A 143,521-nucleotide genomic window follows, 5' to 3' on the forward strand; every position below is an offset into this window, starting at 1 on the left:
AAAAGAAAGAAATAAAAAAGACTCTTCACCAACAGGTTGGGAGTTAAAGGTCAAAGGTCAAATTATCATCAGGATGCCACCCCCATTCCAAGTCCAGTGACTCAGGTCAGGGGATGACAGATCCACACTGTAGACAGCCATGGAACATGCCTTCTGCTGGCTTCAACTGCTTGTTGTGAAACACTTTCACAAGGGCATGTTTCCCTCGGCATGGGACTGCTTTCCAGAACTTCATAGACACTTACATCTTCTGGACAAGTGCGTTTCACAGTGAGAGAATTCTGGGAGTTTGCCTACTCTCCCAGGCAACAGGATCGTGGTCACTGTTGGGCCTCCGTGTGGGTCAGTGTTGAAGAGAGATGCTAGACAAAGCATGCAGGCCTAAAGGCAAGGATTTCTAGAATTTCAAGAGCAGAGGGCAGGTAGGAGCCTGGGTTCCACGGAGGGAGGGAGAGTAGGTAGGCAGTGGTGGCTAGGGAGCAGAGACCAGCCCAAACAGGATTGAAGTGGGGTTAGAAGATTCCATGTGCTGGAGATGGGGACACACATTCCCCATCACATACATTCCGGATGAGAGGGGCCGCTGGCAGAACGTCTTAGGAGGGCACTGTGGCACTATCTAACAGAAGCTAAAGGGTACATAGCTGTTGACCTAACAACTCCACTTATGGGTGTTCATCTGACACACTCCCACATGTGTGCAAAGAGGTATTCACAAGGCATTCTTTATTTAGGTGAGAAATGAGATATCTCATTAGCCCATCTCACTGGGGGGCTGAGGCATCAGTCATACAATAAAATGCCAACATGTGATCCGGTCGAAGGAATGAGGCAGCCTCATGTAGGTGGATCTCTAACCTATATTAGGTTGAAAAGCAGAGCAAGTGAATGACAAGGTGCAGGATAATGTGCATAACATGCTCATATTTTAATAAGAAAATCCTATTGATGTGTGGGCTCGTGTATACATGGAAACACCTCTGGAAGGACAGCGAAGACGCTGGGGACAGTGATTGCCTCTGAGAAGGTAACTGGGAGGCTGGGGTGCCAGGAGGGAGGAAGATGGGCTTCTCACAGTATGTCCTTGGATTGCTTACGTTACTTTTACCATGTTCAGTGCACAACATATCAGATCCTTCTTTCATGCCCCCTCCCCTGTTCCCCCACAGCTGCAAGACAGGGAGGGAGTGATGGCCTGAGCTAGTGAGACATGGTACACGGGGCCTGACTGATGGCCCCTAGGTGAGGGTGTGGGTGAGGACACACCCATCGCGCCAGTGTCTGTTTTGTGCTGATGAACAGATTTGTCACTGGCACTTTTGCAAGACTGCAATGAAATTCTGGCTCAGGACACAGTCACCCAGCTGGGACCCCGAGGCTTTTGGAATTCACCCATGGACAGCTTGTCAGCAAATCTTTATGGAGCAACAACTCTGTGCTAGGTGCTGAGGACACAGTGATGAGCAAAACATGCGAAGACTGTGCCCTCTTCAACTTGGATGGCCGGGGGGGATTAGGAAAACAGATCGGTCAACAGACCCACAATACAGTCAGTGTTGTGTTCAAGTAGGCTATGCAGAGGGACAGGAGGGCCGGAGGGCTGCTTCATACAGGGTGAGGATGGAGGGGTTCTGAGGAAGGACGTCGAGGCTGAGACCCAAAAGGTGAAAAGGAGCTGATAGGGAGAGATGGGTGGCAGCCAGGAGTGAGCAGAATTCCAGGTGGAGGGACCGTGTTGGGAGGCCCCACGGAGGACAGTCTGGAAGGACTGAAGGGCAGCCAATGTGGCCAAAGAATAGTGAGTGTGAGAGAGGAAGAGCCAGGTGAGGTTGGTGGGGAGGCCATAGGAACGCCATGCTCCTGCTGCCCTGACTGTGGGGTACGGGGTGGCAGTCAGGCCCGTGGGTCACCCACCTTCTCAGGGCCTGACATTTGCCTTTTCTTGCCCTGCCCTTCCAGCTGGATGCAACCACTCCATGACTGCAGTGGAGGATGAGACCCCGGGATCAGTTCCTGCCCTGGCCACAGGCTTTGCTCACCATATGTTCTAGATGATCAGTATTTCTGCAACAACATCTTGCAGAAACAGTTTTAGTTCACCCATGCTGAGGTGGAGGCAGGGAAAACCAGGACTGAGTTGAAAATGTTCCAGGTTTCGTGTGCCTTTTCCATGTTCTAAATGATCAAGATTTCTGCAATAATATCCTGCAGAATTAGGTGATGTGGACAAGAGGGCTTCAGGGTGCATCAGGCAACATTATGTTTGGCCGTATGGGACAGAAAATGCCCGATCACGTAGCTTAAAGAAGATAGAGTTTTATTTTTGTAGATAAACAAAGTTTGGAGGTAAATCTAGACCCCTGAATTAGTCCTATATCATCCATAAGAAGCTACCGCATGGCCCAAGATGGCTGCTCAAATGCCAGCAATTGCATCTGCATTTCAGACAGGAGGAGGAATGTGTGGGGGAAAAGAAGGGTACACTTCTCTTTAAGATTTCTTCATGGAAATCATATATGATTTACTTTTGCCTGTATTTCATTGTCCAGAATTTATCCCAGGGCTGCCCCTAGCTGCAGGAAATCTGGGAAAGGTAGTTTTTATTTTGGGTGGCGATGTGCCAAGCTAAAAACATCAGGGGTTCCACGTTAAAGGAAGAAGAGGGAAATGAAGAATGCTAGACACTTAGCATTTTCTGCCACATCTGATCAAACAAATTTGAGAAATATTTGGTTAAACAAAGTGAAGTAGGCTTCTTTACTGCAGAATCTCTCAGGCTTTAGTGCGCTCACGGGCATTGCTAATCTGTAAAAGGGGCTGTAGTAGTATGTAGCCTTTCCAAAACATACTACGTTATAGAATTGGTGTGTGTGTGAAGCACTTTATGGAACTGGTGTTCTGCAGAGGATATTCGGGTAACGCAGTCCTTGATGAACTACAGAGTTCAAAACTAACCAAGCCAGGCAACACGCTTTCATTTTAAAGATTAATGCCATTCCTTCCATCAACCTAGACCACCTACCCTTGATCTGCCAGGCCCTGGCTAAGTGCTGAGAGAAGTTCCTCTGAGGTGGGTCTGAGCTCCATGTGGGGCCTCTTCCTGCTGGCAAAGGCTCCCCATGGAGGCTGCTCCACCAGACAGGCAGGGAAGGGCCTGTATCCATTCCTGAGGGCTGCCATGATGAAGGACCATGAACTGGGTGCCTTCAAACAAGGGAAATCTGTTCTCCCATGCTTCCGGAGGTCAGAAGTCTGGAATCAAGGCGTCAGCAGTGCATGTCCCCTCCGAAGGCTCTAGGGGAGGCTCCTTCTTGCCTCTTCCAGCCCTGGGGGGTTGCTGGCAATCTTGGCGCTCCTTGGTTTGCAGCTGTGTCACTCCGATCTGTGTGTGCGTTGTCCCATGGCGTTCTCCCTGTGTACGTGTGTCTCTGTGTCTTTGAATGGCTTTCTCCTCTTTGTGTGTCTGTGTCCAGATTTCTCTTGTCTTATGAGGACACCAGTCACTGGATTAGGGCCTGACTAAGTCCAGTGTTGCCTCATCTTTCCTTGATTACATCTGCAAAGAGCCTGTTTCCAAATAGCACAGAGGTACCCGAGGTTAGGACTTCAACAGATCTTTTAGGGGAACCCAATGCAACCTAAACAGACAGTTTTCCCTTTCAGCTCACACCTGAGCCAGCCTGGGGCCATGGAAAAGACCCAGCACTGACGCTGATCCTGCAGCTCTAACCTCCAGCAAATCGACAAATCCCGCTTATCTCTAATTTATTAGCCTTTGCATGAATCTAATGCCCTTCAGTGCAGAGCCCTACAAACACACACTGTTTTCCTACTGACTCCCAGCCAGGTATGTGGTGGGGGAGCTGGGCCAGCTGGCAGAGAGCATCACCCACAGCCAGGGAGGCAGGCAGAGATGTGGCCAAATTTTCTTCCTGGGTGCCTCCTCCTAGCCACAGGTGCTCCTTGGCAACTAGGCAGCGGGGCAAGCTGACTCTGCAGGCAGCCCAGGCCCACCTGGAGCCCATCTCCTGCCCTGGCCCTCCGACCTCATGCGGCTGCATCACGTTGAACAGCTTTGTAAGTGATGACCTGGGTTGGTAGTGATAGGGGCACTTCGATTCTATTAATTTCAACAACCATGGCCAGTTTGCTTTATCTGTGCATCACAAATTCCTACCTGTTCTTCAAGGCTGTATTAGCTCACTAGGGCTATTGTAACAAAGTACTACAAACTGGGTGTTTAAATGACAGAAATGTAATATCTCACAGTTCTGGGGGCTGGAAGTCTGAAATCCAGGTGTCAGCAGGGTTCTTTTTTGTTTTGTGGGATGAAGTCTCGCTCTGTCGCCCAGGCTGTCGTGCAACGGCACAATCTTAGCTCACTGCAACCTCCGCCTCCTGGATTCAAGCGATTCTCTTGCCTCAGCCTCCTGAGTAGCTGGGACTACAGGTGCACGCCACTACACCTGGCTACTTTTTGTATTTTTCTGTAGAGATGAGGTTTCACCATGTTGGTCAGGCTGGTCTCGAACTCCGGACCTCAGGTGATTCGCCTGTATTAACCTCCCAAAGTGCTGGGATTACAGGTGTGAGTCACCGTGCCTGGCCTGCTTCTTTTGGAGTTTCCTTCTTTCCTCCTTTTTGCTGGGAGGGAGAATTTGTTTGAGGTCTCTCCCTGGCTCTGGTGCTTTGCTGGCAATCTTTGGCGTCCCTTGGCTTGTAGCTGCATCAGCCCGGTCTCTGTCTTCATCTTCTTGTGTGTCTGTCTTCAAATTTCTGCTTTTTATAAGGACACAAGTTATATCGGATTGGGGTCCACCCTCTTCCACTATGACCTAATCTGAACGAATTACCTCTGCTATGCTTCTACTTCCAAATAAGATCACATTCTTAGGTACTACAGGTTAGGATTTGAACATCTGAATTTTGGGATGAACTCAATTTAGCTCATAACAGAGGCCCATCAGAAATCTCGCCTCCTCCAGGAAGCCTTCTGCACTCAAAATCATGCAATCTCCCTTTCTGGAACTCCCATAGCACATAATGGCTGAGGAACTCAGTGGCCCAGGGCCACTTGGGTATTTATATTGTGTCTCTCTGAGGCTGGACTCAACTCTGGGTTGATGACATTTATAGTTTTTGAACACAAGTGCAGCACAGCAGAAGCCATTTTATCTGATGTTATTAGGACTGGTAGTTGGGTAGTAAATTGAAAATCCAAAAGGAATGCCAGCAAGCAGCGTGGCTCAGCATGAGGTAGGCGGCAGATTGATGCAAGAGTAGACAGCAAAGGTTAACCACTGTGTTAGTGAAATCGACGTTGGCTAGGAGAGATTCTCCTGCACAAAAAAACAAACAGCAGCCACCAAAGCCCAAGAAGGATGAAATCCAGATGCGAAGTTATCCAACTTCCCATTGAGGGTGGATTTCTTTTTAAAGGAGCCATCAATACTCTGTGCCATTTAAGACTCCTATCTGGTTTGGGTGTCAAGGGAAGTGGCCATACAAGCTGTTTGGGACTCTAAAAGTGGAATGGAGTCCAGGACACAGTGAGGGGCCCCTAGGGAACCTGAATAATTTTGTTTTTGTTTTTTGAGATGGAGTCTTCCTCTGTTGCCCAGGCTGGAGTGCAGTGGCATGATCTTGGCTCACTGCAAACTCCACCTCCCGGGTTCAAGCGGTTCTCCTGCCTCAGCCTCCTGAGTAGCTGGGATTACATGTGTGTGCCACCACACCTGGCTAATTTTTGTATTTTTAGTAGAGACTGGGTTTTGCCATGTTAGCCAGGCTGGTCTCAAACTTCTGACCTCAGGTGATCTGCCCACCTTGGCCTCCCAAAGTACTGGGATTACAGGTGTAAGCCACTGCACCCTGCTGGGAACCTGAAAGATTCTGGAAAATAAAGTTGTCTTTTGAGAGTTAAACTATAAAACAAGCATAATAGGCCCAAAGCAGGGATTGGCAAAGACTTTGTTTCACCTGTTTCGCAGTGTCAACATACCCCCAAAAGACTGGCCATCAGAAGAGTGTGTGTGTGTGTGCGCGTGGGCGAGTGTGTGTGAATGTATGTATGTGTGTTGTGCATGGCAGTGTATGCATGTGAGTGTGAGCATGTCTGTCGGCATGTGGGCTTGGGTAATGTGTATGATCACGTGCATATGTGTGTGAATGGGTGTGGATGTGTGGACAGCCAGGGAGGCCAAGGAGAGGAAGAACATACTGCCTTTGCCTAGCAAGGTGTAGCAAAGCCAAGCAGTGTGTCCCTGGCTTTCTGCAGGGGAAAGAGGGGGACACTGGGCCAGAAACTCATGCTCCTGGCCTCTGCTGAATCTCTGTCCATTCAGGGGAGATATATGCATGAAGTCATTGCAATGTGACACCTCTGTACTCATCAGATCACCCACGTCATCTAATGCAGTCCCATCACATTCCAGACTCGCTCAGTGCTGCCATCAGCTCCCAGGAGCTCTCCCTCCAGGGAGGGAATGTGCCCACCAGCAGACACTCAGACAGAGCACGTGGGGACAGAGGCTGACAGCCTGCCTGGCCATTCCTCCTAGTTCCTCTCCTCGGACTAGCTGGTGTCCTTGTGCAAGTGACTTACCCTCTCTGAGGTTCAGTTCCCTCCTCTTTGAAGTGGGTTTAATAATAGTAGCTGCCACATAGGTTGTTGTGAGGATTGATGAGATTACCCATATCATGTGCTTAGCACAATGGCTAATGGACGGCAGGCCTTCCGAAAGTATAAGCTACCATCATAATGATCAATATGATAATAAATCAAAACATCCATATTGTTTTTCATATGTGCTCCAGCGGGCTGACTGGGAGCACAATCTGCCGTCCATCCTGTATCCTCAGAGCTGAGCTCAGGGCCTGGTGGACAGCATATGCTCAGGAAGTGTTTGTTGCAGAAATGAATGAATGAGTGAGTGAGTGAGTGGCAAGTCATGTTTCTAGGCCCATAGGTCCAGGGCTGATAGCTTTGCACAGGTGAGCCATTCTATACACTTGCACTTGGTGACTGGGCCACCTTTCCCTGGGGACAGCAGACCCCAATGAACTCTGGCACATTACTCATTCTTGGAGGGAGGCAGGAAGGGAAGGAATTTGGAGATGGAGCTCCCTGAGCAGCCACCTGGTCACCAGGTCAGGGCTTGGGCCATTATCACCAAACTTCTCAGGCTGTTGAAATGGGCCATTGATGTCTGCTTTTGTTTTATTTTAGTTTGGAGGGAAGCACAAGCATCACTGAGCAAAGTCAGTATCCTCCTATGCCTTGCTACTTATTGTAAGTGTGATTCATGGACCAGCAAAATGGACCTCATCTAGGAGCTTGTTGGAAATGCAGAATCTCAGCCCGACCTACGGAAGCAGAATCTACATGTTAACGAGATCCCCAGGGGCTGTGTGTGCATGTCAAAGTGTGAGAGTTTTCTGTCCTAGTGCCACTGCTTTGAGAACTACAGCTTGGTCATCTCTAGAAGAAAATCTAGCATTTGTGAGTTGCCACTTCTCCTGCACTCCAAAATGCACGTCCCAGTTCCTGACCCATTAGAATGAGGTTGTCCAGGGATGTATGGTGCTCTTGCTCCTTCTGGCCATCTCATCTCCCCTCTCCTCTTCTGAAGCTCTTACACTGGTCAGCAACTGGGCCCTTCTTTGCCTTTATGATGAGAAACTTCTCTGCTATTTGCTGATTGAACTGATATTTGTTTTCTTGAAAAGTGTGTTTTAATTCAAGACAGTTGTTGTTAAGGCAAATCTGTCTGCTGTGAGTTTTATCTCCTCTCTGTTGCTTCCTTGTGGTGCCACCCCAGGTCCTGGCATGCATCTTCTGGAGCCCAAGGGGCAAACAACACCCTTAGACTTCCAGACAATCCCCGGCTTCTCCTCCACGTCTTGCCTCATCTCTCCAGCTGTGCAGAGCTGGCACACGGGCATGCCCTGCCTGCATTCTTCCCAGCTCATACCTGCTCTGGAGAGAAGACAAACGTATGTCAATGACAACACATAAAACCCGATGACAGCCCAAGAACTCCTAAATCTTCCAAATTGCCGTCTGCACTTCCTCTCTCTTTATATCCTGGCATGCCTGAGCTGACCCGCCCCCCGGATCCAGTCCCAGCAGCTGTAATCATGTGTTCGCGTCTCCCAGCTGCTTTGGTAAACGCTGGGGTTCCAGGTACCAGCCTCTTCCCGGCTGCACCTCTCCAGAGTTGGAGACAGCTAAGGCGTGAGGGTCCCTGGGAATTGGGAACAGAGGACAGGGCCCAGAGCACCTCCAGACCCAAGTGTCCTTTGACTTTCCACGTGGAAAACCAAGAAATGACTAAATCCAGTGAATTAGCCACAGGAATCCCACTGCAGGAAAAAAGAGAATCCCTGGTTGGAAGAGTTATGGCAAAGAGACAGCGCCTCCTTCTCCAGCAGCTCTATGCTAAATACGGAAACTCCAAAGAAGGGTTACAATTTTCCTTGAGCATCTGGAAATTAGGTTCTGCTCTCAGGCTCAAGTTAAAAACAGTGGTTGGAATTCTAGTGTCAACTTTGCCAGATAAGGGGGGATTGGGGGAGCTCCTTGGTGGTGAAGTGACATCCTGGCTGGCCTCTGTGCCTCAGTATTGGTGAAGGACTTTGGGAAACAAAGGCTCCAGGACAGCCCATTTGCTCATCACAGGTGCAAAGAGGCCAATACTTGGCCTCCAACCTTTTTTAAAACTCTAGAGAAGAATCTTTCACTTTGGCTGGGGAGAAGCAAAGGCATTTAATAACTCATTTCTTAATGAAGAATGAATCATTTTTAAAAGCTTTCCGCCTCTTTTACCCACTGACCCCATAATTAGAAAAAGCATTCATTTCCTTTTTACTGCTGGCTCCCTAAAGCGAGATCTAGTGGTCAGGGACTATCAGGAAACAGAAGCACACTCAAATTAGGATGCTTTAAGGAGTCCCTTAAAAAAAAAATGTGTATCCTGCCCACACCTGCCTTGACTAAGGTGTGGGCAGGGTATAGGGAAACTGAAAGGGCTGGTGCAATATCCTGGAGCTGGGATCTCAGTGCAGGGCTCTTACCACCCCTGAGCGTAAAGTGCTGACAGGAGAGAGTTACCAAGTCTGGAAGGAGACAGTCAAGTGGAGAGGTGGCATTGACAGGAGCTGGGATCATCAGCTGAGGCATGCGGCCAACCTGAGATGACCCTGTGAGAACAGAGACAGAGGAATAAATATGCCAACTTCACTGACCGACTTCCTTCTAGTCTATCAGAGACCCCATTGACCAGACCCAGCCCAGAGCCAGAGGGGGAGCAGTCTATTACTATAGGACAGACAGGTCAGTCTCGTGGGGTAGAGAGCAGCGTGGAGAGGGGCAAAGGGTGGATCTGGAGAGGCTGAGAGGAGCCACCTGGGACCAGAGCTGCTCTTACATTCCCTCTGCACGCCGCCTGATGCATTCCTTCTTAAAACTGCTGCCATGCAAGCATCTTGTCATTTTGCTCTGGAGCACCCGTTTGTGGTTGTCATTATTATATATTGCCTGGATCTGTCTTCTGCCAAGCCGGCTTGTAAGCCCTTAGAGACAGAGATTGTGTCTCTCTTGGATTTACCCACCGCCCTGGGGTACATATGTTCCAAGTCTCCTTTGGCTTTTTACGTGGAAAACCAACCAAGAAATGAATAAATCCAGTGAATTAACCACAGGAATCCCATGGCAGGACAAAAGAGAATTCTCAGTTGGGAGAGTTGTGGCAAAGAGAGAGTACCTCCTTCCCAAGCAGCACAACATATATACAAAACATATGGACAAGTGCGTGTGTGTGTGCTTGCGTATCAGTGAGGAGAGGTCAGGTGACGCTGCAGGTAACCACCACCTTATCTCAGCAGCGTTATACAATAAATACTCTCTTTTATTCACATTACCTGTCCATTGCAGGTCAACACGGAGTGGTGTGCGTGTCATAGTTAGTTTGGGACCCCCGATGGTGTCTTCTCAACACACACATCCCCAATTACAACAGAAGAGAGAGTATGGAGTGAATTACTCACTGGCCCAATGTGTCCCTTCTGTACACATTTCATGGGCCAAAGTGGGCTTGTGGCCATGCCTAACTGTCACAGCCAGGGAAGGAGGAGCCTCACCCGCTCAGAAAGCAGGGAACTAGAGACATTTGGTGAGCAGTCTCCCAAAGTGGCTGAGGTTGGTCTCTACCAGGGATCCATGGAGGAATGAATAATTTTGAATTAAATGGAACAGTGGGTGTCAATACAAATTAAATGAATAAAAAAATCTATGCCTTTTGACATAGGAATTCAAATCAGTCAACTCAGCAACAGAAAAAAATTAGTCAATCAAGTGTCCAGGAATTATAGAAACCAAATGATTTGTAAGATACAGACTAGTTTATATTACAAGACCCCATTTCTGACTGGTTTCAGCATAGCCTATGTTGTTTGACATGAATTGTGCCTGGGATGTGGATTCTTCATTGGGGGAGAATCAAATTCTCCCCCAATTCAATTATGTTATTGTTTTCCAGATTCTCATGTCCTTGGCTATTCTTTAAGACTCGGACAGACAGATAAAGATCCGCTCATTGATCCTGATGCCCTCTGTGGCTCAGCTCCAAAGAGGACATAGCGGCTGCCACATCCGCTTCCCTGCCTTTTGTGGGACATCCCCATGCATGGCATTCTGCACTACCCCCAGGTATTGGTTCATAAAATTGCCTTATCCTGAGCCCTCCAAAATCCCTGGACCTTACAGGAAATCATCTCACCTCAAAAGCAGAAAAGGGTGAAAAAACATTTTCAGAGCTGGGCAATCACTTTGTTGAAAAAATTGAAACCAAGTTTTCAGGAGTATTTTCAAAAGCAGAAGAGCATGTTCACTCGTCTTTAGAAACTGTCTATACCTAAAAACTGTTTAGGTAGTGATGCAGGTTGGCTGAGTTATCATCAAATTGTCTCAGCCACTTGGCTTCCCAAAGAAATTGCCTTGAAAAATCATGAAGAGACTGAGACTAAAGATGTAAGAGATGGCAATATTTTTTTTTAAAAACAAACAAGACCAAAAAACTACGATCTCTCTTCTCTGTTCCCTCCTATTTTTAAGTAATCTTTTGCACATCATGAACCCTGAAAACAAATGCTAATACTGCTTCCTCAGAGTAAATTGTCAAAGTAATTTTGATGGCTGGACTTAGGCAGATGGACATTTTATTTACAATGCCAAGCCAGATATCCTGGGATAAACACTAATTCATGAGATCTCTAAGGACTTCTGTGTGCCTAGAAGAGAAACATGAAAATGATCCTGTGACTGAAAAGGTGCATGATCTCATTGAGAAAGTTATTGTCGCAGTAATCTTACAAGCCTACAAAAGTTGGGTGACTAGCAAGGTCCTTCCCTGTCTTCTGAGGGGTCTGGGTCAATTCAGCTCTGGGACCTTCTTAAGGGCCCTTTGAGGTCCTGTCATCTTCAGTATTTTTTAGCAACTCACATTCTGATATGACCTGCCAGGGAGAGGGTGAAAATGATCAGCAATGCCAACTTCCATTGTTATAATTCCTTTTCCTGATGGTAAAAGTAGGACACGCTCATTGCAGAGAATTTGGAAAATATGAAATAAAAAGAAAATAAAAGGTAACCATATTTTCCCACCCACTGATAATCACCATCAACTTTCTGATGACTTCCTCTTCCTTTTTAAGCTTCAGTTTTCCGTGTTTTGATTTTTAAATTATTTCAATCATGCTTTCATCCTTATTTATTGAGAGCATACTATTGTTCTGTTCCCATCATCAGTGATGTAGGGGTAGAATAAATAATGTCCTGTTCTCATGGAGATGAAATAATATCAGAGACAGTTACTAAAATTCAGAGGGCAGAAAGACCATGGGAAAATCTTCAAACACTTGGAAGTTAAATGGCATACTTCTAAATAATTCATGGGTCAAAGAAGGAGTCTCAAAGGGAATTAAAAACACATAGAACTCTGAGATGCAGCTAAAGCAGTGCTGAGAGGAAAATTTATAACACTAAATGCTAACATTAGAAGAGGAAACATCTGAAATCAATAATTGAAGTTCTCACTTCATAAAACTAGAAAAATAAGAAGAAAATTACACCCAAAGCAAGCAGAAGAAAGGAAATAAAAATAGGAGCAGAAATAAATTGAAACTAGGAAAATAATAGAGAAAAATCAATAAAACAAAAAGATTGTTCTTCAAAAAAACCAATAAAATGGATACATCTCTAGCAAGACTGACAAAAATAAAAAGAGAGAAGACATATTACCACAATCTCAGAGCTGAGACAGAGGATATCACTACAAATCCTGTAGTTGCTAAAAATATGATGAGCAGATGCTTTGAACAACTTTATGCTCATAAATTCAACAACTTAAAAGGAATGAACCAATTCTGTAAATACTGCAACCTATCAAAACCCAACCCAGATGAAACAGACAATCTGAATAGCTCAAAAACTAGGAAAGAAATGGACTTTGTAATTTAAAAAGCTTCAGAGATGGTTTTTCTGGAGAATTCTTAAAAAAAAAAAAAAAACATGGAATTTTACACCATGTTATTCAGAAACTAGAAGAGAAGGGAATACTTCCCAATTTATTTTATGAAGCTGGTTTAACCTTGATTCCAAAGCCAGATAAAGATTGTACAAGAAAAGAAAATCACAGACCAGCATCTCTCATGAACTTAGATGCAAAAATCCTCAACAAAATATTAGCAAATCAAATCCAGAGGAATGCACATACCTTAGGGAGGCAGGGGTGACTTAACAAAATGAGCTAAGACTTGCACATTTAGACAGACTTAGTTTCAATTACCAGCTTCCCATGTGATACAATAACTCAACCTCAGTTTACCTATCTGTAATACAGGGGCAACACACATATTTTAGGATTGGTTCGTGTATCTAGTAAATGAAATTATTATTATATGAATGAAATTATTATTATGTCAAAAAAAGTCAATGGAAGTTATATTATTTTGTCATATTTCTTTTTTTTTTTTTCTTTTTTTGATAGAGATAGGGTTTTGCCATGTTGGCCAGGCTGGTATCGAACTCCTGAGCTCAAGTGATCCACCTGCCTTGGCCTTCCAAAGGGGATTACAGGTGTGAGCCAACACGCCCACCAGGTTTTCTCTTATGGAGGAACTAAATGTTACAGCAATAGCTGGTATTTTGTTATGGCAGACCGAGCTGACTAATACAGTCATGGCCCTTAAACGTGGCCCACGAGACCCTGCACCTTCTGGCCTCCCCTCTTTCTGATCGCTACCGTGACCTTTCCTCTGTGGCCCACTCTCTCCAGCACCACAGGCTTCCTTGGTATTCTCTGAATGACACGAGCACATTCCTACCCCAGAGCCTTTGCACTCTCATCTCCCCAGACAGCCTCACTCTTCCTCCACGGAAATTTCCCTCATTTCCTTCAAGCTTTTGTTCAAAAAGCTTCAGCCTTCTCAATGAGGCTGACCCTGAAAACTCTTTACAACTCACCTTCCCCCATTGAGCACTTCAACCCCCCTTACACGTTCTACTTAAAAAACAAAAATCTTCCCACATATTGATCACTTCCTAACATATGGTATCATGTATTTGTGATATTGTCTATTGCCTGTCACCATCTGAAAAATGATAAGCTCCAGAAAATCAGGTATACGGGTCTCTGTTTTGTTCACTGAATCATTCCAAGTGCCTAGGACTCTGGCTGACACATATTTCCTGCTCCAGAAAACCTGTTGGCTGAGTGAATGAACCTCTTCCCCCAGCGAGCGAGCCTGTCGGCCGAGGAGACCGCACCATACCAGGATTTCCCAGCAGGTGGCAGCCGACGCACGCCAGAGACGGCTGGGCGCCCACACTTTGAACTCAAGGTTCTTCCAATTAAGTGCAAAATAAGGAGCCAGGAGAGTCATCACGTTTGGCTTACTCCCGACGCAGACTTGCACTGGAGGTTGTGTGGAGGCGATGAGCCAGTGAGCTGATAAAGCCTTTATCTAATACAGGAGGCTGTTTACCCACAATTCAGGGGTAAAAAAATGTAAACAGCTGTTGAGATGAAAGAAGGTCAGAGTCCTCCCACGGTGGGGAAAAGGGGCAGAAGAAAGCCTGTGGCCACGGATTGGCATTACTCCTGCAGATGGAAAAGTGACATTGGACAACTACTCAGGGAAAAAGGTGAGCCCCTAACACACCGCCGGTGCCGTGGACATTTCTAGTCTTATTATTATTATTATTTTTTGAGACGGAGTTTTGCTCCTGTTGCCCAGGCTGGAGTGCAGTGGTGTGATCTCAGCTCAGGCAACCTCCGCCTCCCGGGTTCAAGGGATTCTCCTGACTTTGCCTCCTGAGTAGCTGGAATTATAGGCACCCGCCACCACGCCCAGCTACTTTTTTTGTATTTTTAGTAGAGAGGGGGTTTCACCAGGTTGGCCAGGCTGGTCTCAAACTCCTGACCTCAGGTGATCCACCCGCCTTGGCTTCCCAAAGTGCTGGGATTACAGGCATGAGCCACCACACCTGGCCTAATCTTACTGTTAACACACCAGAAGATACTTTGTTATGAAACCTTGAATCTCCCTGTGGGCCTCTGCCAAGCTGCTCTCCTCCCAGGTGCTTCTGTTATCCATCCAGTCATGGAATTGAGTTGCAGTGGTAAGGAACCCTTTGAAAGCCAAGTGCAAGGTGAACCTGCCTTCCAGCAAATTCAGCATTTGAGTGTATCCATTTAGTGGGAGGCTGCCAGGCAGAAATTGCATGATAATCTGAGTCTACAAGCCCAGAAAAAATCCATGTCAGCTGATCAACCTAGTAACTATCACAGTGACTACAAGAGCTAGCATCCATTGAGCACTGCCTGTGTACCAGGCATGTGCTGGAGATGTTTACCTGCACTATCTTATTCATTGTCAGTGCCAGTCTCTGAAGTTCACCCTCTTCTCATCCCCAACTCACAGATGACACGAGAGAGGTTGTCACTAGCCCACGGACCCAGTTCGGTGCTTCGGAGTTCACCCTCACCCCTGCAGGGGAGGCCGCTGAGATGTACCAAGGTGTCCTGATAGACCTCAGAGAACATCTAGTCCACCACTCAGTGTTGACAGATGGGTAAGCTGAGGCCCAGAGAGGGGAAGGGACTGGCTAAGTTTACACAGAAGCCTGCCCAGTCCCTGTGCAGGAAGAGCAACCCAGTGCCTTTAACATTCCCAACCAATGTCAGGAGGTCAAGCACAGGCCTTTATTATTTATTTGTTTGCTTGTTTATTTAGAGACAGGGTCTCGCTCTGTTGCCCAGGCTGGAGTGCAGTGATGCGACCATAGTTCACTGCAGCCTCGAACTCTTGGACTCAAGCAATCCTCCCTCCTCAGCACTCCCCATCCCCAGTAGCTGGAACTACAGGCACCTGCGTCATCATGTTGTATTGCTATGTTGCCCAGGCTGATCTCGAACTCCTGAGCTCAAGTGATCTTCTCACCTCGACCTCCCAAAGTGCTGGGATTACAGGTGTGAGTCACCATGCCCGGCCAATCGCAAGCTTTTAGTTTGCTTTCCTCAGATTCCACATTTGCTTCAGTCCTTGCTGGCACTGAACACTTTTGCATAAGAGCTTGTGAAAATAACACCACCTCTCATTTTAGGAGTTTTATCAACTAGTAGACTGTCCAGCTGGAATCACTGGCCTCTCATAATGTGAATTCTGGCTTCTGTGGCTATTAGCTGGTGACTTTGGTCAAGCCACTCAACTCTGAGCTGGTTTGTTCATTGGTAAAATGGGGGTAGCAATATATATTCATGAAAGGCTAGATTCTAAGCTAGTGCTGTCCCATACAAATGTAATGGTAGCCACATATGTAATTTTAAATTTTCTAATAGCCACATCAAAAAAAAAAAAAAAAAAAAAGGAAAGGGTGAACCAAAGCACACACCGTGATTAATTGTCATAAATTGTTTCATTGAATGCAGTAGCTTCCAAATACCATCATTTCAACGTCTAGTCAATATCCAATTGTTAATGCGATACTTCGTTTCATTTTCACATGAAGTCTTCAAGATGGGGTGTGTGTTTTGCACTTACAGCACATCTCAATTTGGACTGGTCACGTGGCAAGGGGCTGCTGTGTGGGACAGGACTGTTTTCCGCCTCCATAGCATTTTGAGCACGTGGCTCTGTGCTTTAGGAGGATCTTTGTATCTACACCTTGTCTGTAGATGGTCATCATTTGCGACCCTAACAGAACAGAGATGGCCTTCTTCCTGGCCTAACAAGTCCCCAGTACTCCCCTGTCATCAGTAGGCCTCTGGGCTGTCTTTGAAAACCTTCCCTTCCGAGATAGGTTTCCTCCAACACCACAAACAGGTCTTTCCCATTCTCTGCAAATGTTCATGTCCATTTTGTCCTTGATGTGGTGGAAGTGTTCTTAATAACTGCACAGCAGACTAAGATACAGTAAGAGAGAGGAATGCAGAGGATGGTGGGGTGATGCGGGAGGTGGAGAGATCACATCCTCCCTCGGGATGGGCTTGGTATTGTGGCACCCTGGGGCTCAGGGATCTGGTCTGTGGAATGTTGTCTTTGCTTGCCAGCTTAGAGCCCCACCTCGCCGCGCCCAGCTCGACTCTGTGGCCTCAACGGAAACACCCTCATTACAGGAGTGCCCCACCTCCGTGACCGCGACTTATATTTGATAATAAGCAGGTATAAGGGGTGCAATTGTGCATGGGCCGTGCTCAGAGAAACATGAAAAGGCTCAAGCCATGCTTCACCCTCAGGGGCCTGAGCTGGGAGATGGGAGCCAGCGTCTGGTTGGGTTCTCCTGACAGCAATGGTCACTGTGGCTCGTGGAGAGTGACAAATGCAGGTGGGGTAGCTCAGACACAGGGCTCTAGGCTCTCCAGCAGGTCTAGGGGTGGTAGAGACCCCTCTAACTCTCCCCTCACTCCAGCTCCCAGACAGTTCCTTCCTTTGTATTTTTTCTGGAAGGTAGAGGTTGAGGGCCAGAGCTCTGCATTCAGCCTACCTGGGTTCACATTCCAGCTCTGCCACGTCCTGTGTGGCTTTGGTGAGTGATCCAACCTCTCTCTGCATTGGTGTCTTCCTCTATGAGTGGGGTGGTAACTCCTTCTTGGGGTTTTCTGAGTAATAAATGAGGTAATAAACAGGAGACTCAGCATCAGACCAGTGTACCATGATTATATTTTACAGGGAGAGACCTGGTTCCTAGTACTTTGGCTTGTCCAGAATAGAGGCATCTTATTTTCCCCAATCAATTAATTTTATAGTTAAAAAATACAATATTAATAAAATCTATGCTGACAGGGAACAATCTCTGAGATGTACTCTGAAGTGAAAAAAGCAAAGTGTATAATATAGGCCAACATGGGACATAGACACGTGGCCTGTGTTTGGGATGGCACAAAAGTTACTGGTAATGGGTGACTGGGGAGGGGAGCTGGAGACAGCAGTGCGAGAGAGCTTGACTTTTCATTCTCTAGCCCCTTGTAATATTCCCATTTTACCAGGAGTATGTATTCCTGCTTTTTTTTTGTTGTTGTGAACATGAATTAATTTTTTCAATTAAAAAAAAAAAAACTAATTCAAATATCCCCCCCACCCCCACCAATGATAAATGGTCATTGTAAAAAATTTCCCAGTTCTGAAGAGAGAGCCTGAAAATGCTGTACCATTTCATTGCTGGGTGTTAGAAGATCCAGGGTCCCTGCCTGGGAAGATGGTTTGCTCCGAAATTCATTTTCCATGTATCACCATTTAAGCATCTGTCGGGGTTTAACTGGGGTGAGAGGAAAGCAGCTACTCACGCATGTAACACGTATGCACCCAGCAAACATAGCGCTTCCCTCTCACACACGCACGCACGCATGCACACACACACTTACACAACCTAAGGACTACACATGCACCCCTCACCAACCAAACCACTTCATACCCACATACTAACAAATGAGCCACTTCACCTATCCGCATCCAACCCCAAAAGCCCTTTACACCCACAAACACACAACGCCCACCCCGACAACCAAGCACTCCACACACAACAGTCTTTACACACATGCACCCAACGACCAAAGTACTTCACACATGCAACCCAGAGATCAGAAGCGCTTCACGCATCTGCCCAATAAGCAAAGCACTTAATATACACACGCACAGAGCTTTACACACATACGCACCCCAACCAAAGGGTCCACACACACACTCACATGCCCCAACGCCCAAAGCACTTCACACACACACCCACATGCACACCCAAACAGCTTTACTCCTTCAACCAACGTGCATCATACACAGTCCCCAACAACCAAAATATTTTACCCCCATGCACCCCAACAGCCAATGCTCTCCATACAGACCCCCCTTCAAAAGCCCAAAGCGCTTCAATTGGTTTGATGCAGAGGTAGATACTTGAACACCAAGACATTAGACTGCGACTTTCTTTTCAGATTAATGAGCAGAAAAAGATTGGAGGAGGGAGGGGGCGAGAATGGCGGGAGAGAGCAATTACACCCAAATCTTTTCTCTGTTGATTAGGGATTCCTTCTCTAGCCTGCTTTGGCTCCAGCTAAATCTTTTTCTAATGAGATGTGGCTTATCCAGATCAAGGCCCTGAGAAAAAAGTTGCAATTAACTTTAAGAAGAAAAAGAGTGAGTGAGAAAAGGAAGGAAGAGTGGAGGGGGCGGCCAGGGGTAGGGGGTGGGGGCAGGGCCAGGGGCCTGGATGATCAGGCTGGGAGGAGCCCAGGGGCTGGAGCAGGCTCCCAGCAGGTGGAGGGGCGCAGGCCCCGGCTGTGCTTCCGGAGTTTAGGGAACGGCCCTGTGATGCCTCTGCCAGCCTGGGTCAGGCCTCGTGGCCACTTCAGGCTCAAATCAAGGTGCAGGAATGGTGAGTGCCCTCGGGTTTTGGCTTTCCCGGCTCTGCACCCCAATCCCTGGCAGCGGCCTCTCTCCTTTCTGTCTGCCTACCCTCTGGAGGACATGGGCCCTCCTCTGTCCACCCAGAACCTCGGGTGGTGTCTGGTCAGCACTGACTCTGCTCTTGGGAGCTGGTGGGTTCAGCAGTCCTCCGGCGGCCGGGAGCCATGGGTTTGGCCTGGGCCTCAGCACTGATGGCTGCCGCCGAGGTCCCCCCGACTTGCCTCACTCTTTCCATCTGGGAGTGAGGTCTTGAGTTATTTTAATGTGAGTCACTTAGAAGGGTGGACAGGGCCTAGGACTGAAGGAGACACTTCATATTGAGATGCTAAAAACACCTCATGATCCTAGAACTGACATAGATTGACCTTTCTGTGTTTCTCTCTGGATAAAATCAAGCTAGACCCAGTCACAGCTGACGAATAGTCACTTCCTCTCTCTGATGCTCAGTTTCTTCACCTGTTAAGAAAACGAAAGAAGTGGGGCAGTGGATCTCCAGAGCCTCTGCCAATCCTGACACCCCCAGATCCAACAGAAGGCACAGATGCAGACTCCACGTGTCATGATTTGAGTACCCACGGCTCCCTCCCTGATTCCCAAGCTCTGCTCGGCACATTCGAGGGACGCTTACACCTTCCTGAAAGTTGTTTTCCGTGCAGAGATTGGTTTTTGCCCTATTTGGCAAGAAATATCCAGCAATGCCTGAAGGCAGCTTTCACAAATCTTGAGGTCTCTAACCTGGCACTTGTGGTGGGGTCTCGGCTAATAACTGGACATCTGTATGCCAGCCGAGCTGGGGAGCCCGAGCCTGGATCGGATGGAGTTAGGATGGGTGGGGTGGATGGGGGGCAGGAGTGGGCTGCAGTCTCCTTTCTCTTTGGTCACACACAGCCAGGTATGCGGAAGGGGTCTGGGCAGATTATTTAAAGCTGAAGTCCTTTATTTTCCTACCCACAGCATTTCCTTTTCCCGTTCTGTGCATCTCCCTGTGCAAATTAAAAGGGATTTTGATGGCACGCTGGTGACTCCATGGGATAAAGTGAATCTGGGTCTCTGCAACTTGCTTGACTTCCAAAGAAGCAGGGCCCTTGCATGTTGGTGGCCACCCACACACACGGGCTTCCTCCGTGGGATGTCTGGGTGACCCCTTGCCAAATAAGCCCCGCGGGCCTGGGCACAGATGAGTTGGGCCCGTCTTTCCTGTGTCTAAGTTCTAGAGAGGTCACACAAGTCCCCACCTCCAAGCCCCAAGAATTTCCTTCAAGCCTGGTTCCCGGGTCCCCAGCCAGCCCTCCCTTCTGTCCCTGCCCTCCACAGTATTGGTTGCTGGAGACAATCTGGGCTTTCTCCTGTGTCTCTCTGGCTGTCGCCAATGTAATAAGCATATGTGCTAGAAATCCTAGCTGCAGTGCTAAGTTAGAAATTCTTCTTAAACATATAGCAAGGTCAGATGAAGGGGGAAAAAATAGAAAACAAAACACAAAACCCTGAAACAGAAATTGGACACAGGAGGGCAGATGTAGACTGAACAGGAAGTGCTGGCCCGAGGCTAAATGAAACAGCTGTCACCATTGTTCTGGACTGAAAACTGCCTTTGCAAACTCCATGCGGTCCAGGCTCAGAAAGCAGATGTTAATAATTACAGCACATGAAACGAAGGGCACAGGATTAGGCAAGTGACGAAAAAGAAATGGTACCAGTAGATTTATAACTCGCCTAGGCAAATCTGCTTGCTGGTGTGGGGGGTGGGCTGGGCGGCTTCCCTGCAGAGGCCCCTCCTCAACCCCCTTCCTAGTTTGGCATTTTGGCTTCCGGGATGATCTCAGAATTTGGGGATTGTTTTATGGTGGGGGGCCATGGAGACCCATTCAAGCTGCCTTTCCAGGGACCCCATGACTCCAGGGCCATAGACGGTTGCCTCTGACCTACAGGAAAAAGGATAAAATCTCTAATGCTCAGCCCAGGTACAAAAAGGGGATCTGTGGGCAGAAAATCACTGGATGGGTTGCTGCAAGCCGGGACTCATGCGGACACAAAGCTGGGCAGCCATTCTTGGAGCTCTTGTTTTTACCAAAGGGTTCACGTCTAAAATCCAGGAGCTCAAGTTCTTTGCAGCTGAAATTGATTCACACTTTAAAATCAGCCAGACCCTAGCGCCTTGGCAAGGGAGCTCAAGGAGGATGTTGGGACACTTAAAGAAAGTCAGCAAGGCGAGTTTCTTGGGCTAATTACATAAGTAGAAAAGGCAGAGTCTTCATGTGTTTTCTGAACATTCCTCAGTGCTTTTCCATGTGAGCCAGAATTGTAAAAAACAAAACAAAACAACACACTCGCATCCACAAAAATTCCTCCCATCCCACCACCCCCTGGAAAGGACGTCTCTAGGAAAGGTTAGGAAGAAGGTAAAGCATGTGTTTGGCATCTTTATGCCTGATATGGAAACCATATGCTTAAATACACTAGCAAACATACTTAATATAACACTCTCTTTTATTAAATGTGGTTTTATAAACGCTCTCCCCAGCCAGGGCACCTTCCCCATGCTGGAGGCTGGAACTTGGCAAAATAATCTTCCCACTGTTACATCTATTGATACACATTTTTTGAAAATGAGTCTCGGACCCTTGGAAAATAGACTGGTTCTGATTATTATTGCAAGAGGGAAGGGGCACACGAGGGCATCTTTTTTCCTCTGATAAATTAAAAGAACTGTAACGGGTGCTTTCTGCAACCTGTAAAAGGGCAGAGCCATCTGTGATTCATTTAGCAGCTCCTTATAGAAGATTTATTTGATTAATTCGGTCAGAAGAGAGAGAATATGGATTTTCCCCTTCTCTGAAAGGCACATATACACTCACACATGCACACATGCACCCACCCATGGGTAGACATCTCAGGAATGAAAAATGACTAATCGTGTTATTGGAACTGGCGAACACGGGGCCTCAGTGGTGAGATAGCAAGCTCCTGCCCTGCCAATGGGAGGGCCAGTTACAGAAGAGATTTAATATCCTCAGGCCCAATGCCATCAAAGAGTGAGCCCAGAGGATAATACCATGAACTACTGGATCACTTTGCTTAGGCATTGATTACTGGGTGCCAGGCACTGTGTTGAGCATTTTGAATGCATTATCTCATTACATCATCACAATGACCCTTGCGGGAGGTACTGTCGCCATCACCACTTTATAGACTGGGAGATGGCCCCATTCCCGGCAGGCCTCAGCTCAAAATTCTTTTCACTTTTTCCAGTGAAATTTTGCTTTCTCAGTCCTCCGTGCCTACAGCAGACAGATGGAGGCCACGCCTTACATTTATCTAGTGGTGGGTAATCTTGGAAGGGGTTATCCGCATTGGCTGTGCTTTATCCCTATAGGTTTCAGTTCAGTGTTGATTAGAGAAACACTTTCCTTTAGGCTTATCTCTAGTCTCAAGGAGAGCTCTGGCCTCCTCTGGCCTTTGTTGCCTCTAACTTACGTGACCCAACCCTATAAGCAATCATCTCTAGACCACTGTCAATTCCTGGTTGGGGGAGGTAGTAACTGCCCCTTAGAGAGGTCCTTGCAAAGGGCAAAGAAAACAGTACAGGTGAAAGGAATCATAAAAGCACACAAGATCTGACCCAAAGAAGACTTTGGATGTCAATGTCAGGAGTGGCAAATATATGGTAAGTAAATGTGTCACTGCTCTCTTTCCCTTGCTCACAGCAGACATTGCTAATTGATCCCAGCTCTGTCTTCTACTAAGCCTCAAAATCCTCAATACAGAACTCCAGTCAGCCTCTACCAATAGATCAGAATTAGCAAAAATAGTTGAAAGCTGTTTGCAGTCCCTTTCAGTTGAATGTTTCATTTTGTGGAGGGAGAAACAGGGACCCAGAAAGAAGTCAGCTACAAAAGCAGTCAGAGGTGGTCAGTTCTCAGCCTCAGATCTCTGACTTTCTCTGCCTGGTATTTTCAGCACCCACACCAGTGGGGCCAGTCCAAGCCAGGGTGCAGTGGGTCAGAAGCCTCTGTATTTTGCTGGGTCTCTGCTGTCACCCCCTCCCTGCAATAGAACGTCACTGAAGCTGCTCTGCAGACAGGATAAAAGGCATCCTTTTGAAGGCTGCAGAAGATTGAAATCTTTGTGACTTTAAAATAATTAACCCCAAACCAGGATGGAGTGGGGCAGCCTGAGCCCATGATCTGTTACAATCCAGGGTCTAAGATTCTAGAAAGAGGTAGAAGTTTTCATTTTGGAAATACTGGCATCAGTAGACGCTCCTCATTCTCTCACTGGCTGGACCACAGGAAATGCCTAGATCAAAGACAACCAGGACTCAATAGGCTTAAGGTATTGAGGGCTTGTCTCGGCTGCGAGGCTGTCACCCCGGCCCTCAGACTTTTCAGCTGGGCGGAATTTTTCTGTGGAAAGAATAACAGGATTTTGTGAAAGGAAGAAGGAGGCTTCAAGTTCAGAAGTTCCCTCCAGAGCTCTTTCCTGCTGCTCCCTTGCTAGGACCTAATCTTCAATGTTTCTCAGCCCGACATAGCTCAAGGGGGATTTTGTGGCTCACTACTTAGTTCTGTTGAATATCTGATTGGTGGAGACAAGCTTTTCCATAGAAGAATAAGACTGAGTACCAGGACTTAGGTTCAGAGAATCAGAGGGTGAGTCTGAAATCCAACATATTTGGAAGGGAGGCAGTCATGGCACATTCAGTATGAAGAGCGTTTTCACTATCCCATTGGCAGGGTTACCTGTGGGGTCTTTAGGGGACCTGCTTAAAGAATAGACAAGAATTGTGTGCAACTTGCCTCTCAGCTCTTGGGTTGATCCTGGTACTTCTGCTATTTTTGAGGAGGCTTGAAAACACTTTGTTTAAACCTGCCTTCTACAATCCTGTGTATACTATGAATTTCCATTATCTAAGAAGAAAATTTTGCTAACTGAATCAAACTCTAGCCCAGCCTAACTTCTTGAAAAGATCACAAATATTGAACTAGTGAGGTCCCAAATACTGAGGATTTTACAGGGCCCAAATGCCGCCCCTTGAGGGGGTTTGTTGACCAACATCATTTGTTGAAAGAATATGCTTGTATCACAGAAGTGATTTTCCAGAATGTTCCTGACTGGGTGACAGTTCAGAGAAGGAGCGAAGTTGGGGGGCAGGTAATGAACAGAGAAGGTCCTCTGTGTACCTTTTTCTTTTTTTTTCTTTTTCTTGAGACGTAGTCTCACTCTGTCGCCCAGGCTGGAGTTCAGTGGCGCGATCTCAGCTCACTGCAAGCTCCGCCTCCCGGGTTCAAGTGATCCTCCTGCCTCAGCCTCCTGAGTAGCTGGGGATTACAGGCACCCATCACCACAACTGGCTTTTTTCTTTTTTTGTATTTTTAGCAGAGACATGTTTTTGCCATGTTGGCCAGGCTGGTCTCGAACTCCTGACCTCGGATCATCCACCTGCCTCAACCTCCCAAAGTGCTGGGATTATAGGTGGGAGCCACCATGCCTCGTCCCTCCCTGTGCCATTTCTGATTCCACTTATGGATAAACAAGCAGGCTGAGGTGGGTATGCATTACCCTGAAGACACAACTCAAAAGAGGACTGTGTGCCTCTGGGAATTTCACTTAGTGGCCAACCAGATCTTCACTAGATGTGTGACTTTGGACAAGTTAGATAACATCTCCTATTTCCTTCTCTGTAAAACAGGAGTAACAATAGCACCTACCTCACAAGGTTGTTGTGAGGATTAAATGAGATAAAGCACTTAGAATAGGGACTGGCACAAAGTACCAAGAAAATATTATCTCCCCAATGTCCATTGGCTGATGAATGGATAAAGAAAATGTGGTCTATCGATGCAATGGAATATTATTCACCCATAAAAATAAATGAAGTGCTGATACACAGTACCATGTAGACGAACGTGGAAGACATTATGTTGAATGAAAGAAGTCAGACACAAAAGGCCATCTATTGTATGGTTTCATTTATATGAAATATCTAGAATAGGCAAATCTACAGAGACAAAAAGCAGAATCACGATTTCTTAGGGCTGGTAGGGGATGGGAGGACGGGGAAGTAACAGCTAAAGGGTATGGGATTTCTTTTTGAGATAATGGAAATGTTTGAAAATGGACTGTGGTGATGGTGGCACATATCTGTGAATATACTCAAAACCATTCCATTATATACACTTTGAATGACTTGTATGGGATGTGAATTATATCTTAATAAAGCTGTTTAAAAGAAAACTTTTCTTTTAGGTGAGTGTGGTTACAAAAACGGGATGATGGAGCCTTTGACAACTAGAGAGCGGTTGCTCTACCTACAGACATTCAGATAGAAAAGAAAAACATGCCTGTGGGCCAAACTCCGCCTCAGTTTCCCCATCTGCTAGACAGATAGTTCCTCCCTCAAAGGGCTGTTGGAAGGAAAAATGAGATAATTCATCTACAGCACTTAGCATGGAGCCTGGCATATTCCAGGCACTCAGGAGGTAGCAGTGGCATTGCCATTATTCTTTTAGACTCTAGAATTCCATGCTGGAGGAGTTTGGGGGGCAGACTGGCTGGAAAGGAAGTGGGTAACTAGGGGTCATGTCCTGAAGCTACATTTGCAAATGAAGCCTACTGCATTAGCTTAGGTCATATGTTACAATGAAAAAGACATTTGCAAAGTGTTCTACACATGCCTTTATTCACACTTTCATAGGGTTGAAAACACACCTGTAATCAAATAATAACATTATGATTAAAGTTGAAGTGTCTTTGATGAGAGGCCCATGAGGATTTTGGAAGAATTTAAGTCCCTCTGATCCCTGAAAACTGATCCCATAGGTGCCTGATCCCATAGGTGCCTGATTCCACAGGTGCCTGATCCCATAGGTGCCTGATCCCATAGGTGCCTGATTCCACAGGTGCCTGATCCCACAGGTGCCTGATCCCATAGGTGCCTGATCCCACAGGTGCCTGATTCCACAGGTGCCTGATCCCATAGGTGCCTGATCCCATAGGTGCCTGATTCCATAGGTGCCTGATTCCATAAGTGCCACTACTATTGTTAGAATTAATATTTAAGTGACCACATGTGAAGGGCACTGGACAGAGTGAAGAGGCTGGGCTCTTGACTTGACTCAGCCACTCACCAAATGTGCAACTTAAGGAAAATACTGTTATTTCCCTGGACTTCAGTGTTTTCAACTATAGGATGAGAAGATGGTGGGTGCAACCTCTGAATATCCTTCAAGCAAAAAACTTCAGGATCCATGATAATGGCCCAAATCTTATCACTGCCTAGGTAAGCCAGATTGGACTGCCTGAAGGATGTCTCCCATAGACTGGAACTTGTCCTTTCTATTCCAAGGGTCTTGAGTTCTAGAATTCCAGGCCAAAGCTCACAGCACGCTTGCTAGAGAAGAGCCTCACCACTACCTCCATTCTGATTCCCCCTTAGGCTGAAGTGCCAACATGGTTAATCCTCTCTCTGGGGCTGGAGACACTGAATTGAAAAGTATCACCCCTAAATTCATGTCTACTGGATCCTGTGAGAGTGACCTTATTTGGAAATAGGGTCTTTGGAGATGTAATCAAGTTAAGATGAAGTCATACTGGATTAGGGTAGCTCTTAATCTAATGATTGGAGTCCTGCTAAGAAGAGGGAAATGTGGAAGATGTGACACAGAGGGGAGAATGCCATGTGTAAGTGGAAGCAGAGACTGAAGTGAAGCTGCCGCAAGCCAAGGAAGTCAGAGTGCTAGCACCAATGACTAGAAGAGAGACATGGAACAGCAATGTGATCATCCCAAGGGCACGGCCAGAATTTCGTGGCATCAGTGATGCTGTAGCTCACGCATCTGAACTTGCTTCACACAGTCCCGGAGCAGCTTCTACACCCCACCAGCTTTCTGGTACTCCATGTTTTAGGGGCCAGACACCAACTGGACAGTACCCAAAAGCTGTCCTATTCTCCTTCCCTAATTTGACTTGGTGCTGAGCCTCGCCTGTGGGTTCTGCAGCAGTGAGAAAGGATGGGGCTGAAGGCTTGGCAGTTCCTCAGGCATGAGGGATAACCATGGTTATTGAAGAAGAATGTCTAATGACACAGAAAAGTGCTCATGGTTCATTTGTTCATTCATTCAACAAATATTAGTATTACTTGAGCACCCGCTCTGTCACAGGCACTGTCTCGGGCTCTGGAGGTGGAGCACTGCTGGTGGGAATGGGGATGAGCCAGTCCAGGGATCCTGGGGCTCCAGGGTTGGCTGAGATTGTTCTGTGGATCCCTGAGCATTTTTGCAATCTCTTAATATCTAATGGAGATTGTATAGTTACTCCCAGCAAGATCACTTGGGCTGACATGTCACCTTCCTTTGCAGGAATCTGGAATGACATCAGCTGGAAACGGTGATGCTAAATATCTTGTGGTGGTCAGAAGCTGCCTGAAAGATAGGACTGCAGTTAGAAATAAGTTTCTTTTCTTTTCTTTTTTTTTTTTTTTAAGATGGAGTTTCATTCTTGTTGTCCAGGCTGGAGTGCAATGGCACGATCTTGGCTCACTGCAAACTCCACCTCCTGGATTCAAGTGATTCTTCTGCCTCAGCCACCCGAGTAGCTGGGATTACAGGCAACCGTCACCATGCCTGGCTAATGTTTGTATTTTTAGTAGAGACAGTGTTTTGCCATGTTGGCCAGGCTGGTTTCGAACTCCTGACCTCAGGTGATCTGCTTGCCTTGGACTCCCAAAGTGCTGGGATTACAGGCATGAGCCACCATGCCCGGCCAAGTTAGAATTAAGTTTTTAAAATAGGAAAGCAATTAATACATTATAAGTGCCTTGGCTTGGTAGATGAACAACTTTCAAAATGTAGAACTAGAGGGAAGGGCCAAATAATTGAAAGTGTTCTTGAGGAGAGGAAAGCCCTTTATTCAACTTAATATATTGACTAAGTTTATTTAATATATACCTTTGAATAGAACCTATGTGCCAGACCCTATGGTTGGCAGTGGGTACAGCGACACAACACAGAGAAGGTCCCTGCTCCCACGGAGCTGAGGCACTTACCACAGGAGACAGTCAATAGGCAAACAAAAGCCACTTTCTTAGGCACTCAATACATGACAGTTATTCATTGGAAACAGTGAATAACTAGAATAACTATCATGTACTGAGTGCTTAAGAAGGTGGCTTTTGTCCCACGCAGGCACTACCCTGGGCTCTGGAGACTGAGCAAGGAGCGGCAGAGGCCAGTTCAGGCTGACTCCTTGCTATCCTGAAACTTACATCCTATCAGGGCTGGCAGCTAAGAAGCAAATGGGGAAAAAAAAAATCCAAACAGGAAAAGGTCAGATGGAAACATCAGAGTGACATGGTTGAGACTTTCAGGGAGATGGGAGGGGGCTACTTTAGCAGGTAGTCAGGGAAGACTTCTTAGAGGAGGTGGTGAGAGAATCCCAACACTCAGTTCTTTCAAGACGCAAGGTGAAGGAAGGAGAAGCACAATTTGTGCCTAGACTTGGCAGGTCCGAGTTTTGTAGGAACGAGCTAGCTTTGCTTTAGGGCCACAGGCAGGTAAACTGAGGTGATGTGATCTGTCTAGGGTTGCTCAAGAAGTCAGTGGCAAAGCCAGGCTAGAACTCTGGGTTTGGGCTCCCTGGGCAGTGCTCTTCCCATGCTGTGTACCATCCTGCCTCTTAGGAAATGACTTCCTGAATGCTTTCATGGACCTCTGGCCACACAAAGGATGTGTCTGTGTGTCAGGTGGGTCTCAAGGATTTCTGGAAGTCCTACAATGTGCATGGTGCTATGCCAGGAGCCACGAGGAGTGTGACAGACCAAGCTATGAGGGATCTACACTGGCATAGGAAGATGATAGCAGCAATACCAGAGGGTGTGGGTATGACAGTGTCCCAACGTGCTGCTGAAAGAAGCGGTGGGTTGAAGGGGTTCCCGGGAGGAGAGGCCACGGCAGCTGGGCTGGGAGCTTAACCTCTCATTTACTCACAGACAACTTCTCAGCCTGCATTTCACTGTCCCCCCAGCCCCTAGCATGGGGGCCCAGGGATAGAAGGAGGTCTTGGCACAGCTGCGGCTGGAGGTCTCTGCCTTGAGCCCCGGGTTGAGGTGTCTTAGACCTGCAGAGAGGCCCCTGCCCAGGGTTCCTATGGGACTAGCCCTGCCCCTGCTCACTTCTGTTCCTTGTTGCTGTGCCACCCCCCGCTAGCTTTGATGTTGATCCCACTCAGCTTGGCCCAGCTTTGAGGTCTCCTGCTATGACACCCCAGGATGGCTCTCCAGTTCGCAGGGACTCTCCCTCTTTGTATCGCAGCCCAGATCTGGCCTCCTCCTTGCTGGGTTGTGGCAGCGGGATCACTCTGGGGCCCAGGGAGAAGTAACGAAAGAAAAAGATAACTTTGGGCTAGATTGGGGAGGGTTTTATAGGCCTGGGGTCGCTAGGCAGATGTGCTCTGATGGATGATGGGGAGCCCCCCATCCTTGGCCATCTGAGTGGCATGTGAGGCCTAATGGGGGCAGTTGGAAATAATGATCACGAGTTTCCATTTCCTCCCTGAGTAGCCACGGTCAAGTTCCTTAGCAATATCTGCCTTGTTGACTTTACTCTGTGCCTCAGTTTGCCCATCTGTAAAATGGCGATAATAAGAATGGGTAATTCACAAGGTTGTTATGAGGACTAAATAAGGATGTGCCTGAGTCACTGTACTCTCTCTAAACTGGAGCTGTCATTGAGGCTGAAGTCTCTGATGGATTTGGGAGGAATTAGCCCTGTGGAAGCACAGGTGCAATGGTGCTTGGAGCCTCTTGGCTGCCTTCTGCGTGACAGGAGCCTTCCTCCCCTGTCTTGCGTTTGTGTTTTCCTCCTTCTCTGGCACCTGGCCCAGTTTGGCCCTAATAACCTTTGAGGGACCCTCATAGCTGACCCCCAGCCTCTTTCTGCTCACAGCTGCCTGATGGATCTTCCAGCCCTGCTCAAAGTCCTCTATGGCTCCCAGGGGCTACACAGCAAATATAGCCACCTCCTTAGTCTTTATTTAAGATCTTCTGCAATCTGACTTTTGTCTTAACCTTTCAGCCCCATGTGGATCTGGGGAGTCCAAGCCTGAATTTGAGTCTGGGTTCCATTGCATCTGAGCTGTGAAACCTCGGGAAATGCATGTAACCTCTGTGCACCCTGGTTTTCTTATTTGTGAAATGAAAATCATTACTCCTTCCTTGTGGACTTCACAAGGATGTTTGAAGATCAGATGAACGGGGATGTGTCTGGTGTTCGTAACCCAGAAAGCAACTTGCTGTTTGGGGGCCATACAGTGGTTTCCTTTCTCTAGACCTTTGTCCACACTATTCCTCCACCTGGAGTTCCTTGTCATCTTCAGTTACCATTGTCCAAATGGGTATAGTGTTCAGAGCCCAGGGCAGACGCCATGTCTTGTCTGTAAAGACGCCCTGACTATTCTGCCTGAAGTGTATGTTTCCTATATCTGATCCTCACACCTCTCACAGACACGTCTTCCTGTATCTGCTGTCTCCTTCCTTTGACTGGGAGCTTCTAAAGGGCAGGGCAATATCGAAATCAGCTCTGCTTTTTCCATTGCACCTTGTACTCCACACACAACAGATGCTTCATGAGTACTTGGTAAAAGGATGGGAGTGTGTGTGGATGAGTGAGCGAATTTGGGGAGAGTGATGGTGCACTGAAGCCAAAGGGATGGCCCCATCCCCCTGGGACCTATTTCATGGCCCTTGGTGACTGTGCCTAGTGGACAGCCATTTCCCACACGTGGCTCAAATTTTCACAAATGGGATAGATCCATTCACCTCTATAAGGAGGGTTTAGGGGCAGAAATCTGATTGGAAGTTGGTGAATGGGCTTGTCTGGACATTGTATTATGCAGACCAAGCATATGTTTTAAAAAATTATATATACAGCTGGGTGCAGTGACTCACACCTGTAATCCCAGGACTCTGGGGAGCCAAAGTGGGAGGATTGCTTGAACCCAGGAGTTTGAGACCAGCCTGGCCAACGTGGAGAAAACTTGTCAATACAAAAGAAAAAAATTAGCCTAATGTGGTGGCACATGCCTGTGGTCCCAGCTCCTTGGGAGGCTTAGGTGGGAGGATCACTTTACCCCTGGAGGTTGAGGCTGCCATGAGTGGTGATTGTGCCATTGCACTTCAGCCTGGGCAACAGAGCAAGACCCTGTCTCAAAACAAACAAACAACAACAAAAGAGAACCTAAAAAAAAACCCCAAATCAAACCACACACACACGCACACATGCAACACCCCTTCAATGTGGATGTGGCGGGGGTCAGAGGCACATCACACAACTTAGATCAGAGAGTTGGGGTGAGTCAGGGCAATACCCCCCTTCTCCCAGGTTGGGGTAGGGGAAGACAGGCTACGTGGGAACTGAGGAAGTGACTCTTGGTGACCTGAATTATGTTCCACACTCAGGAGCACCTGATTTATTATCAGGGACTGAAACACACAAAAGAACAAAGGGTCCTGGGGACATTTGTGACCCATCTGCTCCTTCTCCACATTGCACCAAGGCACTGAACTCTCAGCAGTTCTCAGTGTCTTTGCATCTTTGCAGGAGCCCCTCCTCAACCTCCCCCTCCCCCTCCCCACCCACCCCACTTACATTCTAGGGCCACACATTCCTCAGGCTGTGCTGAATCCTAAGTATTTTAATGCCTGATACCTATCTCCGTATGGATTTTTGTTTTATCATGAGGCCACTGGAAAGTTTTTTGATATCTCTTTGAAACAGATGTCAGCAAAAGCTTCCAGCACAGATCAAGGGCAGGTTAAGGCCTTTGAGATGGGTCTGAATGTCCCTTTAACATCGTTCAATCTAATACCCAAATATACCTCGAGTCATTACCCTGTTTTTATAAGAAGCTCTGAACCATATGTTCGGGAACTAATTAAGCATACAAATCAAGCCCTGGGATCAGGTGGCGCTCTGTTTAAATATCTTAACCTTTTATGATTATCTTAATTTAGAGAAAATTCAAAACACATTCAGAAGTCTTAGAAAATGAGTCACTAGGAATTTACTGGCCGGCTTTTTTTCTTGATGTTGGGATCCTTTCTTTACAAGTCCAGCCGAGATTCCTGGGGAAGTCCTCCAAGCTCACACCTCTCAGGAAATGTAGACATTTGCCGGCCTGGGGGGCTCAAAAGGCCACACCTGTCTTTACCATCCCCTAGCAGCATCTCCCAGCCAGAAACTCCACCTGTCCCCACCTCCCAGCCCACATGGCCCCCATTTGCCAGAAGGAAGGGGAGAAAAAGGGTCGACTCTGCACTTGGAAGTTTTACCTTCTTTTTAGATAAAATAAGGTATGAAATGAGTTGGGGGGAAACATTCCTGTAGCCCATGTTATTTTGGGAGAAGCCATGGGAGGAGCTAAGGCAGAGACTGAGATGTGAATTACACAAACCTGGCTCCAGAATGGCTACAGGTGGCTGAGAGGGAAGACAAAAGCTGGAAACCATCCTTGTTTTGGATTCTGGGTGATTCTGGCAGTGGGAAGTGGGGGCTGGGGTAGCAGGTGGGGATCTGTCTTCTTACCTACCTCAGGTAAAGGAGATACTTGATCTGGAAGGCATGTCTAAAATGTGTACACATACCAAATTGAATTGACTTGTGACAAGGTCTTCTAATCTTTTACCTGCTCAGCCAATATACCTTTATTGAGCACCTACTATATGCCTGGTCTGTTCTAGGCATAGTCTTTACAAGGACATTAAACTGCCTCTGACACAAATGCCCAGTTTACTTACAAAGACTGGACTGGATCTCAAAAACACTCTTTCTTAATGTTCTTAGGACCAGTAAACCTTTATAACAGGGTTTCCAGATAAACTGTAGGATGTTCAAGTTTAAATTTCAGATGAACAACAAATACTTGTTTATGCTAAATATGTCCTGAATTTTGCATGGCACACACTTATACTAAATCATTATTCGTTATTTATCTGAAATGCAAATTTAGCTGGGTGTTCTGTGTGTTTATTTGTTACATCTTGCAACCTGACTTTAGAAAAAGATATAAATAGATATAGGTGCTGTCTCACAATTGGATGTTAAATACTAATTTTGGAGGAAGGCAACAGAAAGCAGTTTTGTACCAGGCCCCCTTACGTATGTGACTTCACTTAGACCTGTATTAGTCTGTTCTCATATTGCTAATAAAGACATACCTGAGACTGGGTGATTTATAAAGAAAAAGAGATTTAACGGACTCACAGTTTCATATGGCTGGGGAGGCCTCACAATCATGGTGGAAGGCAAAGGAGGAGCAAAGTCACGTCTCACATGGTGGCAGGCAAGAGAGAGCATGTGTGGGGGCAACTCCTACTTTATAAGACCATCAGATCTCATGAGACTTATGCACTGTCATGAGAACAGCACAGGAAAGGCCCGCCCTCATCATTCAAGTATCTCCCACCTGGTCCCTCCCACAACACGTGGGAATTATGGAAACTATGATTCAAGATGAGGTTTGGGTGGGGACACAGTCAAACCATATCAGACCTCATCACAACTCTAGGAAGGGGGTTCTGGGATCATCCCCATTTTGCCTGTGAGTGAGCTGAAGCTCACAGAGTTTGAGGGACTTACCCAAGGTCATCCAACTTTTTCTCTAGCCCAGCTCTGCTGGACTTTGAAGCCTGGGTTCTTTCCAGTGACAAGTTGATGGTTATCTTTCCAGAGTTCTTATTTTCCTATAGCTTTCCCTGGCTTCTCTCAACTTCTTCCCCTCCTTCCCACAAATATTCAAGGAGAGATTCACTCCCGTCAGATCAATGTCACTGCCATAATGAAAACCACCACCAGAGTTCATGAAGGATGAGATCTGTCGAACCCTAATGAGAATGGTTCCGATTATGCAAAAAGCAACCTCATGGTTATTCTAATGTTACAAGTAAATATAAAACATTTAGAAATACTTGGCTTGGATAGTTTTTTCAAGTACAGATGTCTGACTCTGTGCCAGTTTGTTATTAAAAATGCTACGGTGGTTTGGGTACAAAGATTGTTATAAAAATAAAAGCTAATGCACTCTGAGCACTCGTTTTGTCTTTGTGGGGACATCAGCCATGGTAAGGCCAGAGCAGATGGTGGCTAGTGGTGGCTCTTAAGCGGGCACCCCAACATTCATAGCTCTGTTACTGCTCTGCTTAAAACGCTGCAGGAGCTTCCTGGTGTCCCTCAAATCCCAAATCTGTTCCTGCTGGGTTCCAGCCCTATCTGTTCCTGCTCCCTCTTGCTTACTGGCTTTTTCTAGCTCACCTCATTTGCACTTGCTGTGTCCTCCACCTGGTATGTTTCTCCCAGCTCTTCACCTCTCTGGCTCCTTCTCTTCCTTGGCCTTCAGGTCTTCTCTGACCAGCTTCTCTGTATGGCTGTCCTCTTGCCTCCAGTTACTTTCTGTTGCAACTCTCTGCTTATTTCCTTTATTTCTCTTATAACTCTCTGAAGTTATCTTGTTCACCTTTTGTCTTTCCCACCAGTAAGTCAACCCCGTGAAGGAAGGCACCCTGTTTGTTTCATTAACACATGTCATCTTCAACACCTAGAGCAATGTTAGGTACATAGTAGTTGCTCAATAAATATTTGTTGAACAAGTGAATGCATCTACCAAAGCACCTGAAGTCTTGCATTGCTTAATCCCATCTGGGGCCATAGGCCAGAAGAAAAGTAGCAGCGTCTACAATTTTTTTTTTCTTTTGAGACAGAGTCTCACTCTGTCGCCCAGACTGGAGTGCAGTGGCATAATCTGGGCTTACTGCAATCTCTGCCTCCTGAGTTTGAGTGATTCTCCTGCCTCAGCTTCCTGCATAGCTGGGATTACAGTTGTGTGCCACCACGCCTGGCTAATTTTTTTGCATTTTTAGTAGAGATGGGGTTTCACCGTGTTAGCCAGGATGGTCTCGATCTCCTGACCTTGAGATCCGCCCACCTCAGCCTCCCAAAGTGCTGGGATTACAGGTGTGAGCCACCAAACCCGGCCGCGTCTACAAATTTTAATCAACTCACGGAAAACAATATAACTTGAGAGAATCCTAAACCCCTGTGAGTGATGGTTTTGAGTCTAGCAGGAGTTTCCAAGACTGCTTCAAACCATGGCAATAAAAAACTTATTTGCTATAGCATTTGCCTATGTGTAGAAGGAGAAATGTAAACAACAAACTGGGGGTGTTCAAATGCAGCAAGGAAAACATCGTGACCCTAATAATCTTCCAGACAAATGTGTTGATGTGAACAGAATCATTCTGGGCTCATGGGACGGGGAGCACTCCTTAGAGGCTATTCTCCTTAGCTTGGCATTTGAGACTTTGCACACACTTGCTGAGACCTGCCTCTCCTGATTTCTTCTGCCTCTCTCCCTGCAGCCTGCCTTCCATTGGTCCTGGGTTGTCTGTCACGCCCCCACTCCTTGCATGCTTTCCCAGGCTTGCTCCTTTATCTTGCTCTGAAGAATGCTCTTCCCTATCTGTGCATATTCAAAGCCTAATCACATGGGCCTGGTTCAAAGGTCGTCTCTGCCCCCATCTTCTGTCTCATCTACCTCTACCTGGTGGCAGCCTTTCCCTCCTTTGAAGTCTCTGGGCATTTTTTTTCTTTTCTTTTCTTTTTTGAGACAGGATCTTGCTCTGTCACCCAGGGTGGAGTGCAGTGGTGCAATCATGGCTCACTACAGCCTTCACCTCCCAGGCTCAAGCGATCCTCCCACCTTAGCCTCCCAAGTAACTGTGACCATGATGCTGTGCACCATCATACCCAGCTAATATTTTATTTTCTGTAGAGATAGGGCTCGCTAAGTTGCCCAGGCTGGTCTTGAACTTCTGGGCTCAAGCAATCCTCCCACCTTGGCCTCCTAAATTGCTGGGGTTATAGGCATGAGCCTGAGCCACAGTGCCTGACCTCTGGGCAATTTTTTCCTTTTTCTCATCATCTTCTACTTGACATCAAGCCTGACTTCAAGCTGCTAAAGGACAGGAACTGTGTCTCATTTTTGTGTCCTCCACTGCCCCAGCACAGTCATTTTTGTTAATAATGAGTTAATGATGCTTTTTAGGACACACAGCCCCAAGTCTTTAGCTCCGGACAATAGTGGTGCAGTGTCAGGAAGCTATAGCCAATCAGAGTCCATAACATTACCTGCCCCCACCCCAAGGCATGAAGGAGAAGTGATGCGGTTTATGGTGTGGGCAATGTAAACCAGTGTCTGCATGACCCCACATGTCCAGATGAAAGGCCCAGGGGGCCAGAGATCCAGAAAACAGACTGAACTTCCCTTTTCCATTCAGATGTTTTCCTGTTGGGTGGCCCAAAGCCTGAAACAGCTGAATTCCTGGGCGCTCTATAAACCTCTCCCATTCCAACCTTCCCAAATGTTTTCTTCCAAAACTCTGTCCAAACAAAGAAACAAAAAAAATCCCTCAAGAAACTCAAGTGCTAACACTGAACACATGAGCCCAAGAACCAGAGGTCCAAGGGGAAACAAATGCCCTGTTTCTGCCAGACAAACGTTGTCAAATCTATGAACATGCAAATATATTTATCTCAAATGAGTTATAAGGAGAGTCACACAGGGTCCAAAGCCACTTGCAAAAGATGGCAATCGGTTTTGAAGAATCTCACACATATTAACCCAAGGATCCTCCCTTTCTGCACAATCTAGGAGATTTGGAAGTGTTCTGTGAGCAATGTGCTTTTCAAATGAAGCCCAGTACAAGCTTTTGATCTATATAGGATAGTATGAAGCCCAGTACAAGCTTTTGATCTATATAGGATAGTATGAAGCCCAGTACAAGCTTTTGATCTATATAGGATAGTATGAATTCATACGCAGTACTGATGAATTGACAGTCCACATTTAAACATTCCCCTCACGTACACAATCTGGATTTATGATTTTGTTTTGGTGCACATATATCCTTTGAGTTTCTACGTATATGACACATGGAGAGGCAAGGAAGGAACTCCTGGTAATTTTTCTAAGGCTGACACCCAAGTGTGATCTTGACAGCTTTGGGGCCATTGTCATATTTTTGACAAGCAATCGCTGTTACAGAGGGAGCTAGTAAAAATGTTTCCCTGAACTCATCGTGGATTGCAACAGGAGGAAGCACTCCATCACTGGAAAGTGACACTAATGCATTCTATTAGATTTGCTTATCATGTTAAAGAGCATATTAAAAGGAAATGTTTGGAAAAGAGATGCCATAAGTTGGTATGATGGGTTGAAAATTCCTAATTTGGAAAAAATGTGCTAAGACAACATGATTGATGTGAGTGACCTACTTTATTTCATAAGAAAATATGAGTTGCCTCGGGCCCATTGGTACACATATTTGGAAAAAGTTGGGTTTTTTCCACATTAAGTTTTTATTAACATTTTCAAAAGAGCAAAAACACCATAGAAGGATATAAGTTGTAACTTGTCAATGCAGATGTGTTTGTAGTCATTTGCTGCTGAGAAAAACATATCCCCCTTGCTGGAAGGGTTTCTGAATTAGGTGAGTTTCTTGCCAAGCGAACACTTGATGGGAGAAATATGAGTCTTTTCCCTGATAAAAAATGACAGGGAAGAGGCGTTTTTATTTAAAGCACAAATGACTCTTCTGCTACTTGTAGGTAGTGATCTCTTAGAATGATTAACATTTCATGGAGTCTCCCGGCCACCTTTCTGTGCAGGCAGCAAAGGATTGGGGCTGAGTTAACCATTTTAGTTCTGCTTGAGAAGATAGAGTTCAATGCCCTGATCCTGTTCCTCAAATGAAGCCTCTTGGTTTGGAAGTCAGGAGCTCTTAGGTTTATCTCAGGCAATGGAAGGGACAGCTGAGGGTCCAACAGAGGGTTGGTCCTGTCAAAACACTCTGTTACCATTCAATCAGTATTGCCACTGAATTTAAGACCTCAGGAAATGCCTACGGTACAATGTTTACTGAAGACAGTAGGATTAAAAAAATATATAGGCCTGGCACAGTGGCTCACGCCTGTAATTTTCTACATTAAAAAAATAATAAGAAGAAATTAGCCAGGTATGATGGCACATGCCTGTAGTGCCAACTACTTGAGAGGCTGAGGGAGGAAGATGGTTTGAGCCCAGGAGTGAGTTCAAGGCTTCTGTGAGCTATGATCATGCCATTGTACTCCAGGCTGAGTGATAAAGCCATACCTTGTCTTAAACAAAACAAATATCTTAATAAGTGGAAGTGGGAGAATAAAGTGAAACAAGTTTTCTGAAATGCAATTTGTGAATTTGTCACCAAAGCTTTAGATTGTTGCATACCTTTGGACCTAAAAGTTCCACTTCTAGAAATTTCTTCTAAAAAACAACTATGAATATTTACAAAGATATAGCTAATAAGATGTTTACTATAGAATTATTTATAATATTAAGAGATAGACTCAACCTAAATGTCTGAAGTTAGAGGATTGCTTAAATAAAGTCATGCAATTAAAACAGTCATTAAAATGATAATGTATAATGTGTAAGAATTATGTGGAAGAAGGTTTGTAATATTTTATAGGAAAAGTTTTATATACAAAACATGCATATTACGATGCTATTTGAAAACTATACATATGTCTACTTAATTTTTAGATATCTACATATGTCTACTGAAGTATATTCAGTATATATTCTTATGTATATGCTGTATATATACATATACACGTGTATATGTATATATACAGTTATGTATATATTCTTATACTGTCTTTAACTATATGCATATATATGTGAAGGACATTTATCGAAATGTTAAGAGTAACTGTTTCTGAAGTAAGTCTTCCAAGGTAGTTTTTGTTTCTTTCCTTTTATATGTTTTCATTTTCTATGCTAACCATGGTTTACTCTGATAATAAGTAAAGCAGTTATTAAATGGAAAAATCCAAGAGATTTAACTGGTTACTTAACAGAAATAAGAGAATTCACAAGGATTACCAGGCATGAACTAGTTTTCTCATGTAATAGTAAACAGGTTAAAATATAGAATGAGAAATTATTCCATTCACTATAGCAAAACAAAACAAAACAAAGCATAAATCATCCACAAAACTGAAAATGCAATGACTAATTCATGCAAGAAACATCCAAGACCTATTTAGAAGAAAATAATGAAGTACATCAAAGAAAATCTAAATAAATTATTGTGTGTCTGGTTGGAATGACTAAATATTTTAAAGATTTCAACTCTTTCCCAAATTAATTCATACATTTGATACAATTCCAATAATAGTTCTGATTAAAATAACTGGGAAGTTGATTCTAAATAGTATCTAGGAAAACAGATACAGGAGAACAGTTTTCCTAGATGAAGAAAGATGAGAGCAGCCTGGCCCTATTGGATTTTAAAAGATATTACAAAGTCAGGGTCATTAAGCAGTATGCTAATTTTTTAAGGAATATCAAATATATTAATGAACAAAATAGAATGCAGAATAGAATAAACAGAAGAAAATATAAGAGTCTAGTATGTGATAAAGGTTGTATTTCCTGTCAATGGAGAAGGGTTATATTGTTCTGCAAATGATGTTGGAATAATTGGTTATCCATTAAGAGAAAAAAAAGTGGGTCTTCATGTTACATTCACAGGAAAAAAATCCAGATGTATTAAAGATGTACACATTTTAAAAAATTATAAAAGTTATTTAAAAGACTAAAACCAATAATTCCATAATCTTGAGAATGAGAAAGACTTTCTTGAAGAGAGATAAGCCTCAGACTCCATAAAGGATAAGACCAACAATTTTGCCTGCATAAATATTTAAATCTTTGGTATGAGAAACATACTATGAGCAAAGGACAAACTAGGAAAAAAATGCAACTTGTATGACAAACAATAGATTAAGAGCTTTACTATACAAAGTGCCGTTTTCAGATAAGAGAAAGATTATCATTCCAATAGAAAAATTGGGAAAATAGAAGGAAAGCTTTTTATAGAAAAAGAAATATGAACATACAAAAAATGCTCAACCTCGCTAATAATCAAACAATTTAAAATTAGAGCAATAAAATATGATTTTCACTCACCACTGTCAAAAGTTTTAAAAAGTGAATGATCATATTTAACGTATTAAGGGTGTAGAGAAATACTTTGATGCAGTAATTTCATCTCAGGGAATTTACTCTGTGTAAAGATTCAGAAAAGGGTTCCAAAAGTCTGGAATCCTATGCAGTTGGTTGAACAAATGAGGCCGACCCGTGCACTGATGGAGGAAAGTCTGAGGTGTATGAACACATGAAGAGAGCTGGTAGGAAAACAATATAGTCTTGTGATCCCAACTTCTGCTTAAGAAGCATACATAGCTATTTGTACATTTAAAAGAATTTTTATAGCAGATGTTCAATGGCAGTAGGATTAGGGGGTGATATGGTTTGCATGTGTCCCCACCCAAATCTCATCTTGAATTGTAGTTCCCATAATCCCCACATGTAGAAGGGACCTGATGGGAGGTACCCAGTGGGAGGTAATTGAATCATGGGGATGGTTACCTCCATGCTGCTGTTCTTGTGATAGTGAGTGAGTTTTCATAAGATCTGATGGTTTTATAAAGGGCTTTTCCCCCTTTGCTCGGCACTTCTCTCTCCTGCTTCCATGTGAAGAAAGACGTGTTTGCTTCTCCTTCCGTCATGATTGTAAGTTTCCTGAGGCCTCCCCAACCATGTGGAACTGTGAGTCAATTAAACCTCTTTCCTTTATAAATTATGCAGTCTTGGGCAGCTCTTTATAGCAGCATGAGAATGGACTAGTGGCGGGGGCGGGGTGGGAAGGGAGCCTCTTCATTTGGACTTTCTCCTCTTCTGTCATATTTAAGATTTTTATGATCATATATCACTTTTGTAATAAAAAGCAACACACATCTGGCAAATCTGCCTAGAGAGGTGAGGTGACTTGCCTAAGGTTAATAGCACATGAGGCCCAGAAGCCGCTGGGTCTCCTGATACCCAGGCTCTTAGTGCCCCCAAAGAGTCCCTTCTTCTTATTGAGGAACCCGTGGGACCATGGCATAGCCTCTCTCTCAAAGGAGCCCACAAATGCCCTAAAAATGCTATTTGCAGCCTCCTGTCAGGCTGCAGATCACCCCATCCCCTGGGCGTCTTGGATGGGAGGAGTTCACATATGCAGAATTGGGTTGATGAGTTTCAGGGTGGGACCAGTGCCCTCAGTAGTGGTGAGGCTGCGCCACCCATGCCAATGCCAGGTTGCCCACTTGCCTTGTAAGGGGTCCTTGGATGGACCCCTCTAGCCCACAAGTGGTGAGCTGGCCAGGGATTCCTTCCCCAACCCCCATGATTGCTTTTGCACCCACCATACTGGAAACCTCACACAACAGACCTGGCAAAGCAGGATGGGTCAGTTAGGAAGAAGGAAGATGCATCATTTCAAAGTACAACAACATTAGCTTATATCTTAAAGTGCTTTATAATTTACCTTTCTACCCATCACCTTGTTTGATCTTCAGAATCATCATCTGAGAGAAGAACAAGTGTAACTGTTATCATTCCCATTTCATGGAAGAAGAAACTGAGGCTCAAGAGGCTGAGTCATTGACCTGGTCCACACAGCAAGGAAGTGTGGAGAGAGAAGAAGAGGTTGGGTCAGCTTGGCACGAATTCTCCACTTTTGCCACACTCCCTCTTTTCCTCTCTCCTGGGGAAACCCCTACCCACCCTCAGCCCATGCAAGCATGTTCCCCTTAATCCAGCTTGGCCTTGACCAAGGGCACTATGGCGCTTCCTGCCATAGTACAGTTTGACTTCTGACCCCAGCCTATGACTCAGTGTCTACTGCACCTGGGCCTCCCCAGCAGCCTTCTGCTCCTTGGGGGATAAGACTGGTTGGGGAAATTCTCTGGAGTCCCCAGAGAAGGGCACAGATCTGAGGGTTCTCTAACTGAGGACACTGTCCTCTCCAGGAGAGCTTCTAACCACTCACACCCTGGTCTGTAAGGATGTGAGTGGTTAGAATTATATATCACTTTTGTAATAAAAAGCAACACACATCTGACAAATCATTCCATTGATTCACACTTGTGCTCCCACAATCTAGCAAAGCACCTGGCATACAGCAGGTGATCAATAAAAGTTTGCTGAATGAGTGAAGTGGCCAGAGGACCCCGAGTCCCATCACCAGTCCGCCTAGAACTCCTGTGACTTCAGGCCATCTCTGTCCCCAAGCTGAGACTCTTTATTCCCTCCTGTATATGGGTGTGAGTTAGTCTCTAAGGACCAGAAGTCACCCAGCAGAGGTAGAGGCTCTACTAGTATTACGTTTAGAATAAAGGGACTGGAGGAACAGAGTCCAGTTTTACCCAAGAGATCCAGAGGCAAAGAGTGGAGAGGGATCCCCACACATCTATTCTGAGTCCAGTTCTGAGAAACTATCTGAGTTTCTAGCAGACCCACCAGCTTCAATATCTTCAAGAATTTGATGCCACCACAAGCAGCTCCTTAAGGCCAGAGGCTGTGCCACCTTGCTTCTCTGTCCCCAGCACATAAGCAGGTGCATGTAAATGAATGCATGGATGGAGGGCTCCTGTAACAACTTGTCATAATAGTAATAAAAAGTTTAGGACAGAAAATGACATTATAGGCCATGTGGTTCAATTCCTTCCACTGGAGACCAAGAAACAGCAAAGACTTGTCCAAGGTCACAGAGACAGCCAATGGAAGAGATTTGGGTGGGATACATTAGCTGGTTTTCAGGGATCAGCCAAAGCTAAGGCCAGCTTGCTTGACTTGGTTCAGAAACCAGGGGAATCCTGTTGGGAGCCACTCCTCACACACTAGAACCCCCACATTGGCTCCACCCAAAGCTCAATTACTGCTGGGACAGGCCTGATGCTCTCATAATGAAGTCATATCTATCACAAAGATCCTTGAGGCTACTTAACTGTGAAATAATTACATGTGCCTCAGAACTGGGAGATCAAGGATTTCCATCCAAAATCCCATGATGCTCTTAAAAAAGGTTTCACTATAAACTGCAGGAGGGGTGGGGAAAGGCGAGATTTTCAAGCCATGTTGCCATGTTTTAATTCCACCTTTTATGTGTTGGCATCATCCCATCTATGTATATATCTCACTCCATAGACATATTAAAACAACATCAAAGGAGATTAAAAGAGTAACAATTGTCATCCATAATCATATTACTATAACTAAATTATACCCACATGCATGTATCTGTCTCCCTGTTCAATTATGAAAGCAATATGTGAATGTATTCTCATCATCAGAAATCAAGAAGTATACATTGTAGTCAGAATAAGTACCAGGACCACACCAGTTCCTGCAAGTTCCACTCTCTTCTCCTGAAGCAATGCAGTTGTCAGATTGGTGTGTATTTTTCCAGAACTTTCCTCTGAATTTATATCTACATATACACATGTAACTATATATTAGTATGTGAATACACACACACACACACACACAAGCACGAACAAGTAGTATTTATTTTAAGCATTAATGGGATCATATCATGTATTGTCCCGGAGTTCGCTTTTTCTCTCCTTAATAGGTCTTGGAGGTCTTTCCATGACGCTATAGTAAAAGAGCCACTTCCATCTTTGCAATAGCTATATTACACAGTTTTCCATAGTATGGAAACATGCTTTTAAAAAAGTCCCCATTAAAAAACATTTAGTCCCCCGGGTTTTCCAATATTTCAAACAGTGAATATGTATGTATAGAGTATATATATACACTCTCTCTATATATATACACTATATATATACTATATGTAACTGTATCTATATAACTATATATATAACTACATCTATATAACCGTGTGTGTGTGTGTGTGTATGTGTGTGTGTGTGTATATATATATATATATATATAGAGAGAGAGAGAGTTCAGCCTTAAGCACTGTTTCTCACATGGCTGATCAATCTTTTTATTCATGTCTGCACACCGTCCTGCTGGGGAAATGTCAGCTCCACCAGGGTAAAGATTTTGTCTGCTTTTCTTCGTGCTATAATCCCGAGTGCCTGGAACAGTGCCTGGCTTAGAACACAAGAAATATTTGTTGAATGAAGACCAGCAAGGGGAGAACATAGCTGCAAACTATTTTAACAAATAATGCTCGTCTAATGCCTGCATTTTCCAAAGGCACTTTGACTCCCGAATCACATGCTACCTGCAGAACGACTGTGGGGGCTCAGTAGATCCTGCATTGTTAATACCCCGTGCTGAATTGTGGACTGAAGTCAGGGCTTAGGAATCAGACAGAGAAAGGTTCAAATCCTAGCTCTGTCACTTTCTCTGTGTGTCTCTGGAGAATTTACTTAACCTCTGTGAGCCCCAATTTTTTAATCTGTAAAAAAATGGATATACATACCTTCCCTTGAAGAGTTTTATGACGATTAAATGTGATATTTTATGTGAAGTACCTGAAATACAGTAAGCACTTAATAAATGCTTGTTCTCTTTTGTCCCTTGCTCAGTATATTCTTTCTACCTGCTCAGGTCAATCACCCATGGCCCTCCTTGTAATGTCTTACTGTCTACCAATTACTGAAATACTTTACAGTTTTTCCTAAAAAATATCCTGGTATATCAGTTTTCCTCCACCCACAGGAGTTTCTTGGGAAAGAAACAAAAGAATTACTTTCTTGTCTGTGTTACTTAAATGTAACATCAGTAGCTTTTTCCTGAGCATTTTATGTTTATGGACTTAATCATGTTCAATAATATTTAGCTGTCTAGTTCCCCAACTGGTTCTCAAGGGCAAGGACCATGACTGACTCAATTTTTTAACCCTGTTAATTACAGGTCAATTGCAAATTTCCTTATAAATGGTAAATGCTCAATACTGGTGGAACTAATAAATGATCTGAAAATACTACAAATATCTGATTTTAAGTGATCCCATACGTTCATACTTCTGGGAGCACAGGGACTCCTAAACCACTCTGCTCTCATGATAGCACCCAAGCTGTCCTGAGTCAGCTTCATCATCCAGTGACTCATGTGGGGAACTGAACTTTTGTTTCTTTTCCAGTGTTGGGGTTTATGCTTTTTTCTTCCTCCATACTCAGTCAAATCCCCCTCTGGCAGTCCTTCTCCTGGGTTTACATACCTTTCAAACTTTTCTTTTCTTCTTTTCTTTTCCCTTTGAAATTGCAAGTTTTGCTCACCTCTACTCCCTTCAGATAATTTGAAAGTCAAAAAACAATCAACCCACCCCAACAGTGCTTGAGAAGTTAAACTGTATTGGTCTTATTGTAAAAGAAACAGACATTTGGAAACAGCATCAGATCCAGGGTCATTGTGCCCATGAACCCTGAAAGTCTCCCTAAAGGTCTTCATCTAATTCCTTACCCCATCAGCCCTCTCTGCTTTAAAATTCCTTTCCCCTTGCCAACCAACATTCACTTATATTTTTCTGTTTTGTTTAACTCTAACGACCTCTATCACAAAGCCTGTGAAGATTTTATTGTACTTACATATTTACAAGGTTAGCCTTCCTCGGCCAGCTTCTTGAGGGAGGATATCATAGGATTTTTCATTTTTGAATTTCAAATGCCAACACAGTGTCTGGCAGATAGGTATATTTTCGGGAAAAAAAGAATATTGTTTTCCTCTAATTTTATTTATTTTTATTTTATTTTATATTTATTTATTTATTTTTTTGAGACGGAGCCTTGCTCTGTTGCCCAGGTTGGAGTGCAGTGGTGCGATCTTGGCTCACTGCAAGCTCCACCTCCCGGGTTCATGCCATTCTCCTGCCTCAGCCTCCCAAGTAGCTGGGACTACAGGCGCCGGCCACCATGTCCGGCTAATTTTTTTTGTATTTTTAGTAGAAATGGGGTTTCACCGTGTAAGGCAGGATGGTCGCTATCTCCTGACCTCGTGATCTGCCCGCCTCGGCCTGCCAAAGTGCTGGGATTACAGGCGTGAGCCACTGTGTCCGGCCTCCTCTCTTTTTTTTTTTTTTTTTTTATGACACACAACCACCATCACTCAATACACTTAGGAAACACAGTTTTTCCTAAAGAATCTCCTAGTATATCAGTTTTCCTCCACCCACCAAGCTTAAAATTCTATACTTTTATGAGTAGACATTGAACAGATTTTTCAGGGTGGCATCTTGACCACCCTTTATAACATTGCTTCTGAGAGACCACATTCTGAGTTCCAAAGAGTGGCTAAGAAAGAAACTTTTGGAATCCTTTTTGAAAGCTAAGGCCTTTTACCTTCCTTCCTGACTCAAGCATGGATTCTTGTTACATTCCAAGGGACCCTCACCCCTATCAGGAAATGCAGTGCCTCACTGTGAACATGGCAGAGTGTCAGCATTAAAGAAGAGGGAGGCTGGCAAGCGGTGAGGCCCAGCAGGGCCTTAAGATTGTATTACCCCTTAAGGATCCAGCCCTCTTGGATGTACCTGCAACCTACCTGGGAGGACCTCTGAGAGGCTGGAATGGAGGGGAGCCAAGCTTGGCCTTCCTCTTTGTAGAGCTCCAGGTGTTGTGTGGCTAGTGTTAGCTCAGCATCTCCTGCTTTTTTGGTCAGTCTTTTGCTACTTCATCTCTCTTGTTTGTTTTTTTTGATATAATATATTTGTCCAAGATTTTTTCTTTTTCTTTATTAAGTATAAACACTTACAATAAAATACTTTAAAATCTTAGGTTTGATGACTTTTTGTAATTGTATACATCCGTGTTATCATCACCCAAATCAAGACATAGAACATTCCTAGCAGCCCAAAAAGTTTCCTGGGCCTTTCCCAGTCAACCCACTCCAGAGGCAAACACCATTCTGAGTTCCATATCCATAGCTTCGTTTTGCCTGTTACTTCACATAAACAGACTCACATAGCCTGTTTCTTCCCTTCCTTTTAGTCACTAAAACAACAACAATGTTGTTAGACATACCTAACAATATTAGATGTTAGACAAATGTAATAATATATAGGCATAACCTAATTCCTTTTTTCTCTCTCTTTCTTTCTCTCTCTCTCTTTCTCTCTCTCTCTCTCTCTCTCTTTCATTTTTTTTTGAGATGGAGTCTCACTCTGTCACCCAGGCTGGAGTGCAGTGTGGTGTGATCTGGGCTCACAGCAACCTCCACCTCTTAGGTTCAAGCTATTCTCCCGCCTCAGCCTCCTGAGTAACGGATTACAGGTGTGCGCCACCATGCCAGGCTAATTTTTTGTATTTTCAGTGGAGCTGGGGTTCACCATGTCGCCCTCCTAAAGTGCTGGGATTACAGGCATGAGCCACCACACCCAGCCCTAATTCCTTCTTTTTTTTCAGTTAACATCTCAAAATGTTTGGCAGTGGTGACCCCCAGGTAGGGGTAATTTGCATGTTTGTTATTAGTTTCTTTACACATTCTGGTATAATGTAAAAAAATTATATATATATAATTTCATAATAGTAAAAAAGCTTCTTCATGGGGTAGGAGAGCATGGCTTTTGTGAAGAAGTAAATAAGGGGTAGTTTGCATGATTGTTATTGACTTCTTTACACATTCTGGCATAATGTTAAAATATATATATATATATATAACATTTTATGATAATGAGGATAAAAAGCTTCCTGGGGTAGGAGAGCATGGCTTTTGTGCAGAAGTAAACAAGTGAGATTCAGAATGAGCCTGATGAGGGAGCTTTGGTTGTTCGAGGGCTGAGAACATCCTTCCCTGGCAGGCTTTTTCTGGTGGCAGGAGACTTCTTACAGTATCTCAGGATCAGAGACCCCTTGAGCCACTTCCTGTCTGCATTCTTGTTTATCTCTTTGAACATGGAACTATTTGACCAAAGAATTCCTTCTGCCTCAAGTTCTTCCTCTTGGATCTTAGCAAAGAGAAAACATTGTCTAAAGCGAGAGTTAACTGTACTTTGAAAGTCATGAAACACACACACACACAGACATATGATTGAAAACCCTTGATCACACATTTGAGTTTGAGTGATACAAGTAAGGCAAATGGTAATAGAGCAAAATATACCGTTATTGATAAAACCTACACACCATGAGTATAGGTCTCTGAGTATCATCTGACCACAGATAAGGGGCAACTCCTTGTTCTGTTTCCTTGATGGCTTCACAATACAGATGGATACATACATGGAAAAGGTATGAGTCTCAGAGAGGCATAAATGCAGAGAAAGTTGGATCCTGAAATAATATTTGCAGAAATACTTAAAACATGAAAAAGAGAAAACTTAGCAATTTCACAGCACAATGCAAGGTCTAACTTCATTGGTTAAATAGTCCCATATGTGGTAATCTACAAAGCTGGGAGACTTGGACTGGGACAGCCAGGGCTCTGTGCAGAATGGATGGGGAGTGAGCAACTTGTGCAACCTCGTTGAGTTCATTCCTGCCTCTCTAAGTGGGGTAATAATGACAGTGTCTGTCTCATTCAGAGTTGGAATAAATGCTCTGGAGGGGATGTGGGATCCAGACTCTTTATCCTATGGTCATTGACTTTTTGGAGGACTAAAGAGCAAAGTGTTGTCTTTTTCCTCACCCTGTGACTTCCTCTTTGGGGAAAAGTGGGTATTTTGATAGGAAATCAGATGTAGGGAAGCAGAAAACCTGTTAGAGTCAAAAAGACCTGGGTTGGAATCCAGACTTCCTCATTTACTACCTGCGTGTGTGACCTTGGATGAATGTCTTAACATCTTAGCGCCTCCATTTCCTCATATGGAAAATGGGAATAGACTTCAATGGATTCAATGGATTTCTGGGAGGACTGGATGAAATAAATCCTTGTAATAGGAGCTCAGCACCGTAGATGGGACTGGTACTATCACTGATAGAAATGAATTATCTCTCATGTGAGATACCCTGGCAGCAGATGAGAAATGAAACATAGTCTATCTTGCTTTCGGCACACCCGGGCAGCTGCCCTTTAAACCAGGATCATGGGGGCTCAGAGAACAGGGCAGAAATAAGAAATGCTGGTGCTAACACAGAATAAAGTTCTCCACTACACCAGGCAGGGAAGAGATGGATCACCTGGATGCAGAAAATGCTGCAGACGGGCCAGATGTGCCCAAGCCCATCTGGGGAAGACCCACATCCACATGGTTGGCACTGCAATCCACTCCTCATCTGGAAGGCCTGCTATTCTGTACGTGTTCAGACGCCTCCCAGTGCTGCCAGGGCCAGAGACTGCAGCCATTGGGGTGAGGAGAGTGGGTTGTTTTATTTTTAGCAACAAGAAGACATTCTCCTCCCTCTTCTGATCTCAGCCCCTCTACCCACTTCCCAGCTCATCCCAGCAGATGCCTGGGAGCCCCTTCAGGGACAGAGCAGGGAGGTACAGTCTCTACTTCTCCACACCCACAACAACCTTTCCCAAGGCTGGGAACTGGACCAGATCCCAAGTGGGCTCTGGGCCTCACTGAACCTCAAGTTTTGCCAGAAGTGGGGAGCCTAAACTGCCTGTTCCAGGTTTTAGCCAAGTTTCTTTGTTTTGTTCTACAAGATGTTCACCAGGTAACCGTTGGGGGGGGGTTGCTTTTGAGAAATAAACAGCCCATGGCATCCTGACAGTCTCCTCTCCCTCTTGCCCCTTCGCTGCGCCTACCCTCCCCACCTCCCCACCTCCCCACCTCCCCACCTCCCCTCCTCCCCACCTCCCCTCCTCCCCACCTCCCCTCCTCCCCACCACCCCACCTCCCCACCACCCCACCTCCCCACCCCCCTACCTCCCCACCTCCCCTCCTCCCCACCTCCCCTCCTCCCCACCTCCCCTCCTCCCCACCTCCCCACCTCCCCTCCTCCCCACCACCCCACCTCCCCACCTCCCCTCCTCCCCTCCTCCCCACCTCCCCTCCTCCCCACCACCCCACCTCCCCACCTCCCCTCCTCCCCAACTCCCCACCTCCCCACCTCCCCTCCTCCCCACCTCCACTCCTCCCCACCTCCCCTCCTCCCCACCTCCCCTCCTCCCCACCTCCCCACCACCCCACCTCCCCTCCTCCCCACCTCCCCTCCTCCCCACCTCCCCACCTTCCCACCTCCCCACCTCCCCTTCTCCCCACCTCCCCTCCTCCCCACCACCCCACCTCCCCACCTCCCCTCCTCCCCACCTCCCCACCTCCCCTCCTCCCCAGCCCAATTTCCTTCCCCAGCTCCCAAGTCTCTGAGTTAGCAGCCTCCTGTTTATTAAGCTGTAAAGTTAGGACGGTTCTCATTTCTGATCTTTTCGTTGGCTACACCTGACTTCGTCTCTTTTTTGCTTTTTCCCCCCACCTCCCTAAACTAAATCACTTGCGCGGTTCTTGCCTTTTAACGGAGCGATAGCGTCAGGACATCTGAAATTCCGACTTTATTTTCCTCCAGCACACCTGGCCCCTGCCCTCCAACGGGAACTCCCGTCTGCTTGCTTATTTTAGCTCTCAATTGGTATTAAAAGCAGACTGTAGTTGGGACCATCTGATCTGTAAACGATGCAAGCCCCGACAGCTTTTCCTAGTCCGAGGTCGGGGCGGGCGGCCGCGAGCTGGAGCAGAGGACCTGCGGGAGCCCACGCAGCGCCTCCGCTCTGCCAGGCCCGCCCGCATCGGGCACCTAGGCTGGAGCCCCGAAGTTTGTTGTCTGCAGCCCAGAACCCGAGGTGAAAGGCTTCCGCTGAGCTCCCTGACACCTCGGCGGAGCATATGCTGCACTCCTCACATTCATTTTTAATTTATGACATCAGTTTAGGGATCACTGGAGCCTCCAAACGGCTTCTCTCAAAACCAAAACAACCACCATAACACAAGCGAGGACAGGAGACGGCCACGGAGTCCAGAACATCAGCTCCTCTGTCCCCCGGGAATAAACATTTGGAAAATCACTTTCCAATGGGGACCTGCTGTCCCTCACGGCAGCTACCTTCCCCCCAGCCTTGTCCTGGAGCCGACAGTGGATCCCAGGGTATTTTGCTATAAAGACATAGCTGGTCTCAAAGTGGCTTCGATTAGGACTTTATAAAGTTACATTAAAATGATCAAATGCGTACTTGCAGGAAGATTAAAGGCTCTCCCAAATACATTTACACACACACACACATTAGAATTGTATACAACATATATTGTATAATATTTGATAAAACATTATGTTAGATAAGTAGTATAACAATATTATATAGGAACTGGATGTTAAATATTAATTTATGATATGAAACCACATCATACATATTATATGTTGAACAGTATATAATACAAACGGACCATCTATGTTATAGATGGTACATACGAGACAGCATGTCCTCTGAAATAGCCCAGGTGCTGATCTCCTTGTCGCCAAGCACCAACTCAGTACAAGGCGCTGGAAGGGAAGGAGCGAAGTGCATCAGGGTCTCCCCATAGTGATGCAGTCACCCCAGCCCTCACCCTATCCCAGTTCCCCACACGCCCACGTGTCTTTGGGGTGGATGAAAAGATCTCAAACGACCAGCTCCTCATTGGGGTAAAGTAGTGAAAAGATTATCTCTGATAGAGGTCAAACTCCAATTGGGAGGAGGGCGCAAATTCTGTAAATGACACCCGAGGGCACACTCACCAGGTTCACTGCAAGCCCTGAGCGTTTTGCGTTTGGTGCCCCAAGTGTAAGTCTAAGTATTCTGTCTCCGACACGTAAAACAACTTAAAGTGCCATTTTCCAACGGAGGCATTTAGAAGCAATTTGAAAATTGAAACGAATCTTTATATGCAAGACTGGAACGTTCCAGAGGCCCTTTAAAGCTGCGGTTAGCAAGGCAGTTAGGGAACTCAATGATGGGCTGCAAGGAGACGATTGAACGCACAGCCAAATGCACAGTTAGAAATTTGATATTAAACACGCTCTCGCAAGTAATGCAGTTTAATGATAATTGCTGCGTGTTTACTCTTCACTGGCAGGGGAAATAGAAGAAACATTTTGACAGAAAAGTTACCCTAAAGAGTTACACCGTTTACAAGGGGAAAATATCTCAGTGGCCGCTGCTGGCTTACTAGCAACCCAGAACAGTGTGTGGGGCATTAGTTTTCTTCCAGAGCTACCGAGAAGGGGAAACCCAACATCAAGTGTCTGGCAGATGGGAGTGTGTGTTAAGTGAGGGCTGTTTTCGTTGGGAACGCACAGCACAGCTCCCTTCCTCCGAGCCACCTCCAGACCCCTCGGCCCTCCCACGACCCCCAGTTCCCAGGTCCGAAGTTCTGGGCCAGCGGCGGCCAGCGCGCCGCGCGAGCAGCTTTTATTCGCAGTCTCTTTAACTCGCCCTTTCCGGTTCTCTTCCCTTCGAGCGCCCTGCAGCGGAGTGTTAGACAAGCCCTGTTGTCTGTGGGCTCTCACCTCAGAGTCAATATTATCTCAGATGGGCACAATAGACTGGAATGAAAAGCTAATATTGAATCAATGCTGTCCCTGTCCGCGCCGCCGCGATGCCACCCTTTGTTGCGCACGCCGCCCCCGGCAAGCTGCTGGCGGCCGGGGCTAAGCGGAGGGCGGCCGCGGTCGGGCCTCTCCCGGTCCCCGCCAGGGGTGGGAGAACACTTCGGACCCAGCGTAGAGGAGGCCTCCGAGGCCCAAGCCGGCTTCGGCTGCTGCGGGTCCCCAGAGGCTCCCTCGGGCCTCACTCGCGGCCTCTCCTCCAGACGCCAGGGGCCTGCCACAAAGCCGAGGGCTCCGCATGGCCGTGGGAGAAGCCGGGTGCACTGAGCCTCCCCGCACCCAGACGCCGAGGGGATGCAAACAGGAGAGCCAGGCCTGGTATGGCCAACCTCCAGGCCCGAGGGGCCCCAGAATATGCGTGTGGCCGGGGGAGGGGGTAGCTGTAGGGGCCAGAACCAGAGGATTCCTTCGCTTTCCCCTGGGGGCTGGGCCCCAGGAGTTGCAGCAGAGCCTGTCTGTAATTAGAGCCTCCTGGTCCGGCAAAGCTGCGGCTACTCCTAGAGAGAGTTGGGGTCTTCGAAGGGCATGCGATGGGGTCGTGGTCGCATCAGTGGTCGTGGTCAGACCCTTGTGAGCCCCTTCGGAAGCTCCCAGTCCCTGTCCATTCTTCTGTCCCCCAGCTCTCTCCGCGCAGACCAGGCAGAGCCGGGGAAGCAGAAGACGCCGGACAAGGGGTCTTGGGGCCGCCTCGCTGGCTGCGGTTGGAAGCACCAGTTTTCCTGCCCGCTGGCGCAGGCGCTGCTCTGTGGCGACCAGCAGAGGTTTCCCAGCCGCTGTGAGTCGCTCACGCGAACGACGTGGGGATACTGGGCACACGGAGTCTCAGCCGCCGCCACGCAGCGCCTGCCCTGCCCGCGCTTCCGTTCACTGGCAGCTGCGAGGCCACTAACCAACCTCCTCCCTCCAGTCCTAAACTCGGGGCTGGAGTCCGCAGGAGCTAAACCAGGAAGAAAAAAAGGGCAGGGCCTGAGGCCGGGAAGAGCGGCCTGGAGGACAACGGTGACCGGCTGCATAAGAGGCAAGAGCCAGAGTGACATTAAGTGGGTCCGCCTGGGCGAACCTTGCTGCTTGCACCCCAGCCCACCTGCAGGGCACTCTTCCCTGCCTTTTCCCCTTGGCTTGAGTGCGAGAGGCTGATTCCTGTGGGCGGGGAGGAGAGGGTGGTCTTCCTAGGGCTCCAAGTGAAGTGAGCACTGCACCCATGGCTAGGAGGTGGGGGTGCCCCGAGTGACTTTTGTAACTTCCCTAAGCCTCAGTTTTCTCATCTGAAAAGTGGGTATCATGACTGTTTCCCTAACTCACCACACCAGATTGTGATGTTCACTGAGATCATGGGCTTGAGCACACATACTTAAACAAAAATGCTAAAACTCGATACAGGTGAGAGGAATTGTTAGCCTTCTTGTAAGTCTTGCCCCAATCTTCCCCACGTTTCAAGGAGGGCCGCAGAGTCCAAAAGAAGAAACCTACAGTTTCCTTTTTTCCTCAGATGGCAGGATTTCCTCTTCAAGTCCAAGCCCAGCCCCCACGTCCAGAAAATGGGGAAATACTAAAGGAAGAGACGATTAAGTCCCTGAGAGAGGGGCTCCTGGGACGCCAGCATAGGCTCCTAGATGGACGCTGACAAACCCAAGGAGCGCCTTACATTGTCGGGCAAGGATCAGACTCCAAGTTAAAAGACCGGCCGGGCCATCAGTGGCAGAGAGCAGAGCCTCAAACACGAAAAGCCAGAAAGTGCTGCAGAGGCGTGGAAGGTGCGCCCCGCTTCCGCTCCCCATGCTGGTCCTCTGGGAGCCCAGGAGCCGGTGCACGCTCTGGTGGGCTCATAGTTTGTAGCTTTGGAGGCGATGGGAAGGACTTGCCACGCTCCCACCCAACCCCCATCCCGAGAGAGTGCAAGGGAGATGCAACTGTCTTTATCCCTATCCCCGGCAGGCGCCCAAACTAGAGTGTACTTGTTCCCAGCTCCTCCACCACCGTCTGTGTGTACGTCTGTCGGTCCCTCCCAGTCCTTGCTTGGTCCTAGGCTTTCATTTGAAGGCAGCTGAGGGAGAAAGAAACTGGCTCTGTTTCCTCGCTTTCAATAATGAATCGAGACAGCGTGTGTGTGGTGAGGGAGTGACGAGTTTCAACGTGATGAAGGAGATAAAACCCGACGGCGGGGTCTTGCCGGTGGCTTCATGCATCACTGAAACGTTGGGTCTCAAAACGGATAGATCTCTGGAGACGCAGACCTACGTGCGGATGTCCAGAGGAGGACAGCGCCCCTGCAGCCACCCGCGGAGGTCAGGGCCAGGGTCAAGACCCTGCCGCAAGGGCTGGGAGCTCCAAACAATTATGCTGAGGGCGCCGCTCCCAGGCCGCCTTCCTATGACAGGAGTTTCCAGTGAAGCCCAAGCGTAATTCCACGGCCCCACATCACCGGAGGAGCCAGGCTGCCCCGGGACGGATGGGGTCCGCGCGCTCCGAGAGGAATGGGCGAGACATCAGAACCTCGTCGCGGCGGCCCAACGTGCGCTGCTAAGAGTGTGGTAATTAATCGCCACCCCTGCCAAAACCAAGGACCCCCTGGGTCGGGCGTCCTCCGCCGGCCGCGAGGGGGCGCGGATATGAGAGAGTCGCACCCCGGGACCCCAGGTCTTCCGACTCCACCCCAGGTGGGGCCCGCGCAGGCCGTCCCAGGCCTGTTCTCTGCACCACCCGGGTCAGGCCGGGAGATATGGGACCTCTGGCATGGAATTGTGGCTGCACAGGTGATCACGGCTTCCTAGTCCTTCTTAGAGCAGAACCTGTCCCATCCCAGCCCCTCTCTGCGCCCCCTTCGGAAGGAAGCCGGACTCCTACTGGAGCTGGAATTCCTCTCAAGCCAAGAGCTGGAGCTGAGGGAGGCAGGAGGGACGCACTTCCAAGCCGTCTGGGCTCCTCTGTAGCCAGTGAGCCTCCTTTGACCCCTCCGCTGGCCTGGATGACGGCCTAGGCAAGACCTTGGCAATGCGGCGCAACCCCAGCACTCCCCCGCCCTCGGGCTCGGGGGCTCGGTGGGTATCGCGCCCGCGCCCAGCCCTCGCCACTAGGCGCCGCTGCGCGCACGTCAATCGGGGCCCCGGGCCGCTGCGCCCGCCTGGCGAGAGGCCTCTAGGGAAGACGCCAGAAAGGGATTTGTCGTAATAATTAAAAAAAAAAATGTTTTTAGGGCATTAATTATACTTTTCGTTTTCTCACCGCCACCCTACGCGTTCGGAGAGGCCGGCGTGACTGGGGATCTCAGTGGGTTGGAGGAATTCTTAACGCCCCCCAGGCCTTTCCAACTCGGGACACCATTAGTGCGCCTTGGACTGGGAAAGGGCTCGCCCTTCACGGGCGTCGGTGAGATCCACGGCCCGCCGCGGGAGCACAGGACGGGCTCAGCGTGCTGGCTCAACGTGAGGACCCGAACCTTGGCGATCAGGGACCAAGACTTGGCAGAGTGCAGTGGGTAGGTTCCACGGCACAAGGCCATGACCTAGCAATAACTAAAATGTGATGAACGCTAACAGTGTGCTAAATATTAGCTCACTCACTCCTCTCAACAACCGTTAACACATTGCTATTTCCTTTTGGCAGATGAGTCAACCATGGCTCAAGAAGGTGAAAGTCACATAGGTGGCGACCCCAGACAGCTCCCACACACCTATTCTCAGTTGCAGGAGGCCATGCACCCACCCCAGGTACCTCACAGGCCTAGCACGGAGCACAGCGATGGAGAAGCACTGCCCTTTGCTCCTTTGAAGCCCCTAGTTCATTATGTACCAGACACTGTCTAAGTACTTAGCTTTGTTTATGTCATTGAACAAACCCAAAGCAAAGGTACTATTATTTATTCCCATTTCAGAGAAGAGGAAACAGAGGCACAGAGAAGTTAGGTAACTTGCCCAAGGTCACACACTTAAGCTGTAAATGCAAGTCTCTCATCTTGGGGGATGGGAGCAGGTGTATTAAAGTATAATTACATATAGTAAAACTCACCCTTTGTAAAGTACGGTTCTGTGAGTTTTGAAAAACATATAGAATCATATAAATACCACCACAATCAGGAAGTAGGATAGTTCTATCATCCTCCAAAACAAGTCGAGTGCTACTCCCACTGCATTGGCTGTATTTTTACATATGACAAAATGAGGTCGGGAGGTTTCCATGTTGCCCAAGGTCATTCAGTGACAGATTCAGAATTAGAACGTTTGAATGTGTCTGCTAGTCCAGCTACCTGCAAAGGTAGATTCCTCAGTCTACAGAGCCCAAGAGGCAGCAGTGGCTTGGGGCACACATAGGACAGAGGGAGGAAGCTCCTTGCTCTAAGCTGGAGCCTCAGAAATCCCCACATCTCCCACTCCACGCAGGGCTACTTAACCAAACACCCACTCCATGGGCAGCTAAGGAACAAAGGTGGCCGTATTCTGCAAGGCCTAAATCCACAAGTAAAGTTGAGCAGCAGGGCAGCTGTGCCATCTAGGAGCTCAGGGTCCAGTCCAGACCACAGTGCCCAGTGCCCTGGCACGCCTCCACTGGCCAGTCTGGTTAATGAGTTACTATCCTAGTTAATTTCCCTGCACATCGGGGCTAGACCCTGTGAACCTTCCCGGGCTCCTCAGGCCAAGTGCATGAATTAGCATAGATTACCCAGCTTCTGGGGTTCCGAACTGCCCCACTCACTAGAAACCCGCTTCTCCTTCAAGGGGCTGGAGAGCAGCTTGGGTCTAGTAGCACTTGGAGCAGAGGAACTAGCATGTCCCGCTGCCTTCAGGAAGGGGGACACCAGACCTCAGACTCCACTTCCCCTTTACCCATGCCTACCTGTTGGCTAGCTAGAGCCCCTGGGGTAAACCTGGCCACAGAAGGACAGTTTATAAAAGGCGGGTGGCCTGCAGAGGATGCCAACCGACTAAAGTGGGACTGTGTAGCACTCTACCCTCTACTACAGACAAATGTCCCTGCCTGGGGCAGAAGACTGAGGGGTCCGTCTCCAGTCCAACACTGTCCTGGTTAAGGGAATAATGACTGCACCTTAGCACCCAGGGCTGCAAGTTTTAAAAGAGGGAAGGCACCCATCACCCTTACACATCGCAAACCATCTGGGTCTCAAACCATCTATCTCCCAGACAAACTGGATTCCCCTTGCCCTCAAGGTCAATGACTTTTATGCCCCCACCCAAGATCACTAAGGGTGGAGCTTTCAGTGGCTCCAGTTTGCAACCCCTGAGTCTCAGGCTGAATTTGGAGGGTCTGGCCTGAGGGCACTGCCAGAGCCTGGCCCTCCAGTCCTCCTTCTGAAGCTTGCATGAAAGGTGCCCTCCTGCTTGCCAGGATTCGGGATCCATAGTCTGCCTAAGCTGGGTGTTTGTTTCCAGCCTCAAAAACCCGAGGGCGGACCTCTAGCTCCACCCTGGGCTTACTGACTGGGCACAGCCAAAAGACCTCCCCACTCTGCCATGCCTTCAGGCTCCCTGCTGGCCTAGGAGAGGAGAGGCCTCTAACCCCACAGCCTAATTGAGAGAGAGATTTCCAAACTGTAGACAATATTTTGGGGGACAGTGGTCCAGGCCCAAGGGAGGTGCATCTTTAAATGCACCCCCACCCCAAGGGCTGGATTCAAAGCCCAGAATCTTTGGGCCTGGAAAAAGAGGAGGAGGAGAAAGCAAAGTCATCTGGAACTGACAGAGGGACAATACTGGGCCAGGACCCCAGCCCAGAGCTTCAAAGCCTAAGGGAGAAGCAGGTGTCTCCCACTGTAAGGGCAAAGCTGAGGCGCACACCTGTCTCGTGTGAAGATGTGTATGTATGTTCCCTGGGAAGGTGTGGAGTGGGGGCAACAAAGATGATCTCTGCCAGTTCCCCACGAATCTCTCTGGTGCCCTGACGACCCCGGAAAATACTGCTCCCAACTCCTCTCTTGCCTGGTTTCCCAAAAGAGGTTTTTGGACATCTGCCCCAACACAACATTTTATCTGGAATAAAGGAGTAATTGACACAAACATAAATATACAGTAGATGAAACCAAGGGAGGAAGCAGGTAGCTTGTCCTGAGACCTGTCCCCTCAACTATGCTTCTGGTGGCAGTGCAGCCTGGCTCACGGTGGACTTCACTCTTCTCCCCCCATTCCCATCGGCTTCTCCCAGGTCTCAGGGCAACCTAGTCTCCAAACACAGGCATTTCTGCATTCTTAGGAGAAATGACAGGGGCCTGGGAGTAATAGTTTTAAACGACGCTAGACTTTTTTTTTTTTTTTTTAATCATTAATTGTAAACGTGCAAAATACCTGCTGGTACTTCACTTTAGAAGAATGTAATGGCAAAAAGAAAAAAAGGAAAAAAGAGGCGGCTGATGAATAGATAATAGATCTTTAACCACCAATAAACAGAGAGCAGCGCCAGCAGCCTGGGGATGTGATCATAATTATGCCGCCGCGCGAGCCAATGGGGACGAGGGAACTCGGTCCTAAAATCATCCCAAAACCGAAGGCGAGCTCGAAAATGCGGACACGGCCTGGGACCGGAGAAACGATCCGTAATCCCTAGTTGCACTGGGTTTGCACAGCAACCCCCCCTCCCCGGGACAACAGATGGCATAATAATAATAGAAATAATAATAATAAAATAATAGCATCCATAATAATAATAACATTGACCACAGTAACCAAAATAATTACGTCGGAACCATAATAGTACGGTAGCACCACCTCAGGCTCTCCCCTGACCTCGGACTACCGCTCCCAGATATTCCAGAAGGAATTGTTTTGGGGAAGGAGGTGAGCACCCTCCCAGACAGAAAACGCTGGAGACCGTGGGGCGAGAGCGGGAGCGAGTTGGAAGCCCACTGCTTCAGCGGGGTCGGCAGCTCCCGGTCTCAACTCGTAAACGAACGAGCCGGGTCAAGACTCGCGAACGCACCGACCCTGGGACCTCGAGGCTAAGCGTGGTTGGTGGGGTGGGAGGACCCCGCACCCCCCACTCCAGGATCCCTCCTGGCCTAGGAAATCGCTGGGAGTTTTGCTAAGGGTGGGGATTGGTATAACCGAACAGCGCCTTTAGCCCAGGAACCAGCCCCCGACCGCTTACCCTCGCGGTGCTCCTAGGACGATCCCAGTTCCCCCGACGCAGGGCCGCGTAAGGCAGCAGCGGCGGAGCGCTAGGCGAAAGGAATCTGTTTGTCCGTCTGTCCTACCAGCTTGGGCTCAGCAGGCTCCGGATTCAGGGGGCCGCAGCGGAGGCGGCGCCGGCCAGGGACTCTGCAGGGACCGGGGTGCCCCGGAGGGAGTGGTGCTGGTGGAGGAGGAGGCGGTGGCTGAGGGGGAGTAGGTGGGGAAAGAGGAGGAGGAAGAAGAGGAGGAGGAGGAAGAAGAGGAGGAGGAGAAGAAGAAACCGGAGGAAGAGGAGGAGGCGAAGGAGGAGGAGAAGCCGCAGCGGGCGCCGCAGGAGCGAGTGAGCTGGGAGCGAGGGGCGAAGGCGCGGAGAAGTCGGGCGGCCCGGCGGGCGGCGGCAGGCTCGGCCCAGGCGGCGGCGCCGACTCCGTTCCACTCGGCCGGGATCCAGGCCTCCGGGTTCCCAGGCGCTCACCTCCCTCTGACGCACTTTAAAGAGTCTCCCCCCTTCCACCTCAGGGCGAGTAATAGCGACCAATCATCAAGCCATTTACCAGGCTTCGGAGGAAGCTGTTTATGTGATCCCCGCACTAATTAGGCTCATGAACTAACAAATCGTTTGCACAACTTGTGAAGAAGCGAACACTTCCATGGATTGTCCTTGGACTTAGGGCGCCCTGCCCGCCTTTTGCAGAGGAGAAAAAACTTTTTTTTTTTTTTGCCTCCCCCGAGAACTTTCCCCCCTTCTCCCCCCTGCCTCTAACTCCGATCCCCCCACGCCATCTCGCCAAAAAAAAAAAAAAAAAAAAAAAAAAAAAGAAAGAAAAAAAAAAAGAAAAAAAAATTACCCCAATCCACGCCTGCAAATTCTTCTGGAAGGATTTTCCCCCCTCTCTTCAGGTTGGGCGCGTTTGGTGCAAGATTCTCGGGATCCTCGGCTTTGCCTCTCCCTCTCCCTCCCCCCTCCTTTCCTTTTTCCTTTCCTTTCCTTTCTTTCTTCCTTTCCTCCCCCCACCCCCACCCCCACCCCAAACAAACGAGTCCCCAATTCTAGTCCGTCCTCGCCGCGGGCAGCGGGCGGCGGAGGCAGCGTGCGGCGGTCGCCGGGAGCTGGGAGCCCAGGGCGCCCGCTCCTCGGCGCAGCATGTTCCAGCCGGCGCCCAAGCGCTGCTTCACCATCGAGTCGCTGGTGGCCAAGGACAGTCCCCTGCCCGCCTCGCGCTCCGAGGACCCCATCCGTCCCGCGGCACTCAGCTACGCTAACTCCAGCCCCATAAATCCGTTCCTCAACGGCTTCCACTCGGCCGCAGCCGCCGCCGCCGGTAGGGGCGTCTACTCCAACCCGGACTTGGTGTTCGCCGAGGCGGTCTCGCACCCGCCCAACCCCGCCGTGCCAGTGCACCCGGTGCCGCCGCCGCACGCCCTGGCCGCCCACCCCCTACCCTCCTCGCACTCGCCACACCCCCTCTTCGCCTCGCAGCAGCGGGATCCGTCCACCTTCTACCCCTGGCTCATCCACCGCTACCGATATCTGGGTCATCGCTTCCAAGGTACGTGCCACGTCGCGGAACTGCAGAGCGCTGTTCCCGCCGCATCCTTTACTGCCCCCGGCCTGCTCCGGGTGGGCGCTTGGCAAGGCCTGGGCGGAGGTTTCTCCGGCTCGCGGGCCAGCGCGCCCTGTTGGGAAACTAGGCGGCGCGGGGCCGGTGGTGGTGTGGATCCCCAGTCTCCTAAGCTACGACCGGTTTGAAGTGATAGCCTGCGGGCTGCTTGACCCTTTGGGAAGGGGTGCGAACGGAGAAGTTGTCCCCCAGTGCGCTCGTATCCGAGCAGGCTGTGCGTGCCCGGCGCCGCGGAGCCCAGAGCCTGCGGGGTCCCCAGGCTCCTGGTACCCTCGGCAATGCCCCCAACCGTCCTGGCTCCGAGGGGCGCGGACAGGACTCGGCCGCCAGGCTTGCTTTCGACTGCGTTCGACCCTGTTCACCACCCACTTTGCGCCCCTTCAGTCCAGACCCACCACTTCTTGGTCTTCCACCCTCTTCTGGAGGCGAGAGGACCCTCGCGCCCCCGGCGAAAAGTGTGGGATTTGTTTTTTCTTTCCTGCTTTTCGGAGGCCTGGGGAGGGGCGGGAACCCGTGCGGGAGGAAAGCTCCAGGGCTCGGCGCTCTCGCCGCGACCTGCTTAATTGGGGCGCCGAGCAGCCACAGCGGGAAGGCAGGTTCGGTCTGGTTTTTGTTTTTCTTTCTTAAAAAATAAAAGAACCTGGTCAGAAACTGCCTTAGAGGGAAATATCTGTTCGCGTGTTTTCATTTATTGAGATTTTGACTTGTTTTTCTCTGGGTACGGGGTGGGAGGAGGAGAGTTAAAACTTCAGAAAAAGGGATAGTTTACCGATCGGAGTCGGTGAAAGATCTACCTCCGGCGGCAGCCGATCAATACTCCAATACTCCGCGGCTTGTTCATTCATTAACCCATTGCGTTCCTGCCGGAGCCTACAGTCGGGTAGATGTCACCCCCCTCCCCATATTTTAAAAAATCAAACCAAAGGAAGAAAAAAAAGAAAAACCTTTTACCCTTAATCCCGAACTGGATTTGCCTGCATCCTGCCTGGGCTGTCGGTTTGTTTTTCTTTGTTTGGGTTTTCGGTGAATCGATTTCCTATCCTAATAAGTGAACCCAAAACTCTGAGGCTTTGCTCGAAAAGTTTAGCGTTGCCCTTTCTCATTCTCTATCAGTCATGCTCATGGTCCCCCCACCAGACCCGGAGCCGCTGGGATCTTCCTGCGTTTCAGACTGTCCCGGCGGTGTCTGCAACTCGGTAACCGCCCCCCGGGTTTCGATCTCTTCGCTCGCGTTTCTCTTCTAGTTCTCCGGAGCCGGGAGCCCCGGAGCCCAGTTCTCGAGAGGCAGCAGCGGCTGTAGCCGGGCACACCCGCAGGCGAGATTTCTGTCCCGATCCGGCTGCAACGACTCGCTCCGCCTCTGTACTTTTCCGGAGGGGCAACAAAACAAATAATTTAAAAATAAATCTCCAAGAAAACTCTGGAGAGCAGCCCGCCGCCTTTCCACCCTGGGTCAAAGTTTCCCGAGAGGTTAGAAAGAAGAGAAAGTCGTTTCTTCGGGCTGTGGGCGCCAATCCCCCGGCCAGGCTCTGCGGCTCCCTTCCCTGCCCCCAGCGCCCGGCGAGGAGGTGGCGAGGCCCGCGGCACCAGGGCGGCTGCGGAGCCGGCCGAGGTCAGGAGCCTGGGGGACTGGTCCCGCCGGGGCAGCGGCTGGTTGGGTGCCGCACAGGTGGACACCCAGCGTTGCGGGCCGGACAGCTGAGCCGGCGTTCCCTTCCTGAGCCCTTGGGAGGACCACCGACCCCCGCAGGTCGAGCGGCGCAGCTATGCGAAGGCCCTGAGCGCGGTGACTGGCCAGCCCGGCTCGGGAGAAGTGCGCGGCTCCGGTCAGAGCAGCCCCCCTAATGGGATTTCTGCTGTGCTCCCCGCAGGGAACGACACTAGCCCCGAGAGTTTCCTTTTGCACAACGCGCTGGCCCGAAAGCCCAAGCGGATCCGAACCGCCTTCTCCCCGTCCCAGCTTCTAAGGCTGGAACACGCCTTTGAGAAGAATCACTACGTGGTGGGCGCCGAAAGGAAGCAGTTGGCACACAGCCTCAGCCTCACGGAAACTCAGGTGAGTACGGCCCGGGCGCGAGGAACCCATCTGGGCGTGCGCCCCCACCCCAAATCTGGCTCTCAAGCACACCCATGAGCACGGAGCTCTGTGAGGGCCTTCCGCACAAGTCCTGGTAGCTGGTTCCACGCCTGGGCTCGGGATGTATGTCTCAACCCCGTGCTTGGCTTTGTTGGGTTCCAGAAAGGGGCTGTAAGTGCCAACCTGCCCCAGGTTCTGGGGAAACGCGCCGAGTTGTTTCTCCGTCCAGTTGGGCATGTCCTGGCTAAGACATCCCTGCATTTCTGGTGAGACTTTTGGTGAGAGTGTGAGGACCCTGCTGGGGTCCAGGAAGAGGGAGAGCACAGTGGGGTTTCTGGGTGTTTGGGGCTGGAGACTGGTAAGGACAGGATATGGGTTAAAGATGAGTTCTGAGCGACTACCAGCCCATGGCTCACACCGTCAGCTCCAGTGACTTCGCTGAAGGAGATGGGCGATCAGAAGGTGGAGGGCAAGCGTCCTGTGTGTACTCTACATCAGAGAAATAAAGCTGGGAGGCTGCAGAGAGAGGGTCTGCCTCAGGGCACAGGCCTTCTGCACAGCAGGGTCCCTGGGCGGGCCTGGCTTGGGCTTATCCCAGGGTGGGGAGGGGGTTTAGGACTACAGTAGGCGCTACTGTACACGGAGCCGCAGGGTGGGGTCAAAGTTCCCAGCAAACAGTAACGTTTTTGGGCAGATTAAGTTGTAACACTTTTCCTGGGCAGCGCAGAAAGGTCGAGCCTTTTGTTTTAAAACATGTTCCCCACCCCAAAACCGCGGAGGGCCTGGCGGGTTTGTGCGGAGCCCGGCACAAGGCGCGGCCCGGCTGATTTCTCCTGGACAGCCGAGGCGGCGGTGGTCTTTGTCCGCCTCGCTGCCCACGCTGCCTGGAGTCTTTGTGTGCGTGTCAAGCCCCGAGCGCACCGACGCGCGCCTTGGGCCAGCGCCGGGGAGAAATGAACCGTCCTCCCCCTCAATTAGCAAACTCAAAGCAAATTAAATTCAGCCTTGTTCCCGCTCAGCTTTTTCACGGAGCACTTTGGGGGACTGAGGCTTTCCGGGAGAGCAAGACGGACCGACCAGCGGCCTCAAAGGAGGGAATGGAGTGGACCCCAGGGGTCCAGGGACTGGCACTGAGCTAGGGTACTGTTATCCAGATAGGATAGGAGTTGTGGGGAGATGGTATCAGAGGTGCAGTCTCTGCCATCTCCCTTACCTGTACCCCCCTGCTGGGAAGATTGGACCTTGTTACTGTCTGGTGGCTGAATGAGGTCCCACCACTCAGCTTTCCCAGGGGCCCATGGGATGGCAGCTGACTCCCACCTCATTGCTCCTAAGACCTCTCAGAGCCACTCTGGTTAGGCCCAGCCTCCAGCCCCACCCTGGTGGGAAGTGATGGGACTGGGATCCGAGGCTGTGTGACCAACAGCCTGTTCCAGGGCTGCTTAGGAGGAGGGAAGAGGGAGCTTGCTGTCATCTCCCCTCCTCTTAGTTTCTCTATTAATTTCCGTGTAACCGACGGTCTTTCAGAAGCTTTCAGTTTTGAACCCATTTTCCTAGCTATAAAGGTACAGCTGGGTTGGTCTGGAGGCCTGCACGCTCCATGTTCCTCCTGGCCTCCTCTAGCCCTATCCCCTTCCTGCTCACCTGTGAGAATCCCCCGCAGGGAGGATGCAGCGCAGGCAAACCCTGATCGCCTACCCAGGGCCCCCGCCACGAAGAGAAGGCGCTATATTTAGGAAACACTGCCCAGATCAGCAGAAAATAGAAAGCACATTGGGCCCTGAGGGAAGCTGCAGCAGTGGCGGACTGAGGTCTCCCTTGCACTGGCTTGCTGGAGGGAGTTAGGGACATGTCTCTTTTTATTTTTAATCACTTACTATTTTTGTAGGGGCTTCCCATGCTTTGCAAGGCTTTGCTCTCTGCGGGATATAGATGCCATGTGCAGGGCCAGGAGAGAGGGGACTCAGTGCACTCCGGGCTGCAGAGCCCTGGGGAGCCCTTCAGGAAGGCTCAGAAGGGCAGGGAGCTGGGCTTCTTTTCCACCAGGCACTAAGGGCCCTGCTCCCTGAGGGCAGGCCTTGGGGAGGCTGGACCTTAGGACTTGCATCTGGGGGACTGGGTCTTTGCTGAGTCTGGAACTGGAGTCTGGGCTGGGTGAAAGGATCAGGCACTTGATAGAAGGGTGCTCTGAAAGAACTAACGCACCCCATCGGCCTCTCACCCGCAGGTAAAAGTATGGTTTCAGAACCGAAGAACAAAGTTCAAAAGGCAGAAACTGGAGGAAGAAGGCTCAGATTCGCAACAAAAGAAAAAAGGGACGCACCATATTAACCGGTGGAGAATCGCCACCAAGCAGGCGAGTCCGGAGGAAATAGACGTGACCTCAGATGATTAAAAACACAAACCTAACCCCACAGAAACGGACAACATGGAGCAAAAGAGAGACAGGGAGAGGTGGAGAAGGAAAAAAACCCTACAAAACAAAAACAGACCACATACACGTTCACCGAGAAAGAGAGAGGGAATCGGAGGGAGCAGCAGCATGCCGCGAAGACTTTGGACAGCGAGGGCACAGGGTCCCAACCCGAGGCCGTGCCAAGATGGCAGAGGATGGAGGCTCCTTCATCAACAAGTGACCCTCATCTAAAGAGGCAGCTGAGTGAGTGAGAGAGACAGAGAGAAGGAGAAAGAGGGAGGGAGAGAGAGAAAGAGAGGGTGAGAGAGAGAGCAAGAGCTGAACGTGCACTCTGACAAGGGGAGCTGTCAGTCAAACACCAAACCGGGAAGACAAGATGATTGGCAGGTATTCCGTTTATCACAGTCCACTTAAAAAATGATAATGATGATGATAAAAAGCACGACCCAACCAGGCACAGGACTTTTTTTTTTTTTTTTTTGCACTTCGCTGTGTTCCCCCCGATCTTTAAAAATAATTAGTAATAACAAATGAAAATTCCATGTCTAGCCCCATCCCACATCTGTTTCAAAACCTTGAAATGCATGTAGCAGTTGTTGGGCAAATGGTGTTTAAAGACCGAAATGAATTGTAATTTTCTTTTCGTTTTAAAGACAGGTTCTGTGTGCTTTTTATTTTGATTTTTTTCCCAAGAAATGTGCAGTCTGTAAACAATTTTTGATACCTTCTGATGTCAAAGTGATTGTGCAAGCTAAATGAAGTAGGCTCAGCGATAGTGTCCTCTTACAGAGAAACGGGGAGCAGGATGACGGGGGGGGGCTGGGGGTGGCGGGGGAGGGTGCCCACAAAAAGAGTCAGGACTTGTACTGGAAAAAATAAAACCCCTAAATTAATTATATTTCTTGGACAGTCCCTTTCCTAACATCCTGAGGCTTAAAACCCTGATGCAAACTTCTCCTTTTAGTGGTTGGAGAAATTGGCCGAGTTCAACCATTCACTGCAATGGCTATTCCAAACTTTAAATCTATCTATTGCAAAAACTGAAGGACTGTAGTTAGCGGGGATGATGTTAAGTGTGGCCAAGCACACGGCGGCAAGTTTTCAAGCACTGAGTTTCTATTCCAAGATCATAGACTTACTAAAGAGAGTGACAAATGCTTCCTTAATGTCTTCTATACCAGAATGTAAATATTTTTGTGTTTTGTGTTAATTTGTTAGAATTCTAACACACTATATACTTCCAAGAAGTATGTCAATGTCAATATTTTGTCAATAAAGATTTATCAATATGCCCTCAGAGTAGTCGTCTTGGGAAATTGAAGTGGATCTTTAAAAACGTATCTCAGTAATTTGAGTGTGGTCCTTCCCCAACTAGGCTCAAGAAACCCAGGCTCCTCACCCACAAAAGGGCCAGTTTTGTGGATTCTCAGGCATTTCGAAGAAAGATGAGGGTGGAGAAGGGAGAAGATTAGGAAAACTTAAGTCCTTCAGCAAAGGGATGGGAGAAAAGTTTTCCAACCAGACCTTTGCCCATTGTATGCCCTACTGAGGGAGTTTAGTTTGAACTTTGGGTTAAAATGCTTACTTCTCTTAACTTCTAGTTATTAAAAAAATACTGGACATGTAGTTACACATTGAAGACTACTCTCCCAGAATATTGGGGAAAACATGTAGCAGAATCAGAATCTTGCAACTTCTAAACTTTCTGACTTTAAACCCCGAAGTACAAGTCTTACTTTTCCTTCCTTTCTTTCCTTCTCTCCCTGGCTCCAATCTGCCAAAGGTGATGGGCCGAGCCCAAGGGCCTCAGCAGCCTTATAAGGCAAGTGTTCTGAGAAACCTTCAACTCTTAATTTTAACATTAAAGAAAAAGTTGTAATCAGACTTGGAGGAAACTTAGCTTTTTTCCCTCCCTCCTTCCCCCTTCTGGGGGTACGAGGTTGTTTTTGCATGCTTCATTTGCTTCTTATCCTGATAGGCTGCATTAATCAGTTTTATTTCCATTGATAGAGAAACCTCGTCTGTTCTGTTCGAGCTACAAAGCGTCCTGCGAGCTTTTGTGAAAGTGCAAATCAGTTTAAGCAATTATCATACCAGGAATATGAAGGGGAAAGAGGAGGCCTTGCCCAGTGGTCTCCTTTAATCTCTTAATCCATGGATCCAGGGGGGCTGCCTGGACATAATTTAGGACAATCTCCCCACCCTTTACACTGTGATAAGGCCAAGTTACAATGCAGGGCAAAAATACAAGCTTTGTTAACATCCTGCCTTGAAAAGTTAAGATTAGACATTCCGTGCACGTGTGGGGACTATAGGGCACTATGGAAATTTTTTCTTTCTTTTTTTCCTCCTCTTCTCTAAAGTAGAATTCATTCTCCGTCTCTTTCTCCTTTCCCCCATCTCTGCCTGTCTAGCCCTCCCCTCTTTTCCCCCATCTCTGTCCCTCTGTAGAAACCTGTTTGCTCATAGTGCATTTTCACACAGACCCCTCTTGGAAGGTGTGTGTGCTGTGAGGGGCTACTCCACCGCCGGGAGTTGCTGGGGGGAGGAGGGAGACGGGGTGGCCTCAGGAGACCCGGGCTTGTGTCTCACAGGGACAGGTGTGCCTCGGGGTATCCAGGAAACCCTCGTGGGGCTTCCAGGCGCTTTGACAGCACGACCCTCGGTGACCACTAGCTGTCTCAAGCGCTTTGCAGTCAGCGCTCCCGCAAAGCATCCTTTTCTCTTCAACAAGTACAAATTACCTTTTCCTTCCACTCACCTTCCGAAACCTGGAATACCTCAAACACTGAGCACGTTCTTAAACATTCTTAAAATTCAGAATGGTCTGTCCAGAAAAATATTTTCCGTCTTAATAAAAGGTTTATTCCTGCCAAAATTATATACTTTATATTTTTTAAGTACAAGAAAAGGGGGCTGGTGAGGAAGATTTTTCTTTTTTTGGGTAAACGTCCTATGTAGTGTAACAGCAATAAAATCATCAGAGAATACTATTAGCTTTGAAAAAAAAAAAACTAAAAGCTTTATTACAAACCAAGCTTTGAAAATAGGGGGGATTAGGCGGCTGAAAGGGTCCCACAATGGTAAGAAGAAAAGGTTTCATGCTAATGAGGTTAATGCCCTTTGTATCTCAGGCCTCCACATCTTCATTACGCGCTATCTCCGGCTGCACGGAGCGGCTCAGAGAGCCGCAATCCACTCCAACGCCCCCCTTCCCGGCCCAAAGAAGGATTTGATAGCAGCTCTGTTCAAACTAGATAATTATATCTTTTCAAGTCGGAATTAAGATAAAGAAAGTGAAGCAGAGGCGGCTCGCCTTGATCCACTGCAAACAAATTTGGCGCACTTTCGAGTCCTTCCTCCGCCTCAAAAAGGCAGGACAGTCAGCTTATTAGCCGCTCGTTTGCTTTATTAATTCATCTATTTAAAGTGGCAGGATTAGAGCGTCTAATGTGGACGCAGGCTGCCGTGGCGCTAAGGAATATAAATATTTGCGAGATGCCATCCCACGATGACTATCTGGGCGTGGGGCGCGGGGCAGGGTGCGCGTGTGCCCTGCCTCTGCGTTCCCTTCGCAGTGTGCGCGTGCTGGGCTGAGCAAGGGGATGTGGGAGCCATGTGCCCCAGGTCTATGTGCCCCTTCGTGCTCCGTGGGTGCCAGGCCTGGATGCTCCGGGGCAGGGCTCAATGGGCAACGTGGGTGAGATTCTGCGCTCCTCCTGGGACACGGTGAACTGTATGCATGTTGCCATAGGGTCCTGTCTGTGACCCCGAATGGGGATACAGGATACAAGTTTGATCCATGTTCCCTTTCCTTGTTAATTACTTGTGGACCTTCCCTGTAGGACCCCTTGGCCAAGTGCATGTTCGGGAGAGGCACGTATTCTCCGTTTGCGCTGCCCTGAGAGGGTCAAACCGAATCTATAACGCGCGTGTGCCGCGGCTACGTTCTCCTGCGAGGTACACATGGGTTCCGTGTGCGTTTCTCGCGGAGGCGCCAGAAAGCCCTAGGGTGGGAGAAGCCTTCGACCTCCGAACTTCCTGGCTTTCTTTCTGTGTGTCCAGTGCTCCAAGCTCCTTCTGGCTCTGCTCCTGGCAGGCAAGCCGAGCAGGAGCTGGCGCATTGGCTGCGGCCCGTAACCTGCCGGGCCACTTTTGTGCGAGGGGCGGATTGTGGCTGCCTGAGAGCCGCGCCAGGCGGGCCAGGCAGAAAAGGGACTCGGGCCTGCGCGCGGATTTGGAAACCTCGGCTCCTCCCCGTCCCCGCCTCGAGTCGCAGGAAACAAAGTCTGGGACGCGCGGGCCGGTTGGGGAGGGACTCTGGCTGCTCGGAGGCCTGGCCCGGGGCCCCGCTTCGTGGTGGGGGTTTTAAGGGCTGGTCCAAGTCGGTGTAAGGCTGGCAGGGTGAGGGTCTGTTCTTGTATGTTTGTATAGGGTGAGAGCACTAGTTTGTGGTATAATGGCATTTGTGTGGATTGTGGAATAGAATTGTGTGTCTCAGCTAGGACTTTAGTCAATTTGTGTCAGTGCTAATTGTTTGAGTAAGTTAAAGGCTGGAGCGGCCGGGGCTACTTATGTAGATTTGGTCAAGATGTCTAGTTGACCTTGTGCGTCTAGATTGTTTTGAGTTAGGGCCAGCACGTGCAGTTGTGAGGCTGCAGAGTGCCTATGACCGTATGGAAATGCAGTTTATTGAATTTGTGTGCCACGATCTAGTTGCACTGTGTATCTGTGAATTCGTCTGGAGTTGTGCATCTCAGAGAATGGGGTGACTTCGGTGTGTGTGGCTTGCGGGGACGTTTCTCGGTGTTTGGATGGGGGTCCCTGTGATGGATGTCCATGTCCGGCCCTAGGGCAGCATCTGCGTGTCTTGGGATCGAGGCGTGTGTGTCTAGTGAGGAGGCTTGGGCTGGAATGTCATCCGGCAGCGCCCCACTAACTCCGGAGTCTGGCAAACAACAGCCGTTTTGTGTAACTGCGCATTTTTCTAGACCAATCTTTATTATTCCAGCAATCAGCGCTGGAATTACTGGGGCGCCGCCTCGAAGCAGCCGCGGGCGGGGCGGCAGAGGATGCCGGCCTCCAACGTCTGGGGACCGCGCCCGAAAGCCGGGCTGCGTTGCGGGGCCGCTCGAGCCTCGCCCGCAGCTTGCAGCCCGCACCCTCCGCTTGGCCGCCGAATTTTCTTGCCCCAGCCAGCCCCGTAGCCAGGGGAAAGTGGGAGTTTTGAGAACCCTCTGACCCCAGTCGTGACCCCTCTCCGGGAGTTGGCTTCTCCCACATGACCCGGTGCGCCAGAAAACTCTAGGCGGCGCCACGCTTGGAAGCGCAAGGTCCATTCATCAGCCGCGCCCCAGCGTCTAATTGGCCTTTTGTTTATTAGTGTTTGTTGCCCCGCGGGGGGTCTCGGGAGGGCACCGGAGCTGCAAGTCGGGGTGCCAGAAGCGGGCGGCGGACCGGCGCCCAGGGCTGGGGTCCGGGTAGGGCAGAGGCGCATCGCACTCCTCTGAGGGGGCGCCAGAGCGCGCCAAAGATCACGCCCACGTGCGGAGATGCACGCATGGAGGCTGGACTCCGAGTGCCAGAGCCTGGTCCTCCAGGCTGCTAAGGCCCCAGGCTTCGCCCCTGCCCCCACCTCCACCTGCAGGCCGAGCCCTCCCCATCTCTCCACACCCTCAGGATTTCAGACCCTGCTTCCTGCCTCTCCTAAGTTCCCATCCCAGGCGCTGGCCTTGTGGCTGGGTTCCGCTCACGTCCCGCCGTTCTTCGTTCTTCGGGCTTCGAGTTCATCTGTCGTGGCTCCGCCGATTACCCCGGGGAGTAAGCTCCCGGTTTACTCTGGGTTTCCCTCCCTAAATACCAACCCGGCAGTATGGAGCCAGCATCCGGTTTCGCTGGGTGGTGTGATTGAGAGAATGTTTTTGGCAAGGCAGGGAGAGAGGGATGAGACAAGTACTCAAAATTCCACCTTCCTCACCAAGTCAAACCTCACCTTCCGATCCCTATCTCCCACCCAGTGTTCAATCTCCATATCCAGCCTCGCCATCCTCCTACCTACCCCACATTTATTGCCCCTCCTGTCACTCCTGAGAGAGAGCACAAAAGTAAGGTCTCCATTCCCAGCACAAGCACAAGGCCAAAATGCACCTGGGGGTCCCGGAGGTGCTTGGGATGGGCATGGAGTCTCATTTGGAAAATGACTCGAGGAGGATTGGCCTCGCCTGGTAGTGGCCTGGCTGCCGGCAGCGTCTGGAGGGCTGGGCCTCAGCCTGGCCCCAGACATCCCCTGCTCCCAGCCAGCTCCAGGCCCTATATATAGCACGGGTCTCCATAGCCCTGGCTGGACCCTGACGTCAGAAAGAACTTGATCTTGCCTGCTTCGCTCCTGCTTCTGAAACTGATCCTTGAAATGAGAGAACAGACTCTACACAATTCCCATGGCCTTGACATAAGGTACAGCGATAAATATACACCACTAATGAGCAATTACCATATAATCACCTTCCAATTAGCTCGCATAATGATGAATTAAACATTCTAGCAGGCGGGATTAGGTTTCTTACTTTGTATATTATTTACGAAGGCTATAGCTTCTGCAAAGAACCAAATATCAAATTAGATGGGGGAATTTTCACTTGGGGGTAATTATGCATTCAGGCCAGCGGCTGTGTTCTGGTCACTTGTCAACTGAGGCCTCCTGCAAGGTAGTGACCAGTGCGTTTGGGCATTTATTTTCCTTTTTTCCCTTCTCTCTCTTTAGGTTGCAATTGCCTTTTATTTTTCCTTTTACTACTCTGGCCCTTGGGGTGAGAGGCTGGGGACACCAAGGTGGGGGACTAAGTGGGGTTTGGGGAGGGACCTCAGAGAAGATGTGGTGCAGGCATCAGGACCTGTCCTTCTGGCCCCATTCGCTTGGCCCTTGTTCCTGTTTCTCTCCAGCCCAGGAAGGATGCCTGAGCAATTGGCTCTGCACAGCTAGGGAGCACAAGGCCAGCATGGCTGCCCACTCACCTAATGCCACGGGCTTCCTCCCACTGCACCTGGTGCGGCTGCCTCACCTTCCTTAGGCCTCCTCGGGGCCTCAGTGCAGTCGATTCCAACTTTTACCCCTGCTCCCACCCCAGTAACAGGGAGGGAAAGGATACGGTGAGTTGAGAAACCAATGACAAACCTCCACATCGCCCGCAGCCACCTCTCTTGTTCGGAAATGAATTTTGGCAAGAGATTAGTTCCTAATCTGATCTAACGCTGCTGACATTTGGGAAGAAGATGAAAATGGCAGCTCAATTTCATTCTGAAACAGGGTCACTTCACAGGGCTTTGCTCTCCAGAGAATGTGGACGCCCCTCCCCTCTCCTAAAACCAAAGAGCTGGAGGGACAGCCATGCCAGGGACTGCCCATCCCCAGGTCAGCCAGAGCCCGTGGGCCCTGGGCCTGTCTGCAGTAGAATGGTGGGAGTGGAGGGAGGCTGTCTGGGCTGGGGCCACTGCCTCTGTCCTCTGCTGTCTGCCTTCAGGGCACTGTGCTTGTGCACAGATAGGGGCTTTTGGGCCCCCATAGAAGACTCTTTAGGGTAGAGAGCCTCTTTCTTGTAGGGAGGCCCTGGGGAAGGTAAGAAACTTTCAGAAGTCACCAGTGGAGTAATTAAAGGAAGGTGCCCCAGGGCCTGTGGGGGTTCTTCCCCCTGTACTTCCTGGGTAAGTAAAAGCACAGCTAGGGCTGGGTGGCTGGCATTGGTTGAGGGTCTGGCTTATTTGGAAGCCATGGGTCTGGAGACAGCTGCTCTGGCACTTGACTCCCTGGGGCTGCAAGGTCCTCCTGGAGGCAGAGTTCTCCCTTTCCCCTGCTTCCCCGCTTTCTCCCAGACACATGCTCACCCACTGCAAACCGAAGAGGTGGGTGGGCCATGTTCTTGGTCACCTAGCAGAGCCCTCCATGTCAGCCTTTGTCCTCAACAGGGGCCACTCTGGCAGTGGCCTCATCCTGGGTCAGGTAAGAGAGGGCAGGTAAGTAAGTTGTTGCGGGACCTGCCTGGTCACTGGATTTTGTTCCTGAGGGATCAGGCACTTCTGAGGCCTTGTCTGTGGGGCGCAGGGCCTGGAATGGGGGTTGAGGGCATCGTTGTCAGCTCAGGTCAAGGCCAAGCAGGAGAATCTGTGCCTGGGTCCCTAGGAAGGGGTGTGCTAATGAAGAGAGTTCTGTGCCATATACCTTGCATGCTGGTGGCTGCATATGTATGAGTGGCTATACCTGAATATGCTTGTACAGCATGCAACTTTGAACATGTGGATCACAAACATGCATGTAAGTGTGCACGTGACCATGGGGGATGGGGTTGCGGTAGCCCATACTGTGTCTTTGTGCAGCTTAGCAAAAGGCATCCCTTCTGGGTGGAAGGCATCCCTTCTTCTCCTGTGGCTTGCCAAGTGGAATGTGAACTGGATTTCAGTAGAGCACCCCATCGCCCATCCTTTTGGCCAGACTTCTTAGGCAGTACACAGTCTGGAGTCCATAAACTCAAATTCTGGTGGAGACATCTGTGTGTTGGGTGTGGTATTATCCAAGGGTGACTTTATTATTGAGAATCAGCTTTATTCATAGGAGTCCCTCCTTCAGTGGCACCTAGCTGGGGACTGCCTCTTGCCCTCTTTGCAGTACAGAGGACCTGAAGAGCAACAGCCACCACTGTCTTGGACCCTGAGCAGTATGCAAGCCTGGTAAGCACAGGTACATTTGTGCTTGTGAGTGGGGCTGAGTAACAGAGTACATGTGTATGGATGGATGTTTGGAAGTGTGAATATTTGTGTGTGTGAGTGTAGGTGGGCCCAGGTGTGACCATGGGGGTGGAGAGGGCATGACTGGACATGTTTGTGGGAGCCACAGTGAGGTGCATGGTTGTGGGGTACGGCTGGCTTCTCTGTGTTGCCTCCCCCAACCTCACACAGGCAGAGCCTCCCTTCAGCCACGGTGGTCTGCTTCCTGAAGGGCTCACTGCCACTCCTCTCCTTGACCCACTCTAAATGACTGCGGTTGGCTGGGTGCAGTGGCTCACACCTATAACCCCAGCATTTTGGGGGGCTAAGGTGGGTGGATCACGAGGTCAGGAGATTGAGACCATCCTGGTTAACACAGTGAAACCCTATCTCTACTAAAAATACAAATACAAAAAAATAGCCGGGTGTGGTGGCGGGTGCCTGTAGTCTCAGCTACTCAGGAGGCTGAGGCAAGAGAATGGCATGAACCCGGGAGGCGGAGCTTGCAGTGAGCTGAGATCACGCCACTGCACTCCAGCCTGGGCAACGGAGTGAGACTCCATCTCAAAAAAAAAAAAAAAAAAAAAAAAAAAAAAAAAAAGACTGCAATTGCAGCCTTCCATGAAAGCCAAAAGTGGTGTCTACTACTGTAGATCACTTCAAGCGGAAGGCCACTGCTTTGTTAAGTAAACAGCACCATGTTGACTCAAATGTTGCTTTCTGTACTTGCCGTTTAGGGGCAGCACAAAGGGACTTAAGCAGCTCGAAGGACCCTTGGGGTGGTGGTGTCATTTAGGGTTTATTGAAAGCCAGAGCCCTTTAAAGGCCCCCCTTCTCTGCCCACACCCTATGGCACCCCACAACCTGCTTCCCTCTCAAATCTTGAGTTTTCATAGCTGAAAAGGAGACTTTATTTATAATATACTGAATATGCTACGCTACAGACCACATCCACTTGTCAGCCTCAAGAGGGTAAAGGAAGAGAGCATGTGTGGGCCTGTGTGTACACACGTGAGGTGTATGTGGATGTACCAATGATCTCAGCCCATCAGCTGTTCGTGGAAACCCCAGGAAGAATAATCTCTAGAGGGGTCACTTGATTCTTTGCCCCAGGGAAGGGAATAGGTGAGCCAGGAGTCTCTGGGGGACTAGCATCTAAGCGTCATGCTTGTTTTGGAAGCTCTCTCCCTGCCTCTGGCCGTGGGTTAGATTGTAGGCCCCCCTGGGGGCGGGAGTAGATAGCCACTGCTTCTGCTTCAAATAGCTACTCTGTGCCACCACTTCATGAACATTGTAGCTGTCTGCCCCCCGCCCCTACCCCCACGGGTCAGGCCCTAGTTACCTGCCCTCCCTGCTCACTGCCCTTTCTGGCCTCTCCTTCTATTGCAGACCAGTGGGTGATGGAAGGCACTTAGGGAGGGAGAGGACCTTGTAGTAGTTCCTTCCCGGTCTCATGACTCACTCTCTCATCCTGGGGAAAGGGACCAAGCCAATGGGTGTACATCTGTCACTATAAAGAGACAGGATCCAGGATAGTTCTGTCCAGAACCTTCTTGCTGCCTGTCTGATTGTGATTTTCGCTCATTTCTCCATGTCTGCTTGCTTGAGGTCACAGAGGTGGCTGTACCCAGGAAGGGTGGAAAGTTTTCCCGAGCCCTATACCTTCTCTCAACCATCCAACCAACCTTCCTTCCTTCCTTCCTTCCTTCCTTCCTTCCTTCCTTCCTTCCTTCCTCCCTTCCTTCCTTCCATAATATTTGTTTAACTTAGATTTATTCCACAAATGAACTCATTCATATGTGAAATGACATACATGTAAGATGATGATGATTATTATTTTTGAGACGGAATCTCGCTCTGTTGCCCAGGCTAGAGTGCAATGGTTCAGTCTCAGCTCACTGCAACCTCTGCCTCCTGGGTTCAAGTGATTCTCCTGCCTTAGTCTTCTGAGTAGCTGGGATTATAGGCATGTGCCATCACACCTGGCTAATTTTTGTATTTTTAGTAGAGACGGGGTTTCACCATGTTGGCCAGGCTGGTCTGGAACTCCTGACCTCAGGTGATCTGCCCACCTTGGCCTCCCGAAGTCTTGGGATTATAGGCATGAGCTACCATGCCCAGCCTGTGTGAAATTAATTATTAAGTGCTGTTAGCTATAGGGAAATATCTGAAACAGTCAAAATGATCATTGCTAGGGGATTGGTAACATTATTTACCCCAGGATGGGATGTTATGCAGTAGTTAAAAACAAAGAAGCATAATCTGTGTTCTAATATGGGAAGTTCTTTAAGATATGTAACTGTTAATTGATAAAAGCAAAAGGAGTTTCCTTGGAATATGATTACTACAAAAGAAATACATATGGGTGTGTATTTGTTGTGAAACTTGCTTATAATCTTTCTAGCAGGATACAGGAGGGACTGGTAAAGTAGATTCCACAGTCTTTCTTGAATGCTATGGCATGATTTCCTCCAGCATCTGGTCGCTCCTCTCCAGATGCAACTCTGTCCCTCTTGAGTGGTTAATACACCATTTGCAAAGGGATTCTCAGCATGGAACACCATAATCCAGCTGATCCGTTCCGGTTCTATGTAGAGCAGGACTCTCCCATCCCTTGCCTTTAGCCACCATCCTGTTAATGCAGTCCACAACGGCACTGGCATTTTTTGGCAACCAAGATTTGGACAAAGTTATAGAAGTTGGCCAGCCCAGCTTCCCCTCCATGAAGGAATCCTACAGGAGGTCCCACTGGTGGTCTTGCAGCCTGGGCTTAGATGTTTTCGTGCTGAGAAGCTCTCTACCTCCCACGGTTGCATGGTCTCTTCTAAAACAGTAGAGTTTCAGGATTTCCCTTGAGCTCTGGAGAACAAGTTTTACCTCTCTGGAGTTTAACCTAGAGTTGAGTCAGTTGTTTGAAGCACTGTTCCCTTGTTTGCCTACCCACTCCACCCATTATTATGAAGAAAATGCAAATTTATACAGCAATAGAGTGACTAGTGTAATGCATGCATCTCCCATCTTCAGTAATTATGTGATGGATTGAATTGTGACCCCCCCTCAAATTTATATGTTGAAATCCTTACCCCAAGTACCTCACAATGTGAACTCATTTGGAGATGAGGGCTTTATAAAGGTAATCAAGTCAAAAGGAGATAGCTAGAGCAGGCCCTAATTCAGTGTGACTGGTGACCTTATAAGAAGAGGAAGTTTGGTGGCTTGTCTTGGATCACACCTGTAATCCCAGCAATTTAGGAAGCAGAGGCAGGAGGATCACTTGAGTCCAGGAGTTCAAGACCAGCCTGGGGAACATAGTGAAACTCTCTATCTAAAAAAATAAAAATAAAAAAAGAAAAGGAAGCTTGGACATGGACAGACCCAGAGGGAAAATGGTATGAAGATCCAAGGAGAAGATGGCTGTCTGCAAACCCAGGCCTGGAATCAATTCTTTTCTCGGAGGGACCAGTCCTGCTGATAACTGTCTTGGATTTCCAGCCTCCGGAGCTGTGAGAAAATAAATTTCTGTTGTTTAAACCACGCAGTCTGGTGGTTTAAACAATAGCAGCCCTAGCTTGTTAAGTACAAATGATCAAGTGAAGGTCAATCTAGTTCCATCTACCCTTCCCAGTCTCTCTCTAGCCCAGGCTATTTTGGAGCAAATTCCAGACATTATATCTTGTCGTTAGTAACCATGTTAGGATGTATCTCTAACAAGATTCTTTTGAAAGCTTAACCGCAATTCCATGATTCTTTAATAATTTGACTGTCCATGAGGGGTTGTCCCACAGGATGAGCAGACACCTGTGTGGTGACTCCTGCCCAGTTGACCTGGGCTCTGGGCTCTGCCCAGAATTCAGTCTCCACTTTCCCCAAAGATGAGATCTCTGTTGGATCCAGATAAACCAGACTCTCCAGCCCTGGTCCTGGGAATGGGGCTCTCCTCCTGGGTAGAGTCTGGTGATGCTGCCCATTTCTGCCCTTCCCACCCTGCCCAGCTCCCCTGACCCAGCTCACGTAAGTTCAGGTATACAGCAAGAACACTTCTAGGGTCTGTGGGTCTCATTTAACAAGATGCTTTCCAAAATTTCCAGAAACATTCCCCAAAGCAGCACATGCTAAGTAGAACTAAAAATATGTATGCAATTCTGGCTGGGCGTGGTGGCTCACACCTATAATCCCAGCACTTTAGGAGGCCAAGGTGGGTGGATCACCTGAGGTCAGGAGTTCAAGATCAGCCTGGCCAACATGGTAAAACCCGTCTCCACTAAAAATACAAAAATTAGCTGGGCACGGTGGTGCGCACCTGTAATCCCAGCTACTCGGGAGTCGGAGGCAGGAGAATTGCTTGAACCCAGGAGGTGGAGGTTGCAGTGAGCTGAGATTGTGATACTGCACTCCAGCCTGCGTGACAAAGCGAGATTGTTTTTTTTTTCTTTTTTTTAAATCAAAGCAAACAAACAAACAAACAAAAATATACAATTATTTTGGGGTCCGAGAGGGGAGAAGGTATGAAAAAACCAAATGCACCCAGAAGGAAGATCTGTTACACTTATTTGAAAACTTCAAAAATAGTAGAAAGAATTGAATCAAAATGAATGAACATGAATGAATAAACATCATGTTAAGAGCTTTGTCTATTGAGTGACTTTTGTATGCCATGTACTTTTCACTCGTTGTAGTTATTTTTCACATTGATACTATGAACGAAATACCATGAAATCATCCCCATTTTGCAGATAAGAAAATAGACCAGTTAAGTTTCTTGCCCAAAGTCTCAGAGCTGGAAAGTGGCTGGGACGGTACTCGATGTGCGATGAGTTCACGGCTTGCTTGCTCTCGTTCTCTTGAAGGAGAACATACTTGAGTGATTTTATGTTCCAAGGTCTGAGCTAAGTGCTTCATGTACATGATTTCCCTGAATCCTCATAGCAACTCCATAAGGTAGGTTCTATGAACAAAACCCATTTTACAGATGAGGATACTGAGGCTCATGAGGTGAAGTGATGGCTTCAAGTGGCAGAACTAGGACTTGAATCCATGGCTGTCTGACTCTGACATCTAGATTGTTAACCCTGAAGCCTTTATCTCTTACGTTTCACATCTCAACTAAGTCTACTTGCTGTGGCTTGGAGACTTTCTGGTGACATCAGGAGACAGTGACACAGTTACAGGCCTGCGTGTACCCTTCATTGGGTGTAAACACCCCAAGGTGTGACTGAGGAGGCAGCCAGGACACAGGTGAGCCCATCAGAAAACACTGGTGCCCTTCTCCTCCAGGAGGAAAGGAAGACATTTGGACACTAGTTCCCTTCTTGAGAGAGCAAGGACTTCCTTCCCACAAAGGCCTCTGTTGTGTGTGTGTGTGTGTGTGTGTTGTGTGTGTTTAGGGGGAAACGTGGATGCCTCCCCCTTCCTCTGTGGGACATGATGTTGCCAGTCTGGTCATACTGTGGACATCAGCAGGGCTCCAGGGGTCTCAGGGGGAGGGCTTTGCTCTCTTACCTGGGGCCTTGGGTGCCTGTGGTCATGGTCCTGTCCCCCTTGGATGCCAGCAGCTTTAGCCACTACCTCCCTTGCTGTGTCTCAGCACAGATTAACCATGGGAACCAGGCCCCAGCAGGAGATGGCAGCCCAGAGTAACCAGGATAGCTGAGGCAGAACCTAGGTGGAGTTGCTCATGTCCTAGAGCTGCCTCCCAGAGAGGGCCCACTGGCGAGGAACCCACTGGGAGGATTAGCCTGAGAGTGTCCTCCTAGTGGCTCTGTGAACACCTCCGATAGAGCTGTTTAAAGTTTCTGGCATGCAGGTTGCTTCCAGGGAACGGCTAGAAAGCCAGGGCTGCCTTCCGCTGTTCTGGGCTGCTGGGGGGTCTGTGGCCCTGGAAACGACAGCTATGGGGCTGTAGCCTCTCTAAGCAGAGTCAAGTGAGGCTCCAGTCTCCCCTGGCAGTGGCTGCATTGTTAAGTAGTGTACAAGCAATTACACCCATGGCAGCTCAGTTGCACCCTAAGCAAATTAGGTGCTGATCCAAAGGTGTAATTAAGCAATAGTGAGTGCAATTTAGCAGTTGCAAGTGCCTTCCTCACTAGTACAGCAATCACAGGCCCATTCAAAGACCTGTTGGAGGCCCATTTTGTTTCTACGACCCTGCCTGTGCTAAGTCCGGGTAAGGAAAGACCTCGAAGCCAAGTTCTGTTTGATTTCTAAATATTCGGGGAGAACCTTTGGATGTGTCAGGGTGCCAAACATAATTAACATTCCTTAGAAACAAAACACACAAGCCTGCTATTGTTTTTTAAAATTATATGTCTTCTGATATAAAACAATCCCTGGGTGTTGGTGATGTGTTGATTAATTATCCCAGACAGTTCCTTTTGAAAGTTAGGAAATGTGTTTCTTGACCTCCTTCTCCATTTCAAGGTAGCCAACCTATCGAGTTTCCTCAAGTGCATTGTCATTACCTGTGCTGGAAAAGAGGAGGGAGAAATGGATATCCCTGGGTGGTGGTGGGGCCAGGCTGGCCTGTGGGCTTTCAGGGGCTTTGTAGGCCTTGGAGTTAGGGGTCTGGGTGGCTTTTTAGGCGGACCCAGGGGAGCCAGGCCTGCAGCCCCCATGTGTGCCCTAGATAGAGGGCCCAGTGCTTGCCATGCCTGGTGGGTGAGGGCGGAGCAGTGTGGCATTTGTCTGCAAACTCTGGACCCTCCAGTCACAAAGTCCCTGGTGACTCGCTGAGCAGACTCTCCCATGGCCACTCCCTATGGACCACTCCTCACTTTCTGCCACCCTTTTCTGAGTTTCTGAGCCCTCCTGTGAGCCTCTGAGAGGCGTGCCAAGGTGAGGCTGCAGTTTACACAAGACCTGACCTGAGAGAGCCACAGGGTGGCAGCCAGGAGAGGGGCCTGAGAATCTCGGCAGGTGTGTGAGGGTAATGCTGTGGGTGCTAAGGGGAGGGGAGAGGCCCCTCCAAATAGCCATGAAGGTGTGTGTGCGTGCACATGCACAAATGTGTGTGTGCGGGGGGCTGCATGTGGTTGCTCATGTGTTTATATAGGGGACTGTGTGGGTGCGTGTGTGTGTATGGATGTATGTTTGAGCATGTGTATGAGTGTGCATAGGTGTGTATGTGTATGTGTGTATATGGGTGTGTGGGTGTGTACATGTGTGTTTACATATGTGTATAGGGGTGTCTTATGAGTGTGCATGTGTGTGGGTAGGTGTGTATGAGTGTGTATCAGTGTGTGGGGATGTGTCTGTGTGTATATGGATGTGTGCATGTATATACAAGTAGGCATGTGGGTGTGCATGTGTCTATGGGTGTGTGGGTGTGCATGTGTGTGGGTGTGCATGTGTGTCTATGGGTGTGCGTGTGTGGATGTGTAGGTGTGCATGTGTGTATGGGTGTGTGGGTGTGCATGTGTGTATGGGTGTGTGGGTGTGTATGTGTGTCTATGGGTGTGCATGTGTGGGTGTGCATGTGTGTGGGTGTGTAGATGTGCATGTGTGTGTATGGGTGTGTGGGTGTGCATGTGTGTATGGGTGTGTGGGTGTGCATGTGTGTGGATGTGGGTGTGCACGTGTGTGTGGGTGCATGTGTGTGCATGTGTATGGGTGTGTGGGTGTGCATGTGTGTGGTGTGCATATGTGCGTGGATGTGTGTGGGTGTGCACGTGTGTGTGTGCACGTGTGTGTGTGGGTGTGCATGTATGTCTATGGGTGTGTGGGTGTGCGTGTGTGTGTATGGATGAGTCTGGGTAGTGTGTAGGGGTCTGCGTGTGGCGGGGGGAGATGAGTGAGGGCGGGGACATTTTCTGCTGAAGTTTCCTTTTAAGCACCTGGTTTTGGCCTGGCTCACAGGGGCCTAACATTCCTGCCTCTGTGCCCTCACGGGTAGCACTTCCTTGCCTTGCCCACTATCATTTCCCTACCCTGCTGCCCCCAGTGGTTCCCTCCCTCTAAACCTGTAAGTCCAGTCTCTCCAACAGGCAGTAAGAATGTGGCACGAGGGAGTGGGGCTGGTCCTTGTCCCTCTTGGTTGCCCTTTGGTGGTCAGTCCTTCTAGGGGCGCTCAGTCTCTCCTCTTCTCCTTCCTGCCCCACTGCCCCTCCTCCTGTCCCCGCTCTCAGCCCTGTCTTCCCCATCACCTCTGCCTGTCTCTGTGTGGCTCTCTGAGTGTCTACTTTTCCTACCTGATTACACAAAATAGCTGAAGTGGCCCTCAGGGAATAGAATTAAACTTTATTAGTACATATATGGTATAAACACATTATAAGGTAAAAATAAAACAGTAAGAAATCAATATGGGAAAACCATAAATTAAAACAGTCAAGACCAGGGGAAAGTTAGAAGGCAGGTATAAGATTTTGAGTATTTGCAGAGACAGTGGTTGTGACCAACAGCTATTGAATGTGCTCTGTGCCATTCAATTCTGAACTTTATGTGCATTCTCTCATTTAATCCTCTTGATGATGCCCCCAGAGAGGTAGAAACTCTCACCAACTCTGTTTTAGAAATGAGGATATTGGGCTCAGAGTGGCTGAGTACCTTGCCTAAGGTCACACAGCTGATAAATGGCAGATAAGGGATTTGGGTGGAGATGCTGTCTGGCCTCCGGACAAGCTCATTTGCAGGCTGTACCAAGGAGTGACAGAGCCCCTGGGAGCACGCGCCAGGGGGGAGGGAGAGCTTACTGGGGGCAGCAATGGGTGGAGAGAAAGGAGGGAGGAGGGTAATCTTGGCCAACCCAGAAATGTTGCGAGGACCACAGGTGAGACAGGGGAGCGCCGGGCAAACTCAGGAGGTCAAACCTAGGTGCTTGCAGGAGGCGGGAGAGCACATAGACCCAGCCAGAGCAGGCTTGGAGATGAAATCCCCACCCTGTGGGGCGGCCTGGCAGCCCAACAGCAGGAAGCAGAGCCCTTTGTGACCCCTCCTCATGGCGGAGGCCTCTCCAGAGAGGGAAAACAGCCTTGTCTTAGGCACACCTGGCTGCCCCAGCAGCCTGGCGTTGGATTTCAGGAGTGCCAGATAACATGCCAGGGCACTTCCCTGGGGAGGGGTCTGGTACACAGTTCTCTGCCCATATCCAGTCCCCTTAACTGGCTATCAACCAAAAAACTACTTACTTTCTTGAAGGCAAGTGAGCAAACAGTACCCCTGTGTGGTGTCGGGCGCTGTGGCAAGTGGCTGCTGAATGCAGTGGCTGGGCTGAGCTGAGAACAGAAAGATGGAAAGATGGGGCTGCGGGGGCGGGGGGTGCACAGGGAAGAACCATTCAGAAGGAAAGGAGGGAGAGTGTCTTGTCTCAAGGGGAGAGTTGAAAGGCAGGGTTTACAAGGGAGCAACATGATCACTTCCTGTCCCCTGTCCCAGGCATAAGACTTGGAAAATCTCTTAGTGAGGTGAGTTTAAAGATCTTAGCTGAAATTGATGACTCAGGCAAGAAAAGTGGCCAGGAGATATAGCTGCTCTTGGCTTGGAGAAAGAGGGTTCAGATCCTGATGATTAAATGATAGCCCACCTTCACAGGCCCTCACTCACAGCAGCCGTTGAGGCACCTGAAGAACTGGCTTACAGAGCCCAGTTTATTTAGCACAAGGAAGCCAGTTTCCTACCTTGGTTCAAAGTGCACATCTGGGTAAAGTGGCCACTAACCTTGCCAACTGTGTGACCCGGGACAAGTATTTTGGCTTCCGTTTCTTCATGCATAAATGAAGGCCATAGTAAAATTTACAACCTGGGGGTATCGTGTATATTAAATGAGCCTAGCATGCCGTAGGAGCTCAATAAATGCTAGGCACTACTATATTCCTGCAAGTTGGGGAACAAATGGCTGCTATTGAACTCTCAAGAGTTCAGCTTTCTTTTGACTGTGCCCTGCTATCAGAAAGAGTCATTGTAGGCAGTGGACAAGCCTTGGGCTAGATCTAGGAGATGGGGATCCCAGTTCCAATTCTTTCTCTGATGGCTATGTGACATCGGGCAAGACCCTTTCCCCCTCTGGCCTTCAGTTTTCTCACCTGAGCGGTGAAGGAGTTGGACCAATGGAGCTTCTCAGCCAGGTAGGTCCGTGATGAGGCCTCCTTGGGCACCTCATAGAGCAGTTTCTCTTCAGCATCCGAGGGAGGGTTGGCAGGATGAATCCTAAGCTTATCAGGAAAGATCCCAATGGGAAAGGTGATTGAAACATTTTTTTGTCTTAGAGTAACTCAGCCAGACCCCTGGTGTGGCTGCCCCTATTCTGCAGGCTTTGTTTAGAGTTGGGTGGAGATGACTCATCCTCATGCCTTCAACAGACTTCTGTCAGTGAACATACTGAGCACGCTCCCACTGGGCATGGAGGGACACAGCTAATGCACACACGTAGCACACGTATGTATATACATGCACACACGGACATGCACAGAGCTGCTTCCATGGTCTGTGTAGAAATGACTGCCCTGGGGATGCTCTGATTGGGAGTCTCAGAGCACCTGGACCCAGGAGTAGCATTGCCAGATTTAGCAAATAAAAAGATAGGATGCCCAGCTAAATTAGAAAAATAGTTCTAATGGCTGAATTTTTGTAATTTATTGACAAAAGCTGAATACAGGGTGTTAATTATGGACCATTTTGACAGTCTATACAGGAGCTGGGTCACATAAGTAAATATGGGACACGTCCTTGTATATAAAATACCTGGCAACCCTACCCGGGGGGTCCCCAAATCAGCAATGAATTGGACTGAAAGCTGGATAACTTCTTGGCTTAGAAGACAAGTAGTTTACTCAGGAGGCTCTCAGATTGGGGGTTGGAGGAAAAAGGGAGAAAATAAGGGAAAAGGTCCAGGGTAGGGCTTAGGACTTTGCTAGAACCCTGAGGGCACTGAGGTCCTGGCTACACCGTCTTCCAGATCTGAACCCCACCTCTCCCTCACTGACCAATGCCTGGCAGCCCAATCACATTAGCCTGTTGATTGGGGGCAGCTGCCCGGGCACCACTGCTATTTCAGGATGGAACTGACTCATAGCAACAAAAAATGGACAAAGGGAAGGACCTAGCTCAGATCCCGCCCCCAAACCCCATATAGGTGTCCCAGCTAGGATCAGCCTCTTTCTAAGTCATTGTTCATCCACCCCTTATTGGGCAGGGACCCTTTCCACTTTGCAGATGAGCAAATGGAGGCTCAGGGAGATCTGCTGGGCCTCTAGGATGTTTGCTGTGGAACTAGAAAAAGGCCACTAGTCCCCAGTTGAGCCCCAGCTGGACTGGATTCTGTTGGTGTGTGGGCTTTGAGCCCACCTAGGAGGAGTGGGAGCTGCAGTTAGTGGGCACCGTGGTGTGCAGGTGACTGGCTGAGCTGTGTAGCAGAGATGAGACTTGGGGAGGTGAGTTAATGAGGTAAAATACTTTGTCCAGTGTTCACACAGCACACGGGGTGGGGGTAGATGATCATTATTGCTATATTAATGCGAATCAAAGTGATATTATAACTATATTATTTCTGTTCACATTTATAGAACAGTTTTGATAAACCAGGCACTGTGCTAGCGGCTAAGGGGGCCCTCAAAGAAAGTATGCAGTGCTGCCCATCCCCTAGGAGCTACTGAGAGTCTGGGTAAGGATCTATGCAGGTCACACATGACATAATGCATGAACAAGGCAAGTGGTGGTAAAGTCATGTGACTTGGCCTTAATGTTTAGGAAGATGTCAAAAGAGACGGCTGGTCTCACTCACCAATGCCTGGCATTGTGTGGCAATCAGGGAAGGCTTCCCGGAGAATGTGAGCATCAGGCTCTGGTCCTGGCCCACTCTCAGCCCAGTGTGTTCTGTTCAGCACCCTGAGCTTGCAGGCTTGTGGCATAGGGGTGACACTCAGAGAGTGGTCCCAGGGGTGTGTCCAGGGCTGGACAGAGGGCGTAGGTGGGAGAAGCTGGGAGCGAGTGTCCATGACCTGGCCAGAGTTTTGAAGGGCTGGAGTGACATCAGTTCTTTACCTGCTCCATCCTCCTCTTAGGCTCCAAGGAGAAGAGCCAGGTAAGAGCTGGGTGTTGCTCATCTGTGGCCCTGGCTGGGAGGTTGCTCTGCTGAGAAGCTGACAGCTCCACCCTGTCCACAGTGACCCTAGGTGCCCATCACAGCCTTTAGCCTACTGCACAGGAAGGAAAGCTCCCTCTCTGCATCTCAGGGATTCCATCTGGTTTTTATTTTCATGTGTAGCAGTGACGAATGTTGCCGCAAAAAAACAGAAAGAGGCAAGAGAAGCATACCTCCTCCCGTGTAGGGCGTTTCATCGTGTCGTGTCTGTGCTGGCTGACTGATGGAATTTGACATTCCGAGCTCATTAGCTCAGGAGTCACTTACAGCAAGCAGTTTGCACTGGGAGGTTGAAAAGGGGCTTTAGTTTTGGCATCAGTGCGAAATTTGGCTTCCAAGGAGAAGCTGTCTGGCGGGGCTCATCCCATCCTGAGGCTTTCCCTTCCGCTGTGCTCAGGCTTGGCTTAGCTGGGATCTGTGTCCCCTTCTCCAGGGAGAGGGCCAGCTGGGGCCACCCTCCCCATTTCATCTCCCAGGCCAAGACACTCGATTGTCAAAGTTGGAAGAGAAAGTCTGACTCCAGCAATTTGCAGGGTAGCAGGGGAACTGAGGCCAAGAAAGTGGGGGGGGGGGGGGGGGGGCTTGCCCAAAGTAGCCCAGCATGTCAGGGAAAGAGGGGCTGTAAATAAGAGTGTGGATTCTGGAGGCAGAAAGATGATGCTTTGAAGCCTGCCTCTGTTCCTCACTGGCTGCGTGATCTTGGCCTGCAAATGCCCTTGTCTCAGAGGACTGCAAAGAGATGAAGGTAACATATCTGAAGAGCCTAGCACGGTGCCTGTTTCAGACCAAGGACTCAACACATGCTAGTTATTGCTGTTCTCATTCTTGTTATTGTTGTGGTTCAGCCCTGACTTCCAGACTTGCAGTGTGGCCCATTAGTTCATGGTGAGGTCTTTTCTCTGCCTTCACGAGTTGCCCAATGAGTCAAATGGCAAAAGCAGCCTGGAGACTGCTGGGGGCAGCTCTGCTCTGGCTTTGCCCTTTGGCCTGGAATTAAATGGTGAAGTCTCTGGAGACCAGGCTGAAGGGAGGCAGAGCTTCAGTAGGAGGGGAGATGTCCTTGGGGGGCAGCAGGATGTGCCAATATCAGTCATCAAGCAGGCTCCTGCTCCAGAATATGCTTACTGAGTGAATGAGTGATGAAACGTTTGCCCGTTGCTGATTTTTCTAGACCTGGGCCCCTTGGATGCTCCCCTCTAAGGCAGAAAGAGCATGAGTGTGGGAGCCAGCTGGCCTCAGTTTCTTCATCTGCAAAAGGGGTACTGTTTCTCTCTTGGGACTCAAGGAGATGGTGTGGGTAAAGCATCTTGCACGTAAGCCTCATTCTACTTCCACCTGCACAGAAAAGCTCCAGCTTTGAGGTCACTTCTCCTGCCACTGTGTTCCTCAAACCCTTTTGAAGAGGTAGGAGAGAAGTATTACCACTCCCGTGGTGCAGGGGAGAACACCGCGGCCCCAACAGGGTGGTTGACTTGCCCAAGAAGTCATCAACAAAGCCGGGACCTCATGCCAAACCTCTTGGTTCTCAGGCCAGTACCCGTGCTGCTATGATGCTTCTGTTTCAGCAGCTGGACAAAAATATGGTTGAAACTAAACAACAAAGTCAGCAGTGTCTCAGCCCTTCTCTTCACCCACCCTGGGGATTGGTTGAACTTTCCTCTTCCAAGACATAAACACTCCCCCTGGGTTAAGGGTGCCTTGGATCTACCCCACAGACCTGAGTCAGACTTCAAACAGGACTTTGGGTGAAAGGGAAGAGGTTCTCAGCCGTAAGATGAGTCACGTGGGCAGGGTGCTGAGACCCCAGGCTGGGGATCCTTCCCAGGCAGACTTTCTGGGCAGATCATGTAAGCGTAGTTTCCTCCCAGCACCTTTCAGGAAACCCTGTACAAACAGCGCCCTCCCCCCCTGGCTCGGAGTCCTGGTGATTAGGATTTAATGAGCTGGCTGCAGAGAGCTCAGTGGGCTGGGGTCAGTCTTCCAGGCCTGCGGAATGCACCTCTGCTGGGCTGGGGCTCTGAGTTTTGTGTTTTGGGCCAACCTGATCCTTATATATCTATTTGGAACCAGCGAGTCCCCCCAGCACATTTTATCAGGTTATTTTGAGTGAGGAGTTTAACAGACATAGAAGCCTTTAAGGAGAGTGAGTAAATGAAGTTGGCAGGGGGAGTAGGCAGCGGAGAGAGCAGGAAATCACAGGCCGAGTTTTGGAAGAGGGTTTGATTATGTTGGTGACAGCAGGCTGCATCTTCCAGGACAGGAATCTCCTCATGGTTTACAAAACACTTCCTCTCATATAATTCTATTTAATTCACACAACAAGCCTGACAGGTAGGGAGGGTTCATTTGCCTTATTATCCTGCGTTCACAGATGGTGAAACTGAGGCTCAGAGAGGTGCTGAGATCACATAGCAGACCATGGGCAGGGCTGGGATTCTGGACCAAGCTTGGTTTTCTTTTCCTGGCACCACAGTATCCTCTGCAAACCCTCCGTGTCTTCCACTCCTGAGTTAGATGTCATGGTGGTGCTGTAGAGGGGGCTGCTGGAGCACCGTTCTTCATGTAAAAGGGGGTTCTTTTGCCCTTTTTGTGTGCCCACCCAAAAGCTTCTCTGTGCTCTGCTTCCCTTTGCTCTTCAAGATGCTACCTTAGAGCTACTGGAGCCACTTTGTTCAGGCAGAGGGCTGTACATGCCCTGGGGCTGATGATCTCCCTCTGGGAAGGTTTGCAGCTAAGGACTGCCTGGAGCAGGGATATGAAAGCCTAGCTTTCTTGGCTCGAGGCAGGACACACTCAGAGGTATAATTTAGCCTTTAGAACTCCCCATGGGACTGGTCCCGAGCTGGGGCTCGGACTTCACCTGAAACTGCACTCTTCTTGCTTCTGTCTGTCTTGCTCCCCTACCATGTCCTTCCTCCAATCTTTCCTGGGAGCACTTCCTTAATTTCTCACGAATCCAGACCTTCAGATGAGATACATTCTTTTTTTGTTTGTTTTTGAGACGAAGTCTCACTCCATCACCAGGTTGGAGTGCAGTGGCACAATCTCGGCTCACTGCAACCTCCACCTCCTGGGTTCAAGCGATTATTTTGCCTCAGCCTCCCTAGCAGCTGGGACTACAGGCGTGCACCACCATACCTGGCTAATTTTTGTATTTATAATAGAGATGGGGTTTCACCATATCGGCTAGGCTGGTCTTGAACTCCTGACCTCAAGTGATCCCGCAGCCTTGGCCTCCCAAAATGCTGGGATTACAGGCATGAGTCACCGCGCAGGTGTGGTCAGATAGATTCTCATCTAAAGGTCTGCTTCTGACCTGGACCCAAGACAGGTGCTGAACAAGGGCAGGGCTCCAGAATCAAGATCATGAAAGGAGATGAAATTAGAAAGGGAGGGGAGCTCCTTCACAGAAATCTAAGCGTGAAGGGAGACCTTTTTGAAGCGTTGGCTGGCACAGAGGTGGGGAAGAGGTCATCTGAGAACGTGCTAGAGTGTGTTTGTGAATGAACCATATCTTACAGACTGTGATCTCATCATCTCTTCTGAATGACAAGGGTAAGGTTTTGGCCCATGGGTCTTGGCTATGAACAGGGACACAAACATGCTGGGGACTGCATTGGGTCTGAGACACAAATTAGCATGCAGGACATTGATTAGGGAATGCACTTAGGAAGAAAACCTGCCAACACATCAGGGAAGCAGGATGGGGTGGAGGGAGAAGTTGGGCTGTGATGCAGTTGCAGCCAAGGACCCGGCAGACCCCATGGGACTCTGGAGCTGGGATGGCGTTTCAGAGATGACCTGAATGACACTGGGGGCTGGGTCTTTGTACTCCTGCTTGGACCAGTCCTTGAATGCTAGCTACCCCAGGGAGGGATGTAACCTTGAACTAGGCAACTTCCTCCAGCTGAAGGAAAGTTCTAGAGAAGGACTCAGCTGCAAGGGATGTGGGTGGTACAGCACAGGGTTCCACCGACGCTCATGGACTGTCTGTTGGGGGGTTTCCACCTGGCATTTTCTTGTCCCTGGTTCATCCAATCTTTGGGTACAGAGGCTGTAGAAAGAAGGGAAACATACCTGCTTTCAATTCCATTTAAGTTAACATGGATTTCTTGAGGAGTTCTTATATGTTGGATCCTTTAAGGCCTGATGAAGAAGAGGTCTTTGTCTTCATGAAACTTCAGTCCAGGTGTAAAGATGCAGCTTTTGCCTGTTTGAGAAGTGAAATGGTAGTCCAAAGGAGAGGGTGTCTTGATGACTAGTGTTTATCAAGCCCTTACTATGTGCCAGGTACTATGCTGGGTACTCAACCCATTTATCTTCTCGTAACAATTCATGACGGCTTTAGAGTATTCTAGCCTCATTTCACAGATAGGTTCAGTGGCTTTCCTGTAAATACTAGAAAGCGGTCAAAAAGAGATTTGTAATTTAAGCATTCTAACTCCAAAAGCCTCAGTTCTAAAGAACCGCTTTCCACTGTGTGTGTGGGAACTGAGAGGATGCTGGAGCTTTTTGCAGAGTAAGATGAGGATTGTCAGGGAAGACTGCCTGGAGGTGATGGTACCTGGAAGTGGTGCTACTGACAGCATGTGTGTTAGGGGAGTGGAGTTTGCACCAATGCTACATAGAGAGAAGGCAATCTCTTATTGTAAATTGGTTTATGAAATGCTCTCTTCTGTGTGGTCTGCCTAGATCAATCAGAGGTTTAATGGTTGAATGGTACCCTCTCCTGAGTGGAGGAGGAGTTTTTCTGTTTTCCCTTTTCAACTTTTGTAGTGATATCTGTATCCTGACAGTCACATTCTGCCTCTGCGGTACCCTGACTTGTAGTGTTTGGCAGTTTCTGTGGTATAAATACACCACCATGGCCGATTCATGACTAGTGTCATGAATAACATGTCACTGGAGGTGGAGTTGGGAAGAGATGCCCACAATTGGCTCTAGGGTCACTGCAAGTTACCTTTTGTGTCTCTAACATCTCCACTTCCAGAATTGGATTTTAAGGGTCAGGTCTTGACTTTTACAATGTCTGGGAGGAGCAGCGATTCCTTGGGTCCATTTGGTCCTCACTCAATGAGTGATATCTCACATCCTCATATTCCCAAGTTGAGGACATGGATTACATCGTGAAAGTCAATATCCACACAGAGTGGATATCTTTCACCACCCACCCTGGGAAATCGCAGTGTCTACTCACCTCCTTCCTCCATGTTTCTGATACTTAGTGGTCTGGGATCTGCCCAGGACCCACTTTTGCTCCTATACCATCACAACCGTTCACACGGGGAGAGCATTTACAAAGTGCTTTTCAGAGCCATCTTCCCATATAATCCTCCCAATAGCCCGTGAGGTCAGCTGAACAAGGTGTGACTTCTATTACTTTACAGATAAATTATCCAAGGCTCCAGGAGGTTTAAAGACTCACTCAAGGTCACACTGGCTGGTAAATGGTGGTGGAGAAGAATGTAAACCCTTTGGCCTGGCAGGCCCAGTCTGGCACATTTTCTTGTTTTGGACAGATTGAGAGTCATGAATATTGCAGAGTACATTATAAATGAAAAGTTGGGCTAAAAGCTACATGTCTGGACTTATCCTTTTATTTTACGTTATTAACTTTAACAATTCTGCCAGACTGGGTGAGGTAGCTCAATCCTGTAATCCTAGCACTTTGGGATTATCTTGAATCTCTTGAGACCAGCCTGGGCAACATAGCAAGACTCTGTCTCTAAAAAAAAAAAAAAAAAAACAATTAGGCAGGCAAGGATGGTGGTGGACACCTGTAGTCCCAGCAACTGAGGAGGCTGAGGTGGGAGGATCACTTGAGCCCAGGAGTTGGAGGCTGCAGTGAGCTATGATTGCACCACTGCACTCTAGCCTGGGCAAGAGTGAGACATTGTCTCTAAAAATAAATAAATAAACACTAAGATATTTAAAATTCTGCCAACTTATACCCAATTCCTTTTTTCATTGTTCTCTTTTGATTTTCGGTAGCAGTCGGGAACCAGGAGTTTTGGGGTGGGCGGCATGGCACTTTTCATGGGTGATTCGGTCCCTTCCTAGCCTGCTCCTTGTCTTTTCAGCCTCCCACAAACCCCATACTGCAACAGTCCCGGTGACTGTGAAGGGGTAGGCAGAGGTAATATTTCAGCCTAAGGTGTTTCAGATCAACAACTTCTTTAGTCAAGACGACAAAAGTATTTATTACAGGAAATCCCTGGCAAGGACGATCTCATGCTTCTCAAAGAGACAGCAATAAAGGCAAACTTTTGCCTGGAGCACCGGACTTCTGACACTGAGCTGCAAATATCTGACGGAGGCGGCATTAACATTCCTGCAGGAGGTGGAATCTGCCCTTCTGATTAGGAAGCTGTGAACAATGTACAAACATCGGCGTCCGCCTTTGAGGGGAGGGAGATTTATACCTGCGATTTCTCTTGCGATCTGCTGTCCTCTGAGCTTCAGGATGGAACAGCTGCTGTGTTTGACTCAATTTTCAGGAAAGATAAACCTGCCATCCTCCAGATCCACCCACCCGCCTGCACACCCACAACCACGCTCTTTGTGGTATCTCATCCCAGTTTTCTTCCAGTGCAGTCAAAATGTGAATAGCTTGGATGAATGTTTCTAAAACTTGCCCAATAGAAAGGTAAAAGATACTGATTCTGAGGTTCTGCCTGCCCCTTCCCTGCAGTCTGATTCATTAGGTGGGGTGGGGCATCTAAGAAGCGATCGTCTTAACAAGACCACAGGTAATTCTTATAATTGGATATGTCTGAGAAGCAGCAGGTATGGACCAGTGTGTTTCACACGGAGCAAGCACCTGAATCAGCAGAAGGGCTTAAAATGGAGTGCTGACCCTCTTGGTGGGTGGGTGCATCTGGGGGTTTCTGATAATTTGCATTTGGAACACACTCCCAAGCCATGGGGATGCTGATGGTGAGGGAGGGGTAAACAGCAGAAACCCTGGAGCCAGACTTCACCTGTCTAAGCCTCCATCATCTGTAACATGGGGTTGGCTGTAACATCCACCTCTTAAAGTGTTGTTGTGAGGACTAAGTAGTAATACTTGTAAGGCACTTAGAACAGATTCTGGCAGATGGCAAACTAGTATTACATGTTTGTTAACTAGATTAAATAAACTGCCAGCCTAGGCTGGAGGTTTCTATTCATTCATCCACTCAACGAATGCTTTCTGAGTACTTCTCCTGAGCTGGAACTGTAGTAAATATGGGACGATGCAGGGGTGGGTGCAGGCAGCAGAGGCAATCCCTTCGATCTGTGGTATTTTACATGTAATAAGATGCTAAAAGGACACCTACCAGAAGATTATAAAGGATTGAAGCAAAGAGGTCAGGGCAGAGGACTTAGGGATTAGTTGAAATGTGGTACATTTCCCCATTTTACAACTCCTTCTGCTCCCTGCACCCTGCCCTGCCCCACTCTGGGAGGTGGTATTTCCTTCTCACTCCCAAGTCAAGGGAGACAGGCTCACGCAAGACCACTCAGAAAGCTTGACCCATGTTCCCTAGAATTGGGGACCGGGGTGAATGAGTCTTCCCATGAGTCAAGGAGACCTGCAGGAGACAGTTGACTTTGGCTAGTCAGACAATGTGACCTCAACTGAGAACATCTGAGTTGGGAGGACCTCTGGAAGTCCAGGGGCTGGGGTGTCTTAAGTAGCAGGAGAAGGAGAGATTCCTAGAGGGAGAGTTCTAGAGAAACCCAGAAAAAGCACTCCTCAAGAAAGTGAACTTTGAATGTCTATGATAGCCAGTTAAAGCACAAGATTACATCTGAATCCACTTCTTCTCCCTCTTCTTTTCCAAACCTGGAGGGCTGGGAGTCGGGAGGAGTAGAGAAGGAGATACACAAGGCTAGGAAGTGGAGAAAAGACCACCCTGTTGCCCTTGGCCCCCCTGGGCCTCCCCAGCTAAAGCTGGCCTGAGCTGGGGAGGGCTCCTATACTGTGGGGAGAGTAAGGAGTTAGTAATTATGATTCTGGGCCTGAAATTTTAATTACTGAAATGAGACTATGCTTGGGACTGAAAGTGACTGCAAAGCAGAAAAGCTCTGGGACTTGCCAGAGATTTTGTTCTCAGGGCAGGAAAAGAACAACCTGCAGAGCTGGTTTGAAGGGACAGTTGAGGTTGGGATGAGCAATGTTGGAGAAAGTTGTTCAATAGAATGGTGATACAACCATGTTTATCTGAATGCATGAAAATATATAAATACACATATATAATACAGATTCATATCAATATATGTACATATGGATATAGCCATGTCTATAACAGATATATCTATATTCAAAAACTATCATTTTTGAGAGTCCACTACTGTACATGCTCTAGACCAGGTATCATTACATAATAATGTATGTAAAAGATATTATTACATACTAGTGTATGTAAAGTCAATACTTTAATCCTCAAGTAAGATAGATGCCATCCCTATTTTACAGATGATAACACTGAGGGTCAAAGACATGAAATCTTTTATCCCAAGATCACTTAGCAGGTGGCAGAGCTGCAATTCAAACCCAGATTCCTTCCCTCATCCAGACTGGGCATCTGTGGTTCCCCTGCCATGCTGCCAGTCCTGAGATGGATCTGTCCCCAAGGTCCAGGTCTCTTTAGTGATCTTATGTGGCCTGTAGATTTGTCAATTCCTGTGTCAATATACAGCTTTCTCTTTATGCATAGATTAAGGTGATCCCCTATTGTGGTTAATTGATACGCACTGGCCCAGGCTAAAGGATTCCCCCTCTCCCTTAGCTTGCTCAGATTTAGGGTAGATAATACAAATGTCCCATGGCTAAAGCATTTGAGAAGGGTGACTGAGTTTTGAAGATTTTGGTGCTAAAATAATGGTAATGGGGGAATCCAAGGAGACGTGGCACGGAGACTGAGCGTACAGAGTGATTAATTGGTAAAATAGGTCCCCTTGCTCTGGCTGAGTTTCAGGTTAGGCAGCTCTCCCTCCTCTCTTTCTTCCCTTCTCCATGCATGCTACCCACGTGGCCAGGAGAACTCCTTTGTCCCTGGTGCAGTCACCTTCTGGGACCACGCAAGCCCATTGATCCCATGTCACTTGGCAGTGTTTTAGGTACTTAAATCTAGCCTTCCTAAAGCAGGCTTCAATCCTGGGGCACTGTGCTGGGGGAAGTGGAGGACGAGCCAGGTGCCCAGGCGTGCACCTGCGCATATGTACAAGACCCTGTGCTTGATTCAAGGCTCTGCTGTTTTCCTCTTGACATGTTTTGAATAAGGAGCCCAACACTTTCATTTTGCATTGGGTCCTGCAAATTATGTAGCTGATTTTGATGAGGGGCATTTTTGTCTGACAAATCCGTGTATTCTCCATAGAACCTAGCACCATGCAAAGTCAGCCTGAACCACGTTGTGTGTAAACTTGTTAAACAAATAGCCACAGGCCTGAGCTGCTGTGCGTGGTCAGCATAGGGGTGGTGAGGGCAGGGTGGAGAGATGTTGTATGTGTTACATGGAGAGAGACATGGTGTCCAGGCTTCTGTGCAATGATGAGAAAAAAGTCCACTCTTAACTGGGATCTCATTCAGGATACTCTCTTCAACTAAAAGAAAACGATACAATTCTCCCCCCTCCCTGACCAGTTTGTACACTGAGATGAACTCAAGAAACAAATACTCACGGCCAGGCATCTGGCCATACAATTTCTAAAACAGAAAGAAGCCATCCCATCCCCTTGGGTAATAGGTAATTAGCAGCAGGCATTTTACTAAAGGGATCGGAGAGAGGCAAAGCTTTCCCAGCAAAGCGATTGATAGAGAACTGGCACTGACGGTGGACTGGGAACAAGCCATAAGCAATGACAATTAATGTTCTGCAAATCTCAAGGGTCCTACGTACCAGGTGACCAACCATCTGTATGGTCAGGGGCAGACCAGGAAAACAGGAACCAAGTCAGGTATTTACAACAGGGGGAGTGTAAGGCAGGGAATTTGGGACGCAGATGGTATGGAGGAGCCCAGAAGCCAAACAGAATTATTTCAATAAAGTACCCCAGAGATTAGCAAGGGGAGGGAGCTACTACCCCACTCGGCTGGTAAAACCGAGTGAAGAGACGGTGTTACTGGAGCCCAGTGTGATCTGGAATCAAGTGGGAGTGAAGCTTGGAGGAGCTGCTGCCTGAAAGACACCCCAAGGCAGAGAGACAGGAGGAGAAAGACCCTGGCTGCCCTCTCTTCCCCACCCTCCAGTCTCTCTCTCTTGCCTCCCATGGACTGACATGGGAGTCTGGGAAGTGCAGCTTGCAGGGAGGTCTCTGCTGTGATACAGAGCTGGGAAAGGGCACCGCGTAGCTCAGTGGCACCTTAGCACACAGTGGTGAGGTACGCTGCCCATGAGAAGACCAGCAGAGCATCTCAAGGGGTTGAGAAAGTTAGGTAGGTTTATCAGGAAGAGTAACATGAGGCCGGTTGCAGTGGCTCACACCTGTAATCCCAGCTCTTAGGGAAGCTGAGGCTGATGGATTGCTTGAGCCCAGGAGTTCAAGACTTGCCTGGGCAGCAAGGTGAAAACTCGCCTCTACAAAAAATACAAAAATTATCTGGGCATGGTGGTGCATGCCTGTAGTTCTAGCTACTAGGGAAGCTAAGGGGAAGGATGGGTTGAATCCAGGAGGTAGAAGCTGCTGCGAGCCATGATCACACCACTGCACTCCAACCTGGGCAACAGAGCCAGACCCTGTCTCAAAAAACAAAAACAAACAAACAAAAAAAAGAGTAACATGAGTCATTTATTGATAACATCATGTGCCAAGGAATACTCGATTTCATGGAATCTTTTATGACAGTACTGTGAAGTAAGAGTCCTTATCCCATTTTTAGGTATGAGGAGACTAAGGCTCAGGCATTGAATAACTTGCCCAAGCTCTCGGTCACTCAGTGGAGTGGAGGCCAGGTTTGCGCTACTCAAACCTTTGCTTCTTACCACTGTAATGTGACCCCTGCTTGGCCATGCCTCGGCCAAGCGAAGGGCAGATTGACAATGTCAGAATCCCCTGAAAATCATTCATAGTAAGGTCATTGAGTTGTAAAATGTCTAGAATTTTTACTTCATGAATTGGTTCAGCAAATTCTTCTCATTCTCAGCAAATTCTTTTATAGGCATCATAAAGTGACCCCTCCAGGTATTATTTTGGTCAAGTACGCAAACTGGGAATATCCCTTCTGACAGCCTAACTGAGGTTCTGGTCCCCAAAGTGGGAACTTCTAGGAGAACAGAACCCTATAAACAGGATTTATTCTGCATTGTTTGTTTGTTTTTAGCAGTTTTAGTGGTTGTGTAGAAGAAACTCTTTTTTTTTTTTTTTTTGGTGAGACAGTCTCTTGCTCTGTCACTGAGGCTGGAGTGCAGGGATGCAATCACAGCCAGCTTATTGCAGGCTTGACCTCCTGGACTCAAGCGATCCTCCCACCTCAGCCTCCCAAGTAGCTGAGACTGCAAGTACATGCCACGTGCCTGGATACTTTTTGTATTCTTTGTAGAGACGGGGTGTCACCATGTTGCCCAGGCTGGTCTTGAACTCTTAAGCTGCATTCCATCTGCCTCAGCCTCCCAAAGGGCTGGGATTACAAGTGTGAACCACCATGCCCGGCCTCTCATTATCCTCTTAATTTTCATTTCTCTGATGACTAATGACGTAGAGCATCTTTCAGTGTTCTTATTGTCTATCAGTATATCTTCCTTTGAGAAGTGTCTGTTCAAATCTTCTGTCTATTGTTTTCATTGGGTTCATTGTCTTCTTATTGAGTTGTAAAAGTTCTTTATTCTGTGTGCACATTCTTTTTAAGCTATACGTATTGTGAATCTTTTCTTATTTTCTGTTAGTTGCCTGCTATTTTTCTTAATTGTGTCTTTTGAAGAGCAGAAGTTTTTATTTTGATGAAATCCACTTTATTTCTTCTGGGTTTTTTTTTTTTTTTTTTTGTATGTGTGTATGTGGGTGTCTGTCTCATGTAAGAAATCTTAGTCTAATCCAAGATCTGAAAGTTTTTCTCCTATCTTTTCTTCTAGAAATTTTGTAATTTAAACTTTTGTGCTTAGGCTTACGATTCACTTTGAGCTTTTTTTTCTGTGCCTTTGTGAGCTGTGGAGCAAAATTCGTTTTTTTCTAAATAACTTTCCATTTCTTCCAGCACCATTTGTTGATAAGACTATCCTTCCCCTGTTTAATCGTTCTGGTACCTCTGTCAAACATCAGTTAACCACACTGTTTTAATTGCTGTGGTTTTCCAAGTAAGTCGTCTATCTATCTATCATCATCATCTATCTATCATTTATGACTTGTATAGCTTATATAGTTAGAAATCAAGTAATGCAGCTCCTTCTCTTTGTTCCTTATGTTCAACATTCTTTTGGTTATTCAAAGTTCTTTGCATTTCCATGTCAAGTTTAATCGTCAGCATTTCAATTTCTACAAAGAAGCCTGTTAGGAATTGTACGGAATTGCATTAAATCTGTAGATTAATTTGGAGTGAATCAACATCATAAGAATATTGAGTCCTTCAACCCATGAATATAGTGTATCTCTCCATTTATTTGGTTTATTTCAGAAGTTATTTGTCTCTAATACAATGCTGAAGTTTCTCTATTACTTGTTTTATTGGTTTCCACTCCTATATTTATTTTTCCTTCTTTTCTGTTAGCTTTGAATTTAAATGGTATGTTCATTATTGTTACTATTTTTGTTTGTAATTTGGTACATGTTTTCATATTGCTCTCATGGAGTAGCCCATTTATTTTTTCACCAGCAATATAGCTGTGAGCCTCTTTCTGTATTTTTTGCAACTGTTTGGTCTTTACATATTTGGTGGGTAATCTTCATTTCTTTTCATATGCATAAGGGTGGCCATCTTTTCACAAAGTTAAGAGCCTTTAGTACTGTACTTCCTTTTTTGTGAAATGTCCATTCATGACTTTTTCTCTACTTTTTATAATTTAAAGAAAATAACACAAATAAAAAAAATACAGATGTAAATAAATGAGAGGATTGAACTGGCTCTTTTAAGTCTCAACACACTCTAAACTTTTAAAGTAAAACCACTCCAGTGCACGTCAAATCAACAAACAACACACCCCAAGGAGACAAATGGCTCTTGATCTATTGGAACAGAGATCTGAATTGAGGAAAAAAACCAAGATAGGTGTAAGATTCAGAATTTGGGTGAGTCCAAATGCAATCCCTTAATAAGAAACCAGGGAAGTGTGACTTCTTGACACATGTGAAACAGACCTAGTTGGCTGAAAGAAAGCCCAGTATGTGTCACAAGTATGGGAGGAAGTGCCACTCCAGTGTCAGGCTGTGAGGATGGAAATGCGTTTGCTGAGGAGGGAAGGATTTCCCTGCGGTGGACTGCTGAGATTTCCACGCTGGCTTCTGTCCTTGGTTGTTGGATCTCTGAAAAGAAGTGGAAACCTTTCCAGAGAAGAGAGCTCAAGTTACTAAAGAGACTTGAAACTGGGCCCTGTGAGAAGTGATGAAAGGCACTGGGGATACCCAACAGAAGGCAGAAGGTTAGGGTCCCGTGAGCTGAGTCCTCAAATGAGGGAAGACCTTTCCTTGGGAAGAATGGGTTCTGCTCGTCTCAAAGAGGGAGTTTAAAGATCTACAACTAGAGTAAGCAGGGAAATAAATATCAGTTCCCTTTAAGAACTTTCCAATAGAGCTGTCCAAAGATGACAGATGCTTCCCTAGAGTGCTGAGTTCTTTATCATCAGAAGTATGCAAGTATAGGCTACATCTCTTCCAGTGGGAAGGGCTTCAAGTATCTTGTGTACTAGTTAGTCTGCGAGATCTCTTGCAATTCTGGTACTCTCTGATTTTTTACCCCTTTCTATAGACACAGAAAATCCAGCTCGAACAGAAGGCCTTGCAGTGGGATTAAATGACTGAAAAGTGGCAAAGCCAGGTCTAGAACCTAGGTTTTGAAAGTCTTGGTGGAGTTTATTCTAATCCATTTCCATCTACATAATCTTGGGACAAGACTAAGCAAGACGCTTCTGGAAAGTTGTCAGTGAGGGGAGGATTCTGACATCACGGACATACCTGGAATCCAAATTCAGGAGAACTGAGATTGAATTCTGGTTCTCCATCCTTTTTTTTTTTGAGATGAAGTATCACTCTGTCACCCAGGCTGGAGTGCTGTAGAGCAATCTCGGCTCACTGTAATCTCTGCCTCCTGGGTTCAAGCGATTCTCCTGCCTCAGCCTTCCAAATAGCTGGAACTATAGGTGCCCGCCACTATGCCCAGCTAATTTTTGTATATTTATTAGAGATGGGGTTTCACCATGTTGGCAAGACTGGCCTCGAGCTTCAGACCTCAGGTGATCACCTGCCTTGGCCTCCCAAAGTGCTGGGATAACAGGCTTGAACCACCACGCCCGACCCTCATTTAGATTCATTAAACTTTCATGGTTTGTGCTTTCCATATGTTTTGTTTGAGACAAGGTCTCTCTGGAGTACAGTGGTGCAAACCTTGAACTCCTGGGTTCAAATGACCTTCCCACCCCAGCCTCCCAAAGGGCTGGGATTACAGGCGCGAGCCATGGCACCCCTGCCATCCTTATTATGCCAGTCATTTCATCTTTTTCAAACTTAATTCCCTTATATACCAAATATTGGTGATCTCAAGTGGCACCATCTCTGCTCAGCCAGCCTCTGGAACTTCCCCTTCCTCAAAAATTCCTGTAGGGTTTATCATCTGCACCAACTACTATATCCTCTTCCTTATGGTTCTTCCCCAAGTGTGTGCTTGGTGAGGACAGGGGCCAGACCTTATTGTTGATTGCATCCCTGAAGCCTCTTTTGTGGCACCTGGCACTTAGCAGGTGCACCTGAAAAAGGGTCTTTTTTTCTTTTGAGACAGAGTCTTGTTCTGTCATCCAGGCTGGAGTGCAGTGGCATGATCACTTCTGGGCTCAAGTGATCCTCCCGCCTCAGCCTTTCAAGTATCTAGGACTTACAGGTGTACACCACCATGCTTGGCTAGTTTTTATTTTTTCTAGAGATGGAGTCTTGCTGTTGTTGCCCAGGGTGGTCTTGAACTTTTGGGCTCGAGTGATCCTCCTGCCTCGGCTTCTCAAAGAGCTGGGATTACAGGTGTGAATCACTGTGCCCAACCAAGGGTCGTGTTTTCTATCCCCTCGACTCCTCTTCCTGGGGCCTGGGGGAAGCTCTATGGGCTAATGAATAAGATCTCCCTTTACATGTGTTAAGAGAAGGTAATAACTCAATAAAGGTGCTCTGCAAGATGGAAAGACAATCAGGCCATCTGCTCTGCCCAGGTGGTTCAAATCAACATGTTTCACAAGGAAGTTTTGCCCAGTTACCTCGAAAGGGTTCTGCTGTCTTAACTGCTAGAAGAGGTTTAATCATAAAAATGTGTCCTGGACAAGAGTCCCTGTCAGATAGGGATATCAGCCAGTAGTGCTGTTTTCAACCTTGACTGTAAGATCCTCGTGACAATGGATATCAGAAATGATGATAAGTGTCAAAATAGGGAAAATCTTATGCTTCTATTCTGACAAATGTAGCCCAATGGCCTCAGGGCTTTGTTTTCTGTGGGAAGACAGAACCTTATGCCCATGGCATCTTTTTGGCCATTTCTACTATGGGACCTGGGAGCCCAGAAGCTTCTGGGAAAGTGCTGGTCACTTTGCAGGGCAAGGCTCGCTGACCTGCTTGTTACTTCTAGCTTTGAAGTGATGGAGCCAAGGTAGAAGAAATGGAAAGGTCAGGGGGGCCAGGGTGGCAGGTTGTAGCAGATTGCAAAATTGAACTGAATTCTTCACTTCTATGTAGTATTCCACAGCCATACCTGACACGGTTTTGTGGTATACAAGGGACATTTCCCTGCCTATTGACTTCAGGCTTAGCTGTGTAACTTGCTTTGGACAACAAGATATTCACAGATGTGATGTAAGCAGAAGATTGAATGTTATTGAACAGTTGAGCTCTCTTTGCTGCACTTCCGCCATTGTTAGGAAAAGCATGTGCTCTGGGTAGCCACTGCCCTTTTGGTCTAGACCCCAAAAGGAGATACGTGGAAAACAGCAATCTCAGCTGAGCCTAAAACACAACTGAACCCCAACTGACCCACAGACCTGCAGGCATGAAAAATGAGTATGTGTTGTAAGGCACTGATTTTTAAAAAAATTTAATAATTTTAAGTTCCAAGATACATGTGCAGGACATGCAGGTTTGTTACATAGGTAAACATGTGCCATGGTGGTTTGCCGCAGCTATCAACTCATCATGTAGGTATTAAGCCTGGCATCCTGCATGCATTTGATATTTATCCTGATGCTCTCCCTTCTCTCCATCTGACAGGCCCCAGTGTGTGTTTTGCCCCTCCCTATGTCCATGTGTTCTCACTGTTCGGCTCCCACTTATAAGTGAGAACATGTGGTGTTTGGTCTTCTGTTCCTGTGTTAGTTTGCTGAGGATAATGGCTTCCAGCTCCATCTATGTCCCTGCAAAGGACATGATCTTATTCCTTTTTATGGCTGCATAGTATTCCAGTGTATATGTACCACATTTTCTTTACCCAGTCTATCATTGATGGGCATTTGGGTTGATTCCATGTATTTGCTACTGTGAATAGAAGGCACTGATATTTTGAGGTTGTTTGTTATGCAACATTATGTGTCAATAGCTAATACAGAGGTGAAAGTTGGTATGTGTGTGGGGTCATGTTGGATAGACGGTTTCAGTTTCTTTCTTAGGATTCCGACCAGACCTGATAGCTCTCAACCAGTTGCTTCTTGATCTCTCTGGCTACCCTGGTGGTCTTCAATGCTCTGCTTCTCCAAGGAGTTTATGGAATGTGGGCCTAGTCAAGCCTATTCCAAGTCATTAAGTGTGGTAAGTTGTTGCATTAATGTACCCCAATAAATTATACCTCCTGGGTCAATGCCCTTGTGCAATCCCTTCCTAGGTTGACTCTGACCTTGGCTGTGTGACTTGCCTTAGCCAGCAGATAGCAAATGTGTGATGTTGTCTTAAGTTCATGTGCATTGGGCTTGTGTTCTTTTGCTGCCGGAAGCTCATCTGCTGTTTTGTGGAAAAACCAAGCTTAGCCTCCTTTAGGATGAGAGACTATGTGGAGAGAGGTCCCAGTCATCTCAGCAGTCCCAGATATAAGCGAGGCTGTTCTAGATCATCTGGCTGTAGCCAAGCTACCTAGACTAGAACTGCAGGCCACCTACAGAATTATGAGAATTAGTATGTGTTTGTTAAGTTACTACATTTTGAGGCGATTGGTTATGCAGCGAATGCTAACTTATACACCTAGACAAAACACAGTTTGGCAAATCAGTGAGGCATCATTCACACATGCACACATACTTACTGAGATCTTGTTAAGTTCTAGATATTGTGCTTTGAGTTGGGCTTGAGATCTCCAGCTAGGAGACAAGTTTGGCTCTCCAAATGCAGAACCAGAGGCAGATGGCATTACAAGGGCTTTGTCTGAAGTACTATCAGGGTGAGGTCCATGCATGGTGGATGTTGGCACAGCAGAGAGCAAGGTATCCAAGGCAGAGAAAGGCAAGCCAAGGAAACACTGATTACCACCAAGCCAGAGGGCTGAGGTTCAGGTACAAATTAGGCTGACTTTGAGAACAGCAGCAAGTAAGCAAGACAAAAGGTCCTAGAACTAGGGAGGTGCCTTGCCCAGGCAGGAACTCTTGCTCCTTAACCTCCAGAGCAGGATGAAAGTCATTCCTGACATCTGTTGGACACTCTCATATGTGGTTTCTCCTTTGATTCTCATGACCCTGTGAGCAGGCGGTCCAGATATTTTTAGCTCCACTCTACCAAAGTGGAGCTGAGGTAGAATGACCTGCCTAGGATCACACACCACTAAGAGGCAAAGCTGGTACTCTGCCTCAGTCAGGGCCGACTTTGTATACCTGTCCACTGCAGTGAAAATCTTTCAGGACCAGGTGCTCAGTATTGGTACCTCAATAGTCCTGGAAGATCTGGACAATGCAGGACCTAGGGAGAAATAAGTAGTGCCAGTGTTGCCCAGGGCAGGGAATCAGGGTCAAGGGAGTTGGTTGGGTCCCAAGGACCCTGGAAGGAGAGATTGTGCAGCGAGTAGGGAAGACATTAAACCAGTCAGTGATGAAACCAACATCTCTACTGCCTACTTACCCAACCACCAGCCAACCATTCGTTCACCCATCCACCCATCCAATCATTCACTCAGCCAGTCAACTATCCATCCACCTGTTAACCAACTACCCACTCGTCCATCCAGTTAAGTAACTAGTCAATCACTCAACCATTCAAACAACTAACCAGCCAGCCAGTTTGCCAGCAGACAACTGAGCATCTAAGTATTTAAGTATTAGTTAAATCCTGCTGTGGGCAATGCTTGGTACTAGAAATAAGGGACACACAAAAGTGAGACTGAGTCTCACTCTACTCCTTTTATTCCTTCACCCCCTCATATCTATTCCATCAGCAAGTAGTTAAACACATCTACCTTTAAACATACATTTCACATTTAATCCCTTCCATCCATCTCCACTGCTTCTTTCCAAGTCCAAGCCTCCACCATATTTCCTTGGTTCCTGAAGTAGCCTTTTGTCTGGGGCTTCACATTCCACTCCTGCGTTTTGATGGTGCGATGGGTCACCTCCCTGTCCTGCCTAAAGCCTTCCAGTGGTTTTCTCATCACTGAAATAAACCCAGGCGGCCGGGCCTGGTGGCTCACGCCTGTAATTTCAGCATCTTGGGAGGCCGAGGCAGGTGGATCGCCTGAGGTGAGGAGCTTGAGACCAGCCTGGCCAGCATGGTGAAACCCCATCTCTACTAAAAATACAAAAATTAGCAGGGCGTGATGGTGCATGCCTGTAATCCCGCTACTTGGGAGGCTGAGGCAGGAGCATCGCTTGAACCCAGGAGGTGGAGGTTGTGGTGAGCCAAGATCGCGCCATTGCACTCCAGCCTGGACAACAAGAGTGAAACTCCATCTCAAAATAAATAAATAAATAAATAAATAAATAAATAAATAAAATAAAATAAAAATAAAGAAAAGAAAAGAAAAGAACAAGAAACAGAAAAAGAAAGAAATAAACCCAGGCTTCTCATCAGGGCTTCCATGGCCTTCCAAGATGCTGCACTAGAGATACCTCCAGTCTCACCTTCTCCCACACCTTCCCCTCTTTACCCCAACGCACCTCTGCCGGGCTTCTTTCTATTACTCACACCTGTGAGTTTGTTCCTGTCTTGGTCTTCTTGCTTGCTATTCTGGAATGGTCTATTCTCAGATCTCAGCACAGCCACTGCCTCTTCAAGAGGCCAGCCTCCATTCAGGTTATCACCTTGGCAGAGAGGCCTTCCCCAAACACCTGCTCTTAAGGCCACTCCGGTCACTCTCTTATCATCCTGTTTCATGCTCTGAACAACATATGTCATTCTTGAGTTTATTTCCTATATGTTTACTTGGTTGGTTGTCTGTATCTACCTTTGGAATCAGCTGGGAAGAGCAAGGACCTTGCCTGTCTCACTCACCACAGTACCCCTCTGGGGCCTAGAACCACGGCTGGCTCATTGCAGATCCTCAGGAAATGGCCATTATTGATATTATGGCCACCATCTGCTTTCTCTTCACTGCCTTTTTCCTTTTGTCCTAGAATGCACTGGTGAGTGCTATTCCACTGCAGGGCATCCTTGTTCTTTCTGAGACAAGGCATACTTTGCACTTTACCATTGTCCTCTCTGCAGGCCCCCTGAGGGATGTACACCCAGACACGAGCCTGGGAGGGCAAGTGCTGGCCCACCTCATGTTCAGGCCCAGCCCTGGTGGGATTTTGGCACTTTGATGTGGTGGACTCACTGCCTACAGCACTGGCTACCATCCCCATTGATGGCCTCAAGGCTTGGGGTTCTGATTCTGAACAGCAGTGACCCTGAGCTCTAACTTGGTGAGCCCTGTAACCACCAAACCAAATGGCCCCAGGCTGCAGAGATGTGGGAATCCTTGGGTCTGCTTTTGATGACTTTCTGTTATGCTGTCAATTGCCATCACTTGTTGCCATCAAGTCTCCCCTTCAATATGCTGCTTCTAATCACATTGATTTCTCTTGTAGTAAAAGGGAATAAACAGCTGCTGCTTCTGTAATATTGGGCTTTCAGTCCACAGACACTGTTGGGGTCCCTCCCGTGTACCCTGTGTATTGGGAAATGAGAGATACCCAACACTACACAGGGTCTGTGCCCTTAGGGACCCTGCCATTAAGTGGTGGTAATAAGATAGAAGCATCCAGAAAGAGTCACCAGAAGGGCCAATTGGGAAAGGCTCTCTAGGGGGTCAGATGGACCAGAGAGGAACTTTGGAAGTTGGCACCTTCTAACCTGGCATGAGGAAGAGTTCATTGTTGGAGAAAGTTGGAGGTGATCTTGGGGTCCTGCCTAGTTGCTGGGGAGATGTGGCTCATAAACCAGCAGTTGAGGCAGACTGGGATAAGAGTTTTCTGGCAATAGCCCAGCCCTCTCCATGTCAGAACTCAGGGGCCAGCAAGTCCCTATCAGTGAGGTCTATGGACTGGAGTCAAATCTGATTCTCAGTCCCTGGCCGTGGTGGCCTCTCTGCATCCCCATGATGCAAACATTTGTATAGAGTCTACCTGTGTGCAGGCCACTGTGCCCTGATCACAAAGATGGCAGGATGTGGCTTGGGATCTTATATACTTGGTGTGAATTCTGCTCTACTCCTTCCTGGGTGTTTGTGAGGTTTAAAATAAAATGTCTTTTGAATTGTTAATACCTTTACATGGTTTAACACTTCAAGGTACATCTGATGAAATTCTTATCAACTTTGTCCCCAGATGTCCAGCCCTCCTGCCTAGAAGGCGCTTGTAAGAAGAAGCTACCACTCTCCTTGGTGTCTTATTTCAGGGATTAAAAGTATTTCAGGGATTAAAACATATATGCAAGCAAATATGAATATGGAGTCTCATTTTTCCCTTTCATACAAAAGGTAATACATTAGATACTCTGCAATTTTCTCCCTTCAGACTATATCTTTGAGATCTTTCCATTTCTATTCAGAGAAACCTGGCTTATTTGTTTGTTTGTTTGTTTCATAGCTACATGGTATTTCACTCTATGGCAGATCATTTATGTACATATTTTAAACAGTTTCTTGCTGGCGGACATTTGAGTTGCTTGACTACAAAGTTTGGCCATGGCCTCATTCATAGTAAGTCTCCTTCTTGGCAGGTGGCCTGCAGTCATGGGAGGTTAGCCACAGCCCCTAGGGAACCATTAGAGTAAATAGGACTAGGACCAGCCCTGGGAACTGCGTCTCCACTCAGGGAAGCAGTCTAAAGGCCCTACCAGTGGTTGGAAACTCATGCTTCGAAAGCAAAAAAAGAAAAATCTGCCTTTGCTTCACAGATGGGGAAGCTGTGACCTGGGTGAGTCTCGAATTTTTGGGTCCACCCCGAGGCTGGTAGGTGGCAGTGGCCTAAGCTCAGAGCAGCTGCAAACATACGCCTGTCCCTCTGCTCCCCTAAGACCTGTGATGTGCTTGGAGGGGAGTGTAGAGCAGTAGATCTAAGGTGTGGGTGGGTGGTGGGGTGCTTTGGGTAAAACTTCTTATCGCTAAAATCTCGACTTTAGTAGGATGAGTAGAATTGAGTCTGGAATTCTCTAATTTTTTTTTAAACTCCTAGGGTTGCAGGCCAGAGATGGCACTATTTATCTGGCAGCTAAACTCATAAATTCATCTTTAGCCATTGACAGCTTTATGACTGGCTAATGGGGGGTGGGGCAAGTGGGAGTTCTGGATAGAGTAGAGGGGTCTTGCCAAAGAGACATGTGAGGCACAGGAAGACTGTCTGTCCTTCTGTCCCAGAGTCAGCACACTGTAGGAGAAAAGCGTGTTATGGAGGTCAGCCCATGCTCCCAGGAAGGTGAGGGCATTCAGAAAACTAGCAGAGAAACTGGTGGGGGTGGAGATTCTGCCTGCATTCTTGACACAGTCCTGGGAGGATCAGGGTCTTGGTGATCATGCAGACCTAGTTTTTAAATCCTGGTGCAGTCATTTACAACTTACATGACTTTGAGTAACTGAAAACACTCCAAGTCTCAGTTTCTTCACTTATCCAATGGGGATACTAATACCTACTGTATTAGGGTTCTCTAGAGGGATGAACTAATAGGACAGATGTATATATGAAAGGGACTTTGTTAAGGAGAAATGGCTCACACCATCACAAGGTAGAGTCCCATGATAGGTCATCTGCAAGTTGAGGAGAAAGGAAGCCAGTGGTGGATGAGTCCGAGTCCCAAAGCCTCAAAGACAGGGAAGCTGACAGTGCAGCCTTTATTCTGTGGCCAAAGGCCTGAAGAACCCTGGCAAACCACTGGTCCAAGAGTCCAAAAGTTGAAGAACTTAAAGTCTAATGTTCGAGGGCAGGAAGCATCCGGCATGGGAGAAAGATGAAAGTAGGAACACTCAGCAAGTCTGCTCTTCCGTCTTCTCCTGCCTGCTTTTACTCTAGCCACACTGGCAGCTGATTAGATGGTGCCCACCCAGATTGAGGGTGGGTCTGCCTCTCCCAGTCCACTGACTCAAATGTTAATCTCCTTTGGCAACACTCTCACAGACATGCCCAGGAACAATACTTTGCATCCTTCAATCCAAACAAGTTGACACTCAGTATTAACCATCACACCTACCTCACAGGGTTTTACAAAATTTAAATGAGGGGTAAATATGAATACGCAGCATAGGTAGATATTCAATACATACTAACATTTTTCATCCCTTCTTGCCTACAATGACGAAACACAGCTTATTCGTCTTTCCTTCTTCTTTCCCTTGTCTTCTCTGCCTGTGAACCATATGCATTTTACATAAGCACTTTGTAATTCTGAAGCTAGGAAATTGAGCAAAAAAGTTCTGAAAATCTGTTATTTCTATGTAGGCAGAGTATGTGTGTAACAAGGGGTTGGGTGGAGAAGAGTTTAACTTCCCCAGTTCTAGTAGTAAACACACTATATGTACTGTTACCTGTTCTCCTCTTTGTGTCTCAAATGATTTATTTTAAGGTCTGCTATAAAAGCAAGACATTGCTTAATTGTCTTGCCATAAAATATGTAAAATATTACACTATTGGGGCTCATTAGCCAAAGCAGAGCTGCTGTTTAGTAATCCATAAGGTGATACTGATTAATGAACCCTGCAAATGATTCTCCTAACTACCTAAAGAGTAATAATAGATATGTCAGCTCAAACAAACAAGCCTCTGGTCCCTGGGGGGTGTGGAGACACTGGATCATAATTAGACAGAGGGGCAGAGCAGACACTTGTATTTTTGTGGATAGGACTCTCCGTGTGCAGCTCCGGCAACCCTTCCAGGTCTGCAGAGCTGGAGCCCCACTTCTGTCCGCATCCTTGTTTAGGGGAAGGATAGTTCCCTGCTCACAGTAGAAGTGGCCACAGGGTCTTACTGAGAGTCAAAGTTCTGTTCTCCATGTGTGGGGCAGTCGGGATCCTGATTTAGAGGCCTTTTGGGCAGAGTGGGGTTTTCAGTGGCGCTCTCAATCCCTTGAGGCTACAGCTGAAGCTCATTAATATTATCCACCCCGTGGTTCTGAAATAAAGCAGAGAGTAGGGTTGGAGAAGGGAATATTCTTAGGCAGTGGTGTGTTAAAAGCCACTCGGTTATTGGAAAACAGTATTGTGGTTCTTAAAAAACAAAAACAAAACAATAAAAGCCCACTAAACATAAGATTACCATATGATCCAGCAATTCACTTCTGGGTATATGTCCAAAGGAATTGAAAACAGGGGTTCAAATAGATATTTGTACAGTTATGTTTATAGCAGCTGCTATACTGTTGATTTTGCCATAGTAGTCTCTTAACAGCATCAGATTCTTCATCTAAAATAATGGGACTTGCCTTGTAGGGTCATTGAAAGAATTAAATGAGATAATGTGAATTAAATGCTTAGCATTTGCCTGAAACATGACAAGTGTATAGCAAACATTGGTCATCATTGTAATTGAAAATAGGTATCATTGATGGCAGGAGGGTACACTCTTACAACTGTAAACTCTAATATTTATCTTCTTTGTTTGTTTATGAGACAGGGTCTTGCTGTCATCCAGGGGAGGTGGAGTACAGTGACATGATCACAGCTCACTGCAGCTTCAACCCACCTGGGCTCAAGCGATCCTTCTACCTTAGCCTCCTGAGTAGCTGGGCCTACAGGCATATGTGCCACCTTCCCTGGCGAATTTTTTATTTTTATTTTTTGTAGAGATGAGATCTGCCTATGTTGCCTAGGCTGGTCTCTAACTCCTGGACTAAATCGATCCTCCTGTCTTGACCTCCCAAAGTACTGGGATTACAGACATGTGCCCAGTCACATTTATCTTAATTCATAAGCTCAGGGGGCAGAAATAAGAATCTATAAATTCATACTCCTGAGATAAATAAATAAAGGGAGGGAGCATTTTAATACAGTAGCTTTTAAATGATGGATGAAGAAAGAGCAATGGGGTTGAACACTGGCATCCACTCCAGTAGTACTTGTTTCAGGCCAGAATCATCCATGGATGCTAACATCATTGGTTGAAACTGTGATGAGAAACGGGATATTTACCTAACTTCAAAGTCTCTCTTCAAAAGATACTTATGAATGATGGAAGGGAAAAGGTAACTCCACCTTGGAGAAACCTGACAGACACCACATGAACCAAGATCGGAGCTAACATCCCCAGTTACAGGGACAAATCAACACCGCGTACCTGTCAGTGTGATGCTCTGAGAAGGCATAACATTCCTGCTGGTACTATGGTGTTCCTGCTAAAAATGCCTAACTTGAATCTGATCACGAGAGACATTAGACACACTCAACTGAGGGACATTCTACAAAATAACTGCTTTTCCTTTTCAAAATAATCAAGACCATGAAAGACAAAGGAAAAACTGAAGATCACCAGCTTCAGCAGACTAAAGAGACATGACAAATAAATGGAACATGTCATCTTGGATTGGATTCTGGACCAGGAAAAGAACATTAGCGGGACAGTTGGTGAAATCTGAGTAAGATTAGATGATGCTATTTTATCAAGGTCAGTTTCCTGATTTCAATAATTGCACTATGGTTATGTAAGAGAGTGTCCTTGCTTTTAGGAAATATACTCTATAAAGTATTTAGAGATGAAAAAAAACCATGATGGCTCTGCCTTACTCTCAAATGTTTCAGGAAAAAAATTGAATTTATACACAGCTATGTTTGTATATATGAGAGAGAAAATGATATGCAAAGGGGACAAAATGTTAAGGTTTGGGGAAGATGGTATATAGAAGGTGGATGGGAATTCTTTGTGCTACTCCTTCAAATTTTTGTAAAGTCTGAAACTATTCCAAAAGAATAAGTTAAAAATGAGCATTATTTTACAATATACATATTGTAGAATATATGTATTTTTTAACCACTTGTCACATTTAATGAAGTTATTTATTAACTTCATTATTTAACCACTTGTCACATTTAATGAAGTTATTCCTTAAGGCCACTATGGGAAGTTGGGAGGTAAGTATTATTATTTTCTTGATTTTTCAGATGAGCAAATGTGATCTCAACAGGATTAAGTAGCTTGCCCTAGTCCCAGGGCTAGTAAATGGCAGAGTAAAGATTTGGTTACGGGTAGGTTCACACCAGTGCCTGCATGCTTCAACACCATAACAAATATTTATTGAGTGTCTATTAGGTGCTAAGTACTTTTCACATAATGCTTTATTTAACTCTCACTGTAACCTTTTGCAGCAGGTATTTTCATCCTGGTTTTAAGGATGGGGGTGTGGCTGCTCAAAGAGGTTAAAGGATGGACCTACAATATCCTATGGCTAAGAAATGGCAGCTCCAGAATGTCCACTTAGGTTCCCCTAAAGCCAAAGTGTGTCTCTCCACTGTGCCCTGTGTTCCAGTCCAGGTCCAGGCTGGGGACCATCAACAGAGTATTGCGATCCTGGCTCACATCAGGCTAGCTGGTATGCTGCCCCTCTTGCTTTTGACAGTGTCTATCTGTCACAACCACAGGCCTCCCCTTCCAAAACAGGGCAACAAAGTCCTAGTTGCATTGCAGTGTGCATGGTCATTTGATAGGGAGCCACACTACCATTGTGGTTGGAAAATCCAGAGACTCCTGGGGAAATTGTACGGAGAATGCCATCCACATGATGATCTGATTATATGCATTTCACCATCAGCATGACTTTGTGCTTGGCTCTTAATACACCCTTAGTGGGAGTGGGCCAGGGAGGGGGACCCTCTTTCTCCCAGGAGCGTTTTTCACTGTGGCCTGTGGGACTTGGGCGCAGGGACTATCAAGAGAATGTGTGGGATTTATCCACAGCCCCCAGGCCTGCCTCCCTCCCTGATGGGTGGCTGCGAACAGGTTTTGCTTACAATTTTGGCAAGACAGTTTGATCATGAGTTAGGTATAAAAATATTCAGGGGAAGACAATGACTCATAATTGGGGAATTAGAGGGAACAAATGCGATGTAATGTGGGTTTAGCAAGTGGTCACTATGATGTGAAAGAAACTTGATCCTCAGAGGAAGAGGTTGAGGAGCGACTATTAATTCCTTTAAGCAAGTTGTAGATGTCCTTCTGATATTTTCTTAGATTAAAAATATGTATGATGTTCACAGATGTGGGCCTTGGAATAGACAAACAAATCAGCTTCCAAAACAATCTTAGACTATTCATACTAGCTGGAGCCCATGAATGATGGATGGGGCTTAGTACCCACATCCTGGCCAAGGAAACTGAGGTTGAGGATGCCCCATCGGACCTGACTCCTAGCCCAGTGCTCCCCACCCCAAATTCTCTACTCCTGGACTCCCCACTGAAGCCATTGTCCCCACCTCCAAGGCTGCCTGCATTCCCCAGGCTGTTTTGCATTAGAGTTTCTCTAGGTCAGTGATATTTAAACTGTTTTGATTGTAACCCTTTAAACTGTTTTGATTGTAACCCACAGCAAGATAGACACACACATTGGATCAGTGGTGTTCAAGGTCCCAGCAGGTTACAGAGTTCTCTCAAATGGTTCAAATAAAGGGATTTTATTGAAGGGATACTCACAGAGGTGCAGGCTGCGTTAAGGAAACAAACAATGCCTATTGAGGCACCCGAAGTCTAGTAATGATGGGAAGCTGTTACCACCCTTAGGGCTGAAGGGACAAGATGAAGGATGGTGTAACTGGGGCCCACTGAGAGCTGAAGCCATGGGAGGAGCTGCAGTCCTGGGAGGAACAGCCTTTATCAGGCGTGTTGTGCTGAAGCCAGGAGTGAGTGGGGAGAAACAGTTTCCTGATCTCAAACAGGGATATCCACTGGGCAAACTCAACCAACCAAAGATCCATGGAGACGGCATTTGAAGGGGTCAGCCTGTAACTGCCCAGAGCATCCAGAGAAGGGTGCAAAATGGACAGTGAGTGAGGTGTAGCCAAATGGACAGTGTCCAGCCCATGCACACACAGACACCATTCACCCATGCAGTGCCCCTGCATGAAGAAAGGGGTGCCTCTGCTGGGGAGACCCAGCCCTGTTAGCACACAGCTTGGAAAGAGGTGCCCTTTGCTCCTGGGGATGAGGCTGCCTGTCAGAATGTAGGAGCTGGTAAGCAAAGATTGGGCTGGATTTCTGGATTGGGCTGAAGCATGACGGCCAATCTGGCAACCATTTCCCATGGGCCTGCAAACAATGTGCAAAACTGAAATAAAATGTCCTGAAACAAAACTTACCCTTGTTGCTTGCATTGATCTGTTTTTTTCCTTCCATTCTATTCCATTCCTTCATTTAAAAAGGTAGATTTTGAACCAACTAATAGGTGACCATTGTGATTTAAAAACGGTGCTCCAGACTGCGGAGCTTTCAGAGCCCAGTAAGCAGGCATAGTGTTGTTTTGAGGGTCCGGGATGAACTTCAGCTTGGTGCTGCTCACCCACTAGGTCCAGACTTCTCAGGGGTTGAGGAGGAGCCCAGGCTGCCTGCAGGGGTGGGAGCCTGTGAGGCACTCTTCTGGTTTTGCTGTTAGAAGGTTTGGGTTCAAATCTTGCCTCTATCATATGTGACATTGGCTAGGTGATTCAACCACTTTAACTCTCAGCGTTCTCATCCGTAAAATGGGATAACTACCTACGTCTTAGGACAGCGTTAAATTAAACCAGACAAGGTCAGTAACACACATGGCACGTGTACATGCTCAAAAAATATTGCAGCAGTTAGTATTACATCTCCCATCTCAGGGAACAGTGGGCAGAGAACATGTTTCTCAGGTAGATGTTAATAGCTTGGGGGTTGCCTGGTCTGGAGAGAGTCAGCTACCAGCTTCTGCTTTTCCTATCTATGGACAAAGTAGGTCAAGGACCAGCTTCTACGTGCCACAGGGCATTCGGAGGATGGGTGAGGCCCCACATAGTCACTAGGCATGTACAGTGACCTCCTGTTAACCCAGAATCTAGACTGGAAAGTCCGAATACTCAAAATTTTTTCTGCACTTTGCTTTCATGAGGGAGAGATACACACAGATAAAGGAGCCAAGAGCAGGGATTTGTTCAAGAGAGCAATTTCCTGGGCAGGTTTTAGAGTGAGTACAGATTCTGCCCTGTATTGCAGTCCTTCTGCTTCTACAATCACAAGAAAGCTTCTCTTACCAGCCCCTGGCCACAGTTCAGCACAGCATTGGCAGAATGTGTAGTGGTAGCTGGAATTGTCACTAGCTCCACTTTTAAGAGAGGACAGCGTGTCACCCCTTCCCGACGCTTTGCCTGGGCCAGTTTGGTTTTTCAGGTTTTACCTTAGAACTCCTTTTCCAGAAAGCCTTCTGTTACCATCCCAGGCTAAGTTGGTTCTGCCTCTGTGCATCCACAGGAACCCATGCTGACCTCTCTCCTAGGTAGCCTGTCCCACACTTACGGAAATTCTCCACTTGCTTATGGAGCCTTAGGATGGGGCTATGGGCTACCTAGGGCAGGGCCTGTCTGATTCATCTTCCTGGCTCCGACTCCAAGGAAGGAGCTTTGCATAGGGTGAGTGCTTAGTCCCTGCTCATGGAATGAATGGAGTGATAAACATTCAAATAAATAGTTGGTCAATATCATGTCATTTCCCCCCATCTGTTGTGTGCCGATGACATTTTGAGAAGGCTACTTGTAACTAAACCCAGATCAAATCCCTTCCACCCAAACTTGTCATTTTGTGTAAGGGGATGGTCAGTCAAAATAACTTTTATGGATGAAAAAATCAGGGCGCTATAATTCCACACTTGTATTTTCGTTGTTGTTGTTGTTTGTTTTAGACAGGGTCTCACTCTGTTGCCTGTGCTGGAGAGCAGTGGTGTGATTTTGGCTCACTGCAACCTCGACCTCCCGGGCTCAGGTGATCCTCCCACCTCAGCCTCCTGAGTAGCTGAGACTACAGGTGTGCACCACCACACCTGGCTAGTTTTTGTATCTTTTGTAGAGGCAGGGTTTCATCAATGTTGCCCAGGCTGATCTCAAACTCCTGGACTCAAGCGATTCTCGTGCCTCGGCCTCCCAAAATTTTAGGATTACAGGCATGAGCCACTGCACCTGGCCCACATTGGTTTTTGTTCTTAGCATCTTATTATCTTAGGGTTTGTGGATTCTCCCTCCCATGTTGACCCCTAAGCCACTGGGACTCACTCACTGGCTTACTCCCTTCCCAGATAAAAATAGCTTCATTCTGATCACCAAAGGAATATACACTTATCATAAAGAATCAGAAAGTATAAGAGAAAAGTCAAGGAAGAGAGTAAAAACTACCTGAAACCTGCTCCTGAGAGATAACCCCTACCACCAGAGTTGAGTATGTTCTTCTAGAATTTTCCTGGTGTATGAAAACACACATATACACACTCAAAAATGTATGTTAGCGCTACGTTCATAGCACTTTGTAATGTGCTTTTGTCAGTTGTTACCGCATTGTGGACATGCTTTCATGCCAATACATATAGTCCTGAGTCATGTCATTATATTTAAAAGCTTCTTCATGTTCTATTCGTAATGCAGCTTTGCCACACAGCTCCTCATTATTGGACATGTAAGTTGTTTCCACTCCGTTTGCTATTGAGAACAATACAAGTACTTGCTTGGGATATAACTAAGACCACAGCAACATGGTACCCAAAGCTCTGGGTGGGGAATGATATCTCATGTCCTAGAAGAGGCTTGACAATATGATTGGAGGTTTATTCCCCCAGTAAATAGACTAATTAGTGTGTCAACAGCCTTGGAGTGAGAAAACCTGTTTTCTCTTCTGCCAAGATGATAGTAACCTTATCAGAAGGAAGAGGGAGCCTTTTGGAGCAAGGCTGGGTGTTTTTTCAAGTTTTTTGAGAGAAGCAACAGCAGCTCTCTCTGGCTGCGTGAGTGCAGGGAGGAGAATGGTTTTCCCTGCGGCCAGCACACCCATCTTAGGGGCTGAAGCCCTCCCTCTACAAGTACACAGATGCGTGTTTTACTCTCTGGCATGACAACCTACTAGGGAAATACAGACGGAAAGCCCTGGAGAGCTCGATAAAACGACATAAACATGCCTACGTCTAGAAGGTGAGAATTAAGACTGAGACCTGAAAATCTTTGATCAACTTTCTTCCTTTTCATGGAAAAGTGTTTTATTCCAATAGCTGTAATCAAACGTAAAAGTGTGCGCCATGATATAAAGGCACTTAAATTTGTGAACTCAAAGAAAAATCCTGGTGATGTAACTTGATTCTGTTGACAAATTAACCTAATGAGAATAGTTTCCTACTACGAATTCATTAAGCAAAAATGTGCAAAGATGGTATTTGCAGCCTGTTAACCCTTAATTGGCTCAACACTGAAAACACTTAATTGTGACATGTGTCACCAAAATCCCTAATGTAGTTAATCGCTTTTAGACTCACAAAATGATACACTTTACATGATGATCTTTAATTAAAAATTATTTGGGATAATCTTCAGCCCATGCTTTAAAATGAGCAGCTTTAGTACACTTGAGAAAATGTGGGTTGAGGGGAGGGGGAAGGCAACAGTATCAGGAGTGTTGTTTTTTGCTTATAACCCAACTTCTACATGGGAAATGTGGAACGAAGAGTCAGGTTGTTTTGAAATAGGCTTCAAATACTTCAAACTGGTATGGTAGAAAGTGATGGACACAAACAGGGGAGAGGCGGTGCCATTTGATGGCTGTATGATCTTGGATAGACCACACTTCTCTCTGGGACTGAGGGTCATGATCAGTAAAATGTGGTGAATTGGATTAGGTTGGATTTGGAAATGTCTAGTGTATACACTAAAAGAAAGATAAAAATAAATATTTTCATGTATTATTGGCTCAACCAAAATTCAGGACACAATTGTGAAGCTTCTCACTCGATGGGTATATGAGCGAATGTGCCGTAGACTCTAAAATGGGCTATGGAAATTTACAAAAAATCCAAGCGACAAAAAAGGTGGGGCTCAATTAGATTTTTCCTTCTGGCTCCTGATACCTCTGCCTTTGGAGCATTCACTGGCATAGACAGTTAATTGCCTTCTTTTCCTTGGTGGTCCTGGTAGGTGGGGTGGAAACTTTTCATTCTAACCAACAAGAGCCATATTGCACAGAAAGTAGTTTTTCTGGGCTAAGAGGGGGAAAAAAAAAAAAAAAAAACACCAATTAAATTCTGGAGTTGTGATGGTCTTCCTTACACCTTCCATATCCTGAACAATTCACTTCAGAATTCAAATCCAAATTATAGTAGCATCTTTTGGCTCCCTGGTGACCCATGATCACGTACACAATTTTAATGATCTATATTCTAAGGTGGTTGAATAGTGGTCTCTCCCAAGAGACTTGGAAGTCTCTGAGGCATGTGTTCAAAAAACACAGCTGGTGGCAGGCCTTGAAATCCCAGTGGGGTGAGCATGGAGCCTGGAGCCTAGGTAGGAGAGAGGAGGAGGCTGACGCGCTGACCATGTCTACACAGACTTGGTGCCAACTCAGCAACATGGCGGCCGCTGGCACGAACCATAGTGAAAGGGGTGCATGGGAAAAGGGTGAATATGGAGTAGAGTGGGGCTGAGATGCCAGAGGTATCAATCAAAGAGAAATTGAGTTCTCTTTTTTACTTGTTGTTACCATAGACTAGAATCAAAGACTGTCAGGTTCTCTGGGTGAGGCTTCCCTCATATTAGGTCAAGTTTCTGCTAGGAGGCAACAGAGCCATCCATCCACTTCCCTCCCTTCTCCTTCTCCTCCTCCCTTCCAGCTAAAGGGCTCTGCAGAAACTGACCACAGTTGATCACTGGCTGGCTCTGGGGTTACTGAGGCCTGCTCTTTATGGGGCTCTAGGCTCATCAACCTCTACTGCTTGCTTTGCTCTGCCCTGGATTGCTCTCCTTGTCAATAGGATGGATTCTGTGTCTCTTGGGTTCACTATTACCTTGGACTGAGCTATTTTTCTGGGACTACTCCTGGCTGGGGCACACACTGTGGTTGTGGGTTGTGGGTGAGAGGAAGCCACTTCCACCACCGCAGGGGTTCCCTAGGCTGCGTCTGTCTTTCTTGCCAGTGAGGGGTAAGATGGGACATCATAGGACCTCACTAGAGGGACACAAAGCATGGTCCCTGAACTCATGGGCTTCAAGGCTGATGGGGGAAGGATCATGATGCCAGTAAACCAGATTGGGTGTGGCACTGGCCCTGGGAGGAGGCACACTGAAGAAAGCCAGAGAGTAGTCTTTTCCAAAAATCAGAACAACCCTCCTTTTTTTTTCTTCTTTTTTTTGTCCCAAATGAAATTATATAACCAAGCAAAACAGATCAAAGCTAAAGGCAGATCTTCTGTAGTTGAAGTGAGAGATGGGAGTCTCCAGAGAACATTTAAAAATATTATCAGTTATTCAATGAATACATGTACCTTAAAAAATTAGAGCATTAAAAGATTAAGCTAAAATCCATTGGCCCTCCATTTCCAGGCCTACTCCTATTGTCCTCTCCCCAGACGTAACCAGTTACACGTTGGTGGGGATTCCTCCAGACCCTTCAACCATGCTTATATTCAAATCTATGCCTACATACATAGCATTGCCTTGTGTGTGTTTTATATCAAAATTACCATACTGTAGGCAGGGTGTGGAGGCTCATGCCTCTAATCCAAGCACTTTGGGAGGCCAAGGCAGGAGGATCACTTGAGCCTAGGAGTTCAGGACCAGCCTGGGCAACATAGGGAGACCCCCATCTCTACAAAATATTTTTTTGAAAAGTTATCCGAGCATGGTGGCATACACCTGCAGTCCCAGTTACTCAGGAGGCAGAGGTGGGAGGATGGCTTGGGCCTGGGAGGTGGAGGCTGCAGTAAGCCATGATTGCATCACTGCACTCCAACCTGGGCAACAGAGTGAAACCCTGTCTGTCTCTCACACACACACAGCTTTACCATACTGTAGCCCCACAAATACCTGATGCATTCATTTCAGCTGACGTATAGTATTCCACTATATGGATAATCCCCATTTTACAGAGCAGTCAGTCCCCTATTGATGGACACTTAGGTTATTTCCTATTTGTTCATGGTCATGAACAGAGCTTGCACCTGACTTTTTATACACAGATGAGTTTCTCTCCTGAGAAGAAGCGTTTTCCTGACAGCTTGGGAATTAATTGTCCTGCTTATTTGGGCAAAGGAGAGTTCACCGGGGGAAGAGTAGAACATGATGGTGGGCTCTGCAGAGGAGCTGGGTTTGGATCAGGCCACAGAAGTGAACCAAGGTTTTAAGTAGTTGGAGAAGAGGGAAGGGGGTGGTTCTGGAGCAGGGAGAGGCAGAGAGGTGTGGTCAAGGGCACTATCCTGGAGGGCACAGGAGGTCTGCATCTGGTGCCAAGGTGGGCTAGTGTGCCTGGAAGGGCAGAGCTGTGAAGGGCATGCTGCTTTCTGGGGGTGTAGGGTGGGAGTAGGAATGGCACTGGGACAAGAGCAAGTCACTCAAAGGTGCCTGGAAAGAATGTTGAACTCAAACCTGCTTTTAATGAGGCATCTGAGTTTGCTTCTGCCTTAAAATTACCTTGGAGGGGATTATCTTATGCAAACCCTCGTCCTTGTCTCCCTGGTCCAGTAAACCCAGGCCTTTCCTTTCTCTTGCCAACACCCTACCACTCAGCTGTCGTCCCTGCATTGCTGCAAGGAGCCAGCAGCCACATCACTGGCCTCCCCAAGGGTTGGGAGTTGGTGGGTGAAGCCCATTCAGGTGCTCACAGCAACCTCAGGTGGCTTGGAGGGGGATGGAATAGACCATCTTCCTCTGGGGCACCTAGGGTGAGTCTATCTTCCAGGCCCTGCATGGATCCTCCTTGCTTCATGGTGACGGCAATTGCAACCATTGCTCACAATTTTGCTGTGACATGCGCAGGGAAGGCCTTGATGGACACTCACACTGCCTTGGGGAAGTTGAGGGATGCCTTTCCGGATGGTGTGGGGAGTAATCACAGAAACGTGGACTCTGGGAGGGATGGAGAGGAAGAGGGGACGTGGAGGCAGGGAGGGCTGATGGCTTTCTTGAACTTCCTTTTCTGTGAGTGGGGCCATCCCTCCCAAAGCTTCTCCTCGCCCCAGCACAATCATATCACAAGAGATCTAGAAAGTAGCTCCAATTGTGCCTTGGTTTCCTTTGTGCCTTAGGACTGACTTTCCACATTCTCAGACATGTCCCAAAGTGGGCCTGCGAATCTCTGTTCTTCTGATCGAGAGGCTCTGAAGAACAATGGAGAGTCGGTGTAAGGGGTGGCTGTGTGTGGGAGTCCCTTCCAGCAACTGCCGGTGCCCCTGCCAAGTCGCTGTCTCTTCAGGACCCCCTGTGGTCAGCACATGCTCCAGGCAGAAGGATGGACCCTCTGTGGCCCTCCAGGAGGGACCAGGGCCTGGGAGTGGAAGCAGGATTGGAAAGTGGCTGAGAGTGGGGTTGGCAAGGAAGTGAGAGCTGCATTGAGCAGGTCCTGAGTGCAGGTCTGAGGGGTCTCCACAGTTTCCTGGGAGCGGTGGAGCCGCTGAAGGTTTCTGCATAAAAGCAGCAGTGATCTGCTACAACAGCAGGGGATAGATTGGGGGCAGATGCCACTTGGAAGAGGTTGAGTTGTCCAGGTGTGAGGGACGAAGAGCTGAACTACAGCATGGTGGGGCAGCGGGGAGGGAAGGAAAAGATGCAGGAGAAATTCTGGAAGACCAGTAACTTTGCATCGGAAAGACCCATCCACTGGGACAGCTTGACCCAGCCCTGCCAGCTGCGTTTGCTTTGGGAGAGCCTTCCTAATTAAGGTGACTTTTGTCAGGTGGGCGTGTAATTAAAAGAGCAGAACTTCTAACCTTTGAGGCTCTTAGCAGTCTCAGGTCAGAAATAACGGTCTGGTCCTCAGAGACAGCTAATGCCAAGGTAACTGGGAGAGAAGCCTTCTGAAACGGCAAGCTGTGCAGTGTGCAGCACAGCCTCCAGCCACATCCCACTTGTGCTGTGTGCCCTGGGGCAAGTAAACAACCTCTCTGAATTTGTGTTTTCTTACCAGCGAAATGGGACAGCGACAGTCCCAATCACCTGCTGTGCAATGATGAACTAGGCTCAGCCCAGTGTGTGTTGAGCAGGGGACCTGGCACACGGTGAGCACCTGGTGAATGGCCACTGGGATTCATGTCAACCTGGCTGAGAGTCTTCTCAAAGACTCTTCCTTCTCCCAATGTTCCCCAAGAGTCTTTCCCGATTTCAAATTAGTCTTTGCTCTCGGGATACCCTGAAGTTTCCTTTTCCCTGTTCTGATAACCAGCCCTGAATTTCCACAAGGATCCTTCAAGACCTCTTGGAATTCAGGTGCTCACAGTTCTGGGGGACTCTCTGGCCAGGTGCCTTTTCTGAGGTCACCACTTCATAAGGGTGCCTTGCTCACCTGTGAATTTCTCTCCCTTTTCCCTGGCGTGTCGGTGATATGGAAGGCAGGAATTTATCTGGAAGCTGGGGTGGGGTAGCCGTGTACTTTTTTTCTGTATTAGGAACCGGTAATTTCATTGGTCAGATGCTGCTAAGTATTTAGACAATGGCTTTGCCAAAAGTGGTGACCAAAAGGGACTTATTAGCACTCCATCATTTAGCTTATAGCTCCGAATGCGATGCCCTCAAGTGTCCTGCGTGCTCTTATCATATTGGCTGAGTCTTCCTGGCATGAATGAGGTGGGCTGATGACAAATGTCCAGCTGAGAATGGAGGGGACTAGCCTTTGGTGCCTCTGGGATGGAGGATCTCAGAGTGTGAAGAGGTTTGGGAGCATCTGGGGATTAACGAGGCCAAGTCACTCACTGTCTGATGAAAAGTATCTTTGTGGAAGTGGGCTGGGACCTAGGCGTTCTTGTAATGTGCCTGGTGGAGAGAGGGGAGGGTGCGTGGTTTTAAAGTTTTTTTCCCTTTGCCAAGAATGGAAATAAGACAGAGTACTGAAGTCTACTCAAAGACTGGTGGGGAATTTCTGGCAGATTATTGAGCTACCCCCATGACTTCAGAAATCTTCGGGATTTTGTGTGTGTGTGTGTGTGTGTGTGTGTTGGGGGTAAGCCTGCTTCTTCGGCATATCCATTTGGGTTTGTGTGTTTCCTTGGATTTATAGTAACTTGGATGGATACAGGTTGATCCAATTTGGGTCCAGGTGTCTGTGTGTCAGCGACTGGAAGATTCTGTCTTAAGAATGTAGGAAGGGCTAGTGAGCGCAACATCACACATATGGGTTAAATACTGGTCAAGAATCATGCCAACCAAGTCATAGATTTTAAGTATGGTGGGAAGCAACTGTAAATGATACAATTTTTTTTAACTTGGTTCAGAATTCATTTTACCTTCATTCTCTTTCTATTCTCAATCCATTAGGTTTGAGTGGGTTGACATCACTCCCTCATTTAGAGCATTCCACTCCACTTTGGAATGGAGAATGGTTCTAGGGATAGGGCAGGTGACTCAAGCTCATCTGATGAGGCTGTATCCAGGGGTTTTTCTTGGTACTCTTGAGAATGAGGCACATTTTCTCTGCTAGAGGTTCTGGGTAGTATGAAGCTTGAAGCTATTAGCAGTCAATGGGGAGACTGAAAATGAAGCAATCAGAGGGTAAAGAAGAGTTTAGATATGGAGAGAGGTGGATTCTCATGACATTGTTTGTATACCTGGCTTTAGCCATTCTTGAAAGTCATCAAAAGTATCTGTTAAATAAGCCTACAAATACCTCATCCACCCTTTTTTATTGTGTTTATGTCCCTGGCATCCCAAATAATACTGGCTAACTCAGGGTTTAATTGCCTCTACTAATCCTATTGCCTCTTCTTGAACACCTCTGTGGATGGGAATCTCATTTCTTTTGGATGTAGGAAGACTTGGAGTTAAAACAGCACTCTTTCCCAAGCATGGGTTTGTGTGCCTCTCTCCTGGGAAGGAATTAGTTACCGCGTTCAGTTCATCACCATCATGTCTGTGAATTCTTTCTGTCACATTCAAACTTGGTTGCACAGTAAGATGCTCTAATGGGTACCTGGAAATGCCTGATATGGGGCAACATCCTGAAATTTGTTAGCAGGCATCTTGAGAGATGGCGGCTGCGGGGAACGATCACCATCCAATCCCCAAGCTGGAGCTGTGAGCTCTTGACCAGCTACATCGGGAGTACGAGGCTTTGGCTCCATCAGACTTTCTTTTCTTTTCTTTTCCTTTCTCTCTCTCTTTCTCTCCCTTCCTTCCTCCCTCCCTTCCTCCCTTCCTTCCTTCCTTCCTTTCTTCCTCCCTCTCTCCCTCTCTTTCTCTTTCTTTCTTTCTCTTCTTTATTCCTTCTTTTTCTTTTCCTTCCTTCCTTCCTTCCTTCCTCCCTCCCTCCCTCGCTTCCTTCCTTCTTTTTATCTCTCTCTCCCCCCTCCCTCCCTTCTCTTTCTTTCCCCTTCCTTCTTTCTTTCCTTCCTTCCTTCCTTCCTTCCTTCCTTCCTTCCTTCCTTCCTTCCTTCCTTCCTTCCTTCCTTCCTTCTTTCCTTCCTTCCTTCCTTCCTTCCTTCCTTCCTTCCTTCCTTCCTTCCTTCCTTCCTTCCTTCCTTCCTTCCTCTCTCTCTTTCTCTCTTTCTTGGAATCTCGCTTTATCACCAGGCTGGAGTGCAGTGGCATGATCTCAGCTCACTGCAGCCTCCATCTCCCAGGTTCAAGCAATTCTCCTGCCTCAGTCTCCCAAGTAGCTGAGACTACAGGTGCACACCACCATGCCCAGCTAATTTTTTTGTATTTTTAGTAGACACAGGGTTTCACCATGTTGGCCAGGATGGTCTTGATCTCCTGACCTCGTGACCTGCCCACCTCGGCCTCCCAAAGGACTGGGATTACAGGTGTGAGCCACCTTGCCCTGCCCATCTTTATTTCTTGTCCAACGATAAATTGTATTTCCTTAAAGATAACACCTGATTCTACCCTGGTTGACATTTTCCTTGCCTACTTGTTGGTACTTTGCATGCAAAGATCTCAACTTTGAGGAGTGCCTGGGGGCTGCTCAGACTGGCGGTTAGTGGAGTAGTTGCAACGGGGCTGCAGGGAGCCATCTAAGCTCTTTCCTAGCCAATGAGGCACCAGTTTGTGAAAAGAGCTTAGAGGGTGTAAGGATGCCAGCTGCACTCACAGAGCAAGACAGGACGGGGCAGCCCCATCAGTTCCAGGCCCCACCAGCTTCAGCCCAGGCAGACTCTGAGGCAAAGCAGAGTTATGTGATTCTCCAGCAAGGACCATGGCATTTATGGATTTATGTTGCCCTGCATAGCTGGGAAGTTCAAGGGGCAGACCAGACTTCAGGCCAACCAGATCCAGGGTTTAAACAATGTCACCAGGGCTCCTCTCTCTCCCTTGTCTCTGCTCTGCTTTCCTGAGTGTGTCCTCATTCTCAGTGCAAACCTCAGGCTTGTATCTTCCTCATGGCCAGTCCCAGAGAGGTACTGCCATCTTTCTCCCTCATCCTTATTCATCCCTGAAAAAGACGGATTGGTAGACTCGGGATAGCATACCCTCTTCAATTGCGTGCTAGGGATTGAGCACAGAGGACTCTTATTGGCCATCCTGGGGGATACTAGGTGTGGTTCCTTGATTGGCAGCCCAATCAGAAACAGGTGGTGTAGGTACAGTAATTTTCTAAAGTAAGGGAAGCAAGACGGACCCAAAAGTACGGGAGATTTTCCATAGCCCCTACAGTGAGCAGTTACCTTTTCAAAAGCCAACTCGGATTGGTGTTGGCTGTCACAGTCAGTGGATAAGAAGGCAGCCGTTGATTGGCAGGGTCTGTCTTGGGTGTACGACATGAGCATGGTAAACACATGCATTGTATTTACTGTCTGAGCTTCTAGGGAATGATGGGCTGTAAGGTTCACACCGATTTAGTTTGGAGGAAGTTCCTAGTTGCATATCAGAGGAATTGATCCAGAAATCTCAGGGCACGTCATTAACTTGCTCCCAGCCTCTCCCCCCTACCCCATCTCCCTGCTTCACAGGAGCATTTCCTCCCTATTCAGGGCCTCTGCTTGGGCTCCTGAGAACCCAGGGCACTCTAGCCTGAGGACCCTTCTCTTCCCATTGTGCCCTGCAGAGGTCTTTAATTATTTCCCCTCTGGGAGGAGGGGCTGTTCTGGGGCTAGGGGCTCTTCTAGGGCCAGATGCTTCCTTCTTGTCTTCCATCCTGGACTGAGAGGGAAAGAAACAAACAACAAACAACAATAACAACAACAACAACAGAGAAGAGAACAGGGAGGAGGAGAGCCCTGAAGCAATTTGGATGATTGAGTTGAGTCTTCTCTCCTGAATCCGTAGCATCCTGGTTGGTGAAGGGAAAAGGGCAGTGACCTGGGGAGCTGGGTTCAAGAGCCAGTTCTGACCCAGTAAGCTGGGGACCTTGGCACCTCTGGGTTTAGTTTCCCCGTCCCTAAAACAAAGGGTCATCACTTTACATCCTTCTACAGTGCAGTAGTTCCGAAGCAATGCTAGAATTAAGAATGAAATCCAGTAGTAACCCTTGGGGCCGGGTGCAGTGACTCACGCCTGTAATCCCAGCACTTTGGGAGGCTGAGGCAGGCAGATCACCAGAGGTCAGGAGGTCGAGACCAGCCTGGCTAACATGGTGAAATCCTATCTCTACTAAAAAATACAGACATTAGCCAAGTGTGGTGGTGGGCACTTGTAATTCCAGCTACTTGGGAGGCTGAGGCAGGAGAATCAATTGAACCCAGTTACAGTGAGCCGGGATTGTGCCACTGCACTCCACCCTGGGTGACAGAGCGAGACTTTGTCTCAAAAAATAAATTAATTAAAAAAATTAATAAAATAAAACAGTAGTGACCCCAAAATTAGCTGGGCATGGTGACGCGTGCCTGTAATCCCAGCTACTCTGGAGGCGGAGAGAGAATTGCTTGAACCCAGGAGGCAGAGGTTGTGGTGAGCAGAGATTGTACCACTGCACTCCAGCCTGGACAACAGAGCAAGACTCCAACTCAAAACAAAACAAACAAAAACAAAAACAAAATAAAGTTGACACAGGAGACAGAGATAAGCTGTTTCTGAACTCTCACTCAAAACTGGCCTAAGAATGGGCCAGAAATTCCTTTAGGCCTGTTCATACTACATCTTACACTTAGCAGACACGGAGCAAATATTTGTTGAATGATTGGAATCCCAGGGGTTTGTTTGAATATGAAACCCGAAACAGCACTGGGGTCGTGCTACTTAATGTCCCGGCCTCAGGTCTCTGATGGGGCAACTGGAAGGGAGGGTTGGAGCCAGGACACCAGGGCTGTGTGATGCATGTGTGGGGCTGGAGACCTCGACTGTAATGCCAAGGCCACTTACTGGCCTGGAATGGGGCCCTCTGTGAGCCGAGGTAGGAAGACAGACTTCTAGCAGCGGACATAGGAGGTGGTGGCGGGAAGGCTGTGTTTTTCTGCTTGTGTCTTAGGAAATGTAGCTGTTTTCTCTCTTTTCTTTTGGGAATAAATTACTGTGGCTTTATTGCTCTTACAGGAGTTTCTGGAAACTCTGACTGGATGAATCCCAAATACTGAATTCTTTTCTGAGTATCCAACTCCCCCAGATCCCCATTTGGAAGGAAAATGGGGTCAGCTTCTTTGCCTCTTCCACTCACCCTCCAAACAGGGTAACGCAGTGTGATCTCTGAAGGTTTTTTTTTTTTCCCGAGGAATTCTAAAGAGATGGCTGAGCCGTTTCTTCCAGACCCACAGCCACTCCCTAAGGGTGAAGGGCATTGCTTTGAAAGTCTTGTCACCTCCCTGATCAAGATGCTCAACCCTATCAGGACAGAGCTCCTATCAGGCTGGCAGAGGCCGACTTATCCCCCTGTACTATTGTCCTTGCTCCTGAGAAACACACGTGGATATTCATCAAATGCTTCCACCCCCATGCAGATGCGTATAGCTTAGGAAGCATTGGGGATGCTATATAGTCAATTAAATTAATCTCCCCCGTTCCCTATCTTAGAAAAATGTTCTGTGCAGCCAAACATCTGTAGCCCTGGATATGTCATCTCCTTGTGTTTTGTTTTGCTCCAGACAAAATGGTGGAAAAGCCGAAATTTATGCCTTTGGAATCTGAGGCATTAACTGTTGTAAATCAGCCTTGGGTGCCCAAAGGTAACAATTACCGCTCTCATTAATAGATTTCCCCAACCTCACTCATAAAACAACTCTAGAAATGTCTCCGGGGGCAGGGTGGGGCAAGTGTGCCCAGGGATCATTAAAAGTCAAGTACCCTGGGCAGAGAGGGAGGCTGCACCCTTCTCCCCAGGGCCTGCCCAGCGAACGTGAGAGAAGGCACTCTCGGAGGCCTCCAGACAGGGGAGGGGCTGCTTGCATGAGTAGACCTGAGTGAGAAGCAGGACTCCCAAGGCTGGGTGAAGCAGGGGATTGGAAGCACTGGGTCGTGCAGAGGAAGGGACTTGCGGGAGGGGGAAGGAACGTCTGCATGTCTATTATCAAGTAGTGACTTCCTTCTCGTGGGAACACCAAGGCTGGATGGGATCTTGGGGTCACGGGGTCTACTCCATTAGTACTCGTATGGAGACAACGAGGGCCCAGGGACTTGCCCCGGGTCAAGCAGCAAGTCAGTGGCTGAGCTGGACTCTAAGAAGGAAAACAGCAGACTGGCCCGATAGCACTGATAGTGTTTCTCAAATGGCTTTGGGTCCTTGCGTCTCTCTTTGCTTGGAACATAAACTGGATTGGAATCCAGGCAATGCTTTCCTCTTCTGTAGGTGGCATAGGGGTAACGATTTCAAGGCCAGATGGAAATGGTAGGTTGTGGTGCTGCACTTTACCGGGAGGCAGGGGCTGTTCCCCATCTGGGCATTTATTTGTACTTGAGTGTGGGCTAAACGCTGGACTGTAGGACCCAAAGACCAGACAGTCCTTTCAGATACTTGATGTTACCCTGCCCCAGTTTATTTATGTTTATTTATTTATATATTTATATAGTTTTGAGACAGGGTCTTGCTCTGTCACCCAAGTATCTTTACTTTTGAGTGGGATTCTCATATTCTCTTTGAAATACTGGTTTGTGGAAAGAATCCATGTGGGATTTGGATGCAGACTGGGCCTGCCTTAGAATCTCAGCTTCACTGATAGCTGTGAACATGCCTTGGGAGAGTCACAGAACTCCATTGCTCCTGTCTGTGATGGGCATCATTGATCCTACCTGAGATGTTGGTGGAAGGGCGAGTGCCTCACTGATCGTGCTGTGCGGGTACCAAGCAGAGTGCCTGGCACGTCGTGAGTGCTTAGAAAGTGTGTCTTGAGTGAGTGGAAAAGAAAAGGTGCCAATTGTTATAGCAACAAGAGGGGGCTGTTCCGCCCTCCTGGGTCAGTTTCATTCTCCCTCTGCAGTGTACTCAGAGGTAAGTAACCAAAGGCTTCCTGATCTCTGGGGAGGGTTTCTGGCCCTCGGGCAAAGCTCAGCTCAGGGAGGCTGTCATGCTTCTCAGGGCGCACAGCACAGCGGGCAGGCGGTCAGCTTCCCAGGCCCCCACCTACCTGCTCTGACCATCATTTCCAGCTTGTTGCAACTCCCCTAGGCTGATCGACAGAACCCCCCCCGCCCACCTGTTTTTTAGGTGTGGTAAAATTGATCAGATTTATCATTTTTACCATTTTTAAGCCTGCAATTCAGTGGCATTAGGTACATCCACATTCTTGTGCAACTATCACCACCATCCATCTCTAGAAGGTTTTATGTTTCCAAGAGAACCTCTGTATCCATGAAACTCCAGCTCCTCATTCTCCTCCTCCCCAGTCCCTGGTAACCTCTAATCTACATTTACGTTCTATGAATTTGCTTATTCTGGGTACCTTACAGAAGTGGAATCATATGATCTTTTCCTTTTGTGTCTGGCATATCTCAATTAGCATAATGTCCTCAAAGTTCATTCATGTTGTGGCACATGTCAGAATTGTGTTCTTTTTTTAAAGTCCACATAGTATGCCAATGTTTGTGTATACCACATTTTCTTTATGCATTTATCAATCAGTGGACCTTTAGGATTTTTTTTCTCCTTTTGACTGTTGTGAATAATGCCACCATGAGTATTGGTGTACAGATATCTGAGTCTCTGCTATCTATCATCTATCTATCTATCTATCTATCTATCTATCTATCTATCTATCTATCATCAATTATCTATCATCTATCAATCTACCTAATCAATCATCTATTATCTATCGATCTATCATCTATCTAATCTATCATCTATTATCATCTATCTATCATCTATCAATTATCTGTCATCTATCAATCTATGGAATCAATCATCTATTATCTATTGATCTATCATCTATCTTATCAATCTATCATCTATTATCTACCTACCTACCTATCTTACGAATATACCTAGAAGTGAAATTGCTAGATCTATATTTAATTTTTTGAGGATCCTCCATATTACCTCTTATTTTAACTTTCCCAGTGGAAGGGGAGTGCTAAAGGGCTGGGTGCACTGTACTCCATGGAAGACTACTCTGTTCCATGTAGGGCCTCTCCTAAGTTAGGGATGGGGGCTGTGGCTGGACAGGGAGGCCCCTGAAGCTGGCATGGGGTCCCCGGGTGGTTTAGCAATCCCCCTCTTCCCCTAACCTCAATTTTATACTCAGCTCTGGGAAAGAAAATACTAGCTCTACCCCCATGGACAGAAAGAGATTGTTTTATTCTTGTGGTTAAACAACGACAAAACTCCCACTCCATGCACATATATAAACTCTAAGTTTTGCTCAGAAAGGCAAGTTAAGAAGTTCTACAATATTGTGATTACGGAGATGGGTTTCGGAGCCAGTTAAAATTCTGGTTCTGTCACTTATTAGCTGGGGACTTCGGACAAATCACTGAACATAGGAGCCTCAGTTTTCACATGGAGCTCACAGGTTGTTGTGACACATCAGGGAGACATTGTATGTGAAGAGCTGTGTACAATCTTGGGCATGCAGAGAGCTCTCAGCCCATGGGCTGGGATTTCATCCTCAGAGGCCAGTGACCATGTCATAAGTGAAGGTAGTAAAAAACGCCTAATTGGCAGTTTGGCTCTGGTCCAGCTCACCTGCTCTGGTTTTGGAGGGCCACGTATGGTTGTGGCAGGTGCCCAGCCCCATCCTAAGCCCCATGCATTACACATTCACTGCCAGGCCTTCCAGGTCTCAGGGCAGCACTGCCTGTGGGGAATTCTCAATGGAAGACAGCCTGCAGTGGGGGGTTTATGATCCTTGGTCTCCGGCACTTCCTGGGTCATGTGACATGGCTGATTGCTAATTACACCTAATGTTAAAGGTTAGTCCACCACTGGGATGTTTCTCAGTTTGAAGGTGCCTACGGAAAATTAGTTCATTCATAAAACAAAGTGTTGGGTTACAGCCCCAAATGGCTTCCTCCCATCCTCCCTGGCAGAGAAGGGCCAACAAGAGCTGATGAGAAGCATCTCCAAGCCTGCCTCTGACTCCTCCACTGCCTCGAACAGGGTGTCCAGTGAATGTTTCACCTCTAGAAAGATAGTGTTGTGCACAGAGGATGGGAGAGTACAAAAGGCTTCAGAAACACTGGACAGAGGTCAGCACAAAGAAGGTGAAGCCTGGGACATTTCATGGAGATGACTTTGCTTTGCTGTTGCTCCACCCTGACTTCCACTGTGCTTTGTATGGCCAGTGGGGACGTTGCTGAATGGCTGAGAGGTGCTAGGGCCCCTGGCTCCACCTTGGGGGCAATGCCCCTGTGGATCTGGAAGTTGTCACAGCCATGTCCCAAACTCAGGGCAGCTGCACCATGTCCTGCCTGCTCTGAGGATGGGTTCTCATCAGTCCCTAACATATCAAGTCATCCAACACTTTTTTTTGAGACAGAGTCTTGTTCTGTCACCTAGGCTAGAGTGCAGTGGTGCGATCTAGGCTCACTGGAACCTCTGCCTCCTGGGCTCAAGTGATTCTCCTGCCTCAGCCTCCCGAGTATGCTGAGATTACAGGTGTGTACCACCACGCCCAGCTAATTTTTGTATTTTTTAGTAGAGACAGAGTTTTGCCATGTTGGCCAGGCTGGTTTCGAACTCTTGGCCTCAAGTGATCCACCCACCTTGGCCTCCCAAAGTGCTGAGATTACAGGTGTAAGCCACGTTTTTGGTGGTTACTCACTGTGTGCCAGGAACTACTCTAGGATCTGGGAATACAGTACAGTGACCAAAACAGACAAAACAAGACACAAAAATGCCTATCCCTGCCCCTACCCCGCACAGGGTTTACATTCTAGTGGTGGGAGCTACAGACAGAAACTGAGTGAAATGAATTAGTAAAATGATGGAGCTATTCAGAGAGTGATAAGTACTATGGAGAAAAAGAAAGGAGGGGAGAGAGGAAAGGCTGGCATGGGTGTGGGTGGCCAGTTTTGACAGGGTAGTCAAGGGAAGGCCTTACTGAAAAGTCATAGGTGGAGCAAAGAACCAAAGGAAGTGAGGGAATGAACCATGAAGAAATCTGGAAGGATGGGTGCTCCAGGCAGGGCCAACAGCAAGTGCAGAGGCCCTGAGACTGTGGGATGCCAGGCATGTTTGAAGAGCAGCGGGAAGGCTGTGCAGCTCGATTGGAGAAAGCAAAGGAAACAGTAATAGGAGATGAGATCAGGAAAAGTGCCGGCCATGCGTTGGTCTCTGTGTCTCCAGTCGTGTGCCCAGCATTTCCTGGCCTGGAGCCTGGATGTGACATGGCTGCGGACAGGCTTTAGGGTAGCGGTCAACTATGGCCCTCAGGCCAAATCTTTCCAGCTGCCTGTTGTAAATAAAGTGTGATTTATTTACACAGCCACGCCCACCTATTTTACATACTGTTTGCAGCTGCTTTCAAGTTACAAGGGCAGAGTTGACTAGTTGTGACAGTGACTGGATGGACTGAAAAGCCTCAAATATTTACTATTATTATAGAAAAAGTTTGTAGCCTTGTGCTTTGAGACACAAGCTCTGGAGTCAGATGACATTGGTTCAAACTCCTGCTCATTTATTATCCAGGTGACCCTAGGCAAGTTATTTAACTTCTCTGAGCTTTACTCTCCCATCTCTAAAGTGTTGATAATATCTATCCTGTGGTTAAATTAAATAACTAATATAAAGTGTACACAGAACCTGATAGAACCAAATATTTCGTTGGGAGGCAGCATCAGGTGTACAGTCTTGGACTCACATGGGCAGGATTTTGGCTTTGTTGGGTGATCTTGGCAAAAGGCTTTATGGGCCTCAGTCTCAGTTTCCCTGTCTGGTAAGTGGGGATAATTATAACCAAAATGAGAGAGGTGGTTGGCTCGTAGGAAGCACATATGAGATAGAAGTTGCCGCTTTATAATCAGTCTTACTCTCCATCATCTCCTATGTGCCAGAGCATCTGCAAATTCTCCAGGATCTGGAGGAAAAATCCAACATCTGTCTCTCTGTCTCCGTGTGCCGCTGTCATGCCACCCAGCCCCCAGCACATGCCTCAGATGACAGTGCCTGGAAGGGGGTGGGTATTAAAAAACCTCCTTTCCCACAGCTTGGAACCTGGCCTAAATGCACTGCTACCTGAAAGGGTGCCAACCTGTCCAGCACATTTGAATTTGCAAATGATCTCTTGTTTACTATGAGAGGATCCACAAAACTCAAGCTTGTCATTGGTTTTATGTTGCTGCAATAAGTTTCTGTTGGGGAAGGTCTGTCTTTGCAAAGCCCAGTTTGTGTATTTACTTATTGGGCTATTTTATCAGCAGGTAAGAAAATAAGAGGATCATTAAAGAATTTTGCCCACAGGACCTGGTTTGAGCATTTGCTAATTTGCGGGGAGTGTATGGCAAATGGTAGGAGTTTGGGGAGTGGGATGGACGTTTGGGATGGAAAAAATGTTGACTTTGCTAGAAAACTCTGTCATGCTGCTTGGCCACGGTGACAATTTACTTGAGTTACGTTGCACTTAAAAAGAAAAAAGTGGTGAGAGTTCAGTGGTTGAAATGCAGACGCCCACGTGTATTTATGTTTGCAACGCCTGGGCCTTGTGTGCGGTGATATAGAGAACTCAAAAGTGGTGGAACTGAAAATAACATATGCTTGTCTCAAGTGCCAGAGGAAATTGTAGCACTGGTGAGAAGGAGAAGGGTACAGATTTAGAGAGGGGGAAAGAAATATGCTCCTTGTTCAGCTGTGATGTTTATACACAGGCCCTTGCCTCTCCTCACACGTAATGAGCAGTTACAGAACCCACAGGAAAACAAATGCAAGTGGAGTTGACTGCTTCTTGGAGAGCAGCTTGACTTAATTGAGTTTAGGATTGAAAATATTCCTGCAGAAAAGGCATAAGAATGATACAATGGACTTTGGGGACTTAGGGGGAAGAGTGGGAGGGCAAGGGATAAAAGACTACAAATAGGGTACAGTATATACTGCTCAGGTGAGGGATGCACCAAAATCTCACAAATCACCACTACAGAACTTACTCATGTAACCAAACACCACCTGTACCCCAATAACCTATGGAAAGAAAAAAAGGAAATATTCCGGCAGATTGAACTTTGACCCTCCCACAGCCCCTTGCTGAGGTTGAGTTTCTTGAAATCTTTACAAGAAAGAAGCTGTGACTGGGGCTGAAACAGGTCAAAGTGAAGGTGGTAAGTAAAGGGCCACCCGTACACCACCAAACTGCCTGGGCTTAAAAAGGATTCCAATAAAAATCTCTAAACCAAGTACTTTCAGTCTTTTGAGAGCCAGAGAATTTGCCAGAATTTTTCTGTATTCAGGAAAGCCATGAGACCCCGTAAGAAGACATTTCTCTTGCAGATGCGGTGCTATTTTTAAGGCATGGCTACAACCCTCTAATGCCATGTGTCTACATGTATAAATAGATAAGACTAAATTAAAAAAGAAACAATAGGTTAAGCTCACATTAAAAAAAATCTTTGTGTAAGCAAATAACTGGTTTGACTTCATTTTCCACATTTCACTTTGCCATTTTGACATTATCAGACCAGCCTTAGGCTCAGAGTACATTGGTCTTTGCAGACAAAACTCAGCAGAAAGAATCAGATGTTGACACCTCTCTTTGATCCTATGATTCATCTCTCTTGGGGGATCACTGATAATCCAGCACCCCACCCAGACCCTAGAACAAGCTGGAAATGTCCCACTGTGGCCCCTAATATGAAACCACATCCACAAGTTTTTAACATACACATTGGCCAAGCCACCTACACCTAACTTCCCCTGCCTCAGTATTTTCATCTGCAGAATGGACATAATATTCTCTCTTCTGCAGGGCTGGGAGAGGAGGGATGAACTGAGGAAGCATGGGGGCTGAGGAAAGAGGGAGGAGGTGGTTAGAGGAGTTGCTGACATGAAATAGAGCCCAGTTACTACTCACTATTCAGCCACTGTTTGCTGCCTCTTCCACACTCTACAGGTAAAGCATCTTCAACACCTGGATTTCCTGTTCTAATCTCCAGGGACCTCAGTTTGCCAGGGTACCTGGCCTAAGAACCTGAGGTCAGAGGCTGAGCTACCATAGCCTGAGCGTGTCTAATGGGCCGGCGCTTGGCACCAGCCGCTTCACCTTGGTTTGCTGGGTTAGGCATCATAACCGCTTGTGAGAGTCACACTGCTCGCCTCATTTCACAGGTTCAGAGACTGACAGCAGCTGCCCCTTTAATACCAATTGAAACTTGACTATAACAAGCCCAGTAGTTAAAAAAAGCTTTTTTTATAACCCACCAAAGAAAATCCATGCAGTTGTCTGTGGAGAAGGAAGGGCAGGCATGGAGAGCATACATTCCAAGACTTGCATCTCGGGAGGAAAGTACCAGATGTTTCCACATCCTGCATAGTGGGTTGGATGACATCACCTCAAATTCATGTCCACGCAGAACCGCATAATCTGACCTTCTCTGGAAACAGGGTCTTTGCAGATGTACTTAGTTAAGGATCTTGAGCTGAAATTATTCTGTATTAAGGGTGGGGCCTAAATCCAATTATCAGAGACATTTGAACCAGAGAAACTCCATCTTGAGTAGGGGGCTGGGCAAAATAAGGATGAGGCCTACTGGGCTGCATTTTCAGATAGTGAAGGCATTCTAAGTCACAGGATGAGATAGGTGGTCAGCACAAGATACAGGTCACAAAGACCTTGCTGATAAAACAGGTTGCAGTAAAGGAGCCGGCCAAAACCCACCAAAACCCACCAAAACCCAGATGGCGACGTGAGTGACCTCTGGTCATCCTCACTGCTGCACTACCACCAGCGCCATGACCGTTTACAAATGCCATGGCAATGTCAGGAAGTTATCCCATATGGTCAATAAAGGGGAGGCATGAATAATCCACCCCCCTTTTAGGATATAATCAAGATATAATCATAAAAATGGACAACCAGCAGCTCTCAGGGCTGCTCTGTCTGTGGAGTAGCCATTCTTTTATTCTTCTACTTTCTTAATAAATTTGCTTTCACTTTACTCTGGACTTGCCCTGCATTCTTTCTTGTGTGAGGTCCAAGAACCCTTTGTTGGGGTCTGGATCGGGACCCCTTTCGTGTAGCACAGTGACTTATAGGCATCCTTATAAAAAGTTAAGGACACAGACACAGAGGGAAGAAGGCCAAGTGAGGATGGAGGCAGAGAGTACAGTAATGCAGCCAGAAGTCAAGGAATGCCAGGAGGTGACAGAAGCCGGAAGAGGCAAGGCAGGATCCTCCTCTGGAATTCTTGGAGGGAGCACGATCCCGCGGACACCTTGATTTCAGACTTCTGGCCTCTAGAACCATGAGACAATAAATTTGTTGTTTTAAGTCACCATGTTTGTGGTGATTGATTACATCAGCCCTAGGAAACGAACCCATCCTGCAGTCCTTCTGGTTAGCCTGTTACATTTGGTCTCCAGAAATAAAGGCAGGCGGGGGCAAGTGCTAAGCATACATAAAGTGTTGACCGCATAGCAGGAAAAGCTAAATCATATTTGCTAAACAAAAGGCAGAAATTGCCTTCTTCTTTCCTGGGGCATGCCTGAGAGACGAGATCCCTGAGTCTGCAGAGGAGCCGGGCAGCGTGAGGTATGGGATCGGGGTATGATGTAAGATGGTATGATTTATTGCTTTGTTAAGCAACATATTCAGCCATGGATCTTGCTTTCACACTTAACCTATTGCCAACACAATGGCCGGGCCAAGGAAATTTGAACACATGGAGAGAATGTCTCCAGTGCAGAGATGGAGCATGGATGACATTTCAATTGCGAAGGTGGGAGGTAAGCGGTCTGAAGACTCGATTATGGAAAAACTGCACAGGGTGACCAGATGACATTACTAATACTTTAATGAGCTCAAGGTATGGGAAATATAGAGATAGGTTGGTTAAGCCTTCTCTCCAAGGGGTTGATATGAGAAGTCCTTTAAACTGGGGCGGCAATTGGGAGCCTCAAACTCCAGTAGATGAGTGGTGCAATTAGCATCGCTCTGACACCTGAGAGGCCCAGGAGTGCTGGATGTCAAATGTAAGGGCAACTTTTGATTAGGACAAATGCTATGATATATGAGCAAGGACCAGCCAACAGCAAATTACAGCAGCTCAGCTGGGAGATGACTAAAGCAAAAACTAGAATCTTGGCAACAGTTGTCTTTAAGTATCTAGCCAGCCATGTGTGAGTGCATGTGTGTGTTGTTATTTTACAGAGATTAAAAAGAAATAATTGTTAAGACTTTATTAATAAATGGAAAGAAGTCAGAAATAATAAAAAAAAAAGTGATATCCAAAAAGGCATGAACATTTCTGACCTGGGGCTGAGGGTGTGGATGGGATTTATCCTCTGGAAGCCAGAGATCTGTCACTCGGCATGGTAAAGACAGACCTGCTTGTGTGGGGGAGAAGGGCCACCAAGTGCTTCAGAGTGAGGGGCTCCTGGGTTCTGACCTTGCTCAGCCTGCAGCAGAGCGTAGTGCCATGAGCTTGATCTATCTCTCTTCTCTATTGGTGTCGAGGGAGCTGGTGCCCCCATCAGGTTCCCAATCTGTGCCCAAATCACAGAGGCCGATACTCACTCAAGTTGATGGAAATGAAAACGTGATTCATAATGAAACAACAGCTTCCACGTATTCAGGGAGAGCATAGAGACCAGGGCTCAGAGCCTGCTCTCTGGAGTTTAAAGCCTGAGTTCAAATCCTGCCTCCAGCTGTATGACTTTGCACATGTTGTCTGCTCTCATCTGCTAGGGAGGTGGATTCTAGGACCACTAGTGGCAAGAGCAAGATGGAATGATTGGTGGGAAGCAGAGGAGTGCCTGGCACATAGTACACCCTGAATCAATGTGACCTGCTCTTTTCACACAGCTTACCCTCTGTGGAACTACATTGTCCCATTTGATCTGCACTACTGCACCAGGTAGGGGAGGCAGCTGCTGTTTTCTGGGTCATACATGAGGAAACTGAGGCTCAGAGGTCTTGAGTAACTTGCCTGAGGTTTCTTGCTTGGTGTGTGGTAGGGACAGGATTTGAACTCAGCACTCTGAGCCTCTGATTGTTCTCCTACACTGGCTCAGAGAACATGAGCTCCTTGGCTCAGATCAAATCAAGGAGCCCAGCAGCAGTATAGGCCCCTATCTCTCTCATGATGAGTGGCCTCACCATCCTACAGGCACTGGGAATGGCTGCACCCTCAGCAGGCAGATCCACTTGGTCCACAGTCTTCTGCTTGTGGTCTCACTCTTTCAACTTAATTGCCATTTGGATGTTAATGACAATGTTGATATCTCTACAACCACACAGATGTGGGCACACACACATGTGCTTGCACACACAAGTGCACAGACACATGTACACAATCACCCTCAAATGCTCCACCTGATCAGGCTCCTTGTTTTGACAAGTCGCTCTACAGTGAGTTGTGTCGGATTCCCTAGAGCTGTACATGTCCAAGACAGCAAGATTGAAAGCAGCTTTTCGGGCTGTCAGTGACAAACCACCCTGCCCCAGAGCCCTGCTTCTTCAGAGGAAGGAAGCCGCCCCCAGACAACTCCTGTGTCCCCTCCTATCTCATGCCATCCCTCCCTTTCCTGGGTGGGTCGGTCCTGAGGCCTCCCTGCCTCCCTTAGCCTCTGTCTGCTCTGAAGTTTTCTGCCTGGAGATGGCAGTTTCCTGGGGGTGGGTAGGTGACTCCAGAACTCCTCTGATTGCAGGTGCAGCCCCCTTTCTCTTTTGTTTTGAATTTTGGGTTCCAGAATCCTAGACAGCTGTCCAGGGCTGCTCAAATCTCCTGAGCTGTGCCTGGTTCCTGTGTCCACCTCAAGGGAACATCCCCTTTCCAGTTCCCGCTCCTTACTGCTTCCTCATTGGAGGGTGGTTTAGGTCTCCATGCTCTTCTTCTCCCTCTCTCCCCTCCTTCCCCTCCTGCCTCCCTTCCCATGGGCGGCCTTAGCACCAGATGAAGCCTGTTTCATTTTGATGGTGGCAGGCTGAGGACGCTGATGGCCCCCCCACCAGTTCCTCCCCATCACATACTTGGAGGGTAAAGGGGACTCAGAGGAAAATAACCCATCCTGAGAGTGAGATTGGACATTGGGACTAGCCAGAGAGCCGTTCCTCTCCAGGGAGCATGAAAGCTTCAGACCTGCTCCCAAGGCGGTGATGAGAAGATCACAGGCTGGCGCCAGGCTTGCTGTGAGTGGAGAGTCTGCCTGAGTGCAGTGGGAGGGTGGGGAATGGAATGGAGAGGTGAAAGGTGAGGTTGGGGAGGGCACGCCTAGGGGCTTCCCTGAAGCTGACACTGAGTGGATTGATGGAAAGCCAAGAGCTGATAGCTCCTTGGCATTGCACTTTTGGGACTGACTCCTGCAAGACTTGAAATGAGATAGATGTTGTTGGCAGCTGCTTGGGACACAGTGTCGGGGCACCCGGCAACTACTCCTCCTTACAAAAGGAAAATCAATGCTTCACCTTCTACAACACCTTCCCAATGTTGACAGGTCTGATCCAGCCTGTCCCCAGGAAGTGAGTGCACTCACTTCCAGCTCCCGCTCCTTACTGCTTCCTCAGTGGAGGGTGGTTTAGGTGCTCTTCTCCCTCTTCTCGTCTTCGCCCAGTGGTTCTCAGCCCTGGCTGCACACATTCAAATCACCTGGGGCTGCTTTAAAACTGTCCCATGCCTGCGCCTCACCTGAGAGCAGCTGCCTGCCTCTCTATCAGCCCAAGTGAGCTGAATGTGCAGTTGAGCTTGAGGACTACTGCCAGGTTATACTTCTTGTGCTAGGTCACAGACATGTGTTTGCAATTTAAAACCTCTCACCTTAGATAGATGTCACATGGCTGGTAGAAGGCCCCAATTTCAGCTTTGCAGGACATCACCTGGTGATGAAAACCAACGGACCCTGCTAGGGTTGAGGAAGATTGAGGAAGAGGACAGCACAGACTATTTCCTTCAAACCGGCGGGGACAGCCCAATATCTGCTCCCCAGGGGCCTCTAAGCCAGTCTCCATTGCCTCTGTGGCTGGCATTCGTAGGGGCAGTGGTCAGGGTCTCCAGGGTCTTCATTTGCTTCCTGAAAGGCTGGTCCTGTAAATGGCTCCATTTTAAATGGCTTTTCTAACCATGGAAACTCCCTGTTTTACTGTAACAATAGTTGAATGCTTTTCAAATAGCAGCCTCTAATGAGCCATGCAACAACTCTTTGTTGTAGGTATTTTTATCCCCATTTCACAGATAGGAAAACAAGGGGTTTGACAAATTGGATGATGTCATATGCCAGAAATGGCAGAGCTGAGATCTGACCCCAAGTCTCTGGGGCAGAGTCTGCTGAGACTAGATGCTTGGTTTCCACATCACAAAGGACTCCTTGACAGTGCCACTACATTCTGGGCTATCCTGGACATGTCTTTTTTCTTGGGGGTCTCAGTTTTTTGTTGTAAAATTCGGAGAGGGGCATATCCTTTAAGGGTTTAATTAAAGCTGATAAGTTAAAGATAATGCAGTTGTTAAGGTCATAGAAGAGAAGGACTGTGAAAGTACTCTTCAAACGAGAATGCCTCCTTCAAATGCAAGGGCTATCACCACAGTTGCCCTCAAACACAGGCATCCATTCCTTGTCTTACATTCACTCTGCCCATTTCGGGAATACTGGGTGGAGGGCCACATTTACCTTATTTACCCCTGCATACAGGTGGCATATACATATACACTGTCTCCCGGCCACATCTACTGTGTTTACTGCTGTATATGCTGTATACAGGTGGTCAGAAAAGCATTTTTAAGTCATTTTAAAATATTGAAGTATAACACATAGAGATGCGTGTAAATCACAAGTGTATAGCTCGGTGGAATTCTCAGCGTGAGCATGTACCCACGTAACTGCCCATGGGTGGTTGCCATGTAACCACCTGAAACGAGATGTAGAACTCACCCAACACCCTTCACAGGCCTCCCTCATGGCCCTTCTGGTCATTACACCCTGCCAACGACTACCATCCTCACTTCTAACCTCATCGATTTGTTTTGCTTCTTTGAGCTTTATTTGGATAGAATCTTGTAGTATGTGCTCTTTTGCATCTGGTTTATGTGTGACCTTATGTTCATGAGATTCACCCATGCTGCAGTGTATACTTTTGCATCATTCATCCTCATTACCATATACATTCCATTGTGTAGATGCAACTCAGCATATGTATAATTCTACTGTTGATGTATATTTAGATGGCTTCCAGTTTGGTAGCTACTTGGAGTAAGACTGCAATGAACATTCTGATATTTTGAAGCACATATGTAGAAATGTTTGTTGAGTATATACCTAAAAGTAGAATTGCTTGGTTATTAGATTTTTAAAATTCTGCTCATTGGTATTCCCGTTAGCAACGTAGGAGAGAAAGTTTTAGTTCTTTCATATCCCTGCTAAGACTTGGTATTATTCTTTTATTCTTCTCGTGTGTGTGCAGTGGTATATCATTGTGATTTTAATATGCATTTCCTTGCTAGTTATTTATGTTGAACACTTTTTAAAAAATGTGTATTGGCCATTTGGACATTTGTTTTTGTGAAGTGTCTGTTTAAATTTTTGGCCCTATTTCTGCTAAGTTACTGATATCTTTCTTATTGAGTTGTAGGAGTTCCTTATATTCTGGTATGAGTCTCTTAGGCATACCTTCTCATTTCTTCATGGTGTCTTTGTTGAACAGAAATTCTTAATTTTTTTTGTGTGTAAGTTATTTACATTGTAATAGAAGCTAATAATTGTGAAACACTGAAATTATTTTCTTTTTAATATTACTTCCTATATTAGGTTATGTTTTTATTTTTATTTTTTAATTGTGGAGAAATTCTTAATTTTAATAAAGTACAATTTATCAATCTTTTTACTTATGATTGTTGCTTATTGTGTCCTGTTAAGAAAATGTGGACTGTTCCAGGGCTATGAGAATATTCTCATATGTTACCTTCTAGAAACTTTGTTGTTTAACGTTCACTTAGGTCTAATTTCCCCCTGGGATTTACTTTTATGTATGGTGTGAGGTTGGGGTTACCATTGGCTGCTTCTCCATGTTGATATGCAGTTTTGTCCTGCAGTATATATGGGCTGTCTTTCCTCCATGCATTGCAGGTGCCTCTTTGTTGTAAATCAAGTAACTGTATATGTGATCCTCTATTTCTGCAGTCTGTTCTGTTGGCTCAGTAAATACTTCAGGGATGAATGGTGGCTGGCCTGGGTCTCACCATGTTCCCAAGATGGATGTGCTGGGCATCCTCCTTTCTGAGGAAGATCCTGTTTTTCCTCTGCTGAGTCACTTGGCCTACTTCTGCACTTTTCTGACTTCTTCCCACAGACACAACTAAGTGGCTGACAAAATTAATTATTAAAATAGCAAAGCCTTGGTATTAGTCCATTTTCACACTGCTATAAAGTACTGCCTGAGACTGAGTAATTTATAAAAAAAGAGGTTTAATGGACTCACAGTTCCACATGGCTCGGGAGGCCTCAGGAGACTTAGAATCATGGCAGAAGGCTAAGGAGAAGCAAGGACCTTCTTCACAAGGTGGCAGGAGAGACAGAAAGAGAGAGCAGGGCAAACTGCCACTTTTAAACCATAGGATCTTGTGAGAATTCCCTCACTATCAGGAGAATAGCATGGGGGAAACTGCCCTCATGATCCAATCACGTTCCAACGTGTCCCTTCTCTGATACATGGGGACTACAATTAGAGATTAAACTTGGGTAGGGACAAAGAGCCAAACCATATCAGCCTGACGTAACACTTACTATATGTCAGATTCTGTTCTAAATGTGCTTTAACTCCTTTAATCTTTACAAAAACCCACGATGTTGTTACTATTCTTATCCCCATTTTCCTGATGAGAAAGCTGGGGCACTCGAGGCCAGTGCCAGAGCTGAGATTGGAGCCCAGGGATTCTGCCTGGCAGTCCATGGTCTTAAGCAGGATGCTACACTTTCCTTCAGCCAATGGCAGGAGGATGAGCAGTGGAGGCCAAGTCACTGTG

General features: G+C 47.5%; 1 protein-coding gene and 1 long non-coding RNA gene across 7 annotated transcripts; one reads left to right on the top strand and one right to left on the bottom strand.

Annotated features, from left to right (window-relative positions):
• Positions 1 to 2,298: 2,298 nt before the first annotated feature.
• LOC103216587 (uncharacterized) lies at positions 2,299 to 60,343 on the bottom strand. 5 transcript variants are annotated; one of them, XR_012094055.1, is made up of 6 exons: positions 59,457 to 59,740; positions 41,417 to 41,537; positions 17,709 to 17,801; positions 17,045 to 17,159; positions 9,113 to 9,201; positions 7,191 to 7,978 (listed from the first exon to the last, which is right to left on the bottom strand). It is a non-coding gene; the product is annotated as an uncharacterized lncRNA (long non-coding RNA). The 5 variants fall into 5 exon arrangements; XR_012094057.1 differs by lacking the exons at positions 41,417 to 41,537; positions 59,457 to 59,740 and adding an exon at positions 60,328 to 60,343; XR_012094056.1 differs by lacking the exon at positions 41,417 to 41,537 and having other exon boundaries at positions 59,457 to 59,562.
• On the top strand, positions 60,101 to 66,891 carry EMX2 (empty spiracles homeobox 2). 2 transcript variants are annotated; one of them, XM_007964225.3, is made up of 3 exons: positions 60,101 to 61,029; positions 62,973 to 63,157; positions 65,406 to 66,891. In XM_007964225.3, exons 1-3 carry the CDS (start codon positions 60,624 to 60,626, stop codon positions 65,571 to 65,573), a joined length of 759 nt encoding a protein of 252 aa, XP_007962416.1. In that variant the 5' UTR covers positions 60,101 to 60,623; the 3' UTR covers positions 65,574 to 66,891. The 2 variants fall into 2 exon arrangements, with proteins under 2 accessions (XP_007962416.1, XP_007962417.1); XM_007964226.3 differs by lacking the exon at positions 62,973 to 63,157 and having other exon boundaries at positions 60,516 to 61,029; positions 65,406 to 65,613.
• The last annotated feature ends 76,630 nt before the right edge of the window (positions 66,892 to 143,521 follow it).

The sequence above is a fragment of the Chlorocebus sabaeus genome, chromosome 9, assembly GCF_047675955.1.
Source record: "Chlorocebus sabaeus isolate Y175 chromosome 9, mChlSab1.0.hap1, whole genome shotgun sequence".
NCBI classification, from domain to species: domain Eukaryota; kingdom Metazoa; phylum Chordata; class Mammalia; order Primates; family Cercopithecidae; genus Chlorocebus; species Chlorocebus sabaeus.

What these genes read in the sequence shown, in the direction of transcription:
- EMX2 (XM_007964225.3), top strand. Translation starts at nt 60,624, where the DNA reads ATGTTCCAGCCGGCGCCCAAGCGCTGCTTCACCATCGAGTCGCTGGTG. An exon ending in TCTGGGTCATCGCTTCCAAG is followed by an intron (nt 61,030 to 62,972) that starts GTACGTGCCACG and finishes TGCTCCCCGCAG; the next exon opens with GGAACGACACTAGCCCCGAG. An exon ending in TCAGCCTCACGGAAACTCAG is followed by an intron (nt 63,158 to 65,405) that starts GTGAGTACGGCC and finishes TCTCACCCGCAG; the next exon opens with GTAAAAGTATGGTTTCAGAA.